Source organism: Equus quagga, chromosome 8, assembly GCF_021613505.1.
Source record: "Equus quagga isolate Etosha38 chromosome 8, UCLA_HA_Equagga_1.0, whole genome shotgun sequence".
NCBI lineage: Eukaryota > Metazoa > Chordata > Mammalia > Perissodactyla > Equidae > Equus > Equus quagga.
Genome location: NC_060274.1, coordinates 87703705 through 87806423, shown reverse-complemented (window position 1 = coordinate 87806423; position 102719 = coordinate 87703705). Strand labels below are relative to the sequence as shown.

Sequence of the window (102719 nt, the reverse complement as noted above, 5' to 3'; positions counted from 1 at the left end):
AAAGAGATACTAGCTTGTTCCAGAGTGATTTCACAAGAAATCTACATTCCATGGTGTGTTTAATAGACACCAAAGGTCACTAGGTAGATTACTGAAGGTGTTTTTTAACCAGACTTCAGGCTCAGGAGTTTCTCTTCGGTGTACCCTACGGAGAATCAGGAAGGAGAAGACAAGTGATCTCGAATGACCAGTCCTGAAACTTCTCCACGTCACTCCAAGATTGAACAATCTGTGCCACTTTTCCTACTTAGTCTGGTGTTTCAGCACAAGTTTAACAGATGATAAGAAGGCCCCGAGGTGTAACGGCAGACTTTGAAATCAGGCAAACCTGGGTCTGCGTTTTTGATTCTGTGATCTGCAGTAAATTTCCAACTTCTCTAAGCCTTGGTTTGCTCATCTGTAAAGTGGGGCATTAACTCTAGAGGTGAGGATTAAATGAAGAGTCATTCACTTAAGTGCTTACTTTGTGCAAGGTTCTAGAGAAACAACCGTAAATGAATCAGACGTGCTTCCCGCCCTCATGTCTCATCCTAGTGGATGAGACAGAAGGAGAAAAGAAGCTATTATACATAAGACAAATGTTATGAAGAAAACAACACAAATAACAAGGAACCTATTTTAGACAAGGGGGTAAGAGAAAGATTGGGGAGGTGATGTTTAAGCCAAAGCCTGAAGGATAAGGAGTCATCCATGTGAGGAGTTGAGGGAAAAGCATTCCAAGGAGAGGGAACAGCATGTGCCAAGGTCCCAAGTAAGACCATATGGGGTGTTCAAAGAACTGAGAACTGGTTTAACAGTAATATTATGAACAAAAGGAAGAATGATATCACATGAATGGGAAGTGGGTGGGACAGTACTATTATGAACAAAAGGAAGAATGACATCAGATGAATGGGAAGTGGGTGGGTGCCAGATCACACAGGGCTTTGTAAATCATGGTAAGTTTGGTTTTACTCTCCCTGCAAAAATAGGTGCCATGATCTCACTTGCTGACGTGGAAAAGGACTGGTAAGGGAAGAAATACCCAAGCAAACCAGTTAGGTGGCTACTGCAGAAGTCCAAACTAGAAATTATGGTAGGTTGCCGGGACGGAGGCAGTGGAGCTGGAAAGAAGTGGGTCATTTCCAGTAGTTGTAGATTTAGAAATGACAAGACTTGCCTTTGGATTAAACATGTCGGGGGAGTGAATAGGAGGGGCCTCACAGATGTCCGGTTTGGGTAAGGGTGGAAGGGAAGAATGAGAGAGGAATAAGCTTGGATGGAGGGTGTTGGGAAGGGAGGAGAAATATACATTCTATTTTGGACATACAGAGTTGGAGGTGCCTGTGAGATATACAAGAAAAGATACCAAATAGGCAGACTAGAGCTCAAAGGGAAAATTTTGGCAGGAACAATAACTTTGGACATTGTCTGTATTTAAGTGAGATTTAAATATGGCCAGCGTAAGCTGGAAGGAATCCCCTGACCTATGGAAATTCCAACATTAAGGACAAAGACTACACAGCATCAAATACTAGTTTATTTATTTAATCTTTTTTTTTTTTTTTTGCTAAGGAAGATTCACCCTGAGCTAACATCTGTTGCCAATCCTTTTTTTTTCTGCTTAAGGAAGATTAGCCTTGAGCCAACATCTGTGCCAATCCTCCTCTATTTGTTTTGTATGTGGGACACTGCCACAGCGTGGCTACTGAGTGGAGTAGGTCTGTGCCCAGGATCCGAACCCTCAAACCCAGGCTGCTGAAGCAGAGCACATGGAACTTTAACCAGTCAGCCATGGGACTGGTCCCCAAATACTATTTCAATAAGCATAAAAGTTTTATATCCACAACCAGCAATAAATAATTGGGAGCAGTGCTCTTATTTTATAAAAAGACCCCAGATTCCCAAGAAAGCCAAGGGAACATGGCTTCAAAGAAAGCAACCTTGCTCCTAGAAACCTAAGATATGAAAGTGCTTATGCATAATCTCACAGTCAGGCCAATTTCCCTGCCAAAATTAAAATTTTTTCTCTCTTGTAATTAATCATTTTGAAAAGTATGATAAATTCCTAAGTAATCAGAGAGTGAAACTTGCTCATTTTAACAAAATAGGGCAGACTGCTTATGCTCGTAAAACAGCCTGGTGGTGTTTCAAGCACAAGGGTCACATACACGCTCAACTGAAGTCATAGAAACAGTGAAAAAAGGAGGTCCCAGGGTCTGGAGGGCGGGGCAAATAGGGAGAGGTTGGTAAAGGGTACAAACTTTCAGCGATAAGATAAATGAGGTCTGGGGACTAATGTATAACATGGTGACTATAGTTGATAACACTGTATTGTATAAGGGAAATTTGCAAAGAGAGTAGAACTTAAATGTTCTCACCAAAAAAAAAAAAAAAAGATAAATATGTGAGTTGAGTTGATGGATGTGTTGATTGACTAGACGGGGGGAATCCTTTCACAATGTATACATATATCAAGTCATCACATACACTCTAAACACCTTACAATTTTACTTGTTAATTATACCTCAACAAAGCTGAAGACAAGAGCCAGCAGGGCGAGAGGCCCAAGAAGAGCCAATAGTCCAGTCTGAGTCTGAAGGCCAGAAATGACCAATGTCCCAGCTCAGGCGGCCAGGCAGGCAGAGTTTAAAAACAAAAGCAAAAACGAGCTAAACTTTTCCTCCAGAAGCTCTAAGGCCCACAGTCCTTAATTTCCCCAGAGAAATAAGAGAAACGTATTTTTTATTCAGCCAACCTGTCTTTACCACTGTAGAAAACAGCTAGTGAAGAAATTCAAACAGGACCAACTAAAAATCTGTTGTAAGGGGGCTGGCCCGGTGGCGCAGTGGTTGGGTTTGTGCACTCTGCTTTGGCAGCCTGGGGTTTGCCAGTTCAGATCCTGGGCGCAGACCTAGCACCGCTCATCAAGCCACGTCGTGGCGGCATCCCACATGGAAGAGCTAGAAGGACTTACAACTAGGACATACAACTATGTACTGGGGCTTGGGGGAGAAGAAATTCTTAAAAAGAGGAAGATTGGTAACAGATGTTAGCTCAGGGCCAAGCTTCCACACACACACACACACACACACACACAATCTGCTGTAGGGAATAAGCACAAAGTTTTACCTTCATCACAGTATGTGAGGATAATGAAGCTTACAGGCCAAATGCATTCCGAAGGGCAACTCAGTTTAGCAAGATTATTACCCTAACTAGCGCACTTAAGGAATCCTGTTACGTGAAAATCCAAGCGCCTGTGTGCTGGTCGAAGAGGGTGAAGGAGCATTAGTGACCACGGCAGCAGCAGCCAGGAAGGCCATGGGCATCTCCTTTGCCACCCAAAGCACACTGAGTCCCTGAAGTTGCTTCTGCAGAGAGTAAACAATAACATTCGCTTTTAAAAGACAATTATTTATATATGTATATATTTCCCCTACATATGTGCTAGTTATTCTCCATTTGCTCCCAGCCCGATCCCTACCAGAGCCATTCTCCACCTTTCTCTGAACCCCAAAAGGCAGACCTCTGAGAACACCAGCCCCTGAGCTCCTTTCCCTCTGGCTTCGGACTGGGTTCAGCTGGACGCCAGTGACAGGACAGAGAGGATGGGGGGGTTTCCTCCCTCGCTCCTCCTCTGCCACAGTTCTGGCAGTGGCTGTGTCCCTCCACGACTCCCACCAGGCCGCCCCGTCCGGGTTCCCCTTGACCCTTCAGGCCCAGGGGTGGAGCAGCCTCTTACTGTTGCTGGCCAACAGCTGTCATGGGTATCTCGACATCCTTACTGGGTCCCGGAGCCCTGCCCACATCTCTGTAAACAGCCCTTTCATAGCTTCTCTTCACAAGTCCCATGAGGTGTTTCCTGTCAGGACTGTGACTGATACACACCCACACACTCTCCTTCCAATTGGATGCAATGCGGTCGCACGGAATTTTTTTTTTTCTTTTTGCTTTTTCTCCCCAAATCCCCCCAGTATACAGTTGTATATTTTAGTTGTGGCTCCTCCTAGTTGTAGTATGTGGGACGCCACCTCAACGTGGCCTGATGAGTGGTGCCATGTCCACACCCAGGATTCGAACCAGAGAAACCCTGGGCCGCTGAAGCGGAGGGCACGAACTTAACCACTCGGCCGTGGGGCCGGCCCCAAGTCCCACAGAATTTTTATCAAAGGGATTCTGACCACATGGTGTATTCTCATGGGATCCTCTCAGCCTTTAAATAAAACACCACAAAACCAGATGACATAATTCAATATTTTATACATAGAAAGATCAGTTTTCCAACATTTATTCCATTGAATGAGTGCACGGCATTTTCATGAACTATCTCAGGGCTACATCAGTACAAAATAGTTTAAATTAGTAAAATAAAGCAGTTTCAAAAGGAAAATCATTGGTTACTTCAGAGTGAGTGCCACCACCACTTGGGGACAGGGGACATAAAGCAGCAAGGTAATTACTGCATAAGGTGGGGACAGACCAGCAGGTACAGTGTCCTTGTTATCCCAAGGAGAGAGAGGCCCCTAGCCTTCAGCGCACCTCCCTCTCCAGGACACGAACGAGCAGCAGAGGGATGTCACCCTGTTTATGCTCATCAGTTAGAATGCCACAGTGAGATGCTCCAGCTTGGCTTAGCCACCAGCCCTGTGCGTATCTAGCTGATCAAAGGATTCAGGATGGGAAAAGTGCACTACAGGGTAGAGTGATGGGACTAAGACAGAGTGAAGCAGGTAATCTTACACGTCAAACACAGAATCAAGGTCTCTACTCATGGTCCAAGATGCCTTTCGTTTGGTCCACTGGTTTTCTTTTTAACCTCCTAAGTTACTTGGCCAATGGGAGGACCACAACTCGGTGGGGTGTGATTAACTCGAGAAACACAGGTGTGTGTATGTGTGTGTACGTGTGGGTGTGTGTTTGAGCGTAGGGGGAAGACGGAGGCTGGGCATCATCAAAGCCTATACAGGCTGCTGAGGAAAGCGTTCTGGGGCTTCTGGGAATCCTTGCCCTATGTCTTTTCTGCCCTTCTGGAGAACACTTTTAGCACACCAGAAAGTTAAAAAAAAAAAAAATTTAATCCTCTTTATGTAGACATCCTAGACACTTTCTCTTCTGTTCCCTCCAAGATGTATATAACCTCTGGATGACACTATTTTCCTTTAATAGTAAAACTGCCCAGAAGGCTCACAAAACAGTGGTGGGCAATGCAGCCTTTTAAATACTCTACACAGCCCATGCTAAGGCGCCCTGCACCGATTTTCTTTAACATCACTGCCATTCAGCCTAAAATTCTCCCCACGTGTATCGACCCACCCCTGACGTATGCCCCAGGTGCCATGTGACCCATCTACTACTTGCTGACGTTTCGCCTTCCGAGAGACCCTCGCGCCCTCACTACAAATCCTGCCACGACAGGGGGCTTGGTGTCACACAATTGGCTCATGTCAGGGTTAGAGTTCGTCATGTTTGGCTTCCTGGTCTTTGAGTTTAAACTCCTCAGCCGTAACCTTCCCATCTCCATTCCGGTCCTGGTTGGTGAACATATTCTTCACAATCATCTCAGCGTCAAAACCAGGAGCGAGTTTCCCTTTGCCGGATGCCACCTGGGCGTGAATGTACTCTGAGAACTGGAGACAAGGGGGACAGGACAGGCCATGAGATACAGAAGCTGAGAACGTGAGGCCAGGGCCTGAAACAGAGTGGCCCAAGGGTGATGGGGCTGGAATTTGAGTCTGAGCTGACAAAACAGACAAAATCTTAGGAGCTACATGACCTGGGTTTTCTTCTCCAGAGGCACATTAAAAAAGCCCTGACTAAATGACTCCAGGAGCCCTTAGGTTCCAGGCAGCCAAAATACAGCAGCCATTGGACCATCTCTTCTCCTCAAGTCAACACTTACTTCCCCACCAAAGGCTGACCCGTAACCACCCCAGCCTCTGGGAACACGGCTGCCTGCAATTATTCATTCATTCATTCATTCATACAATAAAAACTTATTGTCTACTGTGTGCTGAGAGTCATCCTAGACCCTAGAGATACATCAATAAACAAACAAAACATGCTGCCCTTTTAAATCTAGCATACTCTAGTGAGAAAGATACACACTTAAAAATGAACATAAAAAATAAGTAAATTACATATTAACTTAAAAAGTGAAATGCTCCAGAAAAATGAAAAAGTAGAGCGAAGTAAGGAAGATCAAGAGTACATGTAGGTGGGGAAGCAGGTTGAAGCATCAATCCAGTGGTCAGAGGACAGCCCCAGTGACAAAGGGAGCCTTGTGCAAAGGCCTGAATGAAGAGAGTGACCTGGCCAAAAAGTTATCTAGGGGAAGTGTCTTCTGAGCAGAGAAGAGCTGGTGCAAAGGCCCAGGGTGGATGCATGCCTGGGGGTTCACAGAACGTCAAGGGGACAGCTGTTGCAGAGGAGGTTACAGTGAGCTGCCCATGGAGGGCCTTTGTGGGGCTTTTATGGGCCACTGTCAAAACTCTGGAAATAGGGGGGCCTTTGCAGGGTTCTGTGACGAACCAGGCCATGATCTGACTTATGTTTTAGAAGGATCATTCTGGCTGCTGTGAGGGGCAAGGGTGAAAGCAGGAAGATCTTGATAGAGGTCCCAGCGAGAGACGGCAGGCGCTGAACTAAGATGCAGTAGAGTGGAGGTGGTGTGAAGAGGTCAAGTTCTGGATGTATTTTCAAGATAGAGCTAGAGTGATTTCCTGATAGATTTACTATGGCCTATGAGAGAAAGAGAAGAAAGATTGCTGAGTGCTCTCACCTGAGCAACTGGAAGGCTAGTGTGGCCATTGAACGAGATGGGGAGGGCTCTGGGTGAAGCAATTCGGTGACGGGAGAGGATGTCAGGGGTTCAACAAATGAAGGTGTCAAGCAGGCAGGTGAGTATATGAGCATGAAGTGGAGAAAGAAGACCGGATTGGAGCTACAAATTTGGAGGTTATCAGGATATAGATGGTAAAGCCATGGGACTGGAGGAAACCACCAAGTGAGTCACATAAAGGTGGAGATGAGAACGAGTTCAGGACTTAGCCTGGGGCACTCCAACATGAAAGATCAGAGAGAAGACACCTGAGAAGGAGCTACTAGTGAGGTAGAAGGAACATCAAGAAAATGCGGTGTTCTGGAAGCCAGGGAAAGAAGGCTTCATGCAAAGGAGTCAGCTGTGTTGAAACAAGAGAATGAGGACTGACTGTTGGATTCAGCAACACGAAAGGCTCTGGTTGCCTTGGCAAGACCAGGTTCAGAGATGTGGAGGGATAAAAACCTGACAGGAGTGGGTTTAAAAGAGAATGGGAGGAGAGGAATTGGAGGTAGGGAGGACAGACAATTCTTTTGAAGTTTTTGCTGTAAAGGGAGCAAAGAAATAAATGAAATGGAAAGATGCATCAAGAGAAGGAAAAATAATAGCACGTTTTTACGCTAATGCGAACAATCCGGCAGCTGGAGAAAAGCTGATGATGTAAGAGAGGCAGGGCAGAAGGTTGGAGCGACATCCTTGAACAATCAGAGGTGGAATACATGGAGAGCTGCACGTCACCACGGGTGTGAGAGGAAGAGGACTCTGTATGTAAAGTGCTTTGTCCATGAGTGTGTAGGTTATCATCATCACAAGAAAAAAGCACAGCTGCCCTCCTCACTCTGAGAAGGCTCCGCATCCAGAATGGGTCCTCCAGCCCAAGGAGGCTCCCTGAGCTCCTTTGGTCCCACTTTCCTTCAACAGTCAGTTACCTCTTCGAGGAGGACTTCTCCATCGCCATCCTTGTCAATTTCTTCGAAGAGGTTGGCTGACACCTCGCCGTTCCATATGAACATGTACCCCTCGGGGAGGCCCGCCACGAGCTCCAGCAGCTCGATGTCAAACACCAGCACGGCGCTGCCAGGCACTTCTCCGTCTGCCTCACCGACAGGGGAGGAGGCAGTGTTAGCGCCAAGGACAGCAGGCAAGCCCGTCTCAACCTCCTTCCCCCAGCCCGGGTTCCAGCTGCCTCAAGGATGGCAGACATTTCTTGTGAAAGCAAAAAAGTCAGCATCGGCAAGTGGTTTTTCGAAACTGTAGACAGTGACCATTAGTGAGTCATGAAATCAGTTTAGAGGGTGGTGACTAGCATTTTTTTTTAATTAAGGAACAGAATAAAATAGATCAGAGTACACTGCACATGGAAAGGATAGGTATTATTTTATGAAACTTGAGTTTCAACTTAATATATAAAACTACGTATGTATATATGTATAAATTGTACATTTATGTGTAATACAAATTGAGAGAGAAAATGTATTTCTTACTGGGTGCCTTGGTAAAAAAAGCTTGAAAGCCACTAATAGAGACCACAGTGGTAGACCTTTTGAATAAAACTAACAGCAGAACTTAAAGAATAATACGGTATGCCTTAAAAATCACGATCTGAGATATGACTATAAACACAAACTTGAAAACAGTATATACTATGTGAATAAATATATAAAGTGTAATTTGTATTATTTAAAATTATTATTACATATTATGTAAATTATGTATTATAATTATTTATTCTATATCAGAGGAGCATGGTCTTATAGGATACACAACCTATTTTTTAAAATATCTCTTCTCGGATTGGTGGGAGTAGCAGAGAGTATTTTTACAATTATTTAAAAATTGTGAAAAAGAGAAAATCGATCCAAAGTGCCTATTGTTTTCACAAGTGAACATTCCTATCTCCTCCATCTCCAGACAGCAGGAGCATAAAAAACCTGAAAAAGAAGGGGCCCCCAAATGCCCACGGGAAGGAATCATTCTGGCCGAAGTCATGAAGTAAACCATCTAAGAGCCAAGACGGCGAGGTACAGCCAGTATTTCCAGAACTCGACACCAATCTCTTCCGAGAGGAAACCTCCTTGGATAGCTTAGAAGGTCAGGAGAAGCAAAAAGCAAGGGCCTGCAGCATTCCAGCGTCCCAGGAAACATTCCAGAAGGAAGCACTTGGCCTCGCTAGAGAAATTGCTTGGAAAGCTCCCTCAGGGACATTTCCCACACTTGGATTTGAAGATCCAAGGTTTATTTCATGGAAACCTCTGCCTTCTCAAGGAAGCGTGGGGTTAACACTGAATTCACAGCAGTCTTCAAACAAAAATGCTAAATACTTAAAAAAATTAAAACCACAGATTCTTTGGGTTTAAAACGGAAGCAGCATATTGTGGTTTTAAATACAGCACCCCAAAAACCACAAAATTCAGACGGTGAACGTGCCCCAAACACCCTTTAACACTGTCGCTTACTCACCCACGCCGGCCTCCCCATAGCCCAGGTGGGGTGGAATGATCACCGTCCGTTTCTCTCCAACGCACATCTCTCTGAGACCCATATCCATTCCCAACACGACTTGTCCAAACCCCAAAACAATATTATACGTTTTGCCTAAATTCCACCTGAAAACAAAACAGAAGAGGCCCTGGTTAGGTCGCCGACCCGTTGGTACTTGAGAGTGTTCTTATGAGAATACATCGCTTCCCTGGCATGCCACTGCACTTCCAAAGATACAGAGCCCCATCTAGCCAGGAGGAAACGTCAGACAACCCACAGTGAGGGGTATTTCGCAAAACAACCAGCCTGAAATCTTCAAGCGTGTCAAGGTAAAAATCGAGTGAAGAATTCCAGAGCGTTGGAACATATGGGAATGGGATCCTTTTTTTTTTTTTGAGGACAATTAGCCCTGAGCTAACTACTGCCAATCCTCTTTTTGCTGAGGAAGACTGGCCCTGAGCTAACATCCATGCCCATCGTCCTCTACTTTATACGTGGGACGCCTACCACAGCATGGGTGTGCCAAGCGGTGCCATGTCTGCACCCGGGATCCGAACCGGCGAACCCTGGGCCGCTGAGAAGCAGAACGTGTGAACTTAACCGCTGCACCACCGGGCCAGGCCCCAGAATGGGATCCTTTTGCTATAAAAGACCTCACAGGAACATTTGGCAGAACTTAAGTGGGGTCTGAGGATCAAAAGGTAGTAAAGTATCCAGTGTTAACTTCCTGATTTTAATGTATGTATTGAGTTATGTAGGAAAATGTCTGTGTTTGTGGGAAATGCACAGGGGTGATGCGACACAATGGTGGCAACCTACTCGCAACGGTTTAGGGGAAAAAATGTTCTTCGTACTGCTCTGGCCATTTTTCTCTAAGTTTTAGTCAGTGTTCTAGTCAGGAATTTTCATGAGAATTTTTAAAATATATAAAGTAGTTAAAATTTAAAACTCTGGCAGGGGAAAGGGGGGTGGGGGGAGGGCACAAAGGGTGAAGGGGTGCACCCACAACATGACTGACAATAATGTACAACTGAAATTTCCCAAGGTTGTAAACTATCATAATCTTAATAAAAAGTTAAAAAACAAATTTTAAACTCTGGGTTTTAGATTCAGCAAGACCTGAGTTTGAATTCTGGTTCTGCCACTTAATTTGACCCTGGGAAAGGTAATCTCTCAGTTTCCTCATCTATAAAATGGAGATAATAATAGCTATTGCACAGGGAATGGTCTAAATAGTAAATAATACATTATGCTTGGCACAGCAAAGAGGACGTACAAAGAGCTCAATAAATGCATGCCTTGAGGGTGTAAAGTGCTGGTGTCTGTAACAGTCTATGACTCTAGAAAGATAACTGAGAGTTTAACTTGGGCCATGGTTTTAATTATCCTTTTTTTTTAAATTGAAGTATAATTGAGACACAGTATTATTTTAGTTTCAGGTGTACAACATAATGATTCAACATTTGTATACACTGCAAAATGATCACCACAAAAAAGTCTAGATACCATCTGTCACCAAACAAAATGAATACAATATTATTGACTACATTCTCTGTGCTGTACATTACATCCTCATGACTTATTTATTTTACTACCTAAAGTTCATACTTTTTAATCCCCTTCACCCATTTTGCCCCCCACCCCCCGACAACTCTCCTTCCCTCTGGTAATCACTAACCTATTCTCTGTATCTATGAGTCTCGGTTTTGTTTTGTTTGTTTGTTTTGTTTTTTAGATTCCACATAAAAGTGAAATTAAGAGGTACTTATTTTTCTCTGATTTATTTCACTTAGCATAATACCTTCAAGGTCCATCCATCTGGTTGAAATGGCAAGATTTCACTCTTTTTATAGCTGAGTAGTATTTCTTGTGTATGTATGTGTGTGGGTGTGTGTGTGTGTATATATATATATACACACATATATATCCATTCATCTATCAATGGACATTTAGGTTATTTCCATATCTTGGTTATTGTAAATAATGCTGCAACGAACATAGGAATGCATATATCTTTTCTATTAGTGTTTTCATTTTCTTTGGATAGATATCCAGCAGTGGAATTGCTAGATCATATGGTAGCTCTATTTTTTTTTTTTTAAAGATTTTATTTTTTCCTTTTTCTCCCCAAAGCCCCCCGGTACATAGTTGTATATTCTTCGTTGTGGGTCCTTCTAGTTGTGGCATGTGGAATGCTGCCTCAGTGTGGTTTGATGAGCAGTGCCATGTCCGCGCCCAGGATTCGAACCAATGAAACACTGGGCCGCCTGCAGCGGAGTGCGCGAACTTAACCACTCGGCCACGGCGCCAGCCCCATGGTAGCTCTATTTTTAATTTGTTGAGGAACCTCCATACCGTTTTCCATAGTGGCTGCACCAATTTATATTCCCACCAACAGTGCACAAGGGTTCTCTTTTGTCCACATTCTCGCCTTGTTATTTCTTGTCTTTTTAATAATAATAGCCATTCAGACAGGTGTGACATGATATCTCATTGTGGTTTTGATTTGCATTTCTCTGATGATTAGTGATGTTGAGCATCTTTTCATGTGCCTGTTTGCCACTTGTGTGTTTTCTTTGCAAGAATGTCTATTCAGATCCTCTGACCATTTTTAAATCAGATTTTTTTTGTTATTGAGTTATATGAGTTCTTACATATTTTGGATATTAACCTCTTTATCAGACATATGATTTGCAAATATCTTCTCCCATTCAGCAGGCTGTCTTTTCATTTTGTTGATGGTCTCTTTTGCTGTGCAGAAGGTTTTTAGTTTGCTGTAGTCCCATTTGTTTATTTTTGCTTTTGTTTCCCTTGCCTTTGGATCAGATCCAAAAATCATTGCTAAAGCTGATGTCAAGGAGCTCACAGCCTATGCTTTCTTCTAGTTTTATGGTTTCAGGTCTTACATTCAAGTCTTAAATCCGTTTTGAGTTAGTTTTTGTATACGGTGTAAGATAGTGGTCCAGTTTCATTCTTTTGCACGTGGCTGTCCAGTTTTCCCAACACCATTTATTAAGAGACTATCCTTTCTCCACTGTATATTCTTCCCTCCTTTGTTGTAAACTAATTGACCATATCTGTGTGGGTTTATCTGTGGGCTCTATGCTGTTCCATTGATCTAATGCGTCTGTTTATATGCCAGCACCATAATGTTTTGATTACCATAGCTTTGTAGTATATCGTGAAATCAGGGAGCGTGATGCCTCCAGCTTTGTTCTTTCTCCAGATTGCTTTGGCTACTCAGGGTCTTTGTGGTTCCAAGTTTTAATTATCCTTGATGCCCATGGTCCCCAGAGAATCCGGATAAATAAGAGCTGGCTCTATCACCTCAGTCACTACTGAAAGCAAATCTATTTCCAAACCTATGGCATTCCTACCACTTTCTGAAGGCAAACAATGGGAATGCTCCTCAATGCCGAGGAACAAGAGCCTCCCCGATATCTTGGAGCCCCTTGATGCCCACCACCAGGTGGTGACAACATGGAAGAGACAGTCCCTTTGGGTCACATCCCCTTCTCAGGCTTCCCAGCCTCCCTTGGGTGCAGAGTTGCTGCCTCTTTCTCTCTTCAAGCTGGTTCCCAGGGCCAGGCTGATTCTCTGGGGCTAGCAAATCAAAACAGGACGGCATTTGTCCTACCTAGGACGAAACCAAAACAAAGCCAATTCTGGCACTGGAGGCCTTGGCTGAAGGCCTGCGAGAGGGCATGTCCCCAGTCCCATCCCACACACAATCCCTCCTTTGTCAGCACCACAGAGGTGCCCTCCCACTGCCTTTCTCCAAGGACCATGGGGATCTCCCATGGGACTACTCGGTTTCCAAGTCTTACAGAATATTCAAGAACTCATTTAGTTATCAAATAACGAATGTTCATTCTTCCCCTCTGACGGCAGTTGGAACACACATTAAGAAAATCCTCCAAGCAAACAATTTGTTTTCATGTGTCAACCCTGAAAACCCCACTGATTCTTTTTCCTCAGGTTATCCTTTTATTTTTATTTTTATTTTTTGCCAGTTTTCCTCTCAGACATTCACCTCATTCCTTCTGGCATTCCCAGCTTCCCATTCATCACAGGCTTCCTGCTTCCTGCCTGCGGGCTGCCCTCTCTGACTCTCCGAGCCTGTTCCCCTCTACCCTCTCAGCCCTCAGGAACCAGCGCCCATAGCAGCACCTGCCTTGTTGTTTATAGAGCCCACGTGGGGCTTGGAGCGGGACCAGGTCCCACCTTCCAGAAGGGGCTCCTCTCCCCAACACAGGTAGGCAGATGCCCGCCACTCTTCCCACTATCCCATTATTCTGAAGCTTACACCCAGAAGAGACCAGCAGAGACAGCTGGACACTGCTCTTCCATGTAGATTTCCGGACAATACAAATGACTCTCTTGGTACAGAATGTAGTCTCTGATCAGAGGAAGGAGCATCACGTGGCTCCTGGGCATTCTGCAACAATACTGCGAATCCACCAAACACATCAGAAGGCAGGAAGACCGATTCTCTACTCGAGAAGCATATCCTGAACTCACTGAGAAGGAATTCCTTTGTTCATTTCCCACCCTCACTTCCCCTTTCCACAGTGCTAAGAGCACCAGATAAGAGTAGGAACATGAGCAAGAGCAATGACAGCAAGCCATGGACCTCACAGACTGTTCTAACCTTGTGGACCATTTTCACACGCATAGACTCACTTGATCCACCAAACAGCTATAAGCTAGGCTTATTCCCTGCTGCCCTCCATGGGCTTCCAACACAGACGCAAGGAGGTCTGCTGTAAGCCAGGTCCCTGTAAATCTGAGCTCCAGAAGCTAGTATGTTATTTCATTGATTATATCATGCATATTTTTTCACATTGTAACATCTCTGTAATTGGGATATATTTTATAATTGACAGCACACCATTATTTTTTTGGCAATATTTTTACTTTCTTAGAGATACAGAAAATGATGCTTCTAACAATCAACACAACACATTTTAGATTTGCTGAAGTACGCTAAACGCATTAGTATACAGGGTCTCGGGGCACCAGAGAGAATGCTCTGAAGAGTATGTCCCTAGGGCTCTCTCTCCCCCTGTGCCTGGCTCTCTCCGACCACACTCTGTCACCTGAAGCTGGAAGGCAGAGGGACAGGTGGGAGGGAGAGAAGGCCCTCCCCATCTAGAATAAACGCAGCAGCGCATACGTATTTATACGAAGCCCTTTTTTCTCCCCAAGACCAAACTTAGGACTCCAAGTCAGGCTCAATACAAAAAAAGGATGTACTTACGTGGAGATGTAAAGAAAGGCTGAAAATGTTTCTTTCTCAGAGAAGAAAATATAGTATTAACATACAGATACACTGAAGAATCACATACCCAAGAAGCAAAGCTCTTTTTATCTGCATGATGTTAGTTTATACTGTTGATTCCTATTAACACATTTTCAGATTCATCTCAATCAACCAATATTTACAAAATGCTCCCTTTGTGCTTTGCTTTGGGCTGGGTGTAAGGAATAAAAATGTGAATAAACATGCTGGGTGCCCCTAAGGTATTCAGACCAGCGACAGAGATAGAAACAAACTAAATAACTACAAGGCAGGTATACGTCAGACATTATGAGGCAACAGAAGTGGGAGCAGTTGACCCTTCCTAGGAATTAAGGAAAGAGTTTGAGAAAAGCAAGGACATTTAAGCCAGGCTAGAAGTTGGCCAGAAGGAAGGGTGTAAGCAGTTCACATCCTGCCCTACTGTACACGGCAGCCCTGGAAGGAGGAAGGTGGGCCCCAGCAGAAGATGAGACTGGCGAGGCAGAATGGAGCTGACGAGAGCACCTGATGCTCCAGACTGTGGAATGTGAACTTTATCTGTGGGTTAATTTTTAAAGACAGCAGTTATAAGATGAGACCTGTTTTTCAGAAAGACAACTGCATAGGAGCAAGGAGAGACTGTTCATAGGGAACTCTTTGGAAAATGCACCTGAGTATGACGTAGGCTTGAGCTATGCGGGGGGAAGGCACGGACAGAAAGCTCTCAACCAGTATCTGCTGAAAATGAGAATGGTGGGGACACATGACAGCTCTCCGCCAGGCCCACCCCCGCACCGTCCCGGCAGCCCTTACGTGGAATCCAGCAGGGTCCCATCCAGAAGCGAGGCGTTGTAGTGATACTTGAGGTAGTCCCCCTTCTTACTCAGCACCGAGCAGTCAGGGGGCTTGTAGCGGGAGGTGATGCTGATGGAGTCTGAGGGGTTGTGGAAGTCGATCACGTGGATGTCAAACACCAGCACAGCCGAGCCAGGGATATTCCCTATAGCACGGACAAGGGAAATGAATGAGTGACCCCTCCAACCAGCAGCACATGTGTCCCCCAATACCACAAGGTACCTCCTCACAGACCCCAGCGAGGAACACGGGACCCAGCTGTGAAATCCTAGAGAATACTGGGAGAACGGAGCTGGAAGGGCTGTTAGAACTGCCCAAACCCTCACTTCATGGATGGGGAAACTGAGGCAAGATTTGTGCAGGGTCACACAACCAGCTAGGAGCACAGTTTGGACTACAATTCAAGATGTGAGTTATGCTCCATGGAATCATTGAGCCTGAAAGATTTACGGCTCAGCTGGTCACAGATAACGAAACTAAAGCTCAGCCAAATTGAGGCTCACCCCGCTCCTACCAGAAGTTAGAGGTAAGATGAGAAAATCAGCTTAGATGAAAATCACTCCAGCCCCATCACTGGGCAAGAGAAACACAACTAAGAGAATCGTCATAGGAAAAAACACCTAGGCAAACAGGCCCATATACACCCCTCGTGACATAGTGTGCCTAACAGTTCATAACGTGCTTTTACAACACATCCTCCGTTTGACACAAAATTATTAATATACTTTTTTTCATTATCTCAACTTTTGAAAACATCACCTCACATCTGAATAATGTTTTACAGTTTAAAAAAGTATTTTTCACATACATGCTCTCCTTAAATCTCTGCAGCAACCTTGGGGTAAGCATTTCCATAAGTCCAGGACTAGCAGATGCTCCATGAATTTTATGACAGCCTCTCAGGGGGCTGGGGAGGTGGGGACACCTTAAACACATGCATCGGTTGATAAATATACCCTCAGATAATTTCAGAAAAGTTTAAAGGTGAAAATTTTGTAAAGGGTGTTACTTAGAATCAAGGATGTATTAACACTTTCATTGGCAGTTTAGAGACAAGAAACCAACTCAGATATGATATAACTTGTTGAAGAAACAACACAGGAGCCAGCCTGGTGGCATAGTGGTTAAATTCGCACACTCCACTTCGGTGGCCCAGGATATGCCAGTTCAGATCCTGGGCATAGACCTGCACACCACTTATCAAGCCATGCTGTGGCAGCATCCCACATAGAAGAACTAGAAGGGCTTACAACTAGGATATACAACTATGTACTGGGGTTTTGGGGAGGAAAAAAAAAGAGGAAGATTGGCAACAGATGTTAACTCAGGGCCAATCTTCCTCACCAACAAAAAAAAGCATAAAAAAATAAAAAGAAATAATACAGCTATAGACAGAATTCAGATAGAGATTTGTGAACACCAATAGCTCCTCCCCACCCATGCTCCGCCCATGTACTTTTCTGTGTCTGTTTCTTGGTTGCTCTCTAACACACACACACACACATGCACACACACTCTTAATGGATGCACTCTTCTAAGTGCCTTATATGTATTAATTTATTTAATTCTCATTATAATCCCATATTCACAATCTACAGATGAATAAACTGAGGCACAGATTTGGGGGCCTGCACAAAGCTACTAAGGTAGTAATTAGAGAAGTTTGTTCTTTCATAGCAGAACTCAGGTGCCTGATATTCACTTGTGATGGGAAATTACCGATGTGAGTGGTAACAGGGTGTAGGTGCCTTCCCACAGGAGCCAGTTATTGCAGACTGCCAGAGAAGGTTGCTCAAGAAGGTTGCTCAGAACCAGGGCTAAGGGCAGCTCGACGGGGGAAACCAGCACACACTAACAGGGACGAGTGGCTGCAAGGCCAGAATAGTGTTTTCTCAACCTTGGTTATCCATTAAAATCAACTGGGAATGAACCTTGGAAACATTATGCTAAGTGAAAGAAGCCAGACACAAAATCATACTGCATGATTCCACTGATATGCAATGTCCAGAACAGGCAAATCCACAGAGACAGAAAATAGATTAGTGATTACCAGACTTGTAGGGTGTGTGTGTGTGTGTGTGAAATGAGGAGCAACTGCTCAATGGGTATGGGGTCTCTTTTTGGAGTGATGAAATGTTCTGGAATTAGATCGTGGTAACGGCTGCACAACCTTGTGATTACACTAAAACTTATCAAATTGTACACTTTAAAACAGTGAATTTTATGTTATGTGAATTGCATCTTGATAAAAATTAAGTTAAAATATCTCTCTCCTAGGTAAATATCCAAAAGATAGAGATTCAAACAGACATTTGTATACCAATGTTCACAGCAGCATTATTTACAGCAGCCAAAGGTGGGAATAACTCAAACATCCATTGACGGATGGATGGATAAACAAAATGTGGTATAAACACACAATGGAATATTATTCAGCCATAAAATGGAATGAAATTTTGATATATGCTAAAACATGGGTAGACCTTGAAAACATTATGCTTAATAAGCCATACACAGAAGGACAAATACTGCATGATTCCACTTAGAACAGGCAGATTCATAGAGACAGAAAGAACGGTGGTTCCCAGGAGCTGGGGGAGGAGGGAATGGGGAGATATTGTTTAATGAGTATGCAGTTTATGCTGGGGATGATGAAAAAGTTTTGGTGAGAAACCATGGATGGGCCTTGAGGACGTTACAATAAGTGAAATAAGTCAGACAGAGAATGACAAATACTGTATGATCTCACTTATATGTGGAAACTAAAAAAAGCCAAACTTGTAAAAACAGAGAGTAAAATGGTAGTTACTGGGGGATGGGGGGTGAGGGAATTGGTGGTTTAAGGGTACAAACTTGCAACTGATAGATAAATAAGTCCTGGAGATGTAATGCACAGTACAGTGATTAGAGGTAACAATATTGCATTATATACATCAAATGTGCTAAGAGACTAGATCTTAATTATTCCCACCACAAAAAAGAAACCATAATTATGTGATGCAATAAAGGTGCTAGCTAACACTACAACGACAATTACATTGCAATATATGTGTATCAAATGTACCAAATCAACATGCTGTATACCCTAAACTTAGACAATGTTATATGTCAAATATATTTCAATTAAAAATAAAATAAGGTTTTGGGTATAGACAGTGGGGATAGTTATACAACATTGTGAATATATTTAATGATACTGAACTGTACACTTAAAACTGGTTAAAATGGTAAACATGTATATTATACCACAATTAAAAAATATACCAATTAATGTAATAAACCACATTCACAGAATAACATTTAAAAAATCATATAATCATCTAAAAATCACCCGGGAGCATTAAAAATAATGTCAATGCCTGGCCCTCCTCTGGGATTCGGATACAGCTCACGTAGAGCAGAGGTCTCAGGCGGTGTCAGAATGTCCTGGAGAACTTGGGAAAAATACAAACGGCCAGGCCTTTTCCCCCTCAGCATGGCCGGGTTCCACGATTTTAAAGCTCTCCAAGTGATTCTCATCTGAGATACACATCAGCATCTGAGAACCGCTGGACGAGTGGGACCAGGCTTTGCATTTTTTAAAACCTTTCCAGGGGTTTCCAACAGGCAGCCAAGTTTAAGGAAAACTATGCTAACCGGTCTATAAGTGACCAGCTGAGGAGACTGAGGAAAACCCATCTCTAAGAGGAGGACAAGGGTGCAGGCCGCTTACAATGTGGTGGGATTGGTGGAAAAGAAAGCTACAGCGTGACCAGCTCCATTAACCTCTCTGAAGAAAACATGGGTGGATGGAGCCCAGAAAGAGACGCCTCTGACAAGGGCCTGCTGGCACTTGGCCAATGCAAATTTAATCTCCCCTCAAAGGCCTTTCTCAGGGCAAAAAGGAACACGGATCACCCACCACCATGGGCCGTGCCATCAGCTTGTCTAGCACTTTCCTAATAAGTAACTCAGCTTCTCAGTCCCAGAGGATCCCAGGCCCAAGTATTCTGATCAGCAGAGAAGAGGATGACACCCAATCAAGTAACTATTGAGCATCCGGACTGCATGTCAGCTCCCAGGCAGTTAGCATAAGTCAGTTTCCAACGTGCCCAATTAACCCACAAACACATGTCTATAGAGGCATCCACAAGAACGGAAGCTCTGTGTGGGCTGGGAGTTTTGTTCATCTTTTCTCAGCTGAGTCCCCGACATCTACAGCAATGCCTGGTCATGAAGGCACTCAAATCTTTGATGGACGGGTAGATGAAGTTTCTGGGCCTGCAAAACAAAGACTAGACCTCGAGCCCTAAGATCCGCCTGCCTCAGGCAGCCAGAAGCCCTCCCAGCCCACTCCCATTATCTTACTCTGCCTTCCACAAAAATCTACAGTGTAGGAGTAAGTGAGGAGCAGCCAACAGGTGAAGCAATCCAGCATTTCATTAAGGCCCCAACACCAGTCTCCTATCTGAACAAACCCTTCACTGAAGGAGAAGCTGTCATTCAATTTTCTTCACTACAATGCCTCCTCCAGAAGAGACACAGATGACAAAAAATAAAGGCAGCCGGCTAGCTCAGCCCAAGTGAAAGGCTACAGCTCCTGGTAGTTGTGGGTTTCCCCCAAGAGCTCTGGGACCTCACTGGGCCTCTTATCTCAACAAAAAATTGTTTCAAGGTTTGAACGAACTCATATGCAAGAAGTCCCTGACACACAGAGGGTAAACTATTAGTTGTTTTCCTCACTGTCCTCTTTCCTAAGAGTGCTCAAAAGGTGATTTGGAAGTTGGGACACAGAAAACCATTGAAAGGGATGCTTCCGAAACCCCATGGGCAAAATCCATTCTCCCCTTCAGGGCTGCAAACATATCCAAGCATCCTAACTTCCAGGGCTGATCTGGACACAAAGCAGAGAGCAGAAAGGGCCAGAGCCTTTCCAGAAGGTCCACCCCCTCACCTCTAGCAACCCTGAAGGGAAAAATGACTGCAACAAAATGAAATGCTGATGGAGCCTGAAAACCCCATGGAGAGCTCAGCATGTCATTCCTTCCACAAATATTTACTGGACGCTTACTGTGTGCTTGTGGGATGTGGCAAAGAAGCCACAAACTGCCTCTGTGTCCGGACACCCTTCTCAGGTCAGTTGCATTAGGTCCTATGCAAACCCCACAAAGAGGCCAGGGGTGCTCATCAAAAGAGGACAGAGGCAGGCCCCACATAAGAGCACCTGGGTGTTACATGTCAGTGCGTGCCTTCCCCTGCAGCAACATGTGGTTCAGGAGGAAGCAGCCTCATGCCCAGAAAATTTATGAGACTTCGCATGCTTCCCAGAACCTTATATAATTCTTTGCAGAGTTCTGTGTCGTACTTGATAGAAAGCCAGAAAGAGAAAAACAATTTAAACAAATGTTTTCCATCAATACATTCTTTTTAGAGAAAGGAAGCATTAGTCTTGAGGACATAATGAAACACGAACATTCAGAAAGTATTTGGCTATTTCTGTATGTACTTGGCTAGAAGTAGAAATTTACATGATACGAAACAACAGAGTATCCAGACACTGGACAAACAGGTGGTGAAGCGAGCTTCTTGAGTGTGTTTTAAGCTGTGATCTGTTATGCCTTCATAAATCAGAAATTTAAGTCAGGAGGAAAAAAATGTTTCCCCATGGAACACCCTGGTTTCCAACCAAGCTGATGTTTCTTAGATCCTCTGGACAAACCCTCCTGGGAAAAGGCTGAAGATTCACATGATATAGCAGCAGAAGTCAGAAGAGGATTAACAAAATGAATGGCGACAGCCAGCCAGGCCAGTCAGAATCCCACCAGCAAAAAGAATAAAACAGCGAAATAAATACTGCATCAACCATTCCTAAGCAAGTTAGCAAAAAATGGTATATGAGAAAAAACATAATTAAGAAAGAAAATATGGTTTGGAACACTATGCAACCGTTAAAAAAATATCTGTTGGGATAGAAAGTTGCTCATAACAAATTAGGTGGAAAGAGAAATCACAAAGTAACATGTAGAGATGATCCCCTTTTTGTGAGTATTTATCACTGTAGGTGGCTATGTATTTCCTTTTACCTACAAACGTTCACATATGCTCAGAAGTACAGAAGGATATTCACTCCACAGTTGTATGAGTTTCCCATTGCTGCTATAAAAAATTACCACAAACTTGGTGGCTTAAAACAACGCAAATTTACTCTCCTATCTCTGGAGGTCAGAAGTCTAATTCCAAGGTATCGGCAGGGATGTGTTCCTTTGGGAGTCTTTAGGGGAAAATCTGTGTCCTTGCCTTTTCCAGCTTCTCGAGGCCACCCTCATTCCTTGACTTGTGGCCCCTTCATCCATCTTCTAAGTCAGCAGCTTAGCATTTTCCCCTTTCTCTGACTTCCTACCTCCCTCTTACACTCTTTTAAGTACATCAAGGCTACCTGGACGACACAGGATCATCTCCCCATCTCAAGATACTTACCTGAACCACATCTGCAAAGTCCCGTTTACCACGTAAGGTCACATATTCACAGGTTCAAGAGACAGGTCACGACATCTTGTGGGGCTGCTATTCTGCCTAACACATTACAATGTTTATTCCTGGGTGGTGGGATTATGAGAGATTTTTGTTTTCTTTGTTTATTTGTACTATCTTTTTCTAAAGTCAACATATATTATTTGCATAATTTTTTTTAAGATTGGCCCTGAGCTAACATCTACTGCCAATCTTTTTTTTTTTTTCCTTCCTCTTCTCCCCAAAGCCCCCATACACAGTTGCATATTCCAGTTGTAGGTCCCTCTAGCTGTGCCACGTGGGAGGCCGCCTCAGCAGGGCCTGATGAGTGGTACCAGATCCGCGCCCAGGATCCAAACCAGCGAAACCCTGGGCCACTGAAGTGGAGTGAGCGAACCCAACCACTCAGCCATGGGGCCAGCTCCACTGCATAATTTTTAAAAGGGAATTTGCTATTAGGGTGACAAAATGTTCTAAACCTGGATTATGGTAATGGTTGTAGAACTTACCACATTTACTAAAAGTCACTGAATTGTATACTTAAAATGGGTGAATTTTACGGTATATAAATTATACCTCAATAAAGTTGTTAAAAAACAAAAACCAAAAAAAAGGAGGGTGTTTTTGTGGCCAGCCCCTGTGGCCTAGTGGTTAAGTTTGGCATGCTTCACTTAGGCGGCCAGGGTTCGGTTCCTGGGCGTGGACCCACACCACTCGTCTGTTAGTGGCCATGCTGTGGCTCACATAAAAGAAAAAAAGAAGAAGATTGGCAATGGATGTCAGCTCAGGGCAAATCTTCCTCAGCCAAAAAAAAAAACACAAGGGTTTTGCAATTTACTTTCCAATGGCTTAATAACAACAAAAATGTAATTTTAGAGAGAGAGAAAGAAAATAAATATAGCAAGATGTTAACAATTGGTAGATCTAAGAGGAGTTCACTGGAGAGTTCTTTCAACTTTGTCATAGGTTTAAAAATTTTCAAAAGGAGGGGCTGGCCTGGTGGCACAGCTGGTAAGTGCACATGTTCCGCTTCGGTGGCCCGGGGGGTTCGCCGGTTCAGATCCCAGGTGCAGACATGGCACCGCTTAGCAAGCCATGCTGTGGTAGGCATCCCACATATAAAGTGGAGGAAGATGGGGACAGATGTTAGCTCAGGGCCAGTCTTCCTCGGCAAAAAGAGGAGGATGGGCTGCAGTTAGCTCAGGGCTAATCTTCCTCAAAAAAAACAAAAAAAGATCTCAAAAGCAAAAGGAAAATGGGCAGGAAGAACAACGGAAATAAAAAGAGCACCTCTAGAGACAAGAGTTATTTGGACATTCAAGTCTGAAGCTGCACTTCCGCTTCAACATTCTGGCTCTCAAGAAGCCCAGGTTGCCTGGAAGCAGCCCGTCAGTGCCGCTTAGTTTAATCTTAGGAAGGCCGCTCACCTCTTCCTTCCTCTCCGTACCCCAGGTGAGGGGGCACCACAATCCTCCGCTTCTCTCCGATGCAGACACCAAGTAAACCTTCATCCATGCCAGCAATCACGTAGCCCTGCCCAATGTACGTGTCAAAGGTGCGGTTCCGGGAGTAGCTGGAAAAGAAGAGAAAGAGGTTCCTCACAAGGGACACCACAGCAGCTGTGGACATTAGTCGGTACCATGAGCAGCAACAGGAATGCAGAGGCCTCCAGACCCAGAAATAGGGTGAACCTTAGAATCTGAGGACACAGCCTGGGAACATGCTCCCCTGAAATGGCAAACAACAAGAACCCACACACAGTGTGGGAGCGGCCGCCTGCAGAAACAAGCCCTCCAGCCCTCTGTTTTGGTCAGGTTGTGACTGGGACGCGGGGGACAAGGGGTAACCACACCGAAATGTAGCTAATGTAAATTGGACTGTATGCTTGGTAACCATGTCAAGTTAATGAAAGAAGCATCAAGGGTGGTCCTTATTAGAAACTAAGAATGTGTCATAAGGACAACACCTCCAGTATCTAAAGAGGAGAATATCTGTATATGTGGGACAGGACTATTCGGATTGCTGAGAAAGTATCATACACACTGGGAACAATTCAACTCTGCAGTCTCTGCCAGAGCCAGCCTGAACTCTCCCTAACGTAGTCCCTGCTCACCGAGCTGCCTTCTGGTGAGCACTTGGGTTTCCCAACTGCCACTAGCAGGAGGCCCAAGCATTCTGCTCAGTGGAGAGATCCAGCCTCTGCACAAATTGCCAACTGAGTCCAATCATTGTGAGTTTAGCGAGAACAGGAATCAATTCCCCAAATCCTGATGATTCTTGGATGAAATAATAAAACTTCATGTGCCACGTCTACTACCAAAGTCTGAACCACAGTGGTCTGCACCCATCACCCACCTCTACCTGGTGCAAATGTGGCCAAGAGCCCGTGGTGAAAAAGCCAGTCCATTCCACCATTACCTCATCGAACACAGCCAGAGGATGACTGTCTCAGAGAAGGTTGCCAGCTGAGCAGGGCCAACGAGGTGAAAAGGCAGAACCTGAGGGGCTCTTCCTTCTCAACATCCCTCAGAACCAGAAAGCCAAGGAGCGTGAAGAAATGGTAATAACAGATGATTCTCCTCACCCAGGAGGCAGATTATCTGCATAGTCCCCCAGAGGGGGCTTTGGAGAGGTACCCCCTCACACATTGAAGAGAGAAGCCCCCCACTGAGCAACTTCATCCTCATCCCCCATACAAGCCAGGAGGGCCAGGATGGGAACACAGCAGTGAAGAACACAGGCTGGGCTCTCTAGCATCCTCTAGCCATGAACAGGCCTCTCGCCTTCCCCAGGTTACTACCCGTCCGGCAGGTATTTGGCGATCGTCAGCAGAGCGAAGCCCACCGCTAGGCATTCCAGGAAGAAGAGGACACCTGCGAGATGGGGTCCTTTGTAAAGGGACACCAAGCAGTGGGAGAGATGGCAGGTAGCTCCGAGGAGGGAAGAGCCATCAGGTGGGAACAGTCAGGAAAGGTTCCACAGGGTTGGGAGTGACAGTGGACACTGAGGGCTGCAGGAATCTGCACAGGGGAAGAGCACTGGGGTAACAGCAGGGGCCAAGGCTGAGAGGACGGAAAGAGCCTCAGAAGAGACTGGAGGACCAGGGTGGGCTTGAAGTATAGAGAACTCTGAACAACTCTAAAAGAAGACTTAAATAAATGGAAAACCATCATATTCCCCAATGGGAAAGCTGAGAAGTGGGAAGTCGTCAATGCTCCCCCAAACTAATTTATGAATTTTAAAACAATTCCAATCAAAATCCGAGCAGTGTGTAGCGGAGAAGGGAATGACTCTAAAATTCATTTGGAAAAATAAATAATCAAGAATACTGTTTTGACGGTGCAGGATATAGCAAGCTCTCATTTCTCTAAAAAATTAAAATGTTAGAATATGTATACGTACTTCATTGTATATGTATGGAGGCCCTAGGAAATTAATGACATTAGTTCCTGTGGAGAGAAGAACTGGGTGACTGAGGGACAAGGATAGGAGGAGAATTTTTCACTGAACGCTCTTTCATACTTTTTAGGATTCTGAACCATGTCAATGTATCACTTAGTAGAAAAAAGTGATGTTTAAAAAAGAAAAAGAATCCTCTCTACCACACAAACTAAAAAAAGCAACAATAGTTAAAGGTGTGATCTTGGCCCAGGAATAGCTAGATTAATGGAAAAAGATAAAAATTCTAGACAAAGACCCAAAAGAATATATAAGAATGTGGTACATAATAAAAGTCACATTTTAGATGAGTCAGGGAAAGTTATTCAATAAAGGATGTTGGAAAAACTAGCTAACCATCTGGGAAAAAATTACGTTAGATCCCTATTGTCACACTGAATACCAGAATAAATTCCAGATGGACTGAAGACTTAAACATGAAATCACTTATGAACAAAGAAAAAGACTGGGGGAAATTATTGATATTTACCTCAGGGTGGCAAGAATGGAAGGGGTCAATGGGAAATCATTACATTTTATTATACATGGTTGAATTGTTTTACATATACAATAAGAACATAATACTTTTTAAAATAAAAATTGTAAGAAAGAATATTTTAAAGGCTACAACACTAAAACCATTAAAAGGGTTTGAGGGAAATACAGGCAAATATTTATATACTCTAGGGGTGGGGACAGACTTTTTGGAAAGTCCCCAGAGAGAGAATAAATAAGAATTTCTATAAGAATAAAGGAAACCATAAAGGGGAAGTTGAATATATTTAACAACATAAAAAGTTTACATTTAAATAAGTCAAAAGTCACAATAACCAAAATAAAAATGCAAATAGAGTATGTTTCCAACAATATCCAAACATAGAAGGGTTAATATCTTTAACGTATAGAGATCCTCAAATCAATAAGAAAAGCACAAATACCAATACTCTCACTATAAAAACAGGCAAAAACATGAACAGGTAAATCACAAAAAAAGATAGTCAAAATAGTCAATAAATATTTGAAAGAATTTCAACCTCAGTAGCAATCACAGAAATTCAGATTAAAACTATAAGCTTCCATTTTTCTCCTATAAATTGGCATAGATTATTTATTTTAAAATGATTCTCAGTGTTACCAAGTTTGTAGGGAATGGGCACTCTTAGACAGTGATGGGGAGTAAAACTTGCCTTGAGGACAACTTGGTAGTGTATATCAAAAACTGTAAAAACACACTTAACCTTTGACCCAGAGATTCTTCTAGAAATTTATCCCAAGGAAACAATCTTATACTTTAAAATTTAGCTACAAAAATAATTACTGTAGCCCCTCTTAGTATGTCAAAAGGTAGAAAACAGGGATTGATTACCTAAATTAAATCTATACAATGGAATATTATGCAGCTGTTAGGATGGGCTAGATTGCCATGCACTAAACTGGAAAGCTGTTTAAAACCTAAGAAAATTGTCGTTCCATTAATATGGAAAGAAATCTGATGCACACTAGAAAAATGGTCTTTCAATTAGAAATATAATTCCAGGGAATAAAGGACAGAACCAAGCTCATATCTAACAACACACATATTGAATTTTTTTTATAATAGAAAAAGAATAAAAACAAATCAATAGGAGAATAGTTAAATAAATTTGGTATATTCACCCAATGAAATACTATGTAGACATAAAAAATAAACGATTTCTAGGGGCCGGCCCGGTGGCTCAGTGGTTAAGTGTGTGGGGGACTAGCATTGGCCACCCCAAGATATGTCTCTTTGGCATGAGGATTATTTGGGGCTGGTTACTTTTAATAAACTGCAGACAGGAAAGGAACTCTGAGAAGCAGAGTTTACTTACCCTTTGTTAAGAGACATTTACATTGTAAGGGAAATCTCCATCTGTAAAGGTGTCTCCCTCTCTGTACCAGGAAGAAGGGGGGATGACCTTATCTCTAGAAACTCTTAATCAATGCCAAAGGCAAGGACTTAAATCTGAATTTGTTTACTGTACTTGTGTGGTACTCTCCAATGATCGACTCCCCCTCCACCCCCAACATCTTCCTTTGTCGTTAGCTGAAGATGATATTTAAGGTGGGGGCTTCAGCCATTTTGGCGAGTTGCTCAGCTTCCCTGAGCCTCTCCCATGTATACATGTTACAAAGCTCTGTTCAGTTTTCTCCTGTTATTCTGTCTCACGTGAATTTAATTCGTTCTCTGGCCAGAAGAACCCACAGTGGGTAGAGGAAATGTCTTCCTCCCCTACAAGTGCACACATTCTGCTTTGGCGGCCCAGGGTTCGCTGGTTTGGATCCTGGGTGTGGACATGGCACCGCTTGGCACACCATGCTGTGGTAGATGTCCCACATATAAAGGAGAGGAAGATGAGCATGGATCTTAGCTCAGGGCCAGTCTTCCTCAGCAAAAAGAGGAGGATTGGTAGCAGATGTTAGCTCAGGGCTAATCTTCCTCAAAACAAATAAAATATATACCATATAAAAATTCTTCTGTAATGTTTCTGGATGACTAAATAAACCGGAAGTCTACTACCTCAGGGAGACAGGTAGATTGCTATCTCTACTATGTCTGCTCCACCAGAAGCTAAAGGAATGGTTTCCCAAGCACACATGCCACTTCAATGAGCAAGACACACCAGACGCCTGCTCCTGGCTCCAGGCCATCTGCACAACTGCAGGATAAGCCTGATAAACAAAACAAAACTTTGAATAACAACAGAGGCTCAGTAATTAGCCTCTACGGAACAGGAAGGAAGCTGTAGACAAGCCCTTAAAGCTTGCAAAGTGCTTTCACCTACCTTATCTCCCTAATCAACCATTTCTGAGAAAGGTGCTAATAACAGGTTAAAAGCTGAAGCTCAGGAAGTGAAACGCTGTCCAAAGTCACACAGCCAATGCACCACACACGGAACGGAACCCAGGTCTCCTGGCACCAAGTCTGTTTGGTTCCCATCCTACTGCCTGGACCTCCCTTCTGTTCCCGTCCTATCTTGGACACAATAGGTGGGTTTATACTTGGATAGGGGGAGATGGTGGGAGTCTAGGGTGAGCCTCTCCTTACTATATTTAGTAGGACGTTCTGGAGAGTGAGGGCTCCAGTCATTTCCTTACCTGGAATCAAAGAAGGTGCCGTCCAGAAGTGTGCCATTGTAATGATACCTGAGAAAGTCCCCACTCTGACTTCGCCGCTCACAGTTTTCAGGTACTACCTTATTCTCAATGGAAATGCCATCCTTGGGGTTATGGAGGTCCAATAATGCAACATCAAACACCAGAGATGCCTGTCCAGGAATGTCTTTCCCTAGAGTGGAACATAGGAAGATGATGAAGTCAGGACACAAGATTTAGGAAGTACTTTAACTACAACTTGACACCCACTGTGTCAGGGTAACTCATTCCTTGAAGATTTCAAGCCAAGGAAACAAATGTTCTTCCATGTCTTGGGTGGCCCCTGGTGTCTGACCACGCTGCCTCACCGTGGTGTCCAAGGTGTCTAACCATGGGTTGGTGGGTATAATTTGAAGCCTGACTTCCTCAGAAAAAGGAGCAAGCTGATGTTAATGACATGAGAGACTACTGTGACCATATTTTACATGCTTCTGCTGGCAAATCAAGGCTCTGTGTGGGTGGTTGTGCACCCACATGCAAACCCAAATACATAGCTCTGTGGGTTTCTGTTTGTGTACAAGTGCAAATCATAGACATTTAAAGGCACAAATTCCAAAGCTCAGATCTGGTTCTGGAGAACACTACATAGACTTGTTCTTTGGAATCCACAACCAATTTTTTTAAGAGGCAAAATGCAAAATTCATTCCTTTAAGTGCATCCCAAACAAGATATAAATAAAACTAAAGTTAGCTGAGATAAGATAAAAAAAATGGCACCCACAATCCAAAACATAAATAGTCCTCAAATAATTTCTCTCACTTCTAGATGGTACTGCTTCTCTCGGATGTTCCTAACAGTGAGGATTTATTGAATATCTGCAATGATAATCCACATGAGGAGATTATTAGGCACTAGCTCTCCCTGTAAAGATCAGCATCAACCAGTAAATAACTCTAAATCCAGTAATTTGGGACAAAAGGACATTAACCGACAAACCACCAACCTCAACACTCTTACTTGCCATTTGTCATACCACACAAGGGGTAGGCCTGGCTAAGTGGGCCACACAGCATGGCAATCCTGTGCTCCTTTGATTGGCCCTCTGGCAGAGCCACCTCCCTGCCTCCTTCTCCCCAGAGGAATGATGAAATCTGCTGAAGGCAGGCTGCTGAGTCAGCCTCTGGAATGCAAGGTGTGGTCAATCCTTGAAATGTGGGTGTGGGTATGTGTGAGATAAAACATTAACCTTTTGTACTTTTCTGTATCTTTTAATTTAAGAAAAAAAAAAGCTTTAAAAGTAACCCCAGTGTTTAAATTTTTCTAGCATTATGTCCCAACTGAAAACTTTTTTATAACAATTTTATTGAGATATAATTCCCATACCATACAATGCACCTATTTAAAGTTATACCTGGACAGCTGAGCACAGTATTAAAGTATAAAAAATAACTCTTTTAAATAAATTATTTATATTAAATATTTAAATTATTAATTAGTTAAAATAAATAATATTCCTCATATTAGACTAGGCATCTAGTTTTATTATGTATGTTTATCCGTGTAGATGATGTCAAAAGGATTTGGGAGCCAAGGTGAATAACTCCCACTGGCCAAGGATGACATAATTTGAGCATTGATAAGAATAACAGCATACCTGGGGTTGGGGAGAATTAAGACATATTTATAGCAGTTGTTTTCAAACTTTATTTTTCTTTTAGCAGGGAACTCCCCCCGACTCCACTTTTTAAAGAAACTGTCTGCAGATCTCCAGCATGTAAAACATATAAAAGTGGAGGTAGACAGAGAGGAGGCCAAGCCCATCCACTCAGGCTCCCCTTTTCTCCCGCCCTGTAGACCTACAGAGCCGGGAAACATAGTTTGCAAAATGTTATATTAGGGGCTTATTAGAAGTCAGGTACCAAGGTCAGTAACTTCTTAAATAGCATCATGTGTTCATTTCCATTCCAGTGTGAGGAAGATTCGCCCTGAGCTAACATAAATTGCCAATCCTCTTCTTTTTTTGCTTGAGGACTATTAGCCCTGAGCTAACATCTGTGCCAATCTTCCTCTACTTTGTATGTGGGATGGCTCCACAACATGGCTGATGAGTGGAGTAGGTCCACACCCAGGATCCAAACCTGTGAACCCAGGCTGCTGAAGTGGAGCACACAGAAGTTTAACCACTCGGCCACAGGGCTGGCCCCGTTTCCATTCTTAACTACATATATCTGCTTGTTTAAGTGCCTGGAGGTCTCTTTGTTGTGTCAGCCTGTCAGTATGGTTAAACATGCCTGAAATTCAAATATGAGTAACTAAGAGATTCTACTTATCAGCCAGTATTCTGTTTTCCTTCACAGTAAAACTACAAACAGGACATTAATTCAAATTAATGTTTTTCTAACATTATGCTTTGCATCTGTCCACATGGAGCTAATGTTACAGGTAAAACCCATCATAAAGGTACAAATCAGGGAAAACATGGCAACTCGAGCATTATATGCTAAATTTCTACCTTGCTGTCTACAGCCTTTAGACTGTCTAGTTGAAATCTCATTTCACAGATTGGAAAACACAGGCTGAAGAGGTTGGTGCCCAAGGTTACAGCTTATGAGGCAGTGGCAGAGGGCTTACTTATGAATGCCAATGACCGTGAATAAGTGGAGGTTACTGCACCTCCATCATCAGACAGCAGATGCCCTAGGCTGGCACTGTCCCATAGAACTTTCTGCAGTGATGGAAATGCTCCTTATCTGCACTGTCTGGTATAGTAGCCCTCAGCAACACATGGTTCTTAAGTACAACAAATGTGCCTGTGCAACCAAGGAACAGAAATTTTAAATTTCATTTAATTTTATTTTAATTTAAATGTAAATAGCCACATGGAGCTAGTGGCTACCATATTGGACACTGCAAGTCTACACCCAAAGGTCAGGTGGGTTTCACCAGTAAGTTAAATTAATCACTGCAATAAAAATGACAGATGAGAGTGGCTTGAAGAATGAGAAAGACTTACCATCTCCATCTTCTCCATAGGCCAGAAAAGGAGGTATGGTGATGATGCGCTTTTCCCCCACACACATTCCCAGCAGCCCTTTATCCATCCCAGGAATCAGCCAGCCAATTCCCACATATGTGTCATATGTTTTCATGCGATTGTGACTGAAAACCAACAGAAAGGGGAAAAGTCCCATATCATGAGAGCGTTTCTAGCCCACCCCTCAATAATGTTTTTGTTATCCAAATATTAGCTCCACAATGAGCCCACAACCATCCCTGGTGATAGGCATTTATGGACCTTTGCTCTCAATCAAAGAGCAGAAAGTTGTCAAGTTTATGAAAAGTATGTAATTAAACCACAATGATTCACCAAGACAGGCCTGTTCTTCTATCTAACTAAATACACTATAATGAGAAGAAAGCCCAAAGGACAGACTGTTCTCCAGCTTAGCACCTAACCCCTGCACGTCTCTGTAGCTTCATATGCATTCAGCTTTCCCCTCCTCCTTCCATGGGAAAACTACAAAAATGAACCAAAAACTGCAGGAACGTACTTGGCAACAGGGCTCTTCACTTAACGAGATCTCAAAATGCTGTTAATTTAGATAAAGACAGGTCTCAGATTTTTCTAAGATGTATCAAATTTTGACTCTGGCACTATGAAGCATGAAACATTAACCAAAAGCCTTAAGTAAAGGAGTTGGAACTCGTGAAAGTTGGGAAGAGTCCCTCTTCTGGTTTCTCCATGGGCATAAAAAGCGGGTGAGACAGGAGGAACTAAGGGGCACTTCACTGATGCTACCATGAATGGCGGGACTCACCTCGAATCAAACAGTGTCCCATCCAAGAATGTTCCGTTGTAGTGGTACCTTACAAAATCAGACACCTGGATGGTCCGAGGGCAACTGGGGGGCTTGAAATAAGTGTGAATCTGAACCTGATCTTCAGAATTCCAAATGTCCATCAGAAGTACATCAAAATGAAGCACTGAATTTGGGGGGATCACACCAGCTAGAAATGAAAGAGAGTTCACGTTGAGAAGCTGCTGCCTTTCAGGGCAAACATGTAGGATGCTGCCAATGTGAAAGGAAGCTAAAAGGGTTCAAGGGGTCACTGGTATAATATTCCAAAATGAGCCACACTCCCTCCCTCTTTCCTCCAAATGAAATTGAAAGAAAAGAGAAAAAAAAACCAAAATTTTCTTCTCAACAAGGGTAACATTCAGTACACCTGTGTTAATAACGCCGTCTTTCATATCGAGAAGAAATAAACCTAAGATGAAAGTTTAGCTGTATGTGTGTGGGTGTGTTCACTGCTTCTCATTTTTCCCCAAGCTAAAGCTTTCAAAGAGTCTCTGCTCTGCCAGGACGGAACAGCGTGCAAATGTTTTGGTTGTTTCTGCAGATGTGTTTTCAAACATGGAACAAAAACTTACAAACTCCTTCACTTCCGTAGGCCAGCTTTGGGGGGATCTTCACAAAACGCCTCTCATTGACACACATCCCGACCAGAGCTTGGTCCATCCCTGCGATCAGTTGTCCTTTTCCCACAAACACGTTGAAAGTGGAGTCTCTGTCATAGCTGAAGACCCAAAAAGCAGGGAGAGAGAAGGAAAAGCATAAATAATCCTTCCCTTAGTGAAACCATCCTGTGAAAATGTACTCCTTGACAAGTGAGGTCACTGCAAAATAAAAAGCCTGCAGAGGAGTTACCGACACAAGAAACGTCTTCACTGCACAGGACTCCTAGGCTTGGAATTTTAAATTACCCCAAATGTTGCCAGCAAATCTAGTTAGATAAGCATCAGCATAACTTGTCCTAGAAAAAAATATATGTTGTTATGTTGTTTTGCAAAATAGCTCCCAATTCTTCTAATAAAAAAACAGAGTTTACTTCATTTCTATGTGATTGGTACCTAACAGCAACACCATAGATACTAATGAGCAAATTAACACTGATTTTCTTCTCTCTCTTTTTTTTTAAGTCAGTAAGTTAAACAAAGAGGCAGCATGGTCTAGCATAATAGGTACTTAAACTCTCCTAATCTCAGTTTCCTCCTCTACAAAATGAGAGCAATAATAATAGCCACCTAAGATCCGCGTGATATAACAATGTGAAAAGTGCTCTGAAAACCTAAGGGTTATGCTGATATTATTATAATTACTACAGGTAATAGAAAGTCTGAGGTAGTCTGGAAATCATTAATATATATGTTTTTAAGGCTGATTGGTTTGGCCTTAGGTAGAAAGATAAATAACGGAATCATGGCTAAGACTCAGGTTCCCATCCTCTTCAATGTCATCTTCAGCAACCACCAAGGGTTTGCCTATTAGGACACTGTGCTAGGTGCTCTGGGGGATATAAAAGAAGTGTAAGGCGTGGACTTTTGCCTACAAATACCTTATAAACTGGCAGAGACACCACAGAGTTTCAGACACTGTGTTTAAGAAAACCACTACTGGGGCCGGCCCCGTGGCCAAGTGGTTAAGTTCGAGCGCTCTGCTTCAGTGGCCCAGGGTTTCGCTGGTTTGGATCCTGGGTGTGCACATGGTACTGCTCATCAAGCCATGCTGAGGTGGCGTCCCACATGGCACAACTAGAAGGATCCACAACTAAAAATACACAACTATGTACCCAGGGGCTTTGGGAGAAAAAAGGAAAATAAAAAAAAATCTTAAAAAGAAAACCACTAGGGGCTGGCCTCGTGGCCGAATGGTTAAGTTCGCGAACTCCGCTGTAGGTGGCCCAGTGTTTCGTTGGTTCAAATCCTGGGCACGGACATGGCACTACTTATCAAACCACGCTGAGGCAGCGTCCCACATGCCACAACTAGAAGGACCCACAATGAAGAATAGACAACTATGTAGTGGGGGGCTTTGGGGAGAAAAGAAAAAAAATAAAATCTTTAAAGAAAAAAAAAGAAAACCACTACCGGGCTTGGTTTATATTAATGAAACACGGGAAATAGAAGTCAAGAGTATAGCACCGATTGCATATAACGTAAGGATATACAATAAAATGCTCTATGGCCATTTAAAAATGACAGATTTCTGTTATGGGGATGTAATGTACAGCACGGTGACTGTATTGCATATTCACAAGTAGCTAAGAGAGTAGATCTTAAAAGTTCTCATCACAGAAAAAAAAATTTGTAACTATGTACAGTGATGGATGTTAACTACACTTATTGAGGTGATCATTCCACAATACATACAAATCTCAAGTCATTATGGTGTACACCTGAAACTAATACAATGTTAGACGTTAATTATATCTCAATAAAAAAATTACAAAAAAAAACAATTTTTATTCACTGACACAGAAAGACATACACATTAAGAGAAAAGTGCAGGTTACAGAGCCACAGTATAAAATAATACCATTTTGAATTTACATATAGAGATGCTTATGAAAAAATCTACAAGGTAACAAATGAAGATATTACCAATGGTAATCTATGGGTCAGAGATTTCAGGTGATTTAATTTATTTTCTCTTTAATTCTCTCTTAATTTTTAAAATGATCTTATAATACTTGTGTTATAAAATCTTAAGAGCTGCTGGAATTTATCTCATTAGGATGCATGTGCTGCCCTCCACCTGGTAAATTAATGCCATCCTTTCCTCATTTTTCCTCATGAACGACTCGGGCGAGCAGCACAGCCCACCTCACTGTTGGGGCAGCTTCTGCAGACCTGCCCCCTCTTCCCGTTCTCCTCCCAGTTTTATAGTCCACTTTAATAGCCGCCTTTTCTCCAAGGTCAGTGAATGGAAAGCAAGATTCCAAGTTCAGGCCGACAAGCCAGAGGACAAAAGCACATGGTCAGCTCTGTGCCCAAGACAGCTGTACACCTCCATCCTCTCTCTCCCTCTGGGGGGGTGGGGGGTGGGGGGTGGGGCAACACCACCCCCTAGAATGCCAGCTCTTGAATTTCACTTGGCTGAGCCTCACCATGCCATGCACCATCATCAAACTGGCAGGTTTATGTTAATAATGGACCAGAAATCAAGGCTTCAAAGACTCCCCAGGCACAGAACATGTGCAAACAGCAACAAGGCACAGGCTGGAAACGACTTTATACCTACGTTTTTCATCCACTGAACCTGAATATACTTCCCAAATTTAATGAGAGCTTTTAATAATAACCACTGTTTAGAAGTGTTTATTATGTGTCAGGGACTGTGGCAAACTAAGCTTTTCTATATACTCCCTCACTTAATCCTCATACAACACTTTAAGGCGAGTGCTAATACTCGGGCTCCTTGGAGGTGAAAAAATTTCCCAAGCTCACAAAGTTAGCCAAGTGGGAAAAAAAGCTAGAACCCAGGACTGCCCAACTCTCACCCTCCAGGCACAGGGCCTCCCTAGATGGTGTATAAAAACTGTTGTTGCCTCTCAGTATTCATTTTCATTTCTTCATTTAATGACTACCTAAGCAAAGTGCTGAAAACAAAAAAACACCTTTCTGAAAGAACACATGTAATTTACATACATGGGAAACTAACAACCAAGCCCAGTCTTATCTATGCTGAAAACTGCGACCATCTGGATAAACGTGCCGATCAGTACAACTGGCACAAATTCATGTGCAGCGTCAAGCCCAGAACTGGTCATGAAAATTATTTCTGCAAGCTCTGGAATAGGCACTTATCAGCCTGTCCCAGGTATCTGGCTGACTTACACCTTTTGCAGACATCCCAGTCAGGATCCCGCAGGAAACAGATTATATGCCCAAATTAGGCAGTTCCAGGAAAGTTTAATAAAGGCATTGTGTGCAAAGGTATATGCAGGGTACAGAGAAACACAAGGGACAATGTAATACCTCTAGGGACAAGTAGGGGACGCTGTTGGGCCTAAGGGATCCCTGGACAGAGAGCGTGGCTAAGAAGCTAAGTTGGGACCTTTGTTCTAGAGACACAGGTCATGGTGACCCCACAGGCAGGGAATCGGGGGAATAAATATCTCCATCTCACTCTCCTCCCTCCCTCTGATCTTCTGCTGATGTCCCATTGGCTGGACCCAGCCAGAAGCCAGACGACAAGGGGGTCACAGATAGAACACATACTATGCACACGTACTCCATACAGGTCAGCCTCCCAGAGCAAAAACAAGTGGAACCAGGGGAGAGTGGACCCAGAAAGGCAAATGGAAATCATCCAGCACATCCAACATCCCCCTTTCCTCTCCACCAGCTTATTTTTCTCCCCAGCTCATTCACTGCTGCAGACCTTTCCATGGCTGCCCCTGACACCTCTACCTTCCCCTGCCCCAAGACGGTGGTGTGAGGTTGCTGCAGCACCCTCCAATGATGTTCTTCAAGATTATCAGCCCAAGGACCACTAAGACAGGAGACATCATGTAAAACCCATCACATTCAACTCACTGAACTGCCTACACACAAGCGCACGTTCTCTTGCAGCATATTCCTCAGGATAAGTAACCACCCCTGTGGCGGTATTCTTAAAGCATAAATACTCTGGCTCTATTTCTGAATGTAGGGTTCAATCTGCACTGAGGATGAACTTTCAAAAGAACACATGGCAAACTGAACACACTCTCTCCCTAGAGCCCTCAAAGCCTATTCCATCCCCCAAGCTCCTCATCTTCTCTATAAAAAAGGACTTAGGAAACCAGAGAGGGGACACTTGCTGTCAAGAGATGGCAACAACATTTTGGCAGATGGAAAGGGAATGGCGGAGCAGGATCTGACCTGGAAGAGAAGAAACAGAATGCAGGTGTATGCAAAAGGGGATCAGGACAAGGCGGGAGCTGTGTGCCTCCCAGGGTCTGCAGAGGCAGGAAGGGCAGAAGGAAGCCTGGAGCTTGAAAGTCTGCATTCACAGCAGCACATCCCACCTGGGAGCCCCTTGCCCAGTTCTAGCAGCTTGGCAGCTATAATTTTAAGCTTTATGGAATTAACTGGTTTTTAAAAATTCTGTGCATATGTATTACTTTTAAAAATTAATTTAAAACTTTCTGCAAAAAATTGACACAGACTTTTACTACTTGTTGCTGAGATTATTTTGATCTCAGATCCAGAAACAAAGGAAAAATGGCCATTACAGAGGGAGGGAAAACTGCCCTGCTGTTAGCACTGAGGTCCTGATCAGTGGCGACAGGAAAAGTCAGTTTGCTCTAAATGCCAGGTTTAAATTCAGTTTAGACAAATAAAAACCAAATATGTTACTCCTCTCCATCTTTATTGAGGTATAATGGACAAATGAAAATTGTACACGTTTAAGGTGTAAGATTCAATGTTTGATATACAGCGTGAAATAATCGCCACAATCAAGCTAATGAACATATCCATCTCCTCACATAATTACCATTTGTTTTCTTTCTTTCTTCCTTTTTTGTGGTGAGAACACAAGATTTACCCTCTTACCAAATTTCAAGTATACAATACAGTGTCGTTAACTATATTCCCACTGCTGTACACTAGACTGAATACGTTTATTTGAACATTAAAGAGACTGCCATATTTGAGAATTCATAACAAGGGGGAAGCAAGGTAATAAAGAGCCAGCCCACTGGGCATGGGAACCACCTTTTGGGTGCCTGAAAGTTGGTGCAGTCTCGGGCCAACTCAGATGTCTGGCTCACATGGAACCTGCTTGACATGAGGACTTGTGGTCCAGCCAAAGTCCTTGGTGAATGGGACTAAAACATGCACATGCATGAAAGCAGAAACTCACCTCCTAGCTGTCTGCCAAACCCTGGGATAACCCAGGGGAGATTCCACACCCTCCCTGGCTGAGTTCCTCCACTGAGCCTGGGCCCAACTGCAGACTCAAAAGAGGGGAAACAAAGTTTGACTTTTCTGTCTCCCACCACTCTCCCCACACAACTAGCTCCCAAAGGTGACTCTGGGCTTCCCAGATCTTTTGCCCAAGAGTATTTCCCTCAAACAACTACCTCCAATGAGCCCAGGCAGGGGAAAAAGGCAAGTCACTAATGAACTGGCAAACTACCTATCTGCTACCCAGATGGAAAAATGAGAGAACATTGCAACAGAGGAAGAGAAGAGAGGACCGAGTAAGAGGGAAGGAGGGAAGTAGAGAAGGAATCCATTCATATCTCCACAGACGATCAGACTCTGAAATGTGAGCAGTTGGCTTGGATGGTCTCTGGAGAATTAAAATGATTAAAAGAAAAACTTTGCAAAGTAAAATAAAATCATTACATTGCTATTGTGGGTTTTTGTTTTCAAGCAACTGCTCAAGTTGAAATATCAGTTCTCTACAAATAATTCTTCTCTTACACAAGTTCTCAGCCCAGTAAAATATAGCCAAATCAAATAATCAATATGATTGTAGAGTTGCTTTCAATGACCCACAAGTGAAAATTAAAAGCAATGCCATTAAGTGTTCACAGGGGTATTAGGGTAGCGTGCCAATGGCCTCAGGAAACCCAAGTGAGAAGAACAGCCTGGAGGCTAGACTCTTTTCCTAAAGTTAGCAGAACCACACCAGGCTAACACACAAGCAGCAGCTTCCCTTTCACCACACAGCTCTTCCACAGAAAGAGCTGTTGTGCAGATTCACACTTTAAAAGCTCCCTGCCTAAGTGAACATGTCCTGACCTGACCAGTCTCCTCGCCTCCATTTAACCCCTCCAGGTCACCCTGACACCATCTAGGGTGCTGCCCAGTACACTGGCTCTTCTCTGAGAAAAAGTCCAGCAGAAGGGGTGAGCCCTAACACCCCTTCACTTAGCCCCCACCAGGGTAGGCACCGGACCCAAATGGAACCAATCCTATTCTCTCCTGGGAATGCAGAATTAAGACAGATACCAGTTAGTCAGTGTGGCTGGACCCAAGAAGCCATGAACATGGCATGGGAAGTCTGCTGGAGCTTTCCCTTCAGGGAGGCGAAGAATGAAATCCCTGTGCAACCCCTCAGGGAGATGCAGAAAGTCACCTCAGTTCATGATACTGGACCCTCAGGGGAAATCGGAGATCCTTCCAATAAATTCCCTCCTATTCTGCTTAAGCCAACTGGAATGGGTTTCTGTGTCCTCCCCCAACCCCACCTTTGAGGGCAGGGGTGTTTGTTTTTTTAGACAGAATTTATTTTTTAGAGTAGTTTTGGTTCATAGCAAAACTGAGAATGTACAGAGATTTCCCACATACCCCTTGCTCCCCCACATGCATAGCTTTCCCCATTATCAACCTGCCACACCATAGTAGTACATTGGTTACAATCGATGAACCTACCTTGACACATCATTATCACCCAAAGTCCACAGTTTACATTAGGGTTCACTCTTGGTGTTGTACATTCTATGGGTTTGGATAAATGTATAAAGACATGTATCCACCATCGTAGTATCATATACAATAGTCTCGCTGAGGGACAGGGATTTTGGTCTGTTTTATTCTTTCCTATGTCCTAGCACCTAGAACAGCAGGCGCTCCATAAATATTTGTTGGATGAATAAATAAATGGATAAATGTGTAAAATGAAGTTGACTTCTGTTAATGAGTCTGATTCTTTTAGAGCAATGGTTTTCAAAGTGTGGTCCTCAGACCAGCAGCATCAGCATCACCTGGGAACTTGTTAGAAATGCAAGTTCTCAGGTCCCACCCTGGACCCACTGAATCAGGAACCGTGTAGAATAAGCTCTCCCGGTGATTCTGATGCATGTGCACTTTGAACACCACTGTGTCAGAGCAGCGCATCCAACAGGGCATGTGGTGGCACACAATACCATTTACTGAACATCTGGACCTTAAGGGCCTGCAAATGGGCCTGGAGGCTGTGAATGAACTGACCAGAGTTTGTTTTCCTAAAGATAACAGAACATCTTAAACTTCAGTCCCCAGAAGGAAACAAGAGCAAACAGAGACGATCATCTGCCTCACCCTTAGTGCTAGGAAGGCTATGGAACGCCTAAAAAACGGAATCACTAGTGGCTGACAAGTTGCTCCCAAGAGCTGGAGAATGAGCAGGAGCCCCAGGGAAGCCTGCGGGTGAGAAGCTGCTGTCTTCTTCCGTCTGAAGCAGCAGCCACAGGAGCATATTAACGGGCCCACGGAAGCTCCAAAATAAAACGAAACCATGTCTGAGTCAGTGGCCAAGGGCTGAAGGGCTGGAACTCCTGGCAACTGCAAATGCCCCTAAGCAGAAAAGACACCACTGCTCCCAAGCGCCAGGCGGAGATGCAGGAAGAAAGGTCTGGGGAAAGAAACACCCTTTGTGCTTTATGGCTCTGGTCAGGGTGACAGCCACCATTTTCTTCTGGGAGAAACTTTCAAATCAGCAGCCAAAGCCCCAAAATCCCTTAGATTTTTCCTCCCCTAAGATCTTTGGGCAGAAAGAGCAAAGTCATGCCCTAATACTTCATAAATTCCCAAAGTAATGGCAGCCCTGGAGAAAAACTCACATTAGTGAAGCACCTACTGTGTGCCTTACCCCTTCCACTGTCCACACCACAGCCACAGGGACCTTTGTAGAATGCAAGTCTGATCCCTCACTCCCCTGATGATCCCTCACCCCAATTAAAACTCTCCAGTGGCTCTCCACTGTCCTTAGACTAAGTCTAAACTCCACAGCCAGCAGACGAGCTCTGGCAAAAGCTGGCGCAGCCCCTCTCTGGCCTCCTCTCACCTCTCCTTTTTTCCCCTCTGTGACTCCCCTACTCCCACTCCAAGCTCAGGTCGTACTGAACAGCTTTCACGCCCCTGCACAATGCTCCCACCTCCAGGCCCCGCATAGGCTCTTCTTTCTACCAGCCGTCCCCTTTCTTCCCCCAACCCCCTCACCCCTCAGCTCCTCCTGGTAAATTTTAATACTCCTCAGGTCTTATCCCTGCAATCCCAGGCCATCCTGACAACCCCTCACCGCCCACCCCCCCACACACACTCACACAACATACAGTTAAGGCTTCTGTGTGCTTCCGTAGCTCCTTGCCTTTCTTCCATCATATATACGGATAGACTATAGACTTTGGCCTAGGTTCAAAGCCCCACTCCACCACTTAGTAGCTAGCTATCTTGAGCAAATTACTTGGACTTTCTGAGCCTCAGTTTGTTCTTTTGTAATGAGATACCTACCTCACTGTCTTGTCAGGTTAAGTGAATTAATTTGAAATTAAATGGATTAATATATGTAAAGGCATGTGGTAAAAACTATAAGTGAACTCTGCTTGAAAGACAGAAGTGTGTGCTATTATTCTTTCTGTACTTATGACACTACGTAATTGCCTGAACTATAAGCAGTAGGGGCGAGGAGGGGACACCATCTTCACACGCAAACACTGCACACACACTTGTGGAATGGACGGTATCTCCTCTGTACTCTTTCCACTATCCCACACTGCCTCACAGTGGTTGCCATGCCCAGAGGGTAGAAAGTATTAGATGACTTGTTCTAGCGGGAATTATTAATCACCACCAGCACAAGCAGGAAAGTCTTCCCTATTTTCGGACTAAAGAATCAATGACAAGAAGATATGTGAATGGTCAATAAACACATCAAAAGATGCTCAGCATCATTGGCCATTAGGGAAACGCAAATCCAAATACCACTTCACATCCCCTAGGAAGGCTATAATCCAAAGACACACAATTCTAAGTGTTGGGGAGAACGTTGAGAACTAGAACCCTCACACATTGCCGGTGGGAATGTAAAATGGTGCAGCCACGTTGGAAAACAGTTTGGCAGTTCCTCAAAAAGCTAAACATAGTTACCACAGGACCCAGCAATTCCACTCTTAGGTAAATAGCCAAAAGAAATGAAAACATATATCCACATAAAACCTTGTACATGAGTGTTCATAACATCATTATTCATAATAGCCAAAAAGTGTAAACAATCCAAATGCCCATCCACTGATGAACAGATAAACAAAATGTTGTATGGCCATCCAATGGAAGATTAAACAGCCATAAAAGGAATGCGACACTGATACGTGCTACAACATGGATGAACCGTGAAAACATCATGCTAAGTGAAAGAGGCTGGACACGAAACACCACAAACTGTATGATTCCATAAAGAGAGAGAAAGTAGATTAGTCATTACCTTGGGCCGGAGGGGAGGGGGGAACTGTTAATGGGTCCAACATTGCTTTTTTGAAGTGACGAAAATGTTCTGGAATTAGATGTGATGGTTGCACAACTGCGAATATACTAAAAACCAATGAACTGTTCACTTTAAATGGGTGACTGAATGGCATGTGAATTACATCTCAATAAAGCTGTTTAAAAAAAAGAAGCAACTGAAATAACAGTAAGAATGACCATTTCTAAGCACTTGCTATGTGCCATGTAGTATGCTAAACAGCTTTTGTATATTCACTCATTTTCTGGAATTTCAAAAAGGGCAAGAGAGGCTAAGAGTATTTTTGAAAAGATAACTTCAGCAATGAGCTAGCACAGCCTAGGGCACACAGCCGATGCCTGACAAACCGTTCTCTTTATCTAGTCTGTTGATTCACTGAGAAAAGTGTGGGCACAGACCCAGGTTTGTAAGGTAGCCTTGCGGAGAAGAGCGGCCCGGAGCTGCAGGAAGAGAGGCCTGTTAACCCTAACGCTAAACTGGCGTGAAGCCGGGAGAGGTGGTGTGATCTTGGGGCAGAGCTGAGGGCGGGAATGATGGGCACGGTGTAGGGCCCCATGGCAAAGCTGAGTGACTTGACCAGGACTTTCTCCCACCCAAGGGAAGTTTTTGTAAGGCCGGAAACGGAGGGCAGTGGTAGAGACACGCAGACTCTGGACTTGGATGGTCTGGGTTTCAATCCGATTCCGCTTAAACAAGTTTCTTAGCCTCAAAAGCCTCAAGTTACCTCACTGGCAAAATGAGGATGAGTGTACCTGCCTCAGAGAACTGCTGTGAGAATGAAATGAGTTCATTATATGGAAAGCTCTTAGAACTACCCTGGCACATGGTAACAGCTCCATTAAGGTTAGCGGCTGCTATCATCATCACCATCATCATCATCACCACCACCATCATCACCATCATCATCTGCCAGACGCCTCGTCTGACCGGATCCGTACTCAAGGGGCCTGCTGGAAGGAACAGTAAAGGGGAGGCGGCGGATGGACGTCAACATTTCCTCTTGGGGATCTACTCGTGGAGTGACCATTTTACACAGATTTCGCGGGTGTAAATGCGCTGGGCGGAAAGGGAGGGCGTGATTTGTCCCAGCCCCGCTGCTCAAGGCCCTACCCAAGATGCCAGTCCGCGGCGGGCTGGCGGGCGGGCCTGGGGAGCGCTGGGGCCGGGAGGCTTGCCCCCGGGCTGAGCGATTTAGGGTCGGGAGCGGCCGGGGAGGGGGAGGGCGAGGGAGGAGCGCGGGCTGGCGGGGCGGGGCCAGGGGAGGTCCGGCGGGAGGGAAAGGCCTGTCCGGAGAGAGGGAAGCGGACAGCACCGAGGGCGCGGCAGCCTCGGACTCGGAGGCCGGGCTGGGCGCTCGGGGCGCGGTACCTGGAGTCGAACTTCTGGCCGTCGGGGAATGTCCCCACGTAGTGGTAGCGCACGAAGTCGCCGCTGAGCACAGTGCGCGGGCACTCGTCGGGCACGAAGCGCCGCTCGATCTGCAGCTCGGTGTCCGAGCCCAGGCCCAGGCCCGCCACGGGCGCCGCCTGCCCGGTCACCCAGAGCAGCAGCAGGAGCAGCGGCGGCGGCGGGGGCCGCCAACCCCGGGCCCTGAACGCCATCGGGGGCGGCGAGGAGAGGAGCGGGCGCGGGGCGCGGGGCGCGGAACGGGCTTGGGAGCGCGGAGCTCGGGCGGCGCGGGACGGGCCTGGGTGCGCGGCGGCGTTTGCAAACGTGGAACAGACTCCCGGCCCTCCCCGGGCGGCAGCAACCTCCCCCCTCGCCCGCCCCCCGGCCGCAGCCGACCGAGGGGAGGAGCCGCGGCCGCGCGCCGGGGCGGGCCTGCTCCGCCCGCCGCCGCCCGGCCCCCCGCGCCCGGCGCGCTGGCCCGCCGGGAGAGAGGGCTGGAACGTCAGAGGGACCGGCCCCGAGCGAGGAATCGGCAGGTCCTCGGCCCGAAGTTGGGAGAGAAAAACGTTTACGGCCCAGCCGACCCACCGATCTCCGCCAGTTCCTGGGACTCTCCAGGTTCAGGGCCACAAGGGACTCTTACGTGGCCGCGGATCCAATTATCCCTTGCTGCTTTCGGGGAGGGAGCGAAACTTAGATTTAAAAAAAAAAAACTTAGTTACAAGGATGCATTCTACATTGAAAAAAGACTGAAACCATTCTTCAGGATTTTTTCCCCCGTATTTTCTTGTAATACTTAGAGAAAGGAGGAAGCATGTATTGGGAGACCCCCCGACAGCTGTCCAGACGAAAGTTGCTAACTGTGAGCATTCCCCAGTCCATCAATAGATGCCCTGTGAGCTGATACTTAATAGCGAACTTTCCACATGACCCCACACACGTGACTAACCTGGGTGGGCCTTCACAATAGAGACCCAGATGCCGCGGGAAAGTCATTTGAGCAGTTAAATGCATTCTTACCTTAGAATTGGTGGTTGTTTTTTATTAAAACTATGGCCTAATGGAAAAGCAAATCACCAAGGGTTTCTCAGCTCATTTTGGAAGCATACAATCCTGATACCAAAACCTGCAAAAGAGCAAGAGAGAGAAAGAGAGAAACTGGGCACCAATCTAATTTATAAATATAAAGGCAAAAATATTAAATAAAGCGTGAGCCAATTGAATTAAACAATTTATTAGGGGAATAATACACCATTATGTGGACTATGTAGGTGACCTTCTGCAAGTGACAGTCTCAGTGTTTTCTGTAAGATGAAGATAAAACATGATGATGATAAGATTATTATAGATCTTATTAGATCGCAAGATCTAATGAGAAGTGACATGTAGCACTAAAGAAATGCTCGTTGTTCCTCACACAGCTTATTCTATTGAAATAGACAACCTATGAATATAATTCGTCCTATTAACACTGGTTATTTCTAGGTGGTTGGATTTTGAGTGATGATTTGCTTTCCTCTATCTACTCCTCAGTATTTCTTTATGGTTTTTAATGACTATGTCAGGTTTTTATTAAAATGATCAAGTTTTACACAAAGACAAACAAAAAGTCAACCTCATTCCAGTCAGGAATCTTCCACCTCCTTACTGTGAGTGGGCAACACATGCCACGTCTCTGGGCCTCAGTTTTTTCATCTATAAAATGAAGTGGTTGATTTGTAAGACTTCTTTCAGTTCTAAAATTCTATGATCCTGTGCCAGAGAAGACACCCCAGGACAGGAAGGAAGACAGATGGAGGAAGAGACAGGCTGAGTGGTGACTGCCACTTCTGTTCTGCCTTTTAGGGCTTCCAAGTGGTTTAATTTCTTGTCATTCCTTTAAATGTGTTAATACTCTGGTCACATAGTATGTGTGCTCTTCAACAGTCTCTTTAAATCCTAACAGACATTCTTTGAATTGAATTTCTGCAGCAATCTACCAAAGAGAAAATTTACCTCTTGACTTTAGTGACTAATTAAAACCAAGCTGAATCTTTAAAAAATTATTAAGTTTCTGGGGGTTACTTTGTGAGGACTTAAGCCTAGAAACTGAATTTCACCTCAGGAAAAGTCAACAGTAGACTACAAGCTCAGAAAGATAAAGAGGTGAACGGGCTTGAGAAAAGGACCGGAAAGAAGAGAAGGGTATCGGAATAGAAAAAGGAGAGGAAGTGAGAGAGAAAGGCAGTAAGAAGGGAAAAACAGAAGATGAGAATCAGTGAGAGAACAGAGAGCCAAGGAACGAGAGAATGTGACACAATCAGAGAGAAAGACATAATAAGAGAAGCATCCAAAAGGTCGGAGGCCAGCATGAAGGCGTGGAACAGCATGGAGCAAGAGAAGGGGGCTCTGGAAAAGGATTGGTCTGAATAAAAGACAGAAATCCAGGTTCCGTCCCATCCTCCTCCATACAAGAAGTTGAAATGTTTGCAGGAAAAATCAAACATAATCCTGCAAGTGAAGCAGGGCAGTAAAGAAAGAATTCCTCTGTTCTTCGAGCCTGAAATAAAGGAGGACTCGTGAATCAGATCTTCTAAGAGCAGTAAACCCTGGAGGCTAAGCTACTTAAACTGTTAACTTGGGCTTGGCACACACTGAGCGGAGATAAAGAAAAGGCCAGCATTAAGAAAAACATCCCCCGAAAGTCCATCTGAGCTGAACCTGAGGCGAATGAGAAGTAAGAGAAATTTGTTTCCAGCAATGCCCTCTCTCCTTCCCTCCCCAAGAGTTTCCAGGAAATTCTCCCACCCGCAGAATTGACAACACACCTGAAGTTACCATGTGGTTTGATGAAAAAACCTGGACCAGAAATCAGACCACCTTGGTTGTAGGGCACCCATCCCCCTACTCTCTGAGCCTCAGTTTCCTTATTTGTAAAATGTCTTGCCTGCCTCCATAGAGTTTCTGGAGGATCAACCAAAGCAATATATGAGGGATGGAAGTCTGCCAAGTACTATGTAAATGTGAGGAATCACTTCCATCTCTGAGTAATAGAAGACCCAACTCAAAATCACTTAATCCGTAAGTCAGGACCAGCTGCAGCCACCTTTCTACAATTGGGCCAACACCAAGTCCCTTTGGCTGGCCTTGAGAATGAATCTAGTACCTTAGGATGGGGCAGAGGGGTAGAAAAGACTGAGGTGGGGGGTACAACAGGGAGGGAGTACAAAGAAAGCATCTCTTACTCAGCTGGGCTGGGAGCCTCAGTGCAAAGTGCAGGATGGCTCCGTGTGCATTCATGGTTGAAGAGTAATCACTTTACTCTCTCTCGTGAAAGGAACTGTACCTGCAGACCCGTCCCGATGCTACAGGAATAAGTAAAGGGTGATGGGTAAGAATAACGGTTTAGAATTATAACCACCAGGGAAAGAATTCCTGTTTGCCTCATTGGTTAATGGATGAGATGTTTACATTGACTTTCACAATCAGAAAACTGGGCTGAATTAGAGAGATGGCCCTGTGTAATAAAGAATCTGACTCCAGGACCGGCCTGGTGGCTCAGCAGTTAAGTGTGCATGTTCCGTTTCTCGGAGGGCCCAGGGTTCCTCGATTCGAATTCCGGTGCAGACATGGCACCGCTTGGCAAAAGTCATGCTGGGGTAGGCGTCCCACGTATAAAGTAGAGGAAGATGGGCATGGATGTCAACTCAGGGCCAGTCTTCCTCAGCCAAAAGAGGGGGATTGTTAGTAGTTAGCTCAGGGCTAATCTTCCACAAAAAAAAAAAAAGAATCTGGCTCCATTTTGGATGTTGACCACTGACAGCTTTCAAGCGCCATCTCCACTTTCCCCTTCTGTCCCACATGTGGGCAAGCTGATAAGAAAGCCCACACACTTCTTCCCTTGACACCAGAGGAGAAGTTCAAACCACACAAAGCCTTGGCCTGTGTGCAGGAACGCCCACCCAGGTTTCACTCCCTAAACACAATAAAACTAGGGCCACTCGCCTTCCTTTTGCTGAAGCCGTTTTTGGACTGGCTTAGGTGGCTGACCTGCTCTCCCAGAAAGCCTCAATATATGAGTAATACATTTCTTCCTCCCCTCTTGGTGAACATGTGGCATCATCAGTCTTGACAGTGAACCAATTTGGGGTGGTCGGGGGGGAGTCCATCACGCTTCTGCAGAGTGACCATAACACCGTGCATATCACTCTGGATCAGTAACCAGGAAACTTTCTAGTCTGTCAAAATACATAAAGAACCCAGACTTGTGTAAACAGGTGGATATAAGTAGCAAAAGGATGTTCACTGCTTTATAAGCTCTAGCATACTAATCATCAAGGAGGGATGCCTAGAATGCAACCCAGGAGGTGGGACTGGGTAAGGCTGTCAGACTATTGAACTGCACAGCTGTTATTTTTCCCTGCTCAGCCTCCCTTTCCTCTTCCTCTCTCTCTCTCTCTCTCTCTCTCTCTCAATCTCTTTCTCTCTCTCCTCCTCTCTTTCTCTCTCTGTTAACAGCACCTTGATTTTGCTTTGAGGAACTATCCCTCCCCAACTGTTCGTCTATATAGCTTGGGTAAAGCTGATCCCACCCCTGGGAATTAGGGTGAGCACGTGACAGGCGTGGCCAGACAGAGTACTCCATCTCCCTAACCATAGTGATTGTTTCCATGACAGCTATGTGACCCTTGCTAAGCCAATGCGTATAATACATGGAAGTCTTACTGGAACTGAAAAAGAGTTTTCTTCCAGTTGGGGCTGCTAAATTGTTGGCCACCTTTGGCTTCCAGTGGCCATCTTTGCCCCCACGATGGAAGAAACTACATGAGAATGAAACAATGCAAAGCAAAGTGAAGCTGAGAGAGAGAAATTGCTAACTATAACATTTCAGCACCCAGATCCAGCCATTCATTCCTGAAGTTCCATCCCATGACATTTCACATATGTGAGCCAATAAATTCTTTTATTTTATTTCTTAAAACAGTTTGACTTGGATTTTTGTCTATTGTTGTTTTCAAGAGTCTTGACTAATACTTGCTTCAATGGAGTTATCAATCCCTGGGTCTTCTTGCTAATAGATCAAATCATTGTGTTAGGCAAACATTTGAATCGGTCAAGACTCTTTCAGTTGCAAGTGAGAGCAACTCAACTCAATTGGTTTCTGCATAAAAGTATATCCTAAGGTTTTCAGATTATGTGCTTGCTTGCTATAGGTCACTACTTGTGACTGGTGAACGTTTCGTGTCTTTTCTTTTTCTTTTTCCTTCTTCCTTCTTTTCTTTTACTTTAGGGGCATAGCTTGGCCAGCAACAAGCCTCTGCAGGAGGAAAGGAACAATTCTCATCCAGCTTGGTTGGTGTGAGCCACTTAGATCTACTCTGGCATGCACCATGGAGTTATCTGACAGGCGTTGGGCGTGATTAGGCAGTGAGGTCTGGCCTGACATCCCTCTCTTTATGGAGTCTCAGGGTCTCTTCACGTGATCTCTACCCCTTAGTTAGTCTGGGCCTCCTCGTGGAATGGTGGCTTCAGGGCAGTTGAACTGCTTACATCCCTGAAGCCCTCAGGAGGGACTATTTCAAGAGAACCAAGTGGAAGCTAGATGACCTTTTCTGATCTAATCTCAAAAATGAGACATCACTTCCACTACTTTCTACTAGATACGAGCAAATCACTAAGTTTGGTCTAGATTCAAGGGAAGGGGCATAGACCCCACCTCTCCATCGGGGGAGTGTCAAGGTCATTTGTAGAAGACAAATAACATGAGAGAGACTATTGCAGCCAACTTGGATAATACAATGTGCCACAATAACTAGTCATAAGATACTAAATTATAAATCACAATGTCGAGATATTGACTTACAGTAGGAAACATGCCTTCCCACTGACCCCAATACTCAGATCTGACTAAAACACTCTTTTCCTCATATTGGGATCCGATATACTACACTGTCAGAATGTTGCAGGTGAGAATAGAACCAGAGCACAGGGGTTGGGTGGTCTTGAAGGCTATTTCCTTTAAGATGGGGCAAAATTTGGTCAATTTTATGCCTTATTCCAAATGGTGCACATTTCTCTAGTGAGCAGAACATTCCTGTTTACAGAGTTTGTGTCACTAGTGGACAATTCTGGACAAACACTGCCTGATTGCTTTTCCTTGGTTCTCCTATTCTAGAATCTTTAGACCAACTTCCTTCTGTAACACAATTTTAAGTTATGTTTTCTTCGTTTCTCAATCACGTATTCCTGACACTGTATTCTTGACTAGATGAGGATGTCTTGCAAGGTATCTACAGGCCACTTACTGCCCATGTAACTTGCGTGAACAGCTGGATTGGTTCTCAGAGGGAAACCTGATTTCCAAGTTCTGGGACACGTCAGTGTAACAGTGCATGTCTGTTCATAACCTTTTGTGTGTTTATTTGGATTTTTGCTAATAAATATGAAAGAGCTCCTCATATATTTTAGGTATTAACTATATTGAATGCCACATTTGAGGGAAATATTCCCCATGCTGTTACTTTTACTTCCTTTGTGGTTTCTTCCACTATGTCAAAGCTGAAACAATTATCACAACTTCACCTATTAGATACATTTTGAAAATACAACCTAGTCAGGCACCTAACACTTTCACACCCTGGCTCCACGACTTACTAGTTCTCATCCTTGGGCTGTCACTTAACTATCTGGGCCTCCTTCTCCTTATCTATAAAATTAGCGTAGTACATAAGGGTAATAAGAGTACTTGAGGGCTGGCCCGGTGGTCGAGGGGTTGGGTTCCACTACTCTGCTTCAGAGGCGGGGTTTTGCCACTTCGGATGCTGGGCCAGAACATGGCACTGCTCGACAAGCCATGCTGCCGTGGCGTTCCACATGCCAGGACTAGAAGGATCCACAACTAAAATGTTTGACTATGTACTGGGGGGCTTTGGGGAGAAGGAAAAATAAAATAATAAAATCTAAAGAAAAAATAGCACTTGAGTTTTTAAAGATTAAGTCAGCACTTAGCTCAATGACCAGCACATAAAAAGTGCTCAGTGTATATCAGCTTTTCCTTTCCAATACCCAAACTTTCTCTAAATTCAGTATACACTGACTGTTTTAACCATGGATGGCATGCTCTAGAAAACTGGAGAATTTCTATGGAGAGTCTTGCTTTCTTCCCAAACTGGATGAATCCTAACAAGTAATAGCAGCTACTGTGTTTCTAACCACTGGGAGATACACAGATGACTTGCACGGGTTCCCTGGCCTCCAGGGTGGAGACCGCGAGGGCAGGGAGCCCGAAGACGTGTGCTCAGCCCTCCGGGCGCGCGGGAAGGGCTCTCGGGCTCCCCCGCGGGCGTCCTCAGCCCTCGGCTCCGGCACCGGCACCGACCGCCGCCAGGGGGCGCGCTCCCACCTTCGGCACCGGCGGGCCTGGGCGTTCTGAGCCAGGACTTGGGGCCACGCCGCGGGGAGGCGGCCGGGCGCGCCAGTCGGAAGGGGGGGCCGGGCAGCCTCGGCGGGGACACCGGGCCCTTCCCCGGCGGGCGGCGGGCGGCGGGCGGCGGCAGGAGGGGGCGCTGCGGGGCTCGCGGGCGCGGCACAGAGGAAGTGCCGTCTTCGCCGCCGCGCCACGGGGTCGCCTCCGGCGCGGGCCGCGATGTCGTCCCGGTCGGGGCGCGACGACGCGGGGGCCGGGGGCGCGCGGCGGCCGCGGGAGCCGCCCGAGCAGGAGCTGCAGCGGCGCCGGGAGCAGAAGCGGCGGCGGCACGACGCGCAGCAGCTGCAGCAGCTCAAGCACCTGGAGTCCTTGTGAGTCCCCGCCGCCCCGCCTTCTGCGCGGAGGGGCCCGTGGGCGCGGCACGCGGGGTCCCCGGGGTCCGCAAGGGCCATGTGGCCAGCCGCCCGAACGTCGGAGACGGCGTGCCCGGTGCCGGCCACTGGCCCTCGGCGCGGAGGGCAGGTCTGTCCGGCGCCCCGGGCGGTGTCGCCGGGAGGAGCTGAGGCCCCGCCCCGAGGCCCGTCCGGGCGCGCGGGGCTGTCCCAGTGCCGGAAGCGCCGCGCTGGAGGGTCGTCCCTCGCCCGCTGGAGGGTCGTCCCTCGCCCGCTGGGCCGGGGTGCCTTGCGCGGTGGGGGGCGCTCCGTCAGGACTGAGGACCGAATGCAGGAGCGCTGCTCCCTGTCCTTTCCGGTTTTTCAGTTCAAAGGGCCCCCTATGAACTGCGTAAAATCCCCATTCTTTTCATCTTCTGCTGTTAAGGGAAGAGAAAACCCAGTCCTGTAAGGTTCGTGTGGTGAGAGAGAGAAGAATGAACAATGGGGTGAGGGCTCGTCCCTAAACATCGGAAAGGTGGCTGCCAGGTAAAAGAGAGTGGAGTGCTGAGGATTTTTACCAGGATTAAGGGTGGAAGCTGCAGAGAGGCCAATTCCATCCAGCTCAACAGAAAGAATTAGGACCAGAGTCATATATTCTTGCTGGTCAGTGTCAATGCCAATAATCCATAACCGATCTGTAAGTCAGAATTGGGGTGAGTTTATTATCAGCCAGATCTGAGGACTAGCCGAGGGCCTGCCTTCCAGAAGGAAGGGCACCAAAGAATTGGGGTGTACAGAGTGGATATGTACGTCTTGGAACAAAGAGCATACATCACATATGTTAGGAATGTCCCTTTTACAATTGTCACAAGATGCTTCGCTCGCACAGCAGTTGGGTGGTCAGCAATTAATCCTTAGTTCCCAGGAAGAGATGCTTATCCTTAAGGAAATGCTGATATGGGGGAAGCTACATCCTTATCTGTAAGGCCATCATTCTTGTCTTTGGGACACGGTAAATGTTTAAAGCAGATGTACAATGCACACTCAACAGGCCACAGCAGGCCCTTTTGGAAAAACAAGATCAGATCGAATTAGTTTTAACCCAAACGGCTTCCTCACGTACTCCAGTATTTCCTGTTGCTTCTCACTTGTTTTTCATCAACTTGGCCTGACTTAGGAGGCACTGTGCGCCCCCAGCTCCAGAGGGTTCAAGGAGAGTCCAGAGAACCAGTGGGAGAAGGGTAGGTTGTAAAGGAGATTAAACATCAGGCGGGAGGTTGGAGTAATGACCTTTCAGGTCTCTTCCAAGATTCTGTGATTCTATAAGTAGTTGTAGAAGTCAAATTTTTCTGTGTTATTTTCTGAGTTAGTGGGTAAATAATTCGTTTCTGTTTCAGGCACATCTCATTACCTAAACTAAGACGATCATGTAAAGAAAGGTCCTTAAACTGTTGCAATCCTACATAAGTAACCTTCTGGGAGCTTTGACACAAAATGCATGCCTTTTTTGGAGCCGGCCTGCTCTTTTCCCGGTGGCCCTTGAACTGAATTTCCTCAGGAGGGCAGTGGTTGCAGGATACAGGCTCTGCTCTGCTGCCTCCGCGGTCCTGGCCTCTGCAGCACTCTTTGTGGTGCTCTGTCTCCTGTGAAGGCGGATGTTCAAAAATCTTTCCCCAGGATAAGCTCAGGCAGGGCTCAGCTCAGCCCAGGTCTCAGTATCTTTAACTGTAGGATGCTGGATGTTGTTAATACTATACATTTATTTTGTAGCTCACAGAACTTTTTCACAGACAAGAGAAAGATTATAACCTCCTTTTGTAAATGAGAAAATGGAGGCTCCGTGGTTAAGCCACTGACCTATTAAACAGCAAAACTAGAGCTGAATCCAGGTTTCTTATTCTCAGACCAGTGAGATTTTTCCAGTTTCAGAAATTTAAAACTGGCTGGCCTATTGACAAGTTTTCTTTTTCTAGTTCAGAATCTTGTTTAATTTTAAATTAAATTTTATTCATACCTGAGTCATACTTGTATAAGTTTAAAAACTAAAATAGCACTAAAAATACTACAGAAAAAAAGTGGTGGGCTGCCCAACTCTTCATGTTCCCCCATGCTCCCTGCCCAACAACCCCCATTCCCTGGCCCACTAGACAAGACCAGGGCTTCCATGTGCAAATTGTTGTGTTTTTTTTAAAGATTAGCACCTGAGCTAACAATTGTTGCCAATCATTTTTTTTTCTTCTCCCCAAAGCCCCCCAGTACATAGTTGTATACTCTAGTTGTGAGTGCCTTTGGTTGTGGCATGTGGGACGCCGCCTCAGCGTGGCCTGATGAGCCGTGCCACGTCTGCGCCCAGGATCCAAACAGGCAAAACCCCGGGCCGCCGAAGCGGAGCATGTGAACCTAACCACTCAGCCACGGGCCAGCCCCCATGTGCAAATTCTTTTAATTTTTACTTCTTGGATTTAAGTGCATGTTTCTAAATTATATGCTTACCCTGCTTTCTTTGATTCAACAATTTTAGACATTATCTGTTAACTTCTTGTCATAGTAGATAAGGATTTAGCTCTCTTACCTGCCCTTCTTGTTTCCATCCTTCCAGTATAGCTCTATTAGACTAATTTTGCTAAATCAGTGTTCGTATTAACATTATTATAACTATGCAATATTGTGTAGCAACATGTGGAAAGGTACTTTCAGCTTTTGGAGCCTTTGGGAGAAAAAGAGCAGTTGATAATAGAAAATGAAACAGATGAAAAGTTGAGGCTCTTATTAACGACTAGAAAGGTAACAGTTGCACTAGAATGCAAAAGAAAAAATCATAAAATACTATTTGGCTCAAAAGTAAAGTACCTTTCCACATGTTGCTACACATCAGACAATTAATGTTTATTTCTTATTTACAGTCTTCCATCTGTTGTCCTGCAGTAGTCATTGGTTACTTTCTAGACCTGGTGTGGAGCGATCGTCCTGGGACTTCCTTTACCACTCTCCCTTCTTGAATCCCATTCCTGGATTCCACATGTGCCTCTTTCTGTCATTACTCCCATATTTTACTGAAGCACATTCTGCAACTTCCTATGAAGGGTGCACTGGAGGTTAATTGACACCTTGCGTGTCTGAAAATGTCTGTATTCTATCCTCAAACTTAATAGATAATTTGGCTAGGTATAGAATTCTGTGTTAAAAACTATTTTCACTCAGTTTTGAGGGTGGTATACCAGTGTTTTCTAGTTTCTGGAATTGCTGAGGAGTCTGATGCCATTCTGATTCCCTTTCTTTTATGTTACCTGGTCAAGCTCACCCTACTCTTAAAGCTTTGGAAGCTTTAAGGAACTTTCCTTTATTGCTGCCGTCCTGAAGGTTCATGATAATATGGGTCTTTTTTCAATGGAGTCTTTTTTTGACATATCATGAGTACATTAACTATATAAATGAACTTGTGTTTTAATTTCTTCTCCATTTTGTTTTTTTCTTTCTGTTGGATTTCTGTTGATCCTCTAATTATCTTTTCTCTCCTTAGTGTCCATATCTTTGACTTTTCATTCTACTTTGTAGATTTATCTTCCATTTCTTCTATTGTGCATATTAAAATTCTGCTATATTTCTAAATTCAAGAGCTTTATCTTAGTCTGAGAATTCTTTTTCCATAGCATCCTGTTCTTGTTTCATTGATGAAATATCTTCTCTTTGAGGATACTCAATAATTTTTCTCTTTTTTTGTTTTCTTCTGCTCCCTCTATTGCCTCTGCATTTTGTTTGCTGTTTCTTTTGATCTCTGTCTTCCATTTAGAGTTTTTTCCCCTAACGTCTGGATATCTTGGTCTCTATTCATATTTAAGAGTGTGGAACTATAAAGCTCTTTTGACAAGAGGCTGTGTGTGAGACAGACAGAACGTGCCCATTTGCTGACTGGATAGCTTCACTGTAGGGAGATGAGGCTGTGCGCCATCCTTTTAATCCAGAGACTCTCAAATGTTAGTAAGTGGAGATTTTTTCTGGGGCTTTTCAGTTTCTCTGGAGAAGAATCTTCAGTCTGAGGATATATGCCTAGCTGCCAGTGTTCTGGGGTGGGTTGAGAGGGAGAGGGCTGAGTGTCCTAGAGTTCAGACAGAGACTCAATCAACACCCATTTTCAGCCCATGCTCATGTCATCTGCATCCTCACTTATGCTCAGAGGGGCCTAAATCTGCAGTCTCCTCCAAGGCTTGGGCTGGCAGAGTCCCTGGCTGTAGGGAATGAGGAGAATACCACTGGCTTCAGCCACTCCATGTCCATATTCCCCAACCCCCATCTTCCAAAGGTGTAACCTCCTACATTTACAGAAGTCAATGATTACTTCCTTGCACTTTCCCAAATTTGTTGAAATCTTACTCTGATGTTGTCTCTGCTCAGGATTTCTTTGTGGCTTCCTTTTTTATTATTTTACTGTCATTTTAAAAAACAGATAAGCATGTTGGTCAGTTTGCCATGTTAATTGAGAAACCCCACAGTTTTTTAATAAATTGAATGCAGATCTTTTCATCTCTGATGTGCCTTCTTCAATCTCTACAGGATATTTTCTTACACTTGACTTTTTCTTGCTCTTTGACCATGTGTGCCAGGCCCTTGAAGGCATCTGAGTCCTCCACCCGCGCTCCAGCTCTATCACTCAAGTGCCCCTGGGCTGCTGGGCATACAGAATGGACATTCTGTGTATATGTGGCAATTTCATCTCTGCCTTCCAGCCCCGGAGGAGCCGGCTGCAGGAACAGTTGTGTGGAATGGATTATGCTTACATGAAGGACGTGTCTTTTTTTCTTTTTTCTTTTTTTTGGAATATTAGCCCTGAGCTAACTGCTTCCAATCCTCCTCTTTTTGCTGAGGAAGACTGGCCCTGAGCTAACATCCGTGCCCATCTTCCTCTACTTTATATGTGGGGCACCTGCCACATATAAAGCATGGCTTGCCAAGCGGTGCCATGTCTGCACCCAGGATCCAAACCAGCGAACCCCAGGCCGCCAAATCGGAAGGTGCAAACTTAACTGCTGTGCCACTAGGCCGGCCCCATGAAGGATCTTTCCAAAAGAAATCCCACCCCAGTACTCAAAACCACAAAGAGTAATTAGAAATATTTGGCAAAAGAAAGATTTCTTGCCCCACACACAATTGGGAAGATAATATTTCTCCCCTCTTACATAAATTTAATCTTTTTACTACACAGAGCAAGTTATTACAATTTGAATGATTTACCAGTAGTCTATTCAGAGGGTACAAAATAATGGGCCACCACCAACTTTTTTTAATATTAAGAATTAACTACAAAGATAAATATAGACTTCTTGACTGTCATAGCGCAGAGTCTAGACTGCACATAAACATGCTCCCATTTCCAAATCTGTTATATTTAGTAAATATTACTTTAAATTTTGAGAATTATCTTTTTTTTTCTCCCCAAATCCCCCAGTACATAGTTGTATATTCTGGTTGTAGGTCCTTCTAGTTGTGGCATGTGGGACACTGCCTCCGTGTGGCTTGATGAGCGGTGCCATGTCTGCACCCAGGATCCGAACTGGTGAAACCCTGGGCCGCCGAAGTGGAGCACGTGAACTTAACCACCCGGCCATGGGGCCGGCCCCAAGAATTATCTTTTTTAATATGTTAAATTAATAAATTGTTTAGCCCTAGGAAAAACTACCAACCATCTTCTGTTAAACTTGGAAAATTGACTTTTTAGGCAATTCCATTGCTAATAATAGATTTCAAAATGTGTAGTTCCATCACACTCCTTTCCTCTTGGCAACAACAGTTACATATTTTTCAGGAATTTGGATTTCAATTTGATTGGCCATATGTTGTTTGTACAACTCTTGTGACTCAAAGGATGTATAACAGGATTATTGGATTTATAGCCAGTATTACCAAACTCCCTCTGTGCATAAGGCATAGCATTAATGTTTCTGATGGCTGCAGGTAAACTATATAATTTCCTCAGTTTAGCAGATTTCCATTGTTCTTGCTGAGTTATGGCTATGTCATGCCACCGCTTTGTGTTAGAAAATATTTTAAGCATTCGCTTTGGAAAAGCACTGTATTATACCTAAGAAGTTCAGTCTATTCATGCCCAGTTGTTTACCCTGTAATCTTCATGGGGCAGATCCTTCTCTGTCTGCTTAGAAAAGCTCTGGATTAGCAACTCACGGTTTGTGTCATTTATCATCCAACAAGTTGTTTTCTCCTACCTCTTTTGGGTTCAGATCTTGGCCTTTGTGATGCTAGCGCTCCAGGCTTGAGCTGCCTCATGAGGCAGACCATCAGCTTGTCTTCACCAGAAGGGAAGAAGCCAGCACTGTGGAGTGCCCTTCACATGTGTGCTGTGAATTATTTACCCATGGGGAAACTGAGGCTCTAGGGGGGTTAAGTGTCTTGCCCACAGTACACAGCAGTGAGAATGAATCAGAATTCAAACAGAAAGTTTTTACCTCCAAAGCCCATGTACCTCTACAGGATTCACGTTTATACTGATTTAGAACTGGAAAACACTCCTGCTTGAATTTCAGATCCTCTACGCCAAGAAAACAGAACATCTTTTATCAGGATAGTTATGAGTTACACTGTCACTTCTGAGAGCAGTTTTCATTTTATGTTTTCTTAGATGTAAATAGGAATATCTTTATGCCCTTAGTTCTCCCTTCTGCTGCTTAGCACCATGCCTGGCACCATAATTGTTGACAAGTTACTTGTGCAAGGAGTAAGTTTTTCTGTTGAACCTTCAATATTACTTGAAGATCAAGTTTAGTTTTGCCTATTATACCTGCTGCTTTTAGGAGAAAAATATCAAGCTGATTAGGGCTAGAGTGGGGATTTTAACCGTGAAACAATTACGGAAATAACATTGACTTTTAAAACAAAAATTCAGTCCATATAATTATATAGCAGATATAAACTCCTAATAGCATATTTTTGGTTTCACTTTTCTTTCATAGTTGCAGGTTACCTGTGGTTTTTCTTTCAGAGATATATTACCTGGGCTTATACCACCATAGCTGTAATGAAGATACCATTGATTTCATTTTTCTTTTGTAATTAAAAAGCATTTTGTAGGTTAATATATGTGCATGTAAATATAAATAGAATGAAAAATAAAGGTCTCTATTGTTATGATCCTTAGTTCCCCTCCCTAGAGGCAAGCATGTAACCAGTCTTAGGTATCCTTTCAGAGATATAAAGGTGTGTGTATATGGCCTTGTATAATCTCCTTTTCCCCATACGCACAAATAGAAGCATACCAAAAACATTTTTGCTTCCTATTCCCTCCCCTTTTTTTTTAAAGATTGACACCTGAGCTAACAACTGTTGCCAATCTTCTTTGGTTTTTTTCTGCTTTTTTCTCCACAGATCCCCCCAGTACATAGTTGTATATTTTAGTTGTGGCTCCTTCTAGTTGCGGCATGTGGGACGCCACCTCAACGTGGCCTGACCAGCGGTGCCATGTCCGCGCCCAGGATCGGAGCCAGCGAAACCCTGGGCAGCCACAGCGGAGTGCGCAAACTTAATCACGTGGCCAGCCCCAACTCCCACCCTTTTGTTTTTAATTTAATCTCTTGTGAAGATTGCCCCATTTCAATATCCAACTCACTCTTTTAACATTTATTTAATGTTTTTCTGGTGATTAAAATAATACACATTCATTATAGAAAATTTGGAAAATTAGTCACCCCTGCTGTCACCATCTGGGTGCAGCACTGTTGAAGCTCCAGCATTTCCAAGTGTCTGGAGTTCAGATACACTTTGAAACCAGCCGCAGTGCCAGATGTCCTCAGTAAAATGTTCCTCGTGGAGGCATTGAACACCTGCAATGTTCAGTCGTTGTGTTTCTTTTTTCATTCTTATTTTTGTTTTTGGTCCCTTAGGCATTCACTATTAAAGCCAGACACCCACGCTTTGTGTTGAATAGCCAGTATGTGTCAATAGTTAAAAATGAACGTGAGCATTTGGCGCTGGTTTTCCAGATTTGGAATCCAGAAGCCTCTTCGGCAGCTCCGGCAGAGTGAAGGAAAGTGGAAATGAATTGGGCGCACAGGCATGATTTGTATCCTTAGGACCCTGGGGGTCGGAGAGCTCTGTGGTGAAAGGGAAAGTAGTTCCCACGCAGTCGTTCCTGTGCTTCGTCTAGCGGCATCGTTATGTCATTCAGGCACCGTGAGGAGTGCTGCCCCTCGAGTCCAGGATGTCGCTACAGGCACAGACGGCAGGCAGGGAGCCCAGGGGCAGGGAGGACCCTGAACTGGGAGGACAGGGAAATGGGAGAGGGAGCCTCCGGGACAGATCACCCTCACCTCCTTCCCCCACAGCAGGCCCCTCCCTCCAGCTTTGCTCCCCACCCCGCGCCGCCCCAGCCACGTGAGCACAGTCACTCAACTCTCCCCACCGGGAGCCCCTTCAGTGCTGGGTAAGCGGGAGTCGTGCTGGCTCAATGACCTGACAACCGTAGTAACAGTTTGGAGCCACAGTTAACTCACGGGTCTACCCTCACATTTACCTCACGTTTTCCCTGCAACCTCTTGCTTTCCCTTCTTCCAAAAGTAAAATCGTTGTGCTAAGACACCAAGTTAGTTATTATTTCAATGAATTTCAGTTCTACATCCCAGCAGGATGTGGTATAGCATCTGTTTACTTGTATGTGATCTCCTGAGTGCCGGGCATATTTCACTAACTGTTTCAGATATAATGTCGTTTTAAGTTCTTACGAAAAACATGCTTTTTATTTTGGCCTGTGCTTGCTTTTTGCTCATTAAAATGTGTTATGTTCCTGTTGACATGGTTGATGACAGATTTCTTTTTTCTTTCTAGTTATGAAAAACCTCCTCCTGGGCTTATCAAGGTCAGTGTGAAGTTTATACTTTTGCTTACTCTCTTAGACAGTTGACTCAGTGCTCAAACTCAGTAACTTGTTATGAAAACAGCTGCGTCAGGTTTTAAACCTCCTTTTATAACCCTGTTCCTCCCTGCAGATGCCCGTCGGTTCATACACTCTGGGCTTTGTCACAAGCCTGTGCCTGTGTAGAAAGTTAGTCAGCTGTGTGTGTGTCCCTGAGAAGCCGTGGCAGGCGCCGTGTGCTCCTCAGCCATCACTCCCTTCTCTCTGCCTGGTGACTCCATCTTCTCAAAGCTTTCCTGCCCGTGTGCCTCCCCTCACTGGCCTGCTGCTGTTTCTTGAGTGTCTGCAGCTCAGAGAGCAGCGGGCTCTGAGGAGACTTGAAGCTCATCGGGTCCAGCCTCCCTGGTGCAGGAGTCCCTCCTCCAGCACCCTGTCCACAGGGTCACTGTCTTTCTGTGGGACTGAGACCTAGAGGAGGAGTTAAAGGACAAAGCAACCTCTGCTGTTTGGTAACTTTCCATTACAAAAAGATTTTTAGAAAACATTCTTTCCTTATAAATTTAATATTCATGGAAACTGAAAAGAAAAAACTTCTTAATTGTAAATCCACTTCTTCAGGGGTGAAAATGCATAGCAGAGCTATAGCAGGTGTGTGACTAGAAAACATGACAGTGGCCTTCAGGGTATAATAAGCTATTTTAATATAACATGCCATTTTTATTATTCCAGATAACCTTATTTACTTTAATTCTTATACCTTTCCTCATTCCACAAAGATTTTGAGGCAGTGAAACCTTTTTTAATCTTAGAATCTAATTTACATTGGAATTTGGAACCCACAGATCATTCCTATATGAAGGACAGATTTCTGCTTTACCAGTAACGTTTCTCTAAGAACAGCTACATCATTTTTGTGAAATAGTTCTTCTGGTATATTTATATCCATTTCTTCTGTCTGGTCTAATTCGTCTTTCTTTCCAGATCTTGAGAGGGTTATCACTGACACTGGGATCTCCAGCCCATGAGAAAGCCAGGCACTGCTGTGTTGTGAGGCATGTGGGGAGAATTCCAGTGCTTTCACCATAGTGTTTACAGGTCGCTTCTTTCTTTGGGAAGATGAGACTAAGCCAGAAGACTGTATACCAGACGTACCAGGCAATGAACACGCCAGGGAATTTCTGGCTCACGCCCCAACTAAAGGACTTTGGATGCCCCTGGGGAAAGAAGTCAAAGTCATGCAGTGTGAGTACGGAAGAGCTTCACCAACACTCCTCAGTGCATGCAGATACATCCCATGACTGACAAAGCGTGTTTACTTCCTTTAATTAGTTGGTTCTCACCACGGCCCTGTTAAAGTCCTGGTATGGTCTCTCTTTAGAGATGAGGAGGCCGACTTGCATCTCCTACCGAGTGGTCCAGGATAAGAGGTAGAGCAGTGCTTCACCTCCAGGGCTTCTGGCTCCAAGGGCAGCGGTCTTTCCTCAGGGCCGTAGCTGCCTGTGGAGGATGCTCTCCAGTGATATCCTGTAACAGAACAGTACTCCACGGTAGAGATGCCATGGGGGACAAGGGATGCAATGGAGGCCAGGTCCCTTTGGGTCCTGCCTCAGTCAGTCATCCTCCATCAGTGGCATTAAGGTTTTATCCATGTAACCTGAGAGGAGCTTGGAGCACAGAGGGCGGGTCTGGAACAGGTAGAGCTGTGCGTGCACACCCCCACCCCACCAGAGCAACAGCACTTTCATGCAGCACAGATGGCATTTGAAGAAAGGGTACTGCTGCCTTTTAGGACATTTGTCTGTACAAAGATTATTCGTGCACATAAGTAAAACAGCAGTTCCCAGTCTCCTTTTTCTCCATTCTCACTTGAAGCTGTTTTAGTTGGTTATTTCGATATTTATCTTCATATGTCTGAAGATCATGCTTGTATCGTATTGATTTTTCAGGTTTAGGCGTTATCTGTTGACATTGTACACTGGAAGATGAGAATTTAGTTCTCTCCTGCTCTCAGCACACGTGTCCTCTTAGTATATCTCATCTTCCCAAGAATGGTGTTATCATAATTTTGGTTAATAAGTCTTTGGTATTTATTTTATTTTGATTATATTCGGAGCTGAGTCATATAGTAAACTCATTACTTTTCCTTTCATGCATCCATCAATGCCCTCCCTCCCCCAGAATTAACAGTTGTCTTGTTTTTGGTTTTTTTTGTGTGTGTGTTGTTGTTATTGTTATTATTTTTGGTTTCCATATCCTGATTTCTAATTTAACCCCAAATTGTTCCCAAGCTTGACTCTTAAGACCTTCAAATGCTTGAAGTGTTCTGTCAATTTCTTCTTTCTGAAAATGGTTGCTCCCATGCTCATCATCCAGGGATCTCCCTTTGCTCTGTGTTATGAATTGAATGTTTATGTCCCCCCCCCCCCCCCGCAAATTCATATGTTGAAGCCCTAACCCCAATGGGATGGTATTTGGAGATGAGGCCTTTAGGAGGTAATTAGGATTAGATGAAGTAATGAGGGTGGCTCTCAAGATGTAGTAAGTTCCTTTTAAAGGAAGAGACACTAGAGAGCTTGCTCTCTGTCTCCACTGTGTGGGGACATACTGTGTGAAGACTGCTGTCTCCAGATTCAATACAATTACTATGAAAATCCCAATGACATTTTTTGCAGAAATAGAAAAGCCCATCCTAAAATTCGTATGGAATCTCAAGGGTCTCTGAATAGCCAGAATTATCATGAAAAAGAAGAAGAGAGCGGGGGCTGGCCCCGTGGCCGAGTGGTTAAGTTCGCGCGCTCCGCTGCAGGCGGCCCAGTGTTTCGTTGGTTCGAATCCTGGGCGCGGACATGGCACTGCTCGTCAGACCATGCTGAGGCAGCGTCCCACATGCCACAACTAGAAGAACCCACAACGAAGAATACACAACTATGCACCGGGGGGCTTTGGGGAGAAAAAGGAAAAAATAAAATCTTTAAAAAAAAAAAAAAAAAAAGAAGAAGAGAGCTTAAGGACTCATACTTCCTGATTTCAAAACTTACTACAAAGCTACACTAATCAAAACAGTGTGGTACTGGCTTAAAGACAGACATATAGACCAATGGAATAGAATAGAGAGCCCAGAAATAAAGCCTCACTTAAATGGTCAAATGATTTTTGACAAGAGTACCAAGACCATTAAATGGGGAAAGGATAGTCTTTTCAACAAATGGTGCTGGCAAACTGGATATCCACATGCAAAAGAATGAAATCGGACCCTTATCTAATACCATATACAAAAATGAACTCTAAATGGATCAAAAACTTAAACGTAAGACCTAAAACTATAAAACTCTTAGAGGAAAACACAGGGCTAAAGCTGCACAAAATTGGATTTGGCACTGATTTCTTGGCTAAAACACCAAAGACACAGGCAACAAAAGAAAAAAATGACAAATTTGACTTCATCAAAATTTCAAAATTTTGTGAATAAAAGACCTTATCAGTAAAGTAAAAAGGCAACCCAGGGAATAGGAAAAAATATTTTCAAATCATATATCTGATACGGGATTATATGCAGAATATATAGAGAACTCCTAACACTCAACGACAAAGAAACAACCAGATTAAAATTTGGCAAAGGACTTGAATAGACGTTTCTCAAAAAAAGGATATACAAATGACCAATAAGTCCATGAAAAGATGCTCAGCATCACTAATCATTTAGGGAAATGCAAATAAAAACTACAATGAGATATCACTTCACACCCATTAGGATGGCTACTATCAAAAAACAGGAAATAACAAATGTTGACAAGGATGTGGAGGAATTGGGACCTTTGTGTACTGTTGGTGGGAATATAAAATGGTACAGCTGCTGTGGAAAACAGTGCTGCACTTCCTCAAAAACTGAAAAATAAAATTACCACGTGACCCAGCAATTCCACTTCTGGGTACATACCCAAAAGAATTGAAAGCAGGGTCTTGAAGAGATGTCTGTATACCCATGTTCATAGCAGCATTATTCACAATAGCTAAAACATGGAAGCAACTCAAGTGTCTACTGAGGGATAAATAGTTAAGCAAAACGTGGTGTATACATATAATGGAATAGTATTCAGCCTTAAAAAGGAAGGAAATTCTGACACATGCTACAACATGGATGAACCTTGAGGACATTATGCTAAGTGAAATAAGCCAGTCACAAAAAGACAAATACTGTATCATTCCATTCATATGAGGTACTTCAGGTAGTCAAAATCATAGAGACAGAAAGTAGAATAGTGATTGCCTGTTCACTGGGGTAGGAGTGGGGAATGGGGAGTTAGTGTTTAATAGGTATAGAGTTTCAGTTTTACAAGATGAAAAGAGTTATGGAGATAGATGGTGGTAATGGTAAACTTTATGTTATGTATATTTTACCACAATAAAAAAATTTTTTTTAATTAGTTTTCTTCAGAATTTTAAAAGTATTGTTCCATTGCCTTGTGGTTTCTAGAATTGCTATTGAGAAGCCCAAAGTGATTCCGATTCCTGATTTTATGACAGGTCCTAGTTTTTTGTTGTTTTGCTTGTTGTTAGTCTTTCTTCTCTGGAAGTTTATAGGATCTTCTCCTTTTCCCCAGTTTTCTGAAATTTCACAGTGATGTGCCTTGGTATGCATCTGGGTTCAACCATTGTACAGGTTAATTGGTGAGCCTTTTCAATCTGGAATTCATGTCTCTCACTTCTTTTAAAGATTTTATTTTTCCTTTTTCTCCCCAAAGCCCCCTGGTACATAGTTGTATATTTTTAGTTGTGGGTCCTTCTAATTGTGGCATGTGGGATGCCGCCTCAGCATGGCCTGAGGAGCGGTGCCATGTCCATACCCAGGATCCGAACTGGTGAAACCCTGGGCCACCGAAGCTGAGAGTGCAAACTTAACCACTCGGCCACGAGGCCGGCCCCCTGTCTCTCACTTCTAAGAATTTTTTTTTTTTAATTTCCTGTCATCTGTGTTTGCAGTTCTCTTATTCAGAGAGTATACTTCCTGCAGTGATTTTCTAATTTTCTTATTTTCTCTATTTTCATCTCCTTTTGTTCTCCTTTCTAGAATATATCCTTATCTTTATTTTTCAATCATTGTATGATGTTTTTTCATTTCTGTTATATTTTTAAAAGCTCTTCTTTGTTCTCTGAATGTAGTTTTTGATAGTATGCTATTCTTGTGTTATGGTTGCAGTATCTTTTCTCATCTCTAAGGATATTAATATATATCTTTCTCTCTCTCTCTATGTACTTTTTTCTTTACATTTGCTTTCCCTGGGGTGTTTCTGTTAAGCTCTCTTCTATTGGTTTAATTTGGCTTCTGTCTTTCATTTAAGAGGATGTCAGATGTCTGGTAATCTGTTTCCTTGTTGTTTTAGTTATCTGTTGCTGTATAACAAGTTATGCCAAAATTTAGAGGCTTAAAACAAAAATATTTAATATCTTACAAATTCTATGGGTCAGGAATTCTGGAAGAGCTTAGCTAAGTAGTTCTGGCTTTGGATTTCTAATAAAGTTGCAGTCAAGATGTCAGCCAGGGATTCAGACATCTGAAGGCTTGGCTGGGAAAAGAGGCTCCCCTTCCAAAAAGGCGCACTGATGTGCTTGGAAGTTGATGATGGTTTTTGTCCTGAGGCCTCACCTTGCCACATAGATCTATCCATAGAGCTGTTTGAATATTCTCACAACATGGCACCTGGCTTCCCCCAGAGCCAGTGATCCATGACATAGGAAGGCAGGTGTTTTATGACCAGCCTTTGAAATTACACATCACCATCTCTCTAATATCCTAGTTTTTACTAGTTAGCATCATTCAGGGCTGCAGGGACTACTTGAGGGCATGCTTTCCAGGAGTCAGGGGTTATTGGGCCATCTTGGAGACTGGCTACCATAGCCATTCTTGTTCATAAGTGGGAGAAAGAGAGTTGATTGGAAACTCAGTGTGTGAGTGGGGCTTGTTGGGTTTCACTCTAGGGTGATCTTTCTATTCCAATCAATTGGGGAAGCTCTGAGGTCAGTACCATCTAGGTTTTTCTTTGGGTGGGTTATATTTTCCTAGAGAAGAAGACTTCTCCATGGAGGGTGAAGCCCATGCTGCTGGTATTGTGGGAGCTAACTGAGGAAGAAGGCGGGGAAATTTTGCCATCTACTTTTCATTCGTTCATGTAATGCTCTATATTTACTGCAGCACTTTGCCTTCAAATGTCTCTGGCCGGAGACCCTATACTTTACCTTTTCTAGACAATAAACTTCCTTCTACCTGGACGAGGGGAGCTGCCCTTGGACTTTTTTTTTTTTTTTTAAAGATTTTATTTTTTTCCTTTTTCTCCCCAAAGCCCCTCGGTACATAGTTGTATATTCTTCGTTGTGGGTCCTTCTAGTTGTGGCATGTGGGACGCTGCCTCAGCGTGGTTTGATGAGCAGTGCCATGTCCGTGCCCAGGATTCGAACCAACGAAACACTGGGCCGCCTGCAGTGGAGCGTGCGAACTTAACCACTCGACTACGGGGCCAGCCCCTGCCCTTGGACTTTTAACCACTCTTTATTTTAGCTCGTCCTTCACCTCTACTTCCAGAGGTATCTTGTGCTGCCAATTCCTGAGCTTTTGGAGGTTCTGCAAATAGAAATTGAGTTAATTCTCAGTTCTTCCTTCTGGTGCCTTAGAATTCGGTTTCCTGGAGTTTGCTCTTCATTCAGTATTAATCTATCTGCATTATGACGTCCAACTTTTTTTTTGCCTTTGACTCATGGCTTTTCCCTGTCCTTCTGGGTTTGTGGCTTTTTGAAAAAAGCTTTATTGCAGTTTAATTTACAAATCATGAAATTCGCCTATTTCAAGGTGAATGCAGTGATTTTCAGTAACTACTGAGTGTGTGCAACCATTACCATAAATAAGTTTTAGAATATTTCATCTCCCATTAAGATCCCTAATGGCTACTTCCAGTTAATCCCCATTCCCAACCCTAGACAACCATTAATCTATTGTCTTTATCAATTTGGTTTTTCAGGATATATCATATAAATTTGTGGTCTCGTGTGACCTTTTTCGTCTTTTGAATTAATTTTTTTCTTTTGCTTGAGCTCCACTATTTTTTTTAATTGAGGTATAATTGACATATAGCATTATATTAGTTTCAGGTGTACAATATAGTGATTCAATTTGCAAAATGATCACTACAATAAGTCTAGCTAACATCTGTCATCATAGTTACAAAATTTTTTCAGATCTACTCAGCAACTTTTAGATATGCAATACAATATTATTTACTATAGTCTCCATGCTGTACATTGTATCCCCATGACTTTTTTTTTTTGAGGAAGATTAGCCCTGAACTAACATCTGCTGCCAATCCTCTTTTTTGTTTTTTGAGGAAGGTTAGCCCTGAGCTAACATCTGCCAATCCTCTTTTTTGTTTTTTGAGGAAGATTGGCCCTGAGCTAACATCCATGCCCATCTTCCTCTACTTTATATGTGGGATGCCTACCACAGCATGGCTTGCCAAACAGTGCCATGTCCACACCTAGGATCTGAGCCAGCGGACCCTGGGCTGCCGAAGTGGAATGTGCGCACTTAACCACTGTGCCACCGGGCCGGCCCACTTATTTATTTTATAACTGGAAGTTTGTACCTTTTGACCACCTTCACCCATTTCTTCTACCCCCCACCTCTGCTCTGGCAACCACCAAGCTGTTCTCTGCATCTCTGTGCTTGGTTGTTTGGGTTGTTTGAGACTTCACATATAAATGAGATGACTTCTTTCATTGAGCATATTTTTGAAGTTCATCCATGGCACAGCATATGTCAGTAGTTTGTTATTATTTCTTCCTTCTGCTTGCCTTTGGTTTGGGTTACTCTTCTTCTTCTGGATTTTTAAATTGAACCTTAGATTATTGATTTGAGATCTTCATTCTTTTCTAATATAAGCGTTTAAAGCTATAAATTTCCCTTTATCTGCATCTCATATGTTGTGTTTTCTCATTCAGATCAAAGTCTCTTTCTAATTTCCCTTGACCCATGGATTGTTTAGAAATGTGTTGTTTAATTGCTACATATTGCAGATTCCCTAAGTTTCCTTCTATTGTTGCTTTCTAATTAGTCTCCTTTGTGGTTGGAGAACTTACTTAGTATAGGTTGAATCCTTTTAAATTTATTAATTCTTGTTTTATAGCCTAGCATATGGTCTACTGTGAATAATGTTCCATGGGGGCTTCAAAAGAACACGTATTCTGCTGGTTTTGGGTGGTCAAGTGTTTTATATGTATCTGTTAGGTCTAGTTGACTTATAGTGCTGTTCTTCTATTTCATTGTTGGTCTTCTCTCTAGTTGTTTTATCCACTCTGGAGTACTGAAGTCTCAAATTATTATTGCTGCATTATCTATTTCTCCCTTCAATTCTGTCGATTTCTGTTTCACCTATTTGGGGCTATGTTGTTAGTGCATATATGTTTATAAATGTTTGTAAATAAATCTTCTTGATGGGTTGACCCTTGTATCATTATAAAATGTCCATCTTTGTCTCTGGTAACAATTTTCTGTCTTGGAGTCTATTTTGTCTGATACTAGTATAACCGCTCCATCTCTGTTTCAGTTATTGTTTGCATGGTATATCTCTTTCCGTCCTTTTACTTTCAATCTAATTGTGTCTTTGAATCCAAAGTTTGTCTCTTGTACTTGGAAAACATTTTTTATCCATTCTGCCAATATCTGCCTTTTGATTTTAGTTTAGATTAATACTAATACACTTTCAATAGCACACAGAAACTTTGTTCCTGTGTAGCTCCATTCTCTCTCCCCTTTTGTGCTAATATTGTCATACAAATTACATTTTTATACATAATAAGCCCATCATCACTGTTTTATAATTATTTCTCTATGTAGTTGTTGTTTAGAAAGAGATAAGAGAATAAAAGAGTTACCAAAAATACACTTATACTATCTTTTATAATCTACTATTACTTGCCATTAAGTTGGCTCCAACTCCTGGTGACCCTACAAATTGAGTGATGTCCACAGTGTCCAGTCCTCAATAGCTACTTGGCTTCTGTAGACTCACACCTGTGGCTTCCTTTTTGGAGTCAATCTATCTCACATTTGGTCTTCCTCTTTTCCTGCTGTCTTCTGCTCTTCTCAGCATTATTGTCTTTTCTAAAGAATCCTGCTTTCTCATTATGTGCCCAAAGTAGAACAGCCTCAGTTTTATCATCTTTGCCTCCAGTGGTAGTTCAGGCTTAATTTGCTGTGGGACTCACTTTTTCATCTTTCTGGCAGTCCAGGGTATTCATAGAGCTCTCCAGAGAACACCTTATTTCAAATGAATCAGTTTTTTTCCTATCAGCCTTCTTCACTGTCCAGCTTTCACACCTGTACATACCTATGTAGTTACCTTTGCCAGTGCTCATATTTCATGTGGATTTGTGTTACTGCCTAGTGTCCTTTCATTGTTTCAGCTTTATTATTTTTTTTTAGGGCAAGTCTACTAGCGATAAAATCTCTCAGATTTTGTTTATCCTAGAATATCTTAATTTCTCCTTTATTTCTGAAGGATAGTTTTGCTGGTATAGAATTCTTGTTCGATAGTCTTTTTCTTTCAGCACTTTGACTATGTCATTCCACTGCCTTCTGGTCTCCATAGTTTGTGATGAGAAGTTAGCTGTTAATCTATTGAGGCTTTGCTTATATGTGATGAGTTGTTTTTCTCTCAATGCTTTCAAAACTCTCTTGTAATCTTTGGCTTTTAACAGTTTGTCTGTGATGGATCTCTTTGAATTCATCCTACTTGGAGTTCATTGAGGTTCATGGACTTTTAGAGTGATGTTTTTGATCAAATTTGGGAAGTTTTGGGCCATTATTTTTCAAACATTCTTTCTACACTCTCTAGCATTCCTCTTTTTCCTGAGATTTCCATTATGTGTATGCTGTGAAACTTGATGGTATCCCACAGGTCTCTGAGGCTCTGGTTAGTTTTCTTCATTCTTTTTCTGTTCCTCAGACTGGATAATCTCAATTGTGACTTTTCTTCAGGTTTGCTTATTTTTGCTCTGCCATCTCAAATCTGTTGTTAACACCTAGTTAATTTTTCATTTTGATTGTTGTCCTTTTCAACTCCAGAATTTTTTTGATTTTTTTTTTTTACAATGTGTATCTTCTTATTGATAATCTCTATTTGGTACAGTATCATTATCATACTTTCCTTTAATTCTTTTTACATAATTTCCTTTAGTTCTTTGAACTTCTTTATCACGGCTGATTTAAAGTCTTTGGCTGGTAAGTCCACAGTCTGGATTTTACTGTTTCTTTGTATGTTCTTCAATTTTTTGGTGAAAACTGGAAATTTTAGATAATGTAAGTTAGTCTGGAAATCAGATTCCCCTTCCTACCCAGGGTTTGTTCTTGTTCATTTTTGTATTTTTTAGTGACTTTCCTGGAATGATCTTTAAGTCTGTATTCCCTGAGGTGTATGGCCACTGAAGTCTCTGCTCAGTTAGCTGAGTGGTCAGCTAATAATTGAACAGAGATTTCCTTAAATGCCTTGATCAAAGAAGCCTTCTACACTTTGCATAGAGGTTATATGTGTGTGTGATAGCATGCCTTCAAATGCTCGTGTAGTTTACGTGTCTGCCTTAGCCTTTAGTGCCTGCTTGTAAAGGACCTCAAGGTGAGCCAGAAGTGAGAGAATAAGGCCTTCTCAAGGCTTTACTGTGCATACACACAGCCCTGCACACGTGCACAGCCTTCTAGCTTCCCAGGATTATGTGAGAATTTTTGAAAGCCCTCTATGGACATCTTGTTCCCCAGATCTTCCTTTTAAATTTTTGGCTAGGTTCTTATTTACTCAGTGATATTACAGCCATAGGCAGCTGTGATGTTAAACAATCACAGGTGGTTGTTTTTGACAAATATTCTGGGGATATGGCTTTTTTGTAGAGTGAACCACATGACCAGCCAAACAGCAACAGTACCCTGTCAGCGTAGCTATTCACTGGGGTTAGGGCTTTTTGAGGGGCTCAAAACCCAATCTTCCCCCTTTGGTGGGTGTGAGACTGCTGCGTTTCATAGCTGTCATGGTTGCAAGGCTGTCAGTTTTCAAGACTATTGTGGAAAAAGGGAGAAAGGGTTGGAAGTAGGCCCTGTTAAAATGCCAGAAATCCTGCTGTTCTTATCAAGGTTCACTAGTTTTTCTTCAATTAATTATCCTCAGATTGTGGCAAGCCTCTGGTTAGTTTTCGGGGTTGCAAATAAGTTTATTTGGGCAAATTTGCAACTATTTTCAATGCTTGTATGGAGGAACAGATTTATGGAGGTTGTCACTTGGCCATTCTTGAGGTACTTCTTGACTTATTCCTTTTGAAGAGAATTCTTTTCACTGTCATTTTCATGGAATCTCAGGAAGGGAATGAAAGCAGATGAATGTGTTTAGTCTGTCCTCTTTACCCAGAAGTCTACAGCTTTTTTTTTTGAAAACCATTGCTCTGTTTGATGAAGTGGGTAGTTGCATTACACTTACCATTTTATAGTTATTTGCATTGACTTAGGAAATAAGAGTTTTGTGTTAGGACCAGAGCCAGTTTTACCAAGAATCAGATGAAGCTTAAGCTTCAGAGCCCCCTCACTTGTGCCTTTCAAAGGCTTGCTGGGACTGCAGTGATGTGTTGATATGGTCTATGATTTTGCAAAATTTGCTAAGGCAAGATATTTTTTTTCCTAAATAGCCCCCTCCCACTGAAAATAATTTAAGCTCAGGCCCCACAAAACTTGGACTTATCCCAGATGGGATAAAAGACACATATACACATACATACTTCCATTGATTTTTATTGATTGTAGTGTTATCTAGAACAGAGGTTCTCAAACTTTAATATGTCTACAAATCACCAATAAACCTTTTGAAAATATGTGTATTTCTGGGGTGGACCTAATACTCTGCATTTCTAACAGTCTCCCATGTGTTGCCAGTTTTTCTTGTCCATTGACCACATTTTGAATCGCAAGAATCACCTTTCCTTTAACAGTAAGAGTCTTGAGCACAAAGAAAGACATTGGTTTGAAGGAGTGTAATCTTTTCCTGAACTTTAAATGTTTGGGGAGACAAAGACAGGGATAGCTCAGAGCTAAGCAATAGAGAATCCCTAAACTTCATTTTTTTCAATGGTTTCCTGCATCCACCCCTCAAAATTAAAAGGGGAAAAACTTTCACTCCATTCAGTAGTTGCCAGCATAGAGCAAAATTGGCTTGATCTTAGCTATAATCCCTCTTCATGCTTCCGGACCTTTTGGGTTGGAGTTGCTTAATGTCCAAACACAGGGTCTCATTTGGCTCACCATTCTCATATGACTTCCTGATTTGCTTCAAATCCAGATGGTTCTGAGAGGATGAAAACAGGTGAGAGAAGTAACAAGGATCTCTTCCATTCCTGCTTTGTTCATCACTTCATTTTTCCCACATCTCAATGCCTGATGCCAAGTCCATAGTCATTGAAATTCCATGAAGATGTATGTTTCTCTCTATTGCCCTGGAACTTGTATATGCATTTTCTTATTACGGCTCCTCCCAGCTACTCATCAGGGCATTTTGCTGCATCTAATAATAAACCTTTTTAAACAGGACAGTTTCCCTGTTCAGCAGGTAAAGTTGTATTAGGGTGCTGATGGAATTAATATTTTGAGGGAATTCATGATTTTGTTTAGTTAAAAATGAGGGATTTGTGCAGTGGTTGACTCAGTCAGAGAAAGAAGCTATTTGCTTTAGTGTCTAAAATTATAAATGAGGGGGCAGGCCCCATGACGTAGTGGTTAAAGTTCAGTGCGCTCTGCTTCAGCAGCCCAGGTTTGCAGGTTCGGATCCCAGGCAGGGATGTACACTACTGGTCAGCCATGCTGAGACAGTGACCCAGATACAAAATAGAGGAAGATTGGCACAGATGTTAGCTCAGGACTAATCTTCCTCAGCAAATAATATAAAAAAAAGAATAATAATAAACGAGGATCACAGTCACTTGATGAATAGAAAAGATATAGTAAGCTACAGACTAAAAATAAATAAATTCACTCTTTACAGTACTTTTACATTGGATTACTAAATAAATACCTGGTGTAGTAGTATTTATTGCTAAAGCTAAAAGATTAAAGGATGCTTGGGGAAGCAGTTTCCCTTTATTTTCTAGGATCTTACATGGTTCATCCACTGAGTGCATTTGCTTTTAGAAGTGGAGTTTAATGAAGGAAACTTTAGTATGTTCTGATGATTCTTCATCTTCATTAAATGAAACTGTATTATCTTACAGAGATATTTCCTTTTTTGTTTGTTTTTAGGTTGGCGTTGTAAACGGCATGGTCACCGAACAGGCGACAAAGAATGCCCTTTTTTTATCAAAGGCAACCAAAAGTTAGAACAGTTCATAGTAGTAAGTAGAACCCCATCGTGTCAATTTACATTCATCAGAGATGGTGAATATCAATGAATCAGGCACTAATTCAGTGAACTGGAAGGTCACATAAAATCCATGCCCGGAAGCCTGTCGGTTAGTGTCCAGCGTTAACTACGTCACTGTTGAATCACACTGTGTGACAGGTTAGTTCTTTAACAGAAAGCTAACTTCTTATTAAAGTGTTATTTGCTTATACCTTGGGAATAGTGATTCTTTTTCTGAGGCAGACATGATTTATCCAATCACTTTTTTAGACTTATTATTATAAAAAATAATTTTTCATAACTAAAGTCAGGGTTTTAATTTCCCAGTCTTCATCTAAATATTAGATGTCTTTAAATTTTAAGTTAGGAGTGTAAATATAAATTATATGTGCTCTTTAGATGACAGTAAAATAGATCCATCCTTCCCTCACTTTATTTTAACAGTCACCTCTCAGAGGTGTTAATCCAGCATTCAGTAACTGCTTCTGCCAAGTGAAACAGACTGCTGTCTAGATGTTCTCAGGTTATCAGCATCTATCAGACTGGGATCAACAGATATTCTCCAAAGTTTCTAAGACATTTAAAATATTGTGTTTTCATTTTAATAATCTGAAATAATTTATTTTGGATCAATTATTCCACTTCTAGGAGGAATGTCAACTTTTACAGATCGTATAAAATATAGTTTGATGATACATCTCAAAAACTTTAAACATATTCATTTTATTTTTTGACTCAGAAATCCCACTTCTAAGAATTTACCTTCAGGATATAAGAAAACATCAATATATACACAAATGTTTATGTATAAAGATAACTTTCATAATTGTTTATATGATTGAAAAAATGGAAACTTAATAGTCTAACGTACCAACATAAATTACTGGAATATAGAAATTATTTAGCCATTAGGAATTGTGTTTTAGAAGAATGTGTAATGTCATGAGAAAACATTCATGAAAATGTAAGTGAAAAGCAATAGAGTTATATATATGATTATAATTTTTTATAAATTATGAGTAATGATTGAAAGAAAGAGACCAAATGTTAATAGTAATTATCCCTGGGTAGTGAGGTAATAGGTTTTTTTAAATTTAGCTTTTGGTAACATCTTAAAATTCTACAATAAACATTCTTTTTTAAAATTGAGGGGGCTGGCCCCGAGGCTGAGTGGTTAAGTTCGCGTGCTCTGCTTCAGCAGCCTGGGGTTTTGCCAATTCGAATCCTGGGCACAGCCATGCTGAGGCGGCATCCCATATGCCACAACTAGAAGGACCCACAACTAAAAATACACAACTATGTACCGGGGGCTTTGGGAGAAAAAGGAAAAATAAAAAAAATAAAATCTTTAAAATTGAGATCACTCACATACTGTAACATTTGCCCTAAATGTATTATTTTTAAGTAACTCAAGTCATTTAAAGTTATCTATACTTCCAGACTTTGTTTGGGGTACTTAACATATATTTTTGTATACCTATATATAAATGTTTCATTCTTATATATCATTTTGTAATTCAGTTATTTTTCTTAATACTATCTCTTTGTCATCTATCAACATAGAACAAAGGATTACTTCAATATTTCTACCTTTAATAGTATTTCATGATTCTGCCATGGTTTGTTTCCTATAGGATATTTAAATTATATCCTGTATTTTTCTAATTGGAAAATCCTTTCCACAGCCTCAATGAGTTTGCAGTGATGGTGACCCTGAGAAAGGATTAAAACATGTTGAATAAAAACTATACCAAAGTGGAAAAAATAAAACTGGTTTTAGTAACATAGGGATTTAATTTTTATTTAACTAACAGTCCATGGAGCCTAACCCAACCTTAACCTTTTCTTACCCTTAAGGCACATGAAGATCCCATGTATGACATCATACGAGAGAATCAAAAACATGAAAAAGATGTAAGATGAGGATATCCTGATGATAACAATACCCTCTTAAAGTTTTAAATTATATAAAGTTGGAAACAACCATTCCAGTATTAGAGGAGTGGTTTAGTAAATATGGTACTTTGTGAAATATTTAGAAGGCAGGAGTAATCACTGAAAAGACCAGTGTGTGGGGAATGAGCAGGCCAGCCTTGTTCTACTTGACTTAGCTTAAAGCAGTGGGCTTGGCCCAGCCCACAAACGCCACTGATAGTTGATGCTGGCAATCCACACTGTGGTGTCTAGGTCTACTATATGATTGATTCTCTTTCATATGATTTAGTCTGTTTTCTCCAATGTCTTTAAGGATCTAAGCTATTGCTTAAAAATTATTCTCAGACATGAATAAAGATAGGGTGAGAAAACAAAAGGGTGTACTTGTTTTCCAAAGGGTGGTATTCAGTTGTAATCATTGAGGAGGTAGATTACCTTGTATGAAGTTGAGCAGTGGGGGAGTGATTTAGGAAAAGATGCGTTGTTAGTAGTCGCAATAATAAGGACTAGAGAACCATGCAGAATATTTAGGACAATGAAAGGAATACAAAATGGCTTGTACACTGGTTGCATTCATGTAAAATAGGCATGGATGTGGACAAGAATGGGGAAAACATGCAAAGATAAAAATAAATACTGTGTTTAGTAAGGTGGTTATTCATGACATTTTTTACCTTCACTACTGCTCTTATATTTTTATCTAAAAAATTTTTTTAAGTTAAATATGTTTCTTTGGTCAATCTTACATGTTTAGGATACAGCAGTTAAAACAGTTACTGGAGCATTCCACTTCAGATGAAGATGAGAGCAGCTCTAGTTCCTCAGAAGGTAAAGAGAAAAACAAGAAAAAGAAGAAGAAAGAAAAGCATAAGAAAAAGAAGAAAGAAAAGAAAAGAAAGAAAAAACGAAAGCATAAGTCTTCCAAGTGAAATGAGAGTTGAGAGTTGGACTAACAAGAACTTGACTTGTTCAACATTCTGTTCTCAAAGATCAGAGGAATGCGGAACTGGAGAGGAACGAGAGAGAGAGAGAGAGAGAGAGAGAGAGAGAGAGAGAGAGAGAGAGAGAGAGAGAGAGAGAGAGAGAGAGACAGCGTGAGAGGAGGACGTTTCGTGTCACACGTGTGAATTCCCACCTACCTTCCAGTAAGGACGTGACCCACAGGAGAGGAGCTCTACCTTCCTGGGTGCCAGCTCTGGAAAGCGGCTGATTCCAGGCAGGACAGCTTTTCTCAGTGTCCTCCCTGCGGATCACTGCGATTTGTGATTCCTCAGAAATGCCTGTGCCAGGGCAGCCAGACGAAGGGAATCTCTGAGGAAGCTCCCCAAATGCTGCCGCAGCTTCCACCCTCCAGAGTGGGGCCACTCAATTCCCATTGACTTCAGCCTTGACTTCCTCTGTTGTTCAGGACAATAAAAGCTGATGATTTTATTTATTTAAAAAATATTCATTTATTTTTGAATCATACTTAACATGGTCCAAATTTAAAAGGTAAATAAGGTTTAATTATGAAAAACCTTTCTCCCCCAGCTACTCAGTTCCCTTACCTAATGGCTAACAATGTTACCAGTTTCTTATGGAATCATCTAGAAATATTTTATATATCACAAATTATTTTTTCTTTTTTAACATAAATACATGCATACTATTCACATTTGTCTCCACGGTTTTTATTTTTCATTTTTTAACAACAGTATAAAGCATGTTGGGCCTTGTTGCATACAAAACACCTGTGTTCATAAACCCCTGGCATGATTGGTTGAATTTTTTGGGGGGTGGGATATCCTATAATAACAATGAAAAATCATGTATTTAACTTGCTTGGATCTTATTGCCATTGTCCCATGATTATTATTCCCAGAATAATTGATTCAGAAAAATTATAAGGATGTAGGGATTACTGCACTAGGTCAGCTATCCACTCCCCCAAATTCATCCTCAATCTGTTGGCTAAGCACAGCCCACCTGAGAACTCCTAGCCTTGAGTGTGCTGCAGCTGAGGCAGCTCGGCAGGTTGCGGTGGTACCTGCAGCTAGGGAAGGGTGTCTGTTCTGTGCCCAGCCAAGTGGAGTCAGATCTTGCTCATGAGCAAGTGTCCCTCCATCTCCACCAGGATCTGTTACTGCTTTTATCACTCAAGGTCCCAGGAATTCACTATTCCCACTTCCTGCCTCTTTCCTGGGGGCTGGATTCCCCTCTTTTCTGAAGAATAACCAATGTAGGCCAGGCTGGCTCCTTCTCCAGTTCTCTTCAGTAACTGCTCCTAGTCTTGGCCTTAGAAAATGTACCTAAGTAACACAATTGGTCCAGACTGGAATGGCTAGGACTTATTTCTGAACACCCTAAGACCAGTTAATTCAGCCATGCCTTACCCTTATCCATGGCATCCTAACTTAGCATGCAGCAGCAAATTCTCCTTCCAGGAATTTTCTTTCTCCTGCTAGAATGGAATCCCATTCATGATAAACATATTCTATTACAATATGGAAGAATAATATCAATGATTCTCCAACTTACGGGGCATCAAAATCACTTGGAGTGCTTGTTAAAACAGATTCCTATGCCCTACTCCTAGAGTTTCAGAATTTGATTTACTGCGTCTGGGATGGACTGGGGAATGTGCATTTTTAACAAGTTCCCAAATGATACTGCTGCTGTTGGTCTGGGGAGCAGACTTGGAGAACCACTACTTTGCATATTTAACCTGTTACTGAAGCCTTCCTCCACTTCCTGCTTTAACTGGAATCTCACCATCCACTGCCCTTGCAAGTTAATTCCTGTCTCTTCTTCTTCCCTCCAGGTTTCTGTGTCTTCCGTTTCTGGCCTAGGTTCCATGGTCCACCACTTCAGCCTGTCATCTCCCTTGACCTCTGGTCCTTTAGTGCAGCTTACCCAGAAGAACCTCAAAGCAAACTCTTCCTCCTCTGCCCCACTTCCCAGACTGCTGAGCCCATAAAGGTAATCAGTCAAATTTCTTCATCCTAAAATCTCGCCCCTCAGACTCAGCATTCTCCAATTCTATTCAGGAAGGCAAAAGCAGCCACCAGACCTCCCTTGACCAAGGTATCCCACCAACACGTCATCATGGTTGTAGTAGGCAGAACTGCAAAACGGCCCCCAAGGTTTCCTGCCCAAATCCATAGGACTGTTACTATAACAGGTTTTACTCCCTTCACTACATTATGTTACAAGACACAGTTGAACCTTTTCAAAGGGTGGTTATTTGGGTGGTCGGAACCAAATCACATGAGAATTTAAAAACCAGAGGATTTTTTTCTGGCAGGTAGTAAAGAGGAAGTCAGATTCCGAGCTTGAGAAAGAGTTGATGTGCTGTTCGTGGTGGCTTTATTTTAAAATGAAGGGGCCATATGGCAAGGAATTTGGCAGCTTCTCAGAGCTGAAAGCAATCCCTCGCCGACAGCCAGCAAGAAAATGGGCACCTCAGTCCTACACTTGCAAGGAAATCAGTTCTGCTAAGAGTCGCAATGACCCTGGACGTGCATTCTTCTCTAGAGCCTTCAGGTAATAGCCTAGCCCTGCCCACACCTTATTTTGGTATTATGAAGTGCTAAGCAGTGAACCCAGTCTAGTCTACCCAGATTTCTGACCCACAGACCTGTGAGATAATAAATGGGTATTATTTTTCACTTTTTAAAAAATTCATAAACTTTTACAGCAGATTTAGGTTCACAACAGAACTAAACAGAAAGTACAGAGGTTTCCCAAAGATCTTCTGTCCCCAAGCACCCACAACACTCCCTTCCCCACAACTATCAACACCACAATGATAGACCTGTTATAATCAGTGTCTTACCTTGGCACTGGGTCCCATAGAGGTTTCTGACCCGTAAGTTGTGATTCTCTGAACCTGCCTGTCTCTCCAGTTTCTGGGTCAGCCATTTGCCTGGTGACCTCAATTCTCTGACAGATTTAAGAAGACTGGATTATTTTTTACTTTGCTTAGCTTTTTACTTTCTATAGGACAGAGTGAAGACTTCTAACAGAAACCAGAAGTCAATGAGTACTGTTTTAAGCCACTGCATTTGTGGTAATTAGCAACCACTCACATGTCTGAAAGCTTCTTGAGGGCAGAGACATCTTGTTTCATGTTGAATTCTCACCTTATAACACAATGCATTGTGCATAGTGATGTTCAGTGGGATTTTATTAAAAGTATGGTTACATTCTCCAGTTGGAACATGATTTGGAAGTTGTAGAGGATGCTGAGTTGTGCCATTCATATCTACCGCCTAACCTCCACCTGACTTCAGGACTAAAGCATTTACTCTCCCAGCTCCTGGGATGGTCGGGTTGACCCTGGACAGCTTGCAACTGACTTCCCCTTTCCAGGAAGCGTTCTTTCCTGGAGAGCTACCCTTCCCAAGGTCATGCTCCTTTGTAGGGGCATCCTGTGTCACTGTGACTGGTCAACACAGGGATGTAAGGTGTGGCCTTTTGCCCCAATTGGGACAACTCTGCAGGGTCATCACAGCTCAGAAATTCTCAACGGGATTGGCTAAAGCCTTTGTTGAGACTGCATCACACCCAAACTCATCCCTCTGCTTAATCACGCTTTCTTTGCCCCCTCAGAGATGTTATTCCCCAAGCACTCCCCATTAAATTTCCTGCACACAAATCATCTCAGAGTCTGGTCCCAAGGAACTCAACCTGCCACAGCGGTGCAACAGCTGGTTGGGAAAATGAAAGGGTAGGTGTTGACAGCAGTTACCCTTCCTTTTGGACTCCATTTTCCAAACTTACACTTGACTTTTCATTTAGCCTCTAGGATAAAGGTAAGACTCTGAGAAGGATTACAAAGCAGGAAAGTGTTCACTGGTACTATCCTCCTCTTTTTGTGCTTCCTCTTTCATATACTGGAATAATCATCTTCCCCACCTTCTAGGGTCCAACATATTCCTACTAACCAGAGAGCCCCAGTTATGGTCCCTTGAAGTGCCTTTAGTTCACCCACAACACTGCAAACTATTTCTCAAGTGTCAAAAAGTTGAATCTGATTAGATTCAACTCATTCATACTAACACACTAATGAAAAGCCACTCCCTTTAATCTTCTCATGGGAATTTACAGGTGAAAAAATCAGATTGTTGGAATTTCCGGTGGGGAATAGTTATAGGAGTGGAATGCCTTCCTGGTTCTCATAAGAGCAAGGAAGTTGCGTCATCTGGACTCAAGTCTTCCCTGCTCTTCAGTTACTCCAGCCAACGCATTCCTATCTCAGTCTTTCCCCTTTAGTTGTGTTCTGCTAGCTTGGAATGATGGTGGGAACAATGACCACAAGGCCAAGTCATTTAATCTAAACTGACACTAAGCCATTCATTCACAAATACTTGAATGCATATGATGTGTCAGGACACATCATATAAATTTTCATATATCACACAACTATACTAACTTTTCAAGATACTGCAGTAGATACAATGAATCCATGACCCTAAGGAATATATAGTCTCACCAAATGTTGAAGTAGGGGTTAGGCAAAAAGTCACAGAACTTCCCATAAGACCAGCCTTGGAAACAATTTCTTTTGCTTGCCTTTTTGCATCTCATCTGAAAAAATGCAGTGCCATCACTTTGTACCAGTCTCCTTAAACTATCTTGAGAGGTATTTGATTACTACAGGGAGTTAAAAAGAGGACATTTTCATCACAGGGTAGCTTAGAAGCAATATTGGGTGGACCCATCCATATGTATCACCACACTCTCCATACTGTCACTCAGAGAACCTTTCTTGGAGGCACCCCCATTCTCTCCCACATCTGCCCTGTTCTTTCAAATAACTTTGAGAGCACCTTCAACCACACATAAACCTTTCTGGCACCTAGTAAAACACTTCACCTGTAGGTCCTAGATTCTAAGTATAAAGAACTTTTGTTTGCCTAAAGCTTCCTCTGTTTCTAGGAATGCACACTGATTGGAAGTAAAGAACATAGGATACTACAACCCACCACCCCTGGTCATATCCATCAGTGGATCTATGTGCCTGGTCTCCATTTATAAAAAATGGCTAAGGCACAGTCTCTGTCCCCAGGGTAGTTCCTGTTTATGGGGAATCCTTAATCTACTTATTTATTAATGTCCCCAATTCCACCATCCTTTCTCCCTTACCCATAGATCCTTGGAGAATACAAGACTGAAGCATACACACCAGAAGTATTCATGAATGACTCAACTCTATTGGTGTTATTAGTGATGTGGCCATTTTAAGAGAGGAAGAAAATGCTTAAGAATGACATGCATATGCAATTCAATTTATTTGCTGTTTTCCAACTTATAATTCCAAAGGCTTTACAACGTCCCGTTTTCTTAACTTGTTTGTAGGTATAATAGCTTTATTAGTTCAAATCAAGAGAGAGATCACATGCTCCAAACCATCACGACAATGCAATATTTAGCTCTTCTTTGTAGGTGGAACTCAGCAATTTGTTTCCTATGAAATAACAACAGAATGATACACTTCCTGATATCTGTTGTATAACAGACTCAAGATACATTATACACAGAATCATTAGGAATCTTTAGTTTCCATCTCTGTAAGATAAAGCTAAAGGTTCTGACATTTTGCCTGAACTTGGTTATCAGTCTTTCCTTTATGACCAATGTATGGCGGGAATAGCCTTTAAAGCACCCTCAAGTGACTGCTCCCTTACCCCCCAGGCCTAGGAGTTGGGGCCGTGGTAGGGATACTCAATGCCAAGACTCTGAAGGAAAGCCGGTCATGCTATCATGCTACTAGCCCCTTGAGGGAGATACTAAGAGTTTCCAGTACCCAGCTTCAAACTGGGACACTTTAAGAGTGAAGCCACCAGGGTAACTTACCAAATCCCATATAACCCACAATTTACTATCAGTAGCAACATCAGGAATTAAAAGTGAAAAACCAGGATAAAAATAACATTCCATCAAAATGAAAGGCTTTGGCTCCAATAAATTTATAAGCTAGGGTCTACAGAAATGTCTATTAGCTGGTTAGAATGCTGCCATTTTTCATTGCCCACAGGAAGTATTAGTTTTGGAGGGCAGAAAAGGCACTGAGTAGGAAACCCTAAACAAATTAAATCCGAAAAGCAAATCATAAAACTGGACACAAGATAGATACCCACCTCTATATTTGCTGGGTATTTCCTAAACTTTACTGCATCTGCCTCAAATCTTTGTTTTTACTTGTTAATTTGTAAGGTACCTTGGTTTTCACTCTCTCACAGTTACCTGAGGGAAGAAGGGATTCATACATTCAATAATCCAAGTTGCTTAAAAACCAGAGAGAAAAACAAATCAAAAACATCTCTTTCAAGAAAATTACCTATTTTTCAAGATACTATTTTATACCATTCTACAATTCTTAGCAGCAAAAAAAGTTATTTAGCAAAAATAATAACAAACACAACCTAGAGGAGAGAGCCTTCAGCCTGGAAATTAAAATCCTGACTGTGTAACTTAGAGTAAATTAAAGTTCTCAATATCCGCTTCACACAGCTGTGATAGGACTACCCAAAAAGACTTTCTTTCAGATGTGGTCAAAGGAGAAAGTGCTCAAGCTGATAAACTACAGTATTAAGGTAGGCGAGGGAATAAAGTTAAAACCAATGTCGTTTCCCAAGACAGAAAAAAGGCTTCTACACACTATGATGGGAAATGACAGCAGAGGCAATTAAGACTAAAGGTCAGGTGGCCAGTGTTTGACTATTAATTTTACAATGTTAGTCGTCAGGAACTAGGGCTTACACATCTGGAATGCTCCCATTCATTACGAAGTTTACCCCATGCTTCCATGTACTATGCATGAGGGTTCTGTAAGCACAGTGGCCCAGAACATTCATTCTTGCCCTCCTTTATAAGAAAGGACTAACCATACCAAAGCCAAAAAACTCTGCTCATATCATAAAATCAGCTTGTTTTTAAAAAAAAAAAAACCCTTTCCAAATCACTGGGTATGAATCAAAGTCAAGACAACTAACAGCCAAGAGTGAAGGTTTGACAATACCCCCACTTTTAAAAGAAAAGGTAGGCTTAAATACTTGTTGGGTCTAAAGGTCTTGGGGCTAAGAATGGTACTTAATTAAATTTCCCTGGGGCCCTTATGCCTCCCATTCACTTACCTGCTTTCCTTCATCCTTTGCTCCCCAGATGTGATCATTCCCCAAAGCTCTACTTTGGGCCCTTCCCAGTCCTCCTTGAGCTCCCTCCCACCCCCCCATTCACAGGGTGGTCCAAACTCCAGCTTCAACCAGATGTGGATGATCTGCTAATCCAGTCCCTCAAACTCACCATTTTATACACTCCTCCCACCCACAAGTACGCAACAAAGCAAAACAACGTCTCTTCCCAAACTGTTTCCAGGGATGTTATCATTGTCTCTAGGTATCCTAGTTCAAACCTCAGCATTTTTTTAAAGAATCAATTTTGTTAATAAATCCCCTGCGGTGTTTTTACTCCCATGTGAGTTGGGACTCTCATCTCTCCATATCCAACGTTGAATTTAACTTTATACAAGATTTTCAGCCAAATAAGCACTCTCCATTCTAACTCTGCCTAACAATACTGCCAGTTGAAGATTCCTAGAGCACATTTCTTCCTGTCATTTCTCTACTCAATTTGAATTGGCCCCTTATTACCTACAGAATAAAAATAAAAACTAAAGGGAAAATCTATTACTTTAGCCCAATTCTGCTTGGCCTCTCTTCTGTCCCAATTCATCACCAGTCTTCCCTCTGGCAGGATGGTCTCAGGCTGAATCCCTGGAAACTCTTGACCTGCCCTGGCTGCACATCTGAGTTCAAGCTACTGTTTCCATTCCTACTCCAAACTTTCTCTTCTTTCCCACTCCAAACCACAACTCCTAAATCCATATAAAAACTCACTGCCTCGGGGCTGGCCCACTGGCGCAGCGGTTAAGTGCACACGTTCTGCTTCAGTGGCCCAGGGTTCGTCGGTTCGGATCCCGGGTGTAGACCTGGTACCGTGTGGCAAGCTATGCTGTGGCAGGCATCCCACATATAAAGTAGAGGAAGATGGGCACGGATGTTAGCTCAAGGCCAGTTTTCCTCATCAAAAAGAGGAGGACTGGCAGCAGATGTTAGCTCAGGCCTAATCTTCCTCAAAAAAAAAAAAAAAAAGAATTCACTGCCTCCACATGGATTGCCCATTCTCAGCAACTCCAGCTCCATCTATGTCCATCTCTCTCTCCTTTGCGATCTCAACCCAACTCTTATTTACCAACATCACCTGGTTCTTTATCATCGTCTACTAGAGGTCTTTGTTTCAAATTACATTATAATTTCATAGAAAACAGAAACTCTTAACTAGAGATTCTCTTTGCAAATCCTACAAATATGGCACCTATAGCTTAAGTAAGGACATGCTTTCCAAATGGAGAAATACTACTCATCCATGGCTGCTTCTACATCTAGTACCCAATATGCAACAACCAGAGACAACCAAATGTATAGGAGCCCATTAGTCACTTACATTCCAATGTTTTGTGAGAGGCTCTCTTGGACTCCAATCTCTCCTGCTTGGCCATGGTATGTTTCTTGTGGAGCCTGCCATAAGTGATTTCACAGCCATCCTGTCTCTTCACCTTGTAAACCATAGGGATGCTCTCATATTCACCACACTTCAACTTGTACCTATATCTGGGCCACACAATAAGTTGGGGAGGGAGAGAGCTCTCAGGTGGCATCCTGATTATCCTGCCAGACTTGCGATACAACCTTCCTATGGAAGGTGTCAGAGGGCCCTGTGGACTAACCTCCCCAAAAAGGCATGCTACCTCATACATTTCATCTTCAACTTCCTGTTCCAACTCAGTGTCTTCTGAATCCTCAGGAAGTACAACGTTCAAGGCAGCGTTTTTCTTCAACAAATAGACTGTCTTACCATTTGAGAAGCTGTTCAGTGCATTCAGCTTCCTGCCTTTCGCAGTCTTTTTAGTTTTTGCATACTTTGTGAAGTTCTCATTATATACCTCCTCAGTCTTATCATCTATGATCATTTCTTCTTCATCTGTGTTTAATTTCCTATTCCTGATTGACTTTTTCCATGATCCCTTTATTTTGCAGTCTGGTGACAACTCTTCATCTATAGGGGGCATTTGCTCAGTGGATTTCTGGAGCTCTGCATCCTGCCACCAGCTCCTATCACACTGGATGCATTCCCTACTCGTCCCTGACTTGTCTGATCCCTTAGAACTGCAGTCTTGCAATGACTCTTCATCTTCTGAGGAAATTTCCTTAGGGGTTGTTCTGACCTCCTCACTGTGGCACAAGCCCATATTGCACATGATGCCTACATCCACTCGTTTGGACTGGGCCAACAAGGTAGGGGAAGGGACATATTTCTCAGGGTAGCTATTACTCTCTCTCGCTTCACCTTCATCCAGTTTCCTATTCCCGACTGACGTTTTGCCTGTTCCCTTTCTACTGCTTTTTGGTGATGACTCAGGGGATTTCTCCAGCTCTCTATCCTGCCACCAGCTCATGTCACACTGGATGCCTTCATCTACTCGGTTGAGTGGGACCAACCAGGTATGGGAGGGAAGGCACCCTTGGGAGTAGTTATTATTCTCTACCACTTCATCTTCATTCAGTTCCCTACTCCCAACGGACTTTTTCTCTGTTCCCTTTCTACAACTTTCTGGTGATGACTCTGGAGATTTCGCCACCTCTGCATCCAGCCACCAGCTCATATCACACATGATGCTTTCATCCACTCGGTTGAACTCTGCCACCCAGGTAGGGGAGGGAACACACCCCTGGGGGGAGTTATTACTCTCTACCACTTCATCTTCATCCTGTTTCTCCAGGGAGCCATGGCTCCCACTACTGTTGTGGGGCTTTCCTTCCCCAATGCTAAGGGGTGTCTGGGTTTGAGACTGTAGGCTCAGGTCATTAACTGTTTCCATGCTACCGCCGAGTGGGCTTTCCTGCTGGAGTTTGTTGCCATCTCCAGTAGACTGGCACAATTTTGAGATCAAGGTATTCTGGATCTCATCTTCACCTTTTACTTCATCTGGAGATGGCAGGATTTGGGGAACAGCTGAGAATCCCTTCTTTTCTTTATCCAAGTTCACTTCCATGGTTAATCCTGACTTTGACATCTCATTATGCCTTACAATATCAAGATGGTACTCCAACGGAACAGCTCTTTGTTCATCTTCATATGTAATGCCATCTTCATCCTCATGAGGGTTACAGAGCATACCCCTACTTTCACATGAACTCTGTGAAATCTCATTTTGCTGCACCATGTTCTCTGGCACAGCTTCACCATATGCTAGGTCAAGCAAACGCATGATTTCTTTCAAAGTCTTCCGGAACTGTATTACAGGGGATCCTTCACCCTGTTCTATCCTCATTTTCTCTTTCTCAGATGTAAAGCTTCTGTGAGGCGTGTTTCTATTAACAGCATTATTAGAAGGGCTCTTATCAAGTAGCTCCCTCTTCTGGGCAACAGAAGACAGAGCCCCAACTGTTTTTGCAGGAATGTTGTCAGTTTCGATGTCAACATTAGTAGCAGGGATACTGGTCACCCTACCTGTGTCATGGCCATTGACTTCTGAGTGGATGTCTTGTTTTTTGCTCATGTTTTCAGCCTGCTGAGGTTCAGTTTGAGTCTCTTTTGTTTTCATTTTTTTTCCATAGCCACTATAGTGCCGGAATTGTGCTGGATTACAAAACACAGGGAATATGGGTCTTCGGTTAAGTGTAGTGGGCAATGGGGACTGAGGTACAAGAAAGCCAGGATATTCATTGAGTACCACTGAATATGGGAAATACAGACCTCCATTTCTGAAACCTAGAAAGAGAATACAGTAGCTAGTCATTTTGTCTCTTGCAGCCAATATGCACCTATATGGCTGTACCAATTAAAATGTTGAATTTCTTCCATGTCACTTGGTAACTAATGCCCCCAGTTCCTCCTTGGATATTCCCAGGATTCAACAAATGAAGGGGCAATGACTGTAACAGTGGCCTCTGGGACCCCTCTTCAGCACTAGAGTAGGCATCTGTACTCACTGGTTAGTTCCTAGGCCATATCAGTTAGTCGGCATATCACAAACATCACCCATATTTAGTGACTCTTTTTAAAAGAGACCGACTACCACTAAGCATAATTTAGGTTGTCATCGCTTCAGAAAGGCTAATTCATGCCAGGCCTTACAGAACAAATGGAAACAAAAGTCCTTTGGATTTAAAAACCTTTCTAAATCTACAATTCAGCACTATCCTTTAACACACACATCTTCTCCCATTTGAATTCTTCAGAGGTAATCATTGCAATGGTGTTAATAATTCCAGGCATTTCTCTCATACAAATACATTTTTGGGAATGCCATTTGGTTTTGCAAGACAGGTTTATATAACTGACAAATGAAGTTAAGATAAAACTTCTACTAAGTTTATAGAAGAAGCAATAGTTATACTCAAATCAGTGCTCATGAGGCGATTTACTCAATATTGTGAGGTTGATCTTACGAACTCAATTTCACTGCTGAGGAATGTATCAAAGTGCCTCCCATACCTGGAATAATATATCTGTACAAGCATTTGGGGTTTTTTTCCTCTAATGAAAGAAAGGAAAGAAGTCTCAGCTTGGATTTCAGCATTGTTTTAAGAGTTTAGAAGCCAAAAGAATGAAATTCATGTAACTACAGTGTCAGATAACTTCCCTGATAAAAATCCCACAATACACATTGTACTGTCTAAGACAGTACGACAAAATACCTTAATAGCAGATCTCTGCCACTAGAAACCATCACAGGACCGCTATCCAGTCACCCACTGCAAAAAATAGGTATTAAAGTTGTTTTTTTCTCTCTCCCTAAACAAAACCTATGTCTACTCTTCATAAATGCCTTCCCTCTTCTGTTACCAATGCAAAGGACTTGAAGTCCTCTCCAAGTTTTTACCCATATATTTACTAGTAACTTTCTTGACCCATCCCTGACCATCTCACAGGTCGGTAACCCATACTGCTTCCAGAACAATCTTTCTGACCCAACTTTGATCCCTCACTCCAGTTACAGTATTTGAATGGCTTACCATTGCCTGTCAGGAAATGCAGAACAATGACCATATACCTTAGAATGCCATAAAGACCTTCATTATCTGGTTTCTCACTGTATTCTCTCAATACTCTCCCATTAAGAGTAAGCTGTAGGCTCCAGTCATGTGTGGGTTTCTCCATTATGCCAACTTCTCTTCCCTTTTCTAGGACATCCTCCTTCCCCTGCTCCCTTCCAACTGCTACCAAAACCTAATTCATTTTGTTAGAAAAGGAAATCCTGCCATTTGCAACAACAGATGGACCTTGAGGGCATTTTGATAAGAGAAATCAGCTGGACAGAGAAAGACAAACGCTGTATGATCTTACTTATATGTAAAATCTAGAAAAGATGAACTTATAGAAACAGAGAATAGAACGGTGGTTGCCAGGGGCTGGGTGGTGGCAGAAATGGGGAGATGCTGGCCAATGGCAAAAAACAACCTAATTCATCCTATACAAAGGAGGACACTGAGACAAAAAGAATTTAGTATTTATTCAAATTCAGCCCCCTATTTCAGTTGGACTGCACCGCGTACTGCATGTCCAACTAATATTACAAAGTGGTCGACTTCCTCATTCTGAATATGTATGAAGCTTGGAAGTTACTCATTCCTAATGAAGTAAAAAAAGTTGAACTGAAAAATCAAGAACTCTTCTTAGATCTGTCACAGCAGTGAGGTTACAGGGCAAATTGCTACCCTCAATATTGAAGAGACATGAATACAATCACAGCTCACAGGAGCACAAACCCAAGAGATGAAAACTCCACAGGAACTAGGAGTAGGGTAGGGAAACCTGAAGTCTTACTGACAAATTGTGGGCTCAGGGTCAGCAAGTCCGAGAGTTAAAAATTTCAGGGGACCCAGGCATAGGGGGACCCCCACATGCTTTTCTGAGTTTTACCTGCAGTAGTTCAACCAGTTTCTCACAGTAAACCTAGGGGAAAAAAAATCCCCTGTGCTTCTCGCCGAGAGAGGGGAAAAGAAACCACTGCATATACACCAGAAGCACTCCACTCTTCTTAACCAGGTTGGCCCTCAGGAGTAATAGTTAATCAGCTCCTCAGTGACTTGGGGAAAAGGAAATAATTATCTCCAGCCCACTCTAGCACCCTTCCCAACTCAGTGGGTGGGGAGAATTGAAGCATATGTGTAGTTCACAGTCCAAAGGCACAATCTCATTAAAAGACTGAGACCTAATCATAGCCCTTTGATAACCATAGGACTATGATTCCCTTCCCCAGCTCCAAGAACATACCACATTACTAAAGACCTGTTTAGAGCAGTTCCTTTCATCCAGTACAGAAAGACTGGTGATCAAGAAAACACCACAAGGCATACTGAAAGACAAATACTGTTGGGTATAAAAACTCACTTTAAAATTAAGACAGCAATTAAAACTAAGTGGATGGAGAAACATGTACCATGCTAACACTAATCAAAAGAAAGTGGGAGAAGCTGTGTTTATTTCAGACAGAGCAGACTTCAGAGCAAGGTAAGTGATCCGGGATAAAGAGGGGCATTACATAAAAGGTCAATCCTTCACTGAGATTTAACAATCTTTAAACTGTATTCCCCTAACAGACGGTGATACTACATGGGGCAACAAGTGAGAGAACTGCACGGACAAAGAGATTAATCCATTATTATCGTTAAAGACTTAACACTCCCCTATCAGAAATGCACAGATGCAGGAGGTAAAAAAATCAGTCATGACACAGTTGAACTCAACAGCACCATCAGCCAACTTTGACTGACATCTATAGACTACTTCATTCACAAAGAATACACATTGGTCTCATACTCACATGGAACATTTGCCAAGACAGACCACACAGTGGGGCATAAAACACACTTTTACAAATTGAAAAGTATGTTAATTATACAACGTCTGCTCTTAGACCACAACTAAATTAATGTAGAAAACAAAAAGAGCTGGAAAATCCCAAAATACTTGTAGATTAAACACACTACTAAATAACACATGATTGAATGAAGAAACCTCAGGAGAAATTAAAAAGTACTTTGAACTAAATGAAAATACAACTCGTTAAAATTTGTTGAACAGCATGAAAGCAGTGCTTAGAAGGAAATTTACAGCATTGAATGCGTATGCAATCATGCACCACATAACAATGTTTCGGTCAATGATGGACTGCATATATGATGGTAGTCCCATAAGATTAGTACCATGTAGCATAGGTGTGTAATAGGCTATGCCACCTAGGCTTGTGTAAGTACTGTAGGTGAGGAAGAAATTTTCCTCTCCCCTTCTAAATTCTTTTGGCTGGTCTGAGAATTAAATTGACATGAGACAGATTAACAGGAGAAAAACAAACAAAAGATTAATAACATATATACATAGGAGAAACCCAGGAAAACTGAGTAACTCGCCAAAATGGCTGAAGCTCTCACCCTAAATATTATCCTGAGCCAAAGACAAAAGAAGATGTTGGGGGTGGGGAAAGTCAGGGACTCCAAAGGTAAGGAAGGCAATTCACAGGTAGGTGAAAATGAGCAAACATTGGGAAAACAAGTATTTGGCCACAGAGAAACAGGAGAACAGGAGCCCATCAAACAGGCTTTTCTAGGTTCCTCCCTGTCTACCACCTAGTTCATATTATGCTAAAGTGATAGCTCACTTTCTGGGACAGGTTTTTTTAATCTGAATTCTTTTAGGCACTTAAGAATGAAGTAACAAGAAAAACTTCTCTGAGTCTTTAGTTTCTTAAAAATAATCAGCCAAAAATAATCCTCAAGTTAATGAGACACATTTTCACGTGGCAATTTTATTCCCATTCTATGATGTTCGCACAACAATGAAATCATCTAAGATGTGTTTCTCAGAACATAGCCCATCGTTAAGTGATGCATGACTGTCTTAAAAAAGATCAGAAAATCAATCATCTAGCATCTAACTTAGGAAACTAGAAAATGAACAGCAAATTAAATCCAAAGTAAGAAGAAAAGAAATAAAAATTAGAGCAGAATCAACTAAATTGAAAACAAGAAATCTAAAATAGAGACAACAAAACCAAAAGCTGATTCATTGAAAAGATCAATAAAGGTGATTAAGCCTCTAGCCAGGCTAATTAAGTAAAAAAGAGAAGACACAAATTACTAATATCAGAAATGAAAGAGAGTACATCACTACAAATCCCATGGACATTAAAAAGATAAAGGAATACCATGAACTCTATTCCCACAAATTTCATAACCTAGATAAAATGGACCAATTCCTTGGAAGACAAAATTTGCCAAAACTCACACAAGAAGAAATGGACGATCTGTGTAGGCCTATATTAAAGAAATTGAGTCAATAACTAATAAACTTCCAAAATAGAAAGCACCAGGACTGGAGGGGCTCACTGGTGAATTCTACCAAACATTTAAGGAAGAAATTACAAATAGATCAATGGAACCGAACAGAGAGCCCACAAACAGACCCAAATCAGTATAGTCAACTGACCTTTGACAAAGTAGCAAAGGCAATACAATGGAGCAAAGACAGTCTTTCAACAAATGATCCTGGAACAACTGGACATCCACATGCAAACAATGAGTCTAGACACAGACCTTACACCCTTCACAAATATTAACTCACGATGGATCACAGACGCAAATGTAAAACTCAAAACTATAAACCTCCCAGAAGACAACACAAGAGAAAACCTAGATGACCTTGCTATGGTGATGACTTTTTAGATACAACACCAATGGCACAATCCATGCAAAAAATGATAAGCTGGACTTCATTCAAATTAAAACCTCTGCAAAAGACACTGTCAAGTGAATGAGAAGACAACCCACAGACTGGGAGAAAATATTTGCAAAAGACATATCTGATAGAGGACCGTTATCCAAAATATACAAAGAACTCTTAAAACATTAAGAGAACAACTCAAGTAAAAAAGAGGCCAGATCTTAACAGACATCTCACCAAAGATATATAAATGGCAAATAAACATATGAAAAGATGCTCTGCAGAATTATGTCAGTAGGGAATCACAAATTAAAGCAATGAGATACCACTACGTATGTATTAGAGCGGCTAAAAGCCTGAACACTGACAACACCAAATGCTGGAGAGGATGTGGATCAATGAGAACTCTTTGTCATTGCTGGTGGCAAAGCAAAATGGTGCAGCTGCTCTGGACGACAGTTTGGCAGTTTCTTACAAAATTAGATATACTCTTGCCAAAACCTGGAAGCAACCAAGATTAGGTGGGTGAGTAGATATATAAAGTGCAGTACATTCAGAAAATGTAATATTATTCATCAGTAAAAACAAATGAGTTATCAAGTTATGAAAACACATTAAGTGCATATTACTATGTAAAAGAAGCCAAACTGAAAAAGCCACATACTGTATGATTCCAATGATATGACTTTCCAGAACAGGTGAAGTTATGGAGACAGTAAGACTATTGGTGGTTATCAGGGGTTAGGAAGGATGGAGGCATGAATAGGCAGAGTAGAGGATTTTTAGGGCAGTAAAACTATTCAGTAGACTACTATAATGGTAGACACCTGTCATTATGCATTTATCCAAACCCACAGAAAGTACAGCACCAAGAGTGAACTGTAGTGTAACCTATGGTCTTCAGGTGATCATGTGTCACTGTAGATTCACTGATTGTAACAAACGTACCACTCTGGCGGAGGATGCTGATAATGGGGGAGGCTTTGCGTGGTTGAGGGTATATGGGAAATCTACCTTCTGCTTCATGTTGCTAGGAACCTAAAACTGCTCTAAAAAATAAACCCTAATAAAAAGAGGTAGAGAATATACATAGACTATACATGGAAAAATAACCAAATAACTGGCAACAGCTTTTGCCTCAGGAGGGGGGACTGGGAGACTGGGAAAAGGCATTGTAACGGAAAGACCTCATTCTATGCTTGTACACTATTTTAACTTTTAACCACATATATTTGGTTACTTTTTCAATAAAAAATAATTTAAGCCAGTTTCAACTGGAAAGATGTTCTGTAATTCAGAGAGCAGTTACATCTCTAATTCTAAATAATTTCTAGTTAAAACAACTAGGTATAAAACAGGCCATGAGAAGCTGACCTGTAGGTTAACACAACCAGAATGCTTTGAGTCCACTTGCTCAACTGAATTCATCTTGTATTCACTCAAGGAACGTCTGTACACCTGGGCCATGACACTGTCATGCTGTTTACTACACAATTTCATCAAGCTATTTAACAACTTCTAATACATTCCTCTCACTTCGTAGCTCACTAACTCTATCCAAAAACGATGTAAATTATCTTCAGTGAATCTATAGTCAACATCTTTTCTGTACCCAGCATCCATTCTATCTCCTTGTGGTAATAGGCTCCCAAGGTCCTCTGAAAAACGACAGACCTTCTCTGTCCAAATGGTATAGGATAGGCTCACACCACCTTCAACATGGGGCAGATAACCTAGACTGGTCTAGAAGACAAGTCCATCTCCCTGGCTTGGTAATTAAAACGGAGGGCATGCGACCAAGCCAGACCAAGGAGAATCAGCTTTGAATTCTTGCTGAAACTACTGGAAGAGAGGGCTCTTCTTTGGGAACACTAGCCATAAAATCATTACAGGCCTGGAAATGCTGTGACCCTGTTTGTCACTTTGAAATGATGGCAGAGAATGAGGCCAACACAGAAAAAGTCAAAACCTAGAGAGAAGGAGATAGAGACTCAAAAATGGTTTATATCCTTTGATTCCCTATCTAGCAGCCTGAAGTGGCTTCACTTTTGGAATTCCAGGTTACACAAGACAATAAATCCTATACATTTATTTTTTCACCAAAATCTGTTAGGTTGCAATAAAAAAAAAAAAATCCCATTCCTGCTGCCAGTACTCACTACTTTAATTCTCCTAAACCCCAACTTTAAAGGACAAATATTTTAAGGGACTCAAACTCCACAAGCTAAACTAGCCTGACCACCAAAGGACAAATATTTTAAACCTTAAGGGGAATGGCGTGGTAAAACCACAGAGGTATAGAATCTCAGCCTTTTAATTCAAAGAATGTTGAAGATACAATATGTATTTCTCTCAGGAATTTCCCACCCTCTGTACTCAAGGGTTTTTCTCATACAATTTCTTCCTCTGCACCACTTCAAAATAGCATTTCAACATCTGTTAGAGCTCTCCAGAGAAAACAGCCAACGGTTTATATAAAGAAAAACTTCTCTAAAGAATTGGCTCACGGGGACATGTACCTCCAAAATCTGCCAGGTAGACAGTCACTCTGGAGACAGAGTGAAGGACTGAAGTCCACAGGCCATATACTGGCAGAATTCCTTCTCGGTCCCACTGCAACTTTGAAATGGCTGCCGCCAACAGCTCTATGGATGAATTAAAGATTCTACCACCCAGCTGGGAGCAGTGACTGATGAACTCAAAAGTGCTCCTCATTACACCTGGTTTTCTACTTGGAAAACAGTTGCATAAGGTACACAGCATGCCTTATCCACAGCAGGGTACACACTATCTTTGCTACTGGAGGTGTGGGAAGGGAGACTCACCCCCTGGAGGCCTCCACCCTGCCTAGAGCCCCTGCCCTTTACAGTAAACCATGTACTCAACGAGATCCCAGATATCCACCTTCCAAACACTTTGAAGTCTTGCTCGGCATTCTTCCCCCAGAGTACTTGTTGACCTCAACATAGTAGCTTTTAGAATCTTCAGCTTTGTTGAAAACATTACAGGACTAGGAGCCCTAAAGTACCTCTTCCAATCAGACTAGTCTCCGAACATAAGGACATTTGGAGTTGACTACTGTGTGACCCTGAGCAAGTCACTGACTCTCCAGCCTCAGTGCCGTCATTTGGGAAGCAAGAAGAGCAATAATACGTAGCTCATGGGGCTGCTGACAGGTCTCCGGGAGAATCTATTTCTAGTATTTAGTACAGTACCTGGCCTAGAGCTAGACTCCAAATCTCTCCTAATAACGGGAACTTCAAACACTGCCCCTGTGTGCTACCCCAATCCCTCTTGTGTCAGGACAGGGGCAGGAAAGGGAGGTAATGGAGAAAAGCAGTAGAAAACCTTCAGGCACTGGTTTACAGGGAGGGTTCCCAAGCCCACTAAACCTCTTACCTGCCCCAGGAATAGGGAACGGGCTGTAGGCGAGATTCTGGTACCAGGGACTCGGGCAAGGATGCTGGCCCATGGCGTGTACATAGAAAAAGGGTCTGGTGTTATTGCCCTCAAAAAGTGCGTGGTTTTCCGAAGAAGAGTTCATTTTGTAGGCTGAAAAACACATGTTGGTATTTAGGAAAGGACCGTCGCGCTGAGCTCTGTGAAATGCCGGGAGGGTAGAGACGTCATCCTAGTCTCCCTTGGAACCGCAGCCTGGCCGGCAGGGTCCTCAGCTTCTCTTCCCTCTCGCCCGGGATCGGGGACAGAGGGCTGCACTGCGTTTACGACCAGGGAGCGGCGCCGAGACGCCGGGCCCACGGTCGTGCCTGGACAGGTCGAGGCTCCCGGGGCTGCAGCACCGAGGGATGACTGAGGCCTGGAGGCCCTGGAGGGGACCCGCACGGCGCTGTGCTCGAGGGCGGCTCAGGCCCGGCCCGCACCACGCTGGTCCTCAGCCTCTCCAGCGTGCCCGCCCGTCCCGAGTCCTGAGCACTCCATTCCCGGGGCTCAGCTCTCCTTCCCCACGGCTCACCCCACCCGGCCACCGAGGAGCCCCTCACCTCCCCCGAAAGCCAGGGTGAGCATCACCGCTCACCCCACACGATCCTGTCCCGCGTTCTGCGTCCCGACCTGCTCTAGTTCGACGTCTGCGACTGGGAAGGTCTACGGTAACACACCAAGGCACGCTCGTCTAACCTCTGCAACCGGAGTGTGTACGGCAGCTCTTGCACTGGCGTCTGCCTTTACCTGCGCCGCGGGGCCAGCACGTGCTGCCTGTTGCGCAGGCGCCGCCCGTCACCCTTCGCCCGCGCATGCGCCATGTGCAAGGCCGCCCCGCCTGAAGGCGCGGGAAGAAACCCTGGTGCGCTGAGACCTGGCAGCGTGGGGTACTGCTCCGTGTGCGCTTAATTCTCTCTTCTGCGCATCCTTCATGCGTTTAGACGCCCTGGTATCTGTTCTTCCAGAGGACAGAGCAGTTCCCTCATGCTGCGGGACTGCCCCCTCCGTTTGCGTGTGTTGAGTCGGGGCAGGTTCTCTTCGCTCCTCCGAGCTCCTGGTCTCCTTCCCTCCTGGGACCTAAAGCCGCTGACCGAGCAGAAGGAGAGAGGAAGGAGGAGGCCAACCTGGACAGAGCACAGGCCAGCGAGGAGGAAGATTCACAATTCACACGGGAGGGGCCCTCAAGCATGCTTGATGCTGCTGAGAGTAAAACCTGGGAGAAGGGGCTCTGGCTATTAGGACGCCGTTGATATGGGAAAGTGGTGGGACGGGAAGTTGTCTTCTAGTTGCATGGATGATGGATGGACACTTTGAAAGTGAACCTGGCAAATACAGACTACTCTTTCTTTTCATGTGAGAGAAGGAAAAGACGTAGGGTGGTAGTTAACGGGAGTCGTGGAGTGGTAAGGAGGATTTGGCTTTTTTGTTTTATTTTTCAAAGATAAAGATTTAAGTATTTTATTGCTTGAATGGAGAGACCAGGAGATGTCACAGATGGTGGAGGGAGAAGGGATGTTAGGAGGATATTCTGAGGAGGCAAAAGGGGAGAGTAGGTAAGCCTGGTTACAATGCTTTGCTTGGACAGAACAAAGAGGTTGAGACAGAAGGGAAATGAAGTCCTGAAGGCAGGAATTTAAGTATATTAGCATCTGATGACCTTGATTTTTTTCATTGTAGGAGAGCAGGAATAAGATTTGCAGGGAGCATTGAAAATGTGAGATGACTGACTGCATTAATTAGGTAGCAATTGTGTTTGACCAGAAATAGCAGTGGCTGAAACTAGATAAAAGTTTTTCTTTCACATAAAGAAGTCTGGAGCATGCCATCTACAGCTGGTCTGGTAGCTCCTTGCTGTCACAAAGAACCCAATCTTCTCTCTTTCTACTCTACCATTGTTAGCACTGGCTTTCATCTTCAAATTGCCCCTGTTCCAAAATGCCAGTTCCAAGTATAAAGCAGGGGGATTAGTAGGGAAAGGGTGAAAAAGAGTAGAAAGGGCACACAGCAGCTTCTGCTAAGTTACCAGTTTTGCTCTTAAGGAGACTTACCAGAAGACCCATGCGACTTCAGATTGTACCACATTGACTTCCCCTGGCTGAAATGATTTTTTAGCTGGGCATATTGCCACTTGGAATAAACTGGGATTCTGTGACTAAGGAAGAGAATGGGTATTAACTGAGCAGACAACTACCAATGTCTGCCACATTGCTGTAGGGAATGGAAAAAGCGGTAATTTACAGACAGCAAAAGGGTTGCTGGTAGAATTGAGGGCTGACCTGGGGTGGGGACCAGTAGTTTATATTGGCCCTCATCTGCAGTGATATGTCACTTGCTCAGTCATATTCAGTCTCTTGGGAGAGACACTGAATTGTTAGATGGATCGAGACTGGTTTTGCAAGGCTTATGGGAAGAAAAGTCAAGGTTCAAGAAAGTTCAGTGCAATGGTGAGAAATTAAAGTAATATGTCATAGCACATAATGTATACCCTGCACTTGCATTGCCCCTGAGTGTGAGGGCCTCCTTAAATTTTGCACCGTTGGTGCCTCACCTCACTCTATTTAGTGGCCTAGCATATAGTTAGGAAGAGAAAATAAGTAATGCCAGAAAGGAGCTGATCAAATGAAGAAAAAGTGGTGGCAGTCTTCTACATGAGAATGAAAGAGCTAGAGGAGGGGGATATGGTCAGACAATGGAAATTTTAAGTTTAGGATTTCTGAGTTGGAGCACTTGCTCCACATTGTGGCCTAGTAGTGGTTTGCTGCAGTGCTGTGGGGGTGAAGGTCACTGGTGTTGAGGAAGAATCTGAGAGGCTCAGATTTTGGATGAGTCACCCCCTCCTTCATATTGTAGTCATTTAGAGATTCCCATGTCCTCAACGAATGTGGCAGAGTGACCAGCAAGATGAGAGATAGAACACAAAATGTTTATATTTATAATTTTTTAATGTTTTTCTTAAAAAGAGTCCCCAAATTTTATAATATTCATTCCCCAGAAAACTTGGGCTTGCCACAAGCTAGTGGCCATGTCTCAGCCCTGCAGTGCATAGAGGGTGGGAGAATGAAGAACCTTCTTATGAGGGCAGCTCAGGACAGAAGTGTCCTTGGGAGGGAACAAAGTTCAGTGACTAATCAGTGAATAGGTTGATGGGATATGGTGGCTTGTGCTTGGCCAAACAGGGCTTCCAGGTGGCATAGTTGAGAGGGTTGGCAGATAGAACAGCAGGGAGCAGGACTGGAATGAGAGTGTCTGAGAAAGGCCAGCTAATTGGAAGCTTCGGATTTGAGACATTGCTGGAAGGATCAAGGATGAATCATAGAGTAGATTCCAACTACACCTGTGATGTAAGGATGTTTTTGTGCCAACTGGGGCATTTTCTGTGGTGTGTCTGAGGTTAGATGGTGGTTGCTATTTTTGTGTTAAGATCTAGTTAGTAAACAGTGTGCTCTTTTCTCAGGATTCCAAATGGGTATTATCATCATCATCTCTATTTTAAGATGAGGACACTTGGGGCTGGCCCAATGGCATAGTGGTTAAGTTCGCATGCTCCACTTTGGCGGCCTGGGGTTTGCAGGTTTGGAGCCTGGGCGCAGACCTACACACTGCTCATCAAGCCATGCTGTGACAGCATCCCACATACAAAATAGAGGAAGATTGGCACAGATGTTAGCTCAGGGCCAATCTTCTCACCGAAAAAAAAAATAATAATAAAAGATGAGGGCACTTGAGAGTCAGGGAGTAATCTGCCCGTATGGATGAAGTTGTAATCCTACTAGTTGGAAGGGGAGTAGGCTGAGGTCTTTGGATTCCTAGGCCCAGGGCCTTTTCTAGTGCTTGCATGGTCAGTGTTGCCCTCATTTTAACAGTTTGATAGTCTCTATCTGTCAAAAACAGAGTGATTTTTACTATCCCCTCAGTTGACATGCTGATTTCAGATTGAAATTTTAAAAATGAGTGTAATGATAGTCTTGTTTCCCACACCTTGAGCTTCCTCTCTAACATACTGGTCAGTAATAAAAACATCAAGGATGCTCAGCCTCACTAGTGATTCTTTCTCCACCCATTCCCTCCACAAATATGAGTCCCTACAATTGGATGGGCCCAATTCTAGCCCTGAGGAAACAGCAAGGAAGAAAAACAGTTACAGTTCCTAGGGAGCGTACATTCTTGTGGAATTTGCAATGAGAGGGCATTAATAACCATAGGTTTGGAGGGAAAAATGGAACAAGTGTGACAACACCAAGGGTTAAGGAGGAATTAGAGTGACTAGAACATGTATACACTGCTGGTGAGAGTGTAAATTGGTAAAATCACTTTGGAGAGCAAGTTGACAATATCTAAAAAAGTTGAAAATGTGTCAAAATCCATGCATGAACAATTCTTCTAGAAATATCTTAGAAAAGAATCTTGCATATACACACAAGGAACTACTTATTAAAACTGTTTTGTTGCAGCAGCATTGTTCATAACAGAAAAAAATTGAAAACCATTGAAATGTCCATGAAACAAGAGAATGGATAAATAAATTATACTATCAATAGATTATGGGATACTACATAGGAATTAAGTGAATGAACTAGAATCGCATCTGTCTCCATGGATAAATCTTTATTTTGTGTGTGTGAGGAAGATTGGCCCTGAGCTAATTTATGTTGCCAATCTTCTTCTTTTTTTTTTGCTTGAGGAAGATTGTTGCTGAACTAACACCTGTGCAAATCTTCCTCTATTTTGTGTGGGATGCCACCACAGTGTGGCTTAACCAGCAGTGCTAGGTCCACGCCTAGGATCCAAATCTGCAAACCTCAGGCTGCCGAACTGGAGCACACGAGCCTAACCACAATGCCACCAGGCCAGCCCCTCCATGGATAAATCTTAAATACAAGGTTCTGATTTATAATTTCCTTTATAAATACCTTATAGAGTTATAATTTTTCTTGCTATTGAGAACAATTTCTTATATTAATTACGTTTTCTGAGTGTGTTGGTGGTGTATAGGAATACTATTGATATTTATATACTGATTTTATATTCTAGCAACTTTGCTGAACTCTCACTGGTTTCAATTTTTGGTAGATTTTCCATATGGGTACTCAAATCATCTGCAAGTAATGACAATTCTTTTCCTTCCTTTTCAATGAATATCTTTTCATTTCTCTTACTTGTCTTAATCTTCTAAGACCTTCAGCACAATATTCAAATTAAAAAACTGGTAGCAGGGGATTCTGGGGACATGGCAGCAGCGTGGGAAGACTCTGAACTCACATCCTCTCACGGACATAAATCTACAACTACCTGTGGAACAGTTTCCTCTGAGAGACATCTGGAAACTGGATGAAAAGAACCCCCACAACAAGGAACAAAACTGACAAGGGTGGAAGAGGCAGAAATATACCTCTGCTGAGCAAAAAACCACATCCTAGCCATGGCGCTTCACAGCCAGAAGCAATCTTTTTTTTTTTTCCCCCCAGGAAGATTAGGCCTGAGCTAACATCTGTCAGTCCTCCTCTTTTTTCTGAGGAAGCCTGGCCCTGAGCTAACATCCATGCCCATCTTCCTCTACTTTATATGTGGGACACCTACCACAGCATGGCTTTTGCCAAGCGGTGCCATGTCCACACCCAGGATTCAAACTGGGGAACCCTGGGCCACCAAAGCAGAACGTGCGCACTCAACTGCTGTGCCACTGGGCCGGCCCTGCCAGAAGCAATCTTAAAGGTATGAAGGTTTTCCCAGAGGAGGAGGGGGATCTGAGTGGGATATTTGTGCCCCAATAGGTATCCCAGCCTTTAGATTCAGCAGAGCTGAGACAAGACCCATAATACCTGGCTTTTCTGGCTTTGAAAACCAATGGGGAAGCCCTCCAGAAAAACTATCAAACTTCAGAGAAAGGAAAACTGATAGCAGATACCACCGTCTTGTACTTAATTTCTAGTGATTCACCGTGAAGGATTGTTGTAGGTTATTTTCTAGGTACCCTTTATCAAGTCAGTGGAGTCTCTTTTATTCCAGATTAACTGAGAGGCTTTAAAATTTTGAATGAATGTTGAGTTTTAGCAAATGGTATTTCTGCATTATTGAAATAATCATATTTTTTCTCCTTCTTCACCTTGCTAACAGGGCAGATTCCTTAATAGATTGTTTTTATCATTAAACAATCTTGTATTCCTGATATATACTCAACTCTGTCTTGAAATATTTTAATACACATTTCAGGATTCCATTTGCTGGTATTTTATTTAGAATTTTGGAATCTAAGATTACAAAGGAAATCATTTTATAATTTTCAATTCTTACCTTGACTTTTCTTGCTTTTGAGATATCCTAGCCTCATAAAATAAGTTAGAGAACTTGTCGTCTTTTTCTGTACTCTAGAGCAGTTTGCATGAGAGAAGGATTATCTACTTATTCCTTGAAGGTTTGGTAGAACTTCTCTGAAAGAATATGTTGTGTATTTTGTTTATAGGTAGACTTGGCTACTGATGCAATTTATCTAATGTTCATAAATCTATTTGGTTTTTTCGTTTCTTGATTTAGTTTTTTTTTTTTAAAGATTTTATTTTTCCTTTTTCTCCCCAAAGCCCCCTAGTACATAGTTGTATATTTTTAGTTGTGGGTCCTTCTAGT

The 102719-nt window shown here is 43.0% G+C and overlaps 2 protein-coding genes and 2 long non-coding RNA genes across 7 annotated transcripts; 2 read left to right on the top strand and 2 right to left on the bottom strand.

The window, feature by feature from the left end:
- Nucleotides 1–4222: 4222 nt before the first annotated feature.
- On the bottom strand, nucleotides 4223–44291 carry FKBP9 (FKBP prolyl isomerase 9). Its single transcript, XM_046669534.1, has 10 exons — nucleotides 43887–44291; nucleotides 32891–33036; nucleotides 32277–32466; nucleotides 31472–31617; nucleotides 28461–28650; nucleotides 23333–23478; nucleotides 15375–15561; nucleotides 9260–9405; nucleotides 7729–7892; nucleotides 4223–5609 (listed from the first exon to the last, which is right to left on the bottom strand). The coding sequence occupies exons 1-10, from the start codon at nucleotides 44117–44119 to the stop codon at nucleotides 5433–5435; spliced, it is 1725 nt and encodes a 574-aa protein (XP_046525490.1). The 5' UTR covers nucleotides 44120–44291; the 3' UTR covers nucleotides 4223–5432.
- Nucleotides 44292–51362: 7071 nt separating this feature from the next.
- Nucleotides 51363–76937, top strand: LOC124243264 (retinitis pigmentosa 9 protein-like). 4 transcript variants are annotated; one of them, XR_006889662.1, is made up of 5 exons: nucleotides 51367–51683; nucleotides 60516–60546; nucleotides 61656–61785; nucleotides 73856–74114; nucleotides 76645–76937. XR_006889662.1 is itself a non-coding variant. In XM_046668885.1 (4 exons), coding segments are annotated over exons 1-4 (315 nt in total). In that variant the 5' UTR covers nucleotides 51368–51531; the 3' UTR covers nucleotides 76647–76937. The 4 variants fall into 4 exon arrangements, 3 of the variants coding, with proteins under 3 accessions (XP_046524843.1, XP_046524841.1, XP_046524840.1); XM_046668885.1 differs by lacking the exon at nucleotides 73856–74114 and having other exon boundaries at nucleotides 51368–51683; XM_046668884.1 differs by lacking the exons at nucleotides 73856–74114; nucleotides 76645–76937 and adding an exon at nucleotides 75813–75826 and having other exon boundaries at nucleotides 51368–51683.
- A 19-nt stretch (nucleotides 76938–76956) lies between these two features.
- LOC124243266 (uncharacterized) lies at nucleotides 76957–79676 on the top strand. The gene is made up of 3 exons (XR_006889664.1): nucleotides 76957–77381; nucleotides 78691–78848; nucleotides 79174–79676. It is a non-coding gene; the product is annotated as an uncharacterized LOC124243266 (long non-coding RNA).
- Nucleotides 79677–82044: 2368 nt separating this feature from the next.
- On the bottom strand, nucleotides 82045–85758 carry LOC124243265 (uncharacterized). Its single transcript, XR_006889663.1, has 3 exons — nucleotides 85377–85758; nucleotides 83012–83117; nucleotides 82045–82338 (listed from the first exon to the last, which is right to left on the bottom strand). It is a non-coding gene; the product is annotated as an uncharacterized LOC124243265 (long non-coding RNA).
- Nucleotides 85759–102719: the final 16961 nt, after the last annotated feature.

What these genes read in the sequence shown, in the direction of transcription:
- FKBP9 (XM_046669534.1), bottom strand. Translation starts at nt 44,119, where the DNA reads ATGGCGTTCAGGGCCCGGGGTTGGCGGCCCCCGCCGCCGCCGCTGCTC. An exon ending in GGCACCTTCTTTGATTCCAG is followed by an intron (nt 23,479 to 28,460) that starts GTAAGGAAATGA and finishes CTTCTTTTCCAG; the next exon opens with CTACTCCCGGAACCGCACCT. An exon ending in GTACGGAGAGGAAGGAAGAG is followed by an intron (nt 15,562 to 23,332) that starts GTGAGCGGCCTT and finishes TCCGTGCTATAG; the next exon opens with GGAATATCCCTGGCTCGGCT.
- LOC124243264 (XM_046668884.1), top strand. Translation starts at nt 51,532, where the DNA reads ATGTCGTCCCGGTCGGGGCGCGACGACGCGGGGGCCGGGGGCGCGCGG. An exon ending in CTCAAGCACCTGGAGTCCTT is followed by an intron (nt 51,684 to 60,515) that starts GTGAGTCCCCGC and finishes TTTTCTTTCTAG; the next exon opens with TTATGAAAAACCTCCTCCTG. An exon ending in CTCCTCCTGGGCTTATCAAG is followed by an intron (nt 60,547 to 61,655) that starts GTCAGTGTGAAG and finishes TTCTTTCTTTGG; the next exon opens with GAAGATGAGACTAAGCCAGA.